At 44.7% G+C, this 144,179-nt stretch overlaps 4 protein-coding genes across 7 annotated transcripts in view; 3 read left to right on the forward strand and 1 right to left on the reverse strand.

Annotated features, from left to right (window-relative positions):
• LOC138792279 (piRNA biogenesis protein EXD1-like) overlaps window positions 1-1,964 on the forward strand; it is a 70,964-nt gene extending 69,000 nt beyond the window's left edge. For all 4 annotated transcript variants that reach the window (XM_069969522.1, XM_069969548.1, XM_069969532.1 and 1 more), the window contains one exon: window positions 1,344-1,964. In XM_069969522.1, coding sequence (XP_069825623.1) covers window positions 1,344-1,460 — 117 coding nt within the window. In that variant the 3' untranslated portion in view covers window positions 1,461-1,964. The remainder of the gene's footprint in view (window positions 1-1,343) is intronic.
• A 14,495-nt stretch (window positions 1,965-16,459) lies between these two features.
• On the forward strand, window positions 16,460-79,854 carry LOC138782000 (piRNA biogenesis protein EXD1-like). Its single transcript, XM_069956801.1, has 13 exons — window positions 16,460-16,734; window positions 41,162-41,316; window positions 42,073-42,148; window positions 43,185-43,318; window positions 43,548-43,611; window positions 47,531-47,643; window positions 48,648-48,709; window positions 61,556-61,642; window positions 62,888-62,992; window positions 66,879-66,959; window positions 71,093-71,236; window positions 73,929-74,120; window positions 78,400-79,854. Exons 1-13 carry the CDS (start codon window positions 16,688-16,690, stop codon window positions 78,526-78,528), a joined length of 1,389 nt encoding a protein of 462 aa, XP_069812902.1. The 5' UTR covers window positions 16,460-16,687; the 3' UTR covers window positions 78,529-79,854.
• A 2,861-nt stretch (window positions 79,855-82,715) lies between these two features.
• On the reverse strand, window positions 82,716-110,028 carry IK (IK cytokine). Its single transcript, XM_069969562.1, has 20 exons — window positions 109,933-110,028; window positions 107,474-107,537; window positions 107,212-107,304; window positions 107,046-107,105; window positions 106,645-106,812; window positions 105,622-105,736; window positions 105,409-105,479; window positions 104,647-104,693; window positions 104,370-104,533; window positions 103,558-103,666; window positions 103,005-103,044; window positions 102,639-102,888; window positions 101,021-101,039; window positions 99,964-100,040; window positions 99,045-99,124; window positions 98,857-98,914; window positions 91,421-91,509; window positions 90,772-90,880; window positions 90,272-90,306; window positions 82,716-82,940 (listed from the first exon to the last, which is right to left on the reverse strand). Exons 1-20 carry the CDS (start codon window positions 109,946-109,948, stop codon window positions 82,913-82,915), a joined length of 1,692 nt encoding a protein of 563 aa, XP_069825663.1. The 5' UTR covers window positions 109,949-110,028; the 3' UTR covers window positions 82,716-82,912.
• A 90-nt stretch (window positions 110,029-110,118) lies between these two features.
• Window positions 110,119-119,001, forward strand: NDUFA2 (NADH:ubiquinone oxidoreductase subunit A2). Its single transcript, XM_069969576.1, has 3 exons — window positions 110,119-110,270; window positions 111,391-111,497; window positions 118,710-119,001. The coding sequence occupies exons 1-3, from the start codon at window positions 110,167-110,169 to the stop codon at window positions 118,799-118,801; spliced, it is 303 nt and encodes a 100-aa protein (XP_069825677.1). The 5' UTR covers window positions 110,119-110,166; the 3' UTR covers window positions 118,802-119,001.
• The last annotated feature ends 25,178 nt before the right edge of the window (window positions 119,002-144,179 follow it).

The raw sequence follows: 144,179 nt of genomic DNA on the forward strand, positions 1-144,179 counted from the left end.
AAAGTTATCTTCATTGAAAAGTACAGTACTTTTCCTTCAAAAATAAGGACATTTCAATGTGACCCCAAACTTTTGAACGGTAGTGTACTAAATTGAGGAAAATAGCAGTATATGTGCATTTCCCATAATAAGTGTATATTAGAAATTTGTCTAACTTTCCTTATGTAATAACATATTATAAAATACTTTTGGCCGAACTTCTCCTTTAAGTCCCCTTTTTGTGATTTTTTTTTTTATTTTTAGGTTTTACTGAGCACCTCAAGTGGTCCATCATTAGAATGGACATATTGGGGGGAGAGGGGGGTTATCGAAGGGGTGTAAAGTAGAGCTAGCTCAGTTGCCCCTTACAACTAATCAGATTCCACTTTGCATTCTTTACAGATTCCTTGGAAAATAGAAGGTGAAATCTCATTGGTGGCTAGGGGCAACTGGGTTAATTCTGCTTTGCATCAGTTTGCTAAATCTTCCCAGTTTTTGTTCCTAGAGGAGACTGTCCGACAGAGTCCGGATTTCTACTTCATATGCCATCCATTGTGCATAAAATTTTTTATGTGTGCATATTTCCACCAAGACCCGAATTCTCTCTACTATTTTCCAAAAACATAGTTCAGATCCATTAATAGGGAATTATATCCATCCTACTATTCAAAATTCTAAAAATGGATTTGAAATTTTGCTTTCTGCACATTCTTCAAATAGCTGTTAGGATAAGGAGACACGTGGTACCTTTCATATATCTGTGCTACCAGAACACAGAAAAACACACGCCAAATAGGTGTTCCTATTTGCTTGAATGCAGCTAGTAAAAAAAAAAAGTGTGCAACTCTGTAATATCAGGCTATGTTCACACTACGTAAAAGTACAGCCGTTGTTGCCATTAGCAACAACGGCCGTACTTTATGCAGTGTGGAACATTGCCTATTCCTGTATGGGATCCCGGCCAGAGCGTATACACATCATATACGCTCCAGCCGGGATCCCATGCCGGGCCGCAAAGAACTGACATGTCAGTTTTCTAAGGCCGCAATTCAGTGAATTGCGGCCGTAGGAAACCCTGTTAGTTCACACAGTGAAGCGAGCGGCTCCGGCGTTCTGCTAATGCGCCCGCATCAGAACACTACGGTCCTAAAGATCATCTGGCCGGTACTGAAGTACCTGCCAGGATGATGTTCTCAGACACCGGTTCTCAGACACCGGCCGTTCCGTGACCTGGCCGTGTCACGGAAGGGCCGGTCCGATACTACGTGTGAACGTAGCCTCATTAGTTATATTTGACTCTTGAACTTTACAGAGATTTCTTTCTTTCTTTTTTTTTTGTTTCTTTTTTTTACATTTCTGTGCAGAACACCACCTCACAACTTCCAAAAGAACTTCGGCATCTGCGGCAAAGGAGAAGAGAGAAAGCCCTGAAAGATTATAAAGTGAACAGCCTGGGATTCCTAGAAAAGGCTCAGCAGTAATCACAGTGGATCACACTGTAGCAATGTCATGTGGCTGTTTTCAGTATTCAAGTTTTTGCAATAGTTGCGTTGTTGGTTGATAGCAAAAAAAAATAATAATAATTATTTGTCTAGAACAGCTTGATCATTTTTTTTCAATTTTGTTTATAACTTGTACCAAAGAACTGTAAAGGGAGTATATAGAATGAGACAGTTTACCCATAGAAATCTAGTAGCCTATGGTTTGTTAAGAATTGTTGGAGTATGCCTCATAATGGAGGATATGGTTCTACAGAAACTGTGTCTGTAATCTTAAACCATGTCAACACATCACACACATAAGTAAAACTAGGTTTACAATGACATACAGTATTTATCCTTCCTCTAGTTCATCTTTCTTCCTTCAGACAAAAGGCATTTGTATCATTGAAAAATGTTTAATGCACTTTTTTTTTTTTTGGTAGTCTGAATATACAGAAAACCTGTATTGGATTTGTAATCAATAAAGTCATTGGGTTGAATTAATGCAGTCTGTTTTTTTACAATGCACATGCTCAGGCTAGCTTCAGCCAATATATCAAAATACAGACATAATTTTAAGTGAAAACAAAACCATGTGTGAACAGGTGAAAAAAGTTAAATATTTTGCAAAAACAGGTTGTGAATAATGGAATGTTCAGTATTGGGAAGGTTGCACTCTATTACAGCCATTTATATATGATGTGTGCTGTGCTGGCCAATATCCCATTGATTCCCAATGCAACACAATCATGGGGAAGACTGCTGACTTGACAGATGTCCAGAAGGCAGTCATTCACACACTCCACAAAGCCAGAAAAGTTCATTGCTAAAGATGCTGGCTGTTCTCAGAGTACTGTATCAAAGCAGATTAATGGAAAGTTGAGTGGAAGGAAAAAGTGTGGTAGAAAAAGGTGCACAAGCAACCAGGAGAACCGCTGTCTTAACAGGTTTGTAACGAAAATGCCATTCAAAAATTTGGGAGAGATTCACAAAGAGTGGACTGCTGCTGGAGTCATTGTTTCAAAAGCCACCACATCCAGACGTCTGCAGGACGTGGGCTACAAGTCTTGCATTCCATGTGTCAAGCAACTCCTGACCAATAAACAACACCAGAAGCGTCTTATCTGGGCCAAGGAAAAGAAGAACTGGACTGTTGATCAGTGGTCCAAGGTGCTGATTTCAGATTAAAGTAAATTTTGTATTTCATTTGGAAATCAAGGTCCCAGAGTCTGGAGGAAGACTGAAGAGGCACACAATCCAAGCTGCTTGAGGTCTAGTGTGAAGTTTCCACAATCAGTGATGGCTTGGGGAGCCATCATCAGCTGGTGTAGGTTCACTGTGTTTCATCAACACCAAAGTCAACGCTGCCGTCTACCAGGAAATTTTAGAGCACTTTATGCTTCCCTCTGCTGAAAAGATTTTTGGAGATTGATATTCTCATCTTCCAGCAGGATTTGGCACCTGTCCACACTGCCAAAAGTGCCAATACCTGGTTTACTAACCACAGCATCACTGTGCTTGATTGGCAAGCAAACTCGCCAGACCTTAACCCCATAGAGAATTTATGGGATATTGTAAAGAGGAAGATGAAAGATACTAGACCCAACAATGCAGACGAGCTGAAGGCCACTATCAAAGCAACCTGGGTTTCAATAACAACTCTGCAGTGCCATCAGCTGATCGCCTCCATGCTACGCCACATTGATGCCGTCATTCATGCAAAAGGTGCCCTGACCAAGTATTGAGGACATAAAGGCCACCCCAAATGCTGCCAATTGAATGCCCTGAACACATGGCAGTACCCACAAGTAGGTAACAAGCAAGTAACTAGTGCCCACCAGTCGTTTCTTATTCAGGGCTGAAGTTGGTTTATTATTCACAGGATTTTTCTTTTTCCTTTTTTTTAGCTATTATTCTTACACAAAATGTATAATAATCATAAACTACCAGTAAGTGAGATGCCCTGAAGAGTTAAAAATGGTTGACATAAAATGGTGGTTGTCATAAAATGGTCATCAAAGTAAAAAAAAAAAAAGGTGATTTTAAAAGAAAATTAAGTTTGAGCCACTGATCTCACACTCATAATACACAGAGGGATGCCCAGCATGATCGTCAGTTGAGTCCAGCCTGCCCCAAAGTGGTTCTGGGTGTTGAAACTGGCATCAAAGTGGGCAGATGGGCATATTGTCCTGATTTAAATAACTGGTGTTTTCAAATGGTTAAATGAGTTTTAGCCACTGATTTCACACTGATAATACACAGAGAGGGATGCCTAGAGCAGGTGGGTTTTGTCCCTGGTCGTGAGGCCAAGGACAACACAATAAAAACGGTGTCCTTGATCTTCGGGGCTTGTTGCTCTGGGAACCCTCTGTGCCTCCTGACAGTAGACGCTGAGAAAGCTTTTGATAGGGTGCACTGGGGGTTACTGGAGAAGACCCTCCGAGCAGTAGGGTTTGGTCATAAAATGGTAAAGAGGATCCTTGCCCTGTATTCGTGCCCTACAGCCAAGGCACGCATAAATGGTTAATTATCCAGCCCATTTGGGGTATCTAACGACACCCGCCAAGGCTGCCCACTGTCCCCATTCTTGTACATACTAGTCAAGGAGAGCCTTGCGAATGCCCTTATAAGTAATTCTGCCATTAAAGGTGGGGGGGGGGGGGGGGGGGGGGGTTGAGGGAACATAAACTATCGTTGTTCGCAGATGACCTCATGATCTACATGTCCTCTCTCAGGGTGGGCCTCCCTAATGTTATGGCAGAATTCCGGAGATTTGGATTTCTCTTTAAGGGTGCCTTCACACCTACCGACTCGCAGCGTTAATAACGCTGTGAGTCGGCTAGGTCCTGGCAGATCTCTGAACGACCGCTGCGTGTATGTAAATCTGCCGGCCGCCTAACTCGGCTCCCGCTCAGCTCTGTATACATTACCTCCTCGCTCCACGGGGTCCCGGCGTCCTGCTCTCCCGCCCGGCCAATCAGTGGCTGCGGCAGGGCAACACACTGATTGGCCGGGCGTGAGAGCAGGACGCCGGGACCCCGTGGAGCGAGGAGGTAATGTATACAGAGCTGAGCGGGAGGCGCCGGCTGGCATCAGAAGGGGTTAAGTGGCCGGCAGATTTACATACACGCAGCGGTCGTTCAGACCGCTGCGTGTATGTACTGACAGTGATCTGCCAGGACCTAGCCAACTCGCAGCATTATTAACGCAGCGAGTCGGTAGGTGTGAAGGCACCCTAAAGTTAATTTACAGAAGTCGGAAATTCTGAACATTACCATTCCAGCCAGGGAAGTGGACATGTTACAAACTAGTTTCCCATTTAAGTGGAGATCTGACCATATTAAATATTTAGGTGTCTGCATCCCCGCTGACCCCTCTCATTTATATGACCTAAACTACAAACCATTCTTATTGAATCTCGAGAGGGATCTGCGGAGCTGGAGTACTTTGCCACTGTCATGGTTTGGAAGACTAAGGGCCCTATTCCACAGTAACGATAATCGTCCGGATCGGCCCCATTTGGCCGATTATCGTTAGGTGAAATAGAGAGAACGATCAGCCGATGATCGTGTCATCGGCTGATCGTTCATTTAGGGCCAGACCTAAAATCATCGTTCCCCCACCGCGCATAGCTACGGTTGAATAGCGGTGCGCGGCGGGCGACCGACGATTTGTGAAGAAACAGCAGCAGCATCATCATACATTACCTGGCTGCAGGGCTTCTTTGCGCTGTCTTCCTCCCCGGGTCCCGCGCGCTCTATCTTCTGAATGGCCGGTCAGCTGACGAAAGGCTCAGCCAATCACAGGCCGGGACCGCCGCGGTCTGTGATTGTGGCCTGTCAGCTGACCGGCCATTCAGAAGATAGAGCGCGGGGGACCCCGGAAGGAGACGGAGCGGAGGACAAGCCCTGCAGCCAGGTAATGTATGATGCTGCAAGGACATCGGTAACGATGTCCATGCAGCCCTCGCTCAACGATCATCGGGCCGTGGAATAGGCCCAGTAAACGATCGGGCCCTCCTTGGCCCGTGGAATAGGACCCTAAGTGTACTTAAGATGGACTCTCCCGAAGATTCTATACTACTTCCAGACCCTTCTTATCCATCTCCCGTGCTCCTTCCTGAAGCAGGTTCGGCGGATGGGATCCAAGTTTTTCTGGGGGACATCTAGGGCGCGCCTGCGATACTCAGTTCTCACCAGAAAGAAACACAAGGGTGGAGCGGGCTTACCTGACTTCACAATATATTGCAGAGCATCCATAGCCCCTTGTGTCCTGGATCTCCTCTATAGTGCTACCTCTAAATTATGGTTCGAAATAGAACATGCACTCGGCTGCTAAGTGGATCTTTGCTGTTCCCCCTGTCCGTCACGCTGTAATGACCGGAGGTAGTGGATCCGCGTAGACCACACAAGCGATGGCGGTAAAGCCGCACCAGGGAGTGATATCAGATACCAGGTGTACACAGAGGCTGCAGACTATTACACCTCGCTGACTATAGAAGAGAATACAGCAGTGATATAAGATACCAGGTGTACACAGAGGCTGCTGAGTATTACACCCCGCTAACTATAGAAGAGAATACAGCAGTGATATCAGATACCAGGTGTACACAGATGCTGCAGAGTATTACACCTGGCAGACTATAGAAGAGAATACAGCAGTGATATCAGATACCAGGTGTACACAGATGCTGCAGAGTATTACACCCTGCAGACTATAGAAAAAACTACAGCAATGGTCAGACACAGTCACAGGTAGAACACAGAACTATGATAGAGGATCTGTCATCTCTTATGTCATTGTGCTGTTCCCGTTATCCCTCCTGGAAATCTAGGAATACATTGATCACTGGGTGTTACAGTCTTATTACACGGAGAGATTATTGGCCAAATCAGGCAGATATCTCCCTGTGTAGTAGAGACGGCAATCGACCAAGGAGAAGGAGCTCATCTCAAAAATCATTGGCTGCTGATCCTCACAGCAAGAACTGCACATACACGTCTGCAGACCGCTTAATATGGTCATGTCTCTGACCCCTGATTAAATGGAATCCACATAACCTAATCGCCCCCACTCTCCTGGATGTAACTGATTACATTGCAGTTACATCCAGGGATTCACAGGTGACGTCTTCTCTGATCAGTCAGTCACTTTGCTTTCCTTCCCTATGTGGCCCAAACAGGGGCGTAGCTAGGGGTTCAGCCTAGTGGGGGCGAGTGAGTCTCAGTGGGCTCCCAACCAATTATGTTGGCCATAGGGAATCTCAGTAGATGACAATGCTTTCTGAATAATAAAGGGTATTTTCTACTACATTATTCATAATGAACAGGGACTGAGAACAGTGGAAAAGACTTTCTACATTTCACATATATAACCATGTAAAAATTAAAGGGGCTATTAAACTTTGCAAAAACATAGCTGCCTTTTTCCAGAAACAGCGCCACCCTCCTCCAAAGTTTGGATGTGGTAGTGCAGCTCAGTTTCACTAAAAGAGAATGGAACCAAATTGTAATACCACAAACAACATAGAGGAAGCTATGGCACTGTTTTTGTTTTCTAATTAGCCATCCATTCTTCTGTCTCTTTATCTCATATCTATCTGTCTGATATCTATTGGGCAGCATGAGGACTACACCATAGCTGATGGTCAATGACAAAATTAGCAAGACCTGAAGGGGATACCCGCAGTACCAATAGAGTAAATGTATAGTATAAATGCTGGGTAATAAAAATAAATAGTCCCATGCAGTTCAAGGCAACCATACTAAATAACTTATATACAAAAAAGCCACTAGTGATGTTACAATACCAGAATTTTGAGTTCGATACCAATACTCGATTTTTTATTTTGATACTCAATACCAATTCGATACCCAAGTATGAGAAAAAGCTACACCCCCAACTGTTTTTACGCCGTTAAGGTCTTCAGGTCTGCAATATTACGGTGACAGCAGGTTATGGCCTTTTTATTTTATTTTACTACTTTAGAAATAGTTTAAATTTTTTAAAATAAAAGAGCTTAAAGTTGTCCTACTCTGACTACTGTGACTACTCTAACCTCTGACTACTCTAACCTCTGACTACTCTAACCTTTCATGTTTTGCCCTGTATGGCTGTGGTGTGCGGGATTATTTTTTGCACTGTGATCTGCAGTTTTATTTGGTATTACGTTTGTATAGTTGTGACCTTTTGATCACTTCATGAATTTTTTTGCGGGTTTGTGATGTGACCAAAAATCATTGTAAAAATATTGTATCCTATATGTAACTATCCCTCTCGTAGGTAGCCCACAGAGTAGTCAGCTCCCTGTAGTAAGCACCCCCTCTATAGTCAATCCCCCTGTAGTGCTGCAGACTGGAGAGGTGTTGTAATACATCAGACAGGTTTATCAAAGGGTGTAAAATTTAGACTGACAGCAACCAATTACAGCTCCTCTTTCCTTTGACCAGAGCTGGAAGCTGAGCTGTGATTGGTTGCTGTGGGCAGTTTGCACCAGTCTAAATTTTACACCCTTTGATAAATCTCCCCCGAAGTGTTCACAAAGCTGGGAGTGATGGTGCTTGTAATATTCTGTTACAAGATGTCTACAGCTTAGTGTGCCCCAAACAGGAAACATTATGGTGGGAATGATAGTGTCCCAAGCAGGACTGATTATCTGCTGAGACTTGTGGTGCCCCCAGCAGAGGAGACCCCTTTAATAACGTGTCAGGTAGGAGAGGTTGAAAAAAAAGAAAAAGAAAAACAAAGCGGGCCCCACAGGTATGCACAATAATAAAAAAAAGGGTGCTACTGTGTACCCCATAGACTAATACCAATGGAACAAAACAAAAAAAGGACAGAGAAATATAGGGTATATAAATCACAGTGCACACCAATGAAATGTAATTAAAATAGCTTTACTAACCTGGCTAATGGTGCGTTTACACAGACAGATTTATCTGACAGATTTTTGAAGCCAAAGCCAGAAACAGACTATAAACAGGGAACGGGTCATAAAGGAAAGACAGATTTCTCCTCTTTTCAAATCCATTCCTGGCTTTGGCTTCCAGAATCTGTCAGATAAATTTGCCTGTGTAAATGCACCATTACAAAAGAAATGATAAAAGCAATTAAAATGGTATGAACGGCAACAGCCTCATAATGCAGGCTGTGCTACACTACTACAAGTCTTGCCACATGCAAGCCTTTACCTAAGAGGACTATAGAGCAAATCGTCAAAAAATGCATAATGGTATGTAACAAAAAAATTCAAATGATAATATCACATGCAATACAGACAAAATACCACCTACTATGTATATGGCTTCGTCAGGACGTGGTTTAACTGTTTCTGTGTGCATCCATATGGTAGTTAGGCCTTCTGTGCCCCAATATAGTAATAATTTCCAATTTCCCACTGTTTCCATGTAGTAGTAGTTAGGGCCCCCTGTGCCCTCATATAAAAGTTAGACTCCCCTCTGTGCATCTATCTAGCATTTAGACCTCTCTGTGCAGGCAATTCCCCCCAAAAAGGTAGTATCCTCCATGTAGGCATCCCCTCCAGCACCATCTCATGTTAGGTAATCCCCCTTGTATGTATTCCCCATGCAGCCACCCCCCTCCCCCAGCAGTAATCTCCCTGGTAATCCTCGTGGTTAAACAACCCCACCACCACCACCACTGTGGGTTGACTGTACCTCCAAATTAAGTACCCCCTTTTCAGTTAGCTAGCACATCCCATACCCCAACCCTCATAGATAACATCCTTCCCAGGAGTTAGCCCCATCCACCCACATAAGTCTCCTCCTCTATAACTAAGGAAAAAAAGACATACTTACCTGCTGTGTGGTTGCAGTACTGTAGTCTTCTGATGTCAACTCTCTACCTGCTCTCTGTGCGCACGAGTGACATTACTCATGTTCCACAGCTCTAAGGAAAGGAAAGGACTCTTGTGGCCACAACAGTGATTGGCAGGGTGGAGAGCCAATGCTCTCCTCTCCTTGTCAATCATCCTGCTGCATTCAACTGTCCCTGTGTATTGCTCCACACAGTAATAGTGCCCACTCTGTGCCCCCATATTGTATACATAGCCCCTTTTGTGACCTCATATAATATATACACCCTCTGTGGCCCCATAAAGTGTACATATACCCCCATTGTGCCCCACACAGTTTATATAGGCCTCTTCTGTGCCACCCATATGGTGTTTATATGCCCCCTTGAGGGATGGACGTAGACTGCAGAGGGTCCCTGTGGAAAAAATGTGCTTGGGCCCCCCCATAACCTAATTGTACTGCCACCCTTCTGCTTTAAAGGCGTACACACACAGATAAATGACATGTTCGCCTGGGTATCTGGGACATGTGTCCTGGATTCTCGGGAGGTCCCTACAACACAGTCATCAGGACGCACTGGAGGAGTCTCTGGTGGGTCCTGATATCTGTGCTGCAGTCTGAGCGGATCCCAGTGTGCAACTGATGTTGGGGACACTCAAACAACCAGTGAGAAGCCACAAACTGACCCGATCCCATCCTGCACTGATATCTGTGTCTGTATCTGTGACCACAACTCCCTTGTGAATAACAACTACAACTCTCAGAGTGCCCTACGCTTATGGAGCTCTCAGGGTATCCTGGGAGTTGTAATTCCTGAGGGGACAACCCTTGAGTTGGCTGTTCATATGTACTACAGCTCTCAGCATGTCAGTTGTAGTGGGAGTCCTAGGTGCATTGTACACTGAATGCATTGCAGAAGATCAGAATAAATGGGGGATTTATCATTTATGTCCCTGGCATAAACCTGGGAGAAGGTGTAGGTCCCACAGATTTACTAAGAGGCATGCTCCTCTAACTAAATTCAACAGTGTGCATAGGGATGGGGGTTATTTAGGACCGGTATGCTAGTCGAGTGTTTACACCTGTACAGATCGGGAGAACAAGCCGGTAGAGGACCATACTCAGCGCAGTCTGCTTCCCACTCTGTGTCACGTGATATCAGTCGGGCTCCATAGACTTACATAGGCAATCAGTTAGAGCTTAATTCATCACATGACTCAGAGCCAAGAGAGGATCATGCTAAGTGTGTACTATTTCTCGTTTGTTCCCACAATCGGTACAGGTCAGAACACTCAGACCCGAATCAATCAAAACTTTTGACATGTCAAAAGTTTTTTTTTTACAATGACAGTGAAACATTTATCACACGGCCCAATCACTAATGTAAGCGAGTGCCGATTTTATTTATTACTTCGTGCAGCAAGGGCTGTATATATATATATATATATATATATATATATATAGTAAGCGATATCTGTGCAATAAAAATTATAAAAAAAACTTTATACATACCTGTCTGTGCTCCCCGGTGTTCTTCTTACCTCTGTGCGCTCCCCACAGCTGCCTCTGGAACTTCAGAGCCGGTCCCTAAAGTGGCAGACTGATCAGCCAATCAGTGGCCGTGGTGGTCTACCCTCGGCCAGTGATTAGCTAAGCGGCCTGCCACTTTAGGGACCGGCTATGAAGTTCCAGCAGCAGCTGTGGGGAGCACACAGAGGTGAGAAGAACACCAGAGAATATGGACAGGTATGTATGACCTTTATTATTTTTTCTACACAATCATCAGCCGTCGGCTGCGCATTGCTATTACACGTAGCTATGTGCGCTCCAGCGGCCAATGATTTTTAGACTGGAATAAACTACAACAATCAGCTGATGATCATTGTTATCAGCTAATCATTGTCTTTATCATATGGAGCGGTGATTTGCTGAATCGTCCTGATAATCAGCAGATTATTAGAGATGAGCGAACCTCAAGCATGCTCAAGTCCATCCGAACCCGAACTTTCAGCATTTGATTAGCGGTGGCTGCTGAAGTTGCCCTAAGGCTATGTGGAAAACATGGATATAGTCATTGGCTGTATCCATGTTTTCCAAAAAACCTTAGAGCTTTATCCAAGTTCTGCAGCCCCCGCTAATCAAATACCGAACGTTCGGGTTGGGATCGACTTGAACCCGAACCCGGTTCGCTCATCTCTACGAGATTATCGCTCTGTGTAATAAAGACTTAACTATAGCAATATGGTCCCTATACTGTGAATATTAATTACTTCTCTGGCTCCTTCAGTTTCTACCTATCAGTGACTTCTTTGCTGTAGCAAACAGACAGATTTAACACTTACAGTGCCTGCACAGATAATGGATTCATCAGCTGCAGGAAGGCATGTTAAGGGGGGTTAAACTGCTGTCAGCAATAAATAAATACAAGTCACTGATAAGGGGAAACTAGTGAACCTATAAACACATACATCCCAGCCCTAAAAGTGCACACACATCCCAGCCCTGACACTACACTGCCATGCCCCCCCCCCACACACATCCCAGCCCTGACACTACACTGCCATGCCCCCCCACACATCCCAGCCCTGACACTACACTGCCATGCCCCCCCACACACACACATCCCAGCCCTGACATTACACTGCCATAACCCCCACACACACACATCCCAGCCCTGACACTACACTGCCATAACCCCCCCACACACATCCCAGCCCTGATACTACACTGCCATGCCCCCCCACACATCCCAGCCCTGACACTACACTGCCATGCCCCCCCACACACACACATCCCAGCCCTGACATTACACTGCCATAACCCCCACACACACACATCCCAGCCCTGACACTACACTGCCATAACCCCCCCACACACATCCCAGCCCTGACACTACACTGCCATGCCCCCCCACACACATCCCAGCCCTGACACTACACTGCCGTGACCCCCCCTTTACGCACACACATACAGACACACACAAACATATCCCACTGACATCCCCTCCCCAGCTCAGCCCTAATGAGATGAGAGAGCAGGACTTACATGACACTCTCTTCCTCTGTGTCCCGGCTGGGTCAGGGAAGGAGAGGCTGCTGCTGCCTGTGTGCAGGGCTGGAGATGATCAGAGCAGCCCGAAGAGCAGGGACCTTCCTGTTTCTCTGCGCTGTCATCTTCTCTTCAGCCACAGCATAACTCCTCTAGCTTTGAGTCTGATGGCCCCTGTGCAGCTGTCCACTACTGCCCCTATCTGTGCCCCATTAAGGCCTAATTCACACATCCGTTGTTCTGTCAGCAATTGCGGGCACACAATTGTGGACAGAACATGAAATCAATGTTATCCTATGGCCTTGCTTACATGTCCGTACGTGTATATGGGGCCGCGATCTGTGCCGCAAAAATAAAAGGAAATGTTGTAATGCGGACCGTTTTTTTGCGGCACGGATCATTGAGGTAATGATGTGTGATCGTACTGCTCCGTGCATAAAGCACTATGGATGCACATATGGTAGTGCGGTCCGAGGTCACGGACTGCACTATGGGTGTGTGAATGTGGCCTAAGTTGTATTATGCCCCAATCGTTTTTCTATAGCCCCCTCCTGCCCCCACTAAACAAAAAAACAAACAAACAAACATCAACTCACCTGTCACCAGTTTCCCCAGCAGCTCCTCATGTGGTGTTTTCCCAGCAGCTCCCTCATCCTTGATTTGTTCTCCTCGGTCTCCTGTCATGTCCCGCACAGGCAGCCTGGCACAGAGGCTCTGCCTACACCGGATACATCTGATGCAGGCAGAGCCTCTGTACCAGGCTGCCTTTTCAGGACATGACAGGAGACTGAGGAGAACGAATCAAGGATGGGGGAGCAGGGGACACCTTCCTCTCTCCCTGCTGTGAAGGAACACGTCCTCGGCGGCCCTCAGCTGCTGATTAATGCGACTCTGTACCCACAATCTGACCCCCCCAAACCACTTGTACCTTCAGAAAGCTGCTTTTAATCCAAGATCTGTTCTGCGGTCCGTTTGGCAGGTGATGCAGTTATTGTCCTAAAAAAATAATTTAAAAATTGCAGATCCGTGCCCTACAGGCGTATCTGTGCCTTACTTTGCACCACCCCCTCCGTCCCTCCTCCCCACCCTCTTCATCATTAGGAATGCCACTGGAACATTTACTTCTGTTTGAACATTGCACAGGTGTCTTAATAATCCAGCTCATGTGCTGTGGTAACACAGGTGGTGAATAGGAGACAATCTGCCTGGAGCATTCCTAATGATGAAGAGGGTGGGGAGGAGGGATGGAGGGGGTGGTGCAAAGTTAGGGCGCAGATACGCCCGTAGGGCACTGGGCTGCAATTTTAAAATTCATTTTTTATGACAATAACTGCATCACCTGCCGAACGAACCGCAGGACAGATCTTGGATTAAAAGCAGCTATCTGAAGGTACAAGTGGTTTGGGGTTAAACAAGTTTGGGCCACTGATATCACACTGCCAACGCACAGACGGGCATGCCCCGCATCATAATCAGTTGAGTCCAGTCTGGCCCAAAGTGGTTCTGAGTATAAAAACTGTCATAAAAATGGGCAGACGGGCATTTTTTTCTTGATTTGAGTAAGTAACTTTGGTGCCAGTCTTAACACCCAGAACCACTTTGGGCCAGGCTGATTTCTCTTGGATGTGATGTGGGGCATTCAAATTACTTATTCAAAATAAGAAATAATGTCAGTCTGATCACTTTGATGCCAGTTGTACACCCAGAACCACTTTGGGCCAGGCTGGACTTCTGGGTTTGATGTGGGGTCTCCCTCTCGGTGTGTTGGCAGTGTAAGACTGCATTCACACGTTCCGTGTTCCGCACGGAACACAGACGCGGAATGCCTGTAATGGACTTCTCCCCCCACCCGTGCAGCATCTGTGATAAGATGCTGGGAGCGGGGAAACTGTACAGCATGGCGCATATCTTTACAGTTCCCCTGCTCCCAGCATTTTATCACAGATGCTGCCCGGGCGGGGGGAGAAGTCCGTTACAGGCATTCCAAGTCCGTGTTCTGTGCGGAACACGGAACGTGTGAATGCAGCCTAAGGTCGGTGACCCAAACTCATTTAAAGGGAACCTGTCACCCCCCGTGCCGGGGTGACAGGCTCCCGACCCCCCGTTAGAGCCCCCTATACTCACCTAATCCCGCCGGGTCCCGCTTCTGGAGGGTGACGGAGATATCAGCCGCTGGAGCCCGGCGCACGCGCTGAGAGATGAGTCCAACACCCATAGAGAATGACAGGAGAGTCCACCGCTCCGTCATTCTCTATGAGCGTTGGACTCATCTCTCAGCGCGCGGGCGCCGGGCTCCAGCGGCTGATATCTCCGTCACCCGACCACCTCCAGAAGCGGGACCCGGCGGGATTAGGTGAGTATAAGGGGCTCTAACGGGGGGTCGGGAGCCTGTCACTCCGGCACGGGGGGTGACAGGTTCCCTTTAAAGGTCAACTCCGGCCCAAACCATTTTTTAATATGTTATTACTTATGGAAAGTTAGACAAATTTCTAATGTACATTAATTATGGGAAATGCACATATAGGGCTATTTCCCTTAATTTAGTAGATCAGGGAGACTTCAGATTCTCTAAAAAAATGTGACGTCACCAACTGGGGGTCTAATTACAATGGAGTGTCCAGCAGGGAGTGCACTATATATAGAGGTCAATGAGTACCATTGACTTCTATATATAGTGCACCCCTGCTGGACACTCCATTGGAATTACAATGGATGTGTATGTAAATGTAATATACAGTATGTTTTTGATTGAATACATTTATGGAATACTTTGGGGAGCAAGTGTCCTTGCTCCCCAAAGTAATCCATAAATGTATTTAACCAGTATGTTTGGAGGGCACCGAGCAGGGAGGGAGAGAAGTGCCATCTACCTCCCCCCTCCCTCCCTGCTCGGTGCTGCTGCTGCTGCCACATATACACAGTACTACTCCCCATTAACTGCTCATATTATGAGCAGATAATGGGGGAGTAGTACCTGTGCTATCCCCATAACGAACGCCGCCGCTGCTCTCTGAGCCCACATACCGGGGGACGGGAAGCACCCCCACCCCACAGGGAGCACGGCGCTACCAATGCTTCCTGTCCCCGGCCGGCATGCAGTGCGGACCGTGAAGCGGTATGTGGACGCAGAGAGCAGCGGCGGAGAGAGGCGGTAAGCGGCGGCGATAGTAAGAACTTGTTAGCTGGGAGGAGGAGGGGGCATCCTGAAGCTCTTGTAACAAGCAGCTGTGCGGCGGCGTTTGTTACGTGACGTCACGTTTTTTTTTAGAGAATCTGACGTCTCCCTGATCTACTAAATTAAGGGAAATAGCCCTATATGTGCATTTCCCATAATTAATGTACATTAGAAATTTTCCATAAGTAATAACATATTAAAAAATAGTTTTGGCCAGACTTCTTCTTTAACCCTTAGAAAACACCAGTTATTCAAATCAGGACAAAATGCTTGTCTGCCCACTTTGATGCGTGTGATGCGGGCATCCCTCTGTGTATTATCAGTGGTAGATCAGTGGTTCAAACTTAATTTTCTTTTAAAATCACAATGTTGTCATTTTAACTTTGAGGCCCATTTTATGCCAACCACTGGGTACTTTGGGCCTTTTTTAACCCCATTCTCTTCAGGGCACCTGACATGGTGGTAGTTTATGATTATTAAAAAAAAAATCATGTTAGAAGAAGGCTTCTGTTATGTATGGGAAAAGGGAGGGCACCTGTGCTGAGGTAATCCCATACTACACCGCACACACGCCTCAGGGGCAAACACCAGCACTAACACAGCAACCAATCACATCGCACTTCTTAGCCTCTAACCAGCAGCGCACATATAAAAGCTGAAATCTGATTGGTTGAGATTCTCCCGTACAGCCTACACTAGCCGCCTCCCCCACTTCAGAGTCGTGAACATTTGGGGAATCGGTGCTAAGTGTACCCGGCGCAGAACTGCCCCTTCTGTAGACATGAAGGACGCAATACAAATAAGGGCCAGGGTACGCCCACCTCCCTATAAAGCGCAGTCTGTATATAAGAGCGCAGGGGACTGTACACATGACCGTATCACTGCGCCTCACGTGCATCGTGTGACGTCATCACCACAGAAGCTGCCTGCCCAATCACAAGGTGGCGGCCGCCCTCCTCTGTGTGGTAAGGCTGTGGCGCCTCATAGGCGGCAGTTACTGCGAGGAGAACTGTCCCTGCTCACAATACTGACTACCTGAGGATGTAATTGGTGGTTGGCGGGTTATACCTCACTGAGGAGGAGGGGCTAACAGCAGAGCCTAGAAACGCAGGGAGCCGTCCTGTGTGCACAGTGCAGCAGCAGCTCCTCCCCTGCATGATCGGCCTGTGTGACTGGAAAAGGCGGGAATCATGTCACTGCGGCCAGTCAGCTCCGGCCAGAGAGCTCCTCATGGAGGGTGAGTGTATAAGGATGAGGATGAGGATAGTCCTGTATGCCTGTGCTCTCTACCTCCTCCATGTGTTGTCTTCTTACACCATGTCTGCCCCTCTCTACTCCCCATGTGTCCTGCTCTATCCTCCATATGTGCCCTGCTCTATCCTCCATATGTGCCCTGCTCTATCCTCCATATGTGCCCTGCTTTATCCTCCATATATGCTCTGCTCTATCCTCCATATGTGCCCTGCTCTATCCTCCATATGTGCCCTGCTCTATCCTCCATATGTGTCCTGCTTTATCCTCCATATATGCTCTGCTCTATCCTCCATATGTGTCCTGCTCTATCCTCCATATGTGCCCTGCTTTATCCTCCATATATGCTCTGCTCTATCCTCCATATGTGCCCTGCTCTATCCTCCATATGTGCCCTGCTCTATCCTCCATATGTGCCCTGCTCTATCCTCCATATGTGCCCTGCTCTATCCTCCATATGTGTCCTGCTCTATCCTCCATATGTGCCCTGCTTTATCCTCCATATATGCTCTGCTCTATCCTCCATATGTGCCCTGCTCTATCCTCCATATGTGCCCTGCTCTATCCTCCATATGTGTCCTGCTCTATCCTCCATATGTGCCCTGCTCTATCCTCCATATGTGTCCTGCTCTATCCTCCATATGTGCCCTGCTCTATCCTCCATATGTGCCCTGCTCTATCCTCCATATGTGCCCTGCTTTATCCTCCATATGGGCCCTGCTCTATCCACGAGGCTGAAGTTGGTTTCTTATTCAGCCAGTTTCTTATTCGGGGCTGAAGTTGGTTTCTTATTCGGCAGTTTCTTATTCAGAGGATTTTTCTTTTTCCTGTGTTAGCTATTATTCTTACAGAAAATGTATAATATTCATACCCTACCGTAAGTGAGGGGCCCTGAGAGGACTGGTGATAAAAATGGCAAAAAAGACCCCACGGTTGGCATAAAAATGGGCATGAAAGTAAAACCACAAAATTATTATTTAAAAATAAAATTGACTTTGGGCCACTGATCTCACACTGATAATACACAGAGAGGGATGCCCCGCATCACATCCAACAGAGTCCAGCCTGGTCCAAAGTGGTTCTGGGTATAAAAACTGGTATCAAAGTGGGCACATAGCCATTTTTCATGATTTGAATAAGTAACAGCTGTTTTCAAAGGGTTAAATGAGTTTGGGCCACTGATCTCACACAACGTACACACAGATAGGCATGCCCCGCATCACATCCATGAGAGTCCAGCCTGGCCCAAAGTGGTTCTGGGTATAAAAACTGGCATCAAAGTGGGCAGATGGGCATTTTTGTCCTATTTTGAATAAGTAACAGGTGTTTTCAAAGGGTTAAATGAGTTTGGGCCACTGATCTCACACTGATAATACACAGAGAGGGATGCCCCGCATCACATCCAACAGAGTCCAGCCTGGCCCAAAGTGGTTCTGGGTATAAAAACTGGCATCAAAGTTGGCAGATTGGAATTTTTTCCTGATTTGAATAAGTAACAGCTATTTTCAAAGGGTTAAATGAGTTTGGGCCACTGATCTCACACTGATAATACACAGATAGGGATGCCCCGCATCACATCCAAGAGAGTCCAGCCTGGCCCAAAGTGGTTCTGGGTATTTTGTGAATAAATGTTTAGCGCCGCACTACCCCTTTAAGCAAACAGGGCTAAAGTACTCAGGAGGCATTTGTCAGCATAACAGGATCCCAGAATTAGCTGTCCCATCTCTTCTTATTAAACATTTCTCGGCTAACCCTGAATACATTTCTATAATAACAATACCTGCAGCAATGTTTTCTGCTGACAGGTCTGCTTTAGGCTATGTTAGGCCTCATTCACACATCCATAGTTCAGCCAGTGAATACGGACCTGTAATGGTGGACCGCACTATGAATGTGCAGTAACAGTGCTACGCAGTTTACGGAGCACTATGTAGAAGACAATGATTCGTGCCGCAAATGCAAGTCCGCACTATAATCTATCCTTTATTTTTTTTGTAGCGCGGGACGTGGACCTGAACACTTGTACAGATGTGTGAACAGGGCCATTGAAATATATTTGTCCTATGTGTTGCCTGCAATGTCAGGGTCCCCTTGTAGCCATATAGGACCGCTTTGTAGCCAGTAAGACCGCCCTTGTAGCCAGCAGAACCTGATTACGGGAGCATTGATGTCCCTGTACCCAGTGGGATTAGCAGATGCATGCTGCAATACTAATGATTGCACTGCGCACGTGTAGGAAGGCCATTCTGGGTACGAGAGATGGCTTTGCCCCCAAGTGCTGACCACCATACCCAAGAAGATGAAAGGAAGTAGGACATCACTGTAAGAAAGGTTGCATCATGTGACTGGACCAGCAATCTCCGAGTAAAGCCAACAAGGAATATATAAGTTCTTTAGTTAAGGGTTAATTTTGGTTCTTTTTTTTTTAAATTTTTCCAGGAATACCCCTTTAGGCTATGTTTAAACAAAGTAAAAATAAGGGCAAATAATGACCATTATTAAAGGGGAACTGTCAGCCAGTTAGATTAATCTAAACTGCTGATAGCTCCCTATTGCACCAAAAACACCATGGATAAAGGTGTGTTTTACCTTAATCCTCATTACCGTTTCAGTAAAGTTTGGCATTTGCTCCAAAGTCTGGTAAGGACCCACAGGGCATCCCTCTCTGTGTATTATCAGTGTGATGCGGGGCATCCCTCTCTGTGTGTTATCAGTGTGAGATCAGTGGCCCAAACTCATTTAACCCTTTGAAAATAGCTGTTACTTATTCATTAGGAAAAATGCCTATGTGCCCACTTTGATGCCAGTTTTTATACCCAGAACCACTTTGGGCCAGGCTGGACTCTCTTGGATGTGATGCGGGGGATGCCTCTCTGTATATTATCAGTGTGAGATCAGTGGCCCAAACTCATTTAACCCTTTGAAAACACCTGTTACTTATTCAAATTTGGAAAAAAATGGCTATGTGCCCACTTTGATGCCAGTTTTTATACCCAGAACCACTTTGGGCCAGGCTGGACTCTCTTGGATGTGATGCGGGGCATGCCTATCTGTATATTATCAGTGTGAGATCAGTGGCCCAAACTCATTTAACCCTTTGAAAATAGCTGTTACTTATTCAAATCATGAAAAATGCCTATGTGCCCACTTTGATGCCAGTTTTTATACCCAGAACCACTTTAGGCCAGGCTGGACTCTCTTGGATGTGATGCGGGGCATCCCTCTCTGTGTATTATCAGTGTGAGATCAGTGGCCCAAACTCATTTAACCCTTTGAAAACACCTGTTACTTATTCAAATTTGGAAAAAAATGGCTATGTGCCCACTTTGATGCCAGTTCTTATACCCAGAACCACTTTGGGCCAGGCTGGACTCTCTTGGATGTGATGCGGGGGATCCCTCTCTGTGTATTATCAGTGTGAGATCAGTGGCCCAAACTCATTTAACCCTTTGAAAACACCTGTTACTTATTCAAATTAGGAAAAAAAATGCCAATCTGCCCACTTTGATGCCAGTTTTTATACCCAGAACTACCTTGGGCCAGGCTGCACTCTCTTGGATGTGATGCGGGGGATGCCTCTCTGTATATTATCAGTGTGAGATCAGTGGCCCAAACTCATTTAACCCTTTGAAAACACCTGTTACTTATTCAATTTAGGAAAAAAATGGCTATGTGCCCACTTTGATGCCAGTTTTTATACCCAGAACCACTTTGGGCCAGGCTTGACTCTCTTGGATGTGATGCGGGGCATCCCTCTCTGTGTAATATCAATGTGAGATCAGTGGCCCAAACTCATTTAACCCTTTGAAAACACCTGTTACTTATTCAAATTAGGAAAAAATGCCCATCTACCCACTTTGATGCCAGTTTTTATACCCAGAACCACTTTGGGCCAGGCTGGACTCTCTTGGATGTGATGCGGGGCATCCCTCTCTGTGTATTATCAGTGTGAGATCAGTGGCCCAAACTCATTTAACCCTTTGAAAACAGCTGTTACTTATTCAAATCATGAAAAATGGCTATGTGCCCACTTTGATGCCAGTTTTTATACCCAGAACCACTTTGGGCCAGGCTGGACTCTGTTGGATGTGATGCGGGGGATCCCTCTCTGTGTATTATCAGTGTGAGATCAGTGGCCCAAACTCATTTAACCCTTTGAAAATAGCTGTTACTTATTCAAATCAGGAAAAAATTCCAATCTGCCAACTTTGATGCCAGTTTTTATACCCAGAACCAGTTTGGGCCAGGCTGGACTCTGTTGGATGTGATGCGGGGCATCCCTCTCTGTGTATTATCAGTGTGAGATCAGTGGCCCAAACTCATTTAACCCTTTGAAAACACCTTTTACTTATTCAAAATAGGACAAAAATGCCCATCTGCCCACTTTGATGCCAGTTTTTATACCCAGAACCACTTTGGGCCAGGCTGGACTCTCTTGGATGTGATGCGGGGCATGCCTATCTGTGTGTACGTAGTGTGAGATCAGTGGCCCAAACTCATTTAACCCTTTGAAAACAGCTGTTACTTATTCAAATCATGAAAAATGGCTATGTGCCCACTTTGATGCCAGTTTTTATACCCAGAACCACTTTGGGCCAGGCTGGACTCTGTTGGATGTGATGCGGGGGATCCCTCTCTGTGTATTATCAGTGTGAGATCAGTGGCCCAAAGTCAATTTTATTTTTAAATAATAATTTTGTGGTTTTACTTTCATGCCCATTTTTATGCCAACCGTGGGGTCTTTTTTGCCATTTTTATCACCAGTCCTCTCAGGGCCCCTCACTTACGGTAGGGTATGAATATTATACATTTTCTGTAAGAATAATAGCTTAAACAGGAAAAAGAAAAATCCTCTGAATAAGAAACTGCCGAATAAGAAACCAACTTCAGCCCCGAATAAGAAACTGGCCGAATAAGAAACCAACTTCAGCCTCGTGCTCTATCCTCCATATGTGCCCATATGTGCCCTGCTATGTGTATGGTGCTTCTAAGGGTAGCTTCACACACACTGTATCGCCGCATATTTTCTGCTGCGATATGCAGCAGATACGATCTAAATAACTGAACACAGCAACAAATCTGCTGCGTATACTGTGTGTGTGTTTATACCCTCAGGGTGCGTTCACACCTACAGGATCCGCAGCAGATTTGATGGTGCAGATTTGATGCTGTGTTCAGCTATTTAAATGAAATCTGCTGCGGATCCGCAGCAGAAAATCAGTTGTGGATCCGGTAAGTGTCAACGTACCCTTAATGTGATAAAGATGGCACCCCAGTGTATAGAATAGATGTATATAAAAATCATGTAATTTGGGCATTGTTCCTGGATTGTATTTCAGCAACCTGTCAGAATAGCACTGGGGCACATGGGGGGTGCTATTTACATTGAGAGGGCCTAGTTTATGGCACTATTATCTTCTGGGTAGTCACAAGCCAGTCTCAAAGGACAACTCCGGGCAAAATCTTTTAATATGTTATTTCAGAAGCAAAATTAGACAAATTCCTATTAGCGCTCGTTTGCTCCTTGTTCCCTGCATTCAACGCGGTGGCATCAAGCGGTTAAGTCTGGGGGGGCGCCGGGGGGGGGGGAGGCCATAGGATACAGCAGCGTCTGGTGCCGACGCTCCTATCCACGCAGCGTTGGCAGCAGATCGTTGCTGTATCAGTTGTTTGTTTTGCAACGACTGCAACGATCAGCCGACATAAACGATGTCGGCTGATCGTTGCTGTCAATTCCATGGGACCCTGCCTTATCTACTAAATTGATGGAAATAGCACTATATGTGCATTTCCCATAATTAGTGTATATTATGCTGCGTTTACACGTAACGATTATCGTGCGAATTTGCGCGATAACGGTCGAATTGGAACGATAATCGTACGTATAAACGCAGCGAACGATCGAACGACGCACGATAAATCGTACATCATGATCTTTCATCAGGTCAGCAAATCGTCGTTCATCGTATGCAAAAAAATCGCAAATCGTTCCGTGTGAACAGTCGTTCGCCGATTTAACTTAATGTGTGAGATAGGCTTAAACGATCGCAAAACGATCGCAGTGCGAATTTTCGTACGATATATCGTACCGTCTAAACGCTGATCGTTATTTTAATAAAAACGTATATCCGACATCGCTAATCGTACGATCGGGCCAATAATCGTTACGTGTAAACGCAGCATTAGGAATTTGTCTAACTTTTACTGCGTTTACACAGACAGATTTATCTGTCAGATTTTGGAAGCCAAAGCCAGGAATGGATTTGAAAAGAGGATAGATCCCAGTCTTTCCTTTATGACCTGTTCTCTGATTATAGTCTGTTCCTGGTTTGGTCTTCAAAGATCTGTCAGATAAATCTGTCTGTGTAAACGCACCATTTGCTTATGAAATAACATATTAAAAATAGATTTTGTCCGGAGTTGTCCTTTAAAGCTGCACAACAGTTTACCTGCCTGGATTTACTAAGAAGCATCAGGCGAGCAGGGCTCACCATATAGATATATATATATTTATATATGGCTGGGTTCACACTTCCTATTTTGCAGTTTTTTCTTCCATTTTATGCAAAAAATGGATGAATTTGTGTGCATCCATTTAGATCCATTTTTCCATTGACTTCCAATATTAAGAAATGGATCTAAAAATGAATCAAAACACATCCGTTTTTTTTATGGGAGCCAGTGGGAGAAGGATCAAAACGGATGAACACAAATGCAAAAACAGTGTTGCCCTAGCCTAAGGCCGAGTTCATACAACGTTTTTGCTTTGTCCATGAAACACGGACGACACGGAGAGTGACACATCATGCCATGCAGAGAAACGGTCCAGGACAGGCATTCACAGTCAGTGTCATCCAGACTTCACGGACAGAACACGCAACGTGTGAATGCAGCCTAAGGGTCCTATTACACTAAGTGATTTTTAACGATTATCGACTAACGATAAATCGCAAACGGAATTGCTTATCGTTAACCTGAAATCGTTAACCATGTTACACAGAACGATAATCTTTAGTTACGATCGTCACTATGATCTTTATTCCTTGTGATCCCAGCAAAAAAATGATTATATTATAAGCCTCTCTCTCTCGATAGTGTATATATGTTGCAGGGAAATGATAGAATCTGAGATTTATCAAATCACTAAGGGATTTGATTAAATCCTGAAAAATGATGAAATGGCCAAGCCCTTCCATCATTCCCCTGAAGAAAGTCAGAGATTTGATCAAATCCCTGACCCCTTTCAGGGAGATGATGGAATGGAATTCTATTATTCCCCTGTAACATACTGCCTCCTGCTCCCGGCTCTGCTCCCCTGTCCGCCTCCGGTGCTGTGTGATGATCCCTTCTGCTCCCTAAAAATTATTAGCTTAGCTACCTGTTTCCTTTGTTAATTAGTTTTAAAAAAACTTTCCTTGTTTAGCCATGCGTCTGGCTCTAGTATACACACAGGGGGAGATTTATCAAACATGGTGTAAAGTGAAACTGGCTCTGTTGCCCCTAGCAACCAATCAGATTCCACCTTTCATTCCTCACAGACTGTTTAGAAAACGAAAGGTGGAATCTGACTGGTTGCTAGAGGCAACTGAGCCATTTTCACTTTACACCATGTTTGATAAATCTCCCCCACAGTCCAAAAATTTAAATAGGAGCCAATGAAAAAACTAACCAAAACTAGGGGCTCCTTTAACACAATACATTTATGATGCTGCATTGCTAAGCATAGCCAGCCTAAGACCTTATTCACATGTCCCATGAAGTTACTTCCTATTGGGTTATTCACAGGCTTAATTTTTTCACAAATCCGCAATCAGTTCTGTAAAAAGTTCCCAAAAAGACAGCTACCATGTCACTTGTATAGAAGGAGGGGGGGGGGGGGGAGCACACTTGGGCCCACTGTAGTCTCCCTTGGTGGTTGTTTTCCCCGGCTGACGTCAGCAGCAAGTGTGTTAGTGTGTTACCCAGTGCTTGACCTCTGCCTCCTCCACCGCTCCCTGCAGACCTATGTGTGCGGTCCAGAGGGCTCTGTAATCTTCCTTTGCCAGGGGCCGGGCATCGGAGACAAAAGTGTGGCCGCGGGGCCACAAGATCTGCACTATAGTTAAGGGCTACAAGGCGCAGCATGTCATATACACGGGGACTACAAGGCTCAGCATGTCATATACAGAGGGACTACAAGGCTCAGCATGTCATATACAGAGGGACTACAAGGCTGAACATGTCATACAGGGGACTACAAGGCTCAGCATGATGGGAGGGGACAACAAGGCTCTACATATCATAGACGGGGACTACAGGGCTCAGCATGACATAGAGGGAATACATACTGGAGTGATGTGATGCACATCAGTAAAAAAAACCTGATTTATTTATTTATTTTTTTTATAGATTACAGATTTAGCTAGTGCATCACAGTCCATAAAAATCACTGGGTGTGTTAATAAGGCCTTGAGGCCCTATTCCACGGGCCGACCGTCAGACGCAAATGAGCGCTTGCTCCTCATTCCCCGCTCGCTGACGCAGCTTTTCCATGCAGCAGCAGCGCTGCTGTATGCCCATAGCATGCAGCAGCGGTTTGCTGTCACCGCTCCTAAGACAAACAACGCAACAATCAGCCCACATTAACGACGTCAGCTGATTGTTGCCTTGTACTCCACAGGACGATTATCAGCCGTAATGCCGATATCGGCGGAATACGGCCGATAATTGTTCCGTGGAATAGGGCCTTTAGGGGTTTGTGACCTTTATGACTACATGAAGCGTGTTACTGTCCTGCAGAGAAGGGGGGCTCTGCTGTTACAGCACAGCGATCCGCAAAGAATACTAAGTAAGCTGAAGAAAGCAAAATACACAGTGGAGCTATATTATTATGACCAGTGGATAATATCCAGATAGACTGCCATGTGCAGCACAGACAGCAGCTAGATGGGATGGGGGTGGCTCAGTAAGGTTGAGTACAGTAGGTTGTCACAGGTATCTGGAGTCATGCTGACTGTTGTGTGTCCCACTGTCACCACAGCAGTACAAAAACAGTTCACAAACTGCGCTGCCTCAAATACAGCCGCCCCTGACCCAAAAAACAATAATAATCCCTCTCAGCCTCCAACCTATCCGTGTTTAGGCAATGTTCCCACACAGTATTTTTAAGAGGATGGCCATCATTTAATGACAAATAATTTGCGTTATTTTAAGACATTTGTCATTAAATGGCGGCCTTCCACTAAATTTCAACAGTGTGAACATAGTCTTTCTGTGTTTTCAATCCACTCCTGATTTTGGTTGAAAACTGAGTGAAAATACTGTGTGGGAACATAGCCTACGGGTGCGTTCACACCTACAGGATCCGCAGCAGATTTGATGGTGCAAATTTGATGCTGTGTTCAGTTATTTAAATGAAATAAGAAAATACACTGCGGATCCGGTAAGTGTGAACGTACCCTTATTCTGATCATCCCTGTGGCTCCCCTCCCCCATTTCAAACAGAAGGCTGCCTCTAGATCTGGTCTGCTGGAGGTATGACTGATGTGTACAGCAGGTGGCAGTATAAACCACAGAGACACCTAGTCTGTGTTAGTGATGCTGCCTCCTTCTCAGAGGAACAGTCCTGTGTCATGAGTGGAACCAGTTAGAGGTGAGTTACTGTTTGGTCCTTGTACTACTTCTACTGGGGGTCCTGTCACTCTCCCTGTATGGGGCCCTTTTAGAGATAATACTTAGAGAGGCTAAAGGATGACATTGTTATAGTGGAGGGGGGTCAGAGTCTCTCTGTTTTTTTGATCTATGGCCGTCACTTTTGTCGTGGGCAGTCTGTAGTTGTCACTGTTATGGTAGTAGTCTATGGCTGTCATTGTTATGAGGGAGTGGTCTGTAATGTACTGTAGCTGTCATTATTATGGTGGTCTATGGATGCCACTGGTATAAGAGGGTTTAAATTTTTTTTTCTCCCAATATATAATTGCTTCTATAAGAATTGCCCCCTTAGGACATCGCTAGCACAAATGGTTTCTTCTGTAGCCATTAGCGCCTTCCATGCTGTACATTGCAGCACATTTTCCTGCCATTATTAGGGAGTTATGGGCTTTGCTACATCCCTGCACCATGTGACCTGTGCTCACACAGTTACGATCTAAGGTGCAGCTCACCTGTATCTGATTTGGCTGAGGTTAACTGGGATACACCATCCAAAGCACACAATGACTACAAATTCTAAACATACCAGTCCTCAAAGCAAAATCTGATAATATATGTCAGTTTATTGTAATAAAATGTAATAAAGATAATCTTAAATCTGAGGTGTCTTTCTGTCCTTTCCAGGGTAAAATACTCATAGACACATTAAAAGCATAAACCATACAAATGCATAAGCCCCGGGGCCCTTATAGTGCAATAGATCAACAAAGAGGGTTAGGGAATGCGGTACAAAAGCAGATGGGGAGAAAAAAAAATACAATAAAAAAAATAAAATCATAAAGGTGTAGACAACTAGATAATCATATAAAAAGCCATATAATCATTATACTGAATATATCAAATATATGGTCAGCACAAGTGTGGTAGAACTGGTCTTTTGGTTCAGACCAAGAGAGGGATTCCCATGATCCTCTCACTGACTTGCAATAAAATCACACTGTAAAAGCAGGCAGATGGGGGTAGTAGTCCTGGCTCACTGGACTCATCCAACTTTGTTAAAATTCAAAAGTCAGTTTGTTTATAGATTACGTTCCAAAGTTAATAAACTCCTTATGTGGAACGTATGGTTTTTAGACCAGTATGACAAATACCGCTGATCCCCGGCGTTCTGTCTGAGATGTATTGCAAGCACTGGATCTCTCTGGCTCTATCACTGTTTGTTGTCATAGGGGAGGATTTATACACATTCACATAGTTTGGTGCACGTGCATCGCTCACCCATACAGGATCTGCGTTTTCTCTGGGGTCACCTGCGTCCCGATCTGCCCGCGGTGAATACAGTGACGTCACCAGCCTTGTTCCTGGTCTGTGTCAAAGCGTGGCTCCGCTGCCGGTAGTGCAGTAGACAAAGTCAATATTGAGCCAGATCCTCCCAGACTTAGAAAGATGGGGAATAGATCCAGGGGTATGCTCAGGTGACTGTTGAGGGGTGTAGGCAAATGTTGGGTGGCTTCCAGACGCTGCTAGCTTCTTCCTCAGTGGCTGGGAAATGGTGTGAGGACTTATGCTTTTAATGTGTCTATGAGAATTTTACCCTGGAAAGGACAGAAAGGACACCTCAGTTTTAAGATTATTTTTTATTACATTTTATTACAATAAAGTGATTCACAATGATGCTCTTCATGCATATTGTTCACACATTGCAGTTTTTCATGGTAACATTGCATCTTTTTAACCTCTTACGGACATATGATGTACCCGTACGTCATATGTCCCTAGGGGGGTGTTCAGAGCGGGGCCGTGCGATCCCGGGTGCCGCGTGTAGCCCGGGACCGCGGCTAATAAGGTAATCGGAGGCAGCTGTCAAAGTTCCCTGGTGTCTAGTGGGGGAGATCGCTCCTCCGGGACGTTGCGAATGGCGTACAAACAAATACCCCCCAAATAAAAGATGCGTTTGTTTTTGTTTTTTCAATTTCACCACACTTTGAATAATTTTCTGGTTTCGCAGTGTACTTTATGCAAAAATTCAGCCTGTCATTGCAAAGTACATTTAGTGACACAAAAAATAAGGGCTCATGTGGGTTTCTAGGTGGAAAAATGCAAGTGCTATGGCATTTTAAACACAAGGAGGAAAAAATGAAAATGCAAAAACGAAAATTGGCCCCGTTTTTTTCAAAAATTGCTATCAAACTGCAGTGGTCTTGCTGTGATTCTGTAAACTATGGCGAAAAAAATTGTAAAAAATGAAACCTCTGAGCCTGTTTTACCATTTAGATGCCACAATCAATGTGAGAGGTGAGCACCAAAAAGAAAATGACTGTACAGGTTGCAATCAAACCTAAAGGATGCCTTGATGATAAGGCAGTAAGTGGCATCAGACCTAGCTCCGACGTCAGTCATTTAAAGGGGGTTGTCTGCTGTTAAACAACTTTTAATATATTGCTGCTGTCATAAACAAAGCAATAAAGAGCCTATACTTACCTGTCCGTGCTCCCCTAGTGTTGCCGGAGTCCACTGCTGACTGCAGCACCACCTCTTTCAAGACAAACTTATACCGGGGGTGACAGCCCGCTTGGCCAATCACTTGCCACAGCTCTGTCTTGTCTGTCAATGATTGGCTGAGTGGACTGTCACTCCCAATAGGAGTTTGTCTCGAAAGCGGAGGTGCTGAAGTCAGCAGGGTACTCCGGCAACACTGTGTGTTGGACTGGTAAGTATAACAGCAGCTAAATATTAACCCTTTAAAGGACAACTTCTGCGGGACCTGAAAAAAACAAACAGACACACACACACACACTCTCCGTACTTACCATCCCTCTGGGGACGATCGCCACTTAAATCACCCGCTGTCCGCGTCTCCGTCTCCTGTGGCCGCCGTCCTGTGATCTCCCTCACTTCCTGGTTCATGGGAGAGAAAAGGCTACCGATGCGCTTGCGCCCTTTTCATTGGCTAGAGCATATCACATGGCTTCCAGCAAGCTCAGCCAATTAGGGCTGAGTAAGCTGGAAGCCATGTGATGCACTCCAGCCACTGAAAAGGCTGCTTGTGCGCGAGTGCACCAGCAGCCTTTTCCTCTCTCATTCACTTCAGCAGAAGACGCCGAAGAGGAAGAAGACCTGGCCCGTCCCCTGGCTCTGATGACACCGTCACAAGATGGTGCCCGGGAGAAGAGGACGGTGTCTCAGTAATTGGTAATGTATACTTTATTTAACTTCCGGAGGGAAGGGGGGGGGGGGGGGGTTCGGGGGTCGGAAAGTGGGAAAAGGGGGCCACACCGCTTATTTACACACATTACGGCTTATTTACACACATTACGAAGTTATATAACTTTGTAATGTGTGTTAAAGTTACACTGTCACCCCCTTTTTGCATTCTGACATCTCTACACAGGTGTAAAGGGTAAATTTAGCGTTTTTCATACCTTATTTCATATCATACGTCATGGTGTTTGTTCAAGTAAAAAGTGATCTTTTATGAACAGCAGATTGTATTAAGTGGGCGTGGCCTCGTTGCATTAGCGCCACTTAGCCCTGCCTACAACGGCACAGTTGGCCCCGCCCCGCCAACCAATGGCCGACGTAAAGGGGGTGGGATCTAGACCTTTCGGCCAGCCTGTTCCAATGGCCGACGGGGCGGGGCCAACTGTGGTGTTGTGGGTGGGGCTAAGTGGCGCTAATGCCACTTAACACAATCTGCAGTTGATAAAAGATGACTTTTTACTTGAACAAGCACCATAACGTATGATATAAAATAAGGTGTGAAAACCGCTCTGACACTTTAACCCCTTAAGGACCGGGCCTGAAATGGCCTTAAGCATCGGAGCAAATTTTTTGAATATGACCTGTGTCACTTTATTCATTAATAACTTCGGGATGCTTTTACCTATCCAGCCGATTCTGAGATTGTTTTCTCGTGACGTATTGTACTTCACAATTCTAGTAAATTGAAGTCGATACTTATAACGAATCTTTATGAAAAAAACCAAAATAGCATGAAAAATTGTAAAAAAATGCATTTTTCCAACTTTAAAACTTTTCTGCTTATACAGAAAATGGTTATACCACATAAATTATATATTAAATAGCATTAGCAACATGTCTTCTTTATGTTGGCGGCATTTATTAAACTATATTTCATTTTTTTTAGACAATAGAAAGTGTAAAACATTAGCAGCAAATTTCAAAATCAGATATTTTTATGGACCTGTTCAGGTTTAAAGTGTATTTGAGGGGACTGTGTGTTAGCCCCACAAAGCACCCCATTTCAGAAACTGCACCCCCCAAACTCTGCAAAAGCACATCCAGAAAGTTTTTTAACCCTTTAGGGGAGTCACAGAAATAAAAGCTGTGTGTAAGAAATTAGAAAATTTTTGAGATTTTATTGCATTATGTTTCATAATTATGAACTTATTACTAGAGAAATGCACCCCAATATTTATTGCCCCGTTTCTGCAGTTTATAGAAATACCCCATATGTGGCCCTATTGCGCTATTTGACGCAACCACAAGCCTCAGATATAAAGGAGCGCCTAGTGAATTTCAATGGCTCCATTATATTTGGTCATTTCTGACTGTACTTCTTCAGGTTGGCAGAGGCTCTGGGGTGCCAAAACCTAAAAAACACCCCTAAAGGGACACCATTTAGAAAACTACACCCCTCAAGGAATGTAACAAGGGGTGCGGTGAGCATCTGGACCCCGCAGGTGCTTCACAGATTTTCCAAACAATGTGGCGTGAAAAAAGAGAAAAGTATTTTTTACACTAAAACGTTGTTCTAGCCTTCAATTTTTCATTTTCACAAAGGGATAAAAGGAAAAAAAAAACACAAAACATGTAGCGCAGTTTCTCCCGAGTGCGGAAATACCCCACATGTGGACATATAGTGCCAACCGGGCGCAGGACGAGCCTCCAAAGGGAAGGAGCGCCAATTGGCTTTTGGAAGCTGGATTTCACTGGAATGGATTTCAAGGGCCACGTCGCATTTACAGAGCCCTCGTGCTGCCAAAACACTGGAACCCCCCACAAGTGACCCCTTTCTGGAAACTACACCCCTCAAGGAATCTAACAAGGGGTGCAGTGAGCATATGGACCCCACTGGTGACGGGCACAAATGTGGAACAATGTGACGTGAAAGTGAAAAATTTCATTTTTTCACTTTCACGGCACAAATGTGCCCATCATCAAGGGGTCCATATCCTCATTGCACCCCTTGTTAGGTTCCTTGAGGGGTGTAGTTTCCAGAATGGGGTCACTTGTGGGGGGTTTCCACTGTCTTGGCAGCACGAGGGCTCTGTAAATGCGACATGGCGTTCATCATCCATTCTAGCAAAATCCAACCTCCAAAATCCAAATGGCGCTCCTTCCCTTCGGAGGCTTGTCCTGCGCCCACATGGCGCTTTATGTCCACATGTGGGATATTTACGGACTCGGGGGAAATTGCTCTACACATTTTGTGTTTTTTTTTTTTTTTCTCTTTTAACCCCTTGTGAAAATGATAAATTCAAGGCTAAACCAACATTATGGTGTAAAAAATGTAATATTTCATTTTCACGCCACATTGTTCCACATTTGTACCCGTCACCAGTGGTGTCCATATGCTCACTACACCCCTTTTTACATTCCTTGAGGGGTGTAGTTTCCATAATGGGGTCACTTGTGGGGGGTTTCAACTAGGGCTGGGCGGTATACCGCAAAAATACCGATACCGTCACTGGCGTTTGTTAACCGACCTCAACTTAGCCAGGACGGTATCTGCGGTAATTTTGTATTTCCCGGAGAGCTCCTGCACGCAGTCGCGGCCCAGCGTGAGCGCTGCACGTTATGTGCAGGGACGCCGGAATCAGAGCGGGAGGTGGAGGAGCAGCAGGGCCCAGGTGAGAATGCCCGAGTGCACAGCCCTCCCCCCGCACCCGTCCAGTCTGAGCGCCCGCCCTCCCCCTGTCCCGTCCGACGTCCCTGCACACACAGGACATTAACGTGCAGCGCTCGCCGGGAGGGGGAGTTGGGGGACCGGCACCAGTCCTGCCCGAGCGCCCTTCTCCTCCGGCCGGCGAGCGCTGCACGTTAATGTCCTGTGTGTGCAGGGACACTGGTGTGCACGCAGGAAGTGGAGGAGCAGCAGGGTCCAGGGGAGAATGTTCCTGAGTGCACAGCCCTCCCCCTGTCCCGCCGATCCTGTCCCGTCTGGCGTCCCTGCACACACAGGACATTAACATGTGCAGCGCTCACCGGCCGGAGGAGAAGGGCGCTCGGACAGGACTGGTGCCGGTCAACCCCCCCCCCTCCTCCCGGCGAGCGCTGCACATTAATGTCATGTGTGTGCAGGGACGCCGGTCAGATCTCAAGGTGGAGGAGCATATGCATGCAGCTCCCTGTATACCCATCCACCCCTGCCCGCCCCCCCTGTGTACCCATCCACCCCTGCCGGCCCCCCTGTGTACCCATCCACCCCTGCCGGCCCCCCTGTGTACCCATCCACACCTGCCGGCCCCCCTGTGTACCCATCCACCCCTGCCGGCCCCCCTTTGTACCCATCCACCCCTGCCGGCCCACCTGTGTACCCATCCACCCCTGCCGGCCCACCTGTGTACCCATCCACCCCTGCCGGCCCCCCTGTGTACCCATCCACCCCTGCCGGCCCATCTGTGTACCCATCCACCTCTGCCCGCCCCCCCGTAAACCCATACACTCCTGCCCGCCTCCCCGTAACCCCTGCCCACCTCCCCGTAGAGGAGATAGATAGGGAATAGATAGATAGGGAATAGATAGATAGGGAATAGATAGATAGGGAATAGATAGATAGGGAATAGATAGATAGGGAATAGATAGATAGGGAATAGATAGATAGGGAATAGATAGATAGGGAATAGATAGATAGGGAATAGATAGATAGGGAATAGATAGATAGGAGATAGATAGGAAGTAGATAGATAGAAGATAGATAGATATAGATAAAGCAGCAAGAGTCCGCAGCACACCAGCATGTAGTGAAGAGTGGTTCATTCCATCAAATAAGGTGCAGGATACGACGTTTCAATTCACTCCAGAATCATTTTCAAGCATGCTTATCTCTTCACTGTATGCTGGTGTGCTGCGGACTCTTGCTGCTTTGTATTTTGGGATCCCCTGCCGAAGGCCTTTCTGTGTTCAGCACCCTCTACTTCAGCCTTGGATGTGCGTCTGTCACCCTGGATAGGTAGGTAGATAGATATGAGATAGATAGATAGGAGATAGATGATAGATAGATGATAGACAGATAGGAGATAGATAGATGATAGACAGATAGGGAATAGATAGATAGATAGATAGATAGGGAATAGATAGATAGATAGATAGGGAATAGATAGATATCTTTACAGCGTGTCAGTGCAGTGCCATCTACAGCCCCCTATAATGTACGTCCCTGTATTGTCACCTGTATATACTATATACCCATCATATATACTCTGGGTACCTATAGTACATAGCTATATACCTGTATATACACGTCCTGTACAGGGCTCCAGATGGCGACCAAAATGGTCGCCAATGCGACTGATATTTTGCAAATGGCGCCCAGATTTATTAATCTGTGCGCCATTTGCGACTGGCCCCGGCGGCGGCGCGCTGTCTCTTTAAGATGCGCGGCTGATGCGCGGCTGCCGGGGGTGTCCCGTCCTATCCCCGGCAGCGCGGCACATCAGTGAGCTGCCTGGGGCCCTGACTTCCGGCACAGGAAGCGCGCGTCAGAGACGCTTCCTGTGTCAGAAGTCACAGCCCCGGCGTACAGGGAGCTCACTGATGCGCCGCGCTGCCGGGGATAGGACGGGACACCCCCGGCAGCCGCGCATCAGCCGGGGACAGCGTCCGAAGAAGAAGAGGATCGCCGGGGGAGCGGGTTGTCAGGTGAGTTTGTGTGTTTTTTTTTTTTAAATACTGCTTAGCATAGAGGAAAGGGGGGGCATCTATAATGGGGGGAGAAGAGAGTGCCATCTATAATGGGGGGAAGAGAAGGGGGGGCATCTATAATGGGGGGAGAAGAGGGGCCATCTATAATGGGGGGAGAAGAGAGTGCCATCTATAATGGGGGGAGAAGAGAGTGCCATCTATAATGGGGGGAGAAGAGAGTGCCATCTATAATGGGGGGAGAAGAGAGTGCCATCTATAATGGGGGGAGAAGAGAGTGCCATCTATAATGGGGGGAGAAGAGGGGCCATCTATAATGGGGGGAGAAGAGAGTGCCATCTATAATGGGGGGAGAAGAGAGTGCCATCTATAATGGGGGGAGAAGAGAGTGCCATCTATAATGGGGGGAGAAGAGAGTGCCATCTATAATGGGGGGAGAAGAGAGTGCCATCTATAATGGGGGGAGAAGAGAGTGCCATCTATAATGGGGGGAGAAGAGAGTGCCATCTATAATGGGGGGAGAAGAGAGTGCCATCTATAATGGGGGGAGAAGAGAGTGCCATCTATAATGGGGGGAGAAGAGAGTGCCATCTATAATGGGGGGAGAAGAGAGTGCCATCTATAATGGGGGGAGAAGAGAGTGCCATCTATAATGGGGGGAGAAGAGAGTGCCATCTATAATGGGGGGAGAAGAGAGTGCCATCTATAATGGGGGGAGAAGAGAGTGCCATCTATAATGGGGGGAAGAGAAGGGGGGGCATCTATAATGGGGGGAGAAGAGAAGGGGGGGGCATCTATAATGGGGGGACAAGAGAGTGCCATCTATAATGGGGGGAAGAGAAGGGGGGGCATCTATAATGGGGGGAGAAGAGGGGCCATCTTCAAGGGGGGGAGAGGGGGCTAGCTATAAGGGGAGGGGGTATCTATAAGGGGGGGAGAAAAGGGCATCTATAATGGGGGGGAGGAGGGGGCATCTTTAATGGGGAGGAGGGGGCATCTATAATGGGGGTAGAGGGGGTCATCTATAAGGGGAGGGGGTATCTATAAGGGGGGGAGAAGAGGGGGCATCTATAATGGGGGTAGAGGGGGTCATCTATAAAAGGAGGGGGTCATCTATAAGGGGAGGGGGCCATCTATAAGTGTAGGGCAAACTGGCTGCAGACACTGGGAGATAGATATATGCACAATTATTATTATCAGGGCCCCTCAGGTGTCTGTATTGTAGGGGGTCACTTGCATTAGTCACTAGGTGAGAGATATATCTATCTATATACACATCTTGTGGGGGGTCACTATGGCTGCAGTCATAAGTCTAGCTCAGTATGTATAGACTGTTGCAAGCTTTTAAAGGGAACCTGTCACCCACCGTTAGAACCCCCTATACTCACCTCATCGCGCCGGGTCCCGCTTCTGAAGATGGTCGGGTCACGGAGATCTCAGCCGCTGCAGCCCGGCGCGCACACTGAGAGATGAGTCCAACACTCATAGAGAATGACTGAGCGCTGGACTCTCCCATCATTCTCTATGAGCGTTGGACTCATCTCTCAGCGCACGTCGGGCTGCAGCGGCTGAGATCTCCGTGACCCGACCATCTTCAGAAGCGGGACCCGGCGCGATGAGGTGAGTATAGGGGGGTTGGGAGCCTGTCACCCCGTCACCGGGGGTGACAGGTTCCCTTTAAGATCAAGTTCAGAAGAGTAAGCCTCATTAAAAGGCTAGCCAAGTGAGGCTGAAGTACTGAGTCAGATGTATATGGTTGTCAGACTGTATATGGTTGTCAAGTTGCAAGTTTCCATGTTGAACATTTTCAAACTAAGAAAAGAAAGGATCTAAAGGAGGAGGAGGCTGCCGCGGCCTCTGCACACAGTAAGTCCCATGTAACATAACATTAATTTTACATGGTTTAAAATGTTGGCGACCAAATATTCTATTTGGCGCCTAAATTTTTCAGGTTAGGAGCCAATGGCTCCTAGGTAAATTTTTTAGTCTGGAGCCCTGCTGTAGTGTGCACATAGCTGTATGCCGTATACCTGTATATACATGTCCTGTAGTGTGTACCTAGCTTGGGTTGCTGCTCATTGAGTTACTGTACTTTTTTTAACTTTATTGAAACAAACTATCCCCAGTTTGGCACGGCCGAATGGGTGTGGCTTGTAAAAGGGGTCTGGCTTACAAAGGGGGCGTGTCATAGTTATCGTCCAATTATCGTTACCGCAGCTACATATGCGATAAACCGCGATATTGATTTAGGCCAATATCGCCCAGCCCTAGTTTCAACTGTCTTGGCAACACAGGGGCCTTTTAAATGCAACATGGCCCCTTGAAATCCATTCCAGCCAAATCCAGCCTCAAAAAACCAAATGGCGCTCCTTCCCTTTGGAGGCTTACCCTGCACCCGCATGGCGCTTTATGTCCACATGTGGGGTATTTCCGTACTCAGGGGAAATTGCTTTACACATTTTGTGTGTTTTTTTTTTTTTTTGTTTGTTTTTTTAAATCTTTTAGCCCCTTGTGAAAATGAAAAAACCATGACAAGATCAATGATTTAGAGTAAAAATTAAAAAAAAAAAATACACTAAATGTTGGTCTAGCCTTGATTTTTTTTTCCATTTCCACAAGGGGTTAAAAAAGGAAATAAACGCAAAACGTGTAGGGTAATTTTCCCTGAGTACGAAAATACCCCACATGTGGACATAATGTGCCATATGGGCACAGGGCAAGCCGCCAAAGGGACAGAGCGCCATTTAGAGGCTTGAATGGAGGATGGAGGCCATGTCTCAATTACAAAGCTCCTGTGCTGCCAGGACAGTAGAAACCCCCCACAAGTGACACCATTCTGGAAATTACACCCCATAAGAAATCTAACGTGGGGTACAGTGAGCATATGGACCCCACTGGTGACGGGCACATGTGTAGAACATGTGCCGTGAAAATAAAAAATACAATTTTTTTTTTATTTTCACGTCCCAAATGTGGCCGTCACCAGGGGGCCATATACTTGCTGCCCCCCTTGTTAGATTCCTTATGGGTCGTAGTTTCCAGAATGGGGTCACTTGTGGGGGGTTTCTACTGCCCTGGCATCAGAGGGTTTATTATTGCATCATGGCATCCTCTAATGGGAATGGCGGCCATGCCTATTTAGCTGGGGAAAAGGGACAATTCTAATTTATTTGGGGGTATTAGGCCAATTATTAGTTTATAAGGTTAAAAATGACAGGTGTCCATCAAATTCAACCTGTGTTGATCCAGAGGAAGGCAAAAAAAACCCTCGTAAGGCAGACGACAGTAGCCTCATCACAGGGAAAAAAATTGTTCCCGACTCCATAATGGCGATCAGAATAATCCCTGGATCAACGTGACCCCTGAAATAGGAATAAGGGAAGGAATTTAGATAATGTGGAACACCCAATGACGTGTAGTACGCCTTGAAGCGATCCAGTATGCAGAGGTGATCAGGACAGGCGTCACACTGGAAAATGGTGTCCTTCCTGATCACCCTATTACGGCACACTCTGCACTTCTGGGGTCTCCCGTTCTCCTGTGTGTGGGACGTCACCTGGAAAATGTTGCCCTGGTGCGATATGGGGTCCTTCATATCCAGAAGCGCTGGGTCCGCTCCATGGCTGCTAAATATTAGGGCTCTATTACTACTTCTGATATTTTTGGATCGTGCTGCAAGCTACAGTAGCTCGGGCAGCGAGGGACCGGAAGAGGGGGGTGCTGGTATAAAAGTCATCCCAGTACAGGTGGTGGTGAGCTTTATCCAGCAGTTGGAAGATCAGTTCCCGAATGATCTCCCCACTAACTCTGAGGATGGTGGGGGGCATGGTGGGGGCTGGATTTGGGTGTCCCTTCCTATATACACTCTAAGGGTACGTGCACACTGTGGAATGACGAAGGATAACCCTTTGTGCATTCCGCAGCTGGCACCCACCGGCGGACTAATGCGGGAGCGCGTCTCCGTCCGTGTCATAGACTCCATTCTATGCTATTCTTTGGACGGACGATGGAATCCGCCCGTGCATAACATGGAGTCTATGACACGGGTAGAGACACGCGCCTGCATCAGTCCGCCGGCGGGTGCCAGCTGCGGAATGCACAAAGGGTTATCCTTCGCCATTCCGCAGTGTGCACGTACCCTATATCTGTAAGTGTACCTTGAGGTACTCTCACAGAGTTAGTAGATTTTCACGCCATACAGTCATCTCTTATTGGGACAGTACTGGCGGAAAAGACGTGTCTGGGAGGCAGCGTACGCTACGCTACCCCCAGATACGTCACTGGAGGATAAGGATGAATGGAGGAACGAAGGATCTCCCCATTTATCCTCACTGGCTGTTTCGGTGTCGGAGGCAATAATAGCGTATGCGTCCGATACCGAAAACACGCCGGGGGCCACTTTTATATAGGGATTGGTATATGGGGTATGTAGTGGTGTAGTGTCAAACTTTATTCAATGTAGTGTAGTGTGGTGTAATGTAGTGTTTTTTTTACAGTAAGTATAAAAAAAAAAAAAAAAAACCTTACGCCAAAAATGGTGTTGCTGATAAGTGCCGCACTTATGTGCTGCTCTTATCAGCAGACCGTGGCAGTAGGATATAGAAAAAAAACACCCTACGCCAAAAAGGAGGAGTTGCTGATTAGCAGTGCACTTTTGTGCGATGCTGATCAACACTCAGCAGCGATAGGGTGCGGAAAATAGAGAAAAAAAACTTTGGGAAAAAAACCCCAAAAAACTTTTATTACATACTGAACATCCCTATAGCTGCTGATAAGTGTATTACACTTATCAGCCGCTAGGGGCAGCTGGAGCCGGAAAAAGCCGAACGGAGACCCGACCAGAAGACGAGGACGCCGCGAACCCGGAAGACGCCGATCAGGACCCCGGGACAACCCCCCATGCCGACAGGGAGAGATGGCCTGCAGTGTATTTCTGCAGGCCATCTCTCCCGATCGCATGCGGCCGGTCCGCGGCGCCCTCTTAAAGGACCCGCATACCGGTACGTCATGGGTCCTTAAGTGACAGTGATCCATGACGTACCGGTACGTCATGGGTCCTTAAGAGGTTAAGTAAGCTAAAAAAAAATTTTCATGGGAGTTGTCCTGAAATGGCCTTAAGGATCGAGGCAAATTTTATGAATATGACCTGTGTCATTTTATTCATTAATAACTTCGGGATGCTTTTACCTATCCGGCTGATTCTGAGATTTTCTCGTGACATATTGTACTTTACAGTATAACAAATGATGTGAAAAATTGCATTTTTCCAACTATGAAACTTTTCTGCTTATACAGAAAATGGTTATGCCACATAAATTATATATTAAATAGCATTAATAATATGTCTACTTTATGTTGGCGGCATTTATTAAACTATCTTTCAATTTTTTTTAGACAATAGAAGGCCTTAAACATTAGCATGAATTTTCCAAATTTTCTGTAAAATTTCAAAATCTGTTTTTTTTAAGGGACCTGTTCAGGTCTAACCCCTTCCCCCAATATGACGTCCAGGGACGTCATGAAAAGCAGTGGCGGAACGCATCATGACGTCCCTGGACGTCATGGCTTCCCTGCCTCCCCCCACTGACCCTATCTAAGATTGAGCAGCAAGAGGAGGCTGTGTGACACAGCCTCCTCCTGCTGCCTCTGCCCGGAGGGGAGCCGCGCTCCCCCCGGGCAGTTAACCCCATAAACGCCACGGTCAATGCGACCGCAGCGTCTATGGGGAGATTCCGTGTCCTCCCGCCGATCGGGCGGCGGGGGGAGGCTGCAGAACGTTGCCTCCCCCCACCGCCACTAACAGTGTGTCCCCCGGCCCCCTCCCCTCGTCCTCCGATACTGGCGGATCGCCGCTATTACTGTTATAGCGGCGATCCGCCGGTAACGGGCATTACCGGCGCCGCCTTACATCTCCCCCCCCAGAGATGGCCTACTACACACAGCGATCGGGGAAACAGCAGGCGTAAATGTATGCCCGTTTGTGTTAAGGCACGGACTGCCGGGGCGTACATTTACGCCCGCTGTCGTTAAGGGGTTAAAAGTTTTGAAATTCCAAATAAACCCTTTAAAGGAGTTCTACTGGATTAAAAAAAAATTATATATGGCTAGGGGCATGCTCCAAGTCTCCACTCATCATTGTTTCCTCTTCCTTCCTTTGACATGTTGTCAGAAATTGTCCCTCTCAGTCAGTCACTGACCCAGGTGCCCAGTTATTGATCCCATGTATAAAAAGACCAGTCTCTGTTGATGAAAAAATAAATAATATGGCTTTTTTTGAAGGCAAGGAGGAAAAAAATTAATAATGGCTATGCTGCATATGTGAATGGGGTTTTAGAAATGTCATCTGCGTATATTGTACGGGTGCGTTCAGACATGGCCGAATTCGCTGCAAAGTCGCTGAAGATAAATGACGTGTAGGGCTGAAAACTGCAGTAAAATTTCCTAGAAAATCTTCTGTAGGGTAGCTTCACACGTACCATGTGAAAATCAAAACGCGCATGTAAAAATCGCACCAAAAACGCAGCGATAAATACGCAGCGTTAAATACGCAGCGATACGGTACGTGTGAAGGCACCCGTATACATGTGACTTTTGTGAAGGATTTTGCTGTGAAATTGATCTCACTGGAAAATGTTGTCATGTCTACATTCATCAGTTTCACACAACAGTATTTGTTTCAGCCTTTTGCATTAGTATTTGTGAGCCGGTCTAGTTGTGATGTAGCAGTACCGCGAGTCGACGCATGGCGCAAGGAAAACCATTTTACAAAACACAGCTTACCATGACTTACATTGTGGTTGTATTTATGTTACTGTGTGTGATTTAAGAGCAAAACACAGTTGTGTTTGGTCACATTTTTCTGATGCCACCTGACCTAAATTATATTCTTTACTCTGCAGGGAAGTCGCCCACGGCTGCAGAATGGACCTGGTCAGCGAGAGAGAATTTCTGAGCAAGTTGATCGGGACAAATATAAGAATTACAACAGTTCATGGATGTTATCAGGGCGAACTGTTGCATATTGATGCCGATCGTGCAATCATGTTAACCAAAGGTATGTAATGAAAAGTTCTTGTGTGTTGTGAAATGTATTCTTCTTAATGTGTTATCCCTACAATAGGTCTGCAGTGTCACATTGTGGGGGAGGCTTACTCTCGGGAGATCCGTCTTTTGGCCTCTATATTGTATACGTGGTTCTGTACACCAGCATGCCTACATTTGGTTGCAGCTGTGCAGGTTATTGCAGGTTTGTCCCAACGACTTGATCTTTACCTATATAATAGGTAAAATATATATATTACCTAATATATAACTGGTAAAAAAATTGACTAATGCAGTCAGAAAACCTTAAATGACATTGGCGAATATGATCTCAGCTTTTATAGGGTTATTTTATGATTTTGTCAGCTCTCATCCTATGTTTGTCAAACCCACAATGGACGAGAGACGCCAGTTCCTATGGTTGGGGGGGGGGGGGGGGGGAGGAGGAGGTCTCAACTTATATCACCTGTGGGTAGGTGATAAGTAATAATCTTGGATAATCTAGTATTAGTAAAGTAGTATTGTTTCTTACTAGCAGGTTGTGTTTACTGTAGTGACCATATTATTTTTATGTCTCTCAGTTACTGCTGAATTGCAGTGCCCTATTTGCTTATACAGTATGTAAGAGATTAGCTAGAGAGACGTAAAAGACATGCTCTGTAACACTGCTGTGAAGTTAGTTGCCCAGGTATCTGTATCCGCACCACATTTTTTTACTGTGAGTTTATCATTTATTGAAGACTGATCTGTTGTGATTCATATATTTCAGTGAAGGATCTAAGCACTGGTAAGACTTCACGTGGAGCAAAACTATTTTTTGGACATGTCATTCGAAAAGGTAATTTGTGATGTGTTAGTATCTGCTGTGTTTATTTTAATGTATACTTTCTGCAGCTGGGGACCGTGGCTATTAGCTGGCACGTAACAACAAAAGAGATTGCACAAATGAATAGGAAAATATAACAAAAGTCTTTATTTGGAATTATAAATTAATAAAATTACACAGAGTGAAGTATGGGATAAAACACAGAGGTCAAAACCAGGCGGGGAGGAAGATATCAGTGTGGTAGGTATCCATCAGAAATTAAAAAGAATCAGTAAGTGGGGTAATTGTTATTACAACATCACCATCTAGTGGTCACTATTAACATAGGAGCCTAAGCCGAATGCACTGTAAATTACTGATTTCACTCTTTTTTTTTTTTTTTTTTTTTTTTTTTTTTTTTTTTACTAATACTTCTATTGTGATTAACCTGTGGAGGGGTTGCATACAGCCCCCCCTCTTCTTCAAAGTGATTTTGCTTTGTAGTTAGGAGTTTTCCTATTCACTTTTTTGGGTCTGTGCATTCGGCTTAGGCTCCTATATTAATAGTGACCACTAGATGGTGATGTTGTAATAACAATTACCCATCTAGTGGTCACTATTAATATAGGAGCGCTCACTCATCGCGGCGCTCCGGTCCCCGGTTCCCGGACGCTTCCGGGTGTCTGACGCCGCCCGAGACGCTACGTCTCAGGGCCACTCAGTGAAGGAGGCGGGATCCGAGCGGACTTCACACGGATCCCGCCTCCTTCACTGAGTGGCTGAGCGGCCCTGAGACGTCTCGGGCGGCGTCAGACACCCGGAAGCGGCCGGGGACCAGAGCGCCGCGATGAGTGAGTCGCCGCTGGAACCGGGTAGGTGAGTGAATGTCTTTTATTTCAGCGACCTCCTCCCCGTTCCCCCCAAAAAAGTGCCCCCACACTGGACAACCCCTTTAATGCTTGTCCACCAACTGATTGGGACTTTTGTGCAGCCAATAAAGTATTATCGGCCAACATTGCTGCTATAGGGAGGGTGTAAAAAGCATAAACATACTCATCTCCTCTGTTCCTCCGTAGCACTGGGATACTGTCTCTGATTATCTCATTGGGGAGGTCCTGTGAGGTCAGGACTGCATGGAATTTGGAAAAGGCAGAAACCAGCTGTCCAGACAGTCCTTTTAAGTTCACATTCAGGTTTACTGAGGAGACAAGTGATTAGGAACACGATGGTCAACAAAAATGAGCAAAAACAAAAATCAGATGGATCTGATACTGACAATGATCTTGGCTTGTAATGTTATGGTCACATGATCAGTATTTTTATCAAGACAAAACAGAGAAGATTATACCATTGTTTATTAAACTAGTGTATTGTTGTATAATCCATGGATTTTGATGTGCTTTAAGTCCTTAGCTTGTTTTTCAAAATATTTTTTTCAGTGGAGTCGGCAGAAGAACCTCCAGCACCTTTTAGTAAGGAACAACAGAAGCCACATGATGAATGGTACATCCCAGCGCCAGTATTGGGCAGTATACAGACCTCTGTTATAGTGTACCTAGAGCCATGGTTAGATGCCGGCTATAGAATTCTTACAGATGTTAGAAATAAAGGTTCTCTATCTGCAGTGCTCAGTTCACTTCATGTTTTTCATACAGTTCCCAACCTGCATCTGGAATTTTTTTATGTTATACAGAGCTGTATAAATGGCAAATTACTGGTATTTTTATTACAATTTAAGGGAAACCTTAAATGTATATGTTGGCAACCTGTCAAATAGTGACACCATATTATACCGTGATGTTCCGTCATCATCATACATTGAGTGTAATGGACTAAATGTGGTCAACTAGTGTCTATATTTCCTGCACATATGCATTTACAGGACTGAAAAGCAGAGCAGACCACAATCCAGTAAACATATATGTGCGATCAGTATACACAGTACATGTAAAAGTACCCTAAGGGGTGAATCTCAACACGATATGACAATAATTCAAGGTATATGCTGCCCCCTGACAGAAAGGGATGTCGCTGTATCCTTTGGTTGTACTGTTAGCGGGTCTAATCCACTAATTTAGCGGGTCTAATCCACTAAGCCTATTTTGGCCTTAATGACCAGGCTCATTTTTCAAAATCTGACCTGTCTCACTTTATGCGCTCATAGCTCAGTGATGCTTTAACGTATGCTAGCGATTCTGAGATTTGGTCACTACTTTGTGTGTTTTTTGTGAAAAACATCAAAATATCATGAAAAATTTGAAAAATTAGCATTTTATGAACTTTGAAATTCTCTGCTTCTAAAAAAAGAAAGTCTTAGCACATAAATTAGTTACTAAGTCACATTACCAATATGTCCTCTTTATTCTGGCTTCATTTCATAAACATTTTACTTTTTTAGGGTGTTACGGGGCTTAGAAATTTATCAGCAAATTACCACATTTTCGTGAAAGTTTCCAAAACTGATTTTTTTAGGGACCAGTTCTTTTTTTTAAGTTGATTTATGAGGCTTGTATACTGGAAACCCCCCATAAGTGACCCCATTTTGAAAACTACACACCTTTAAAGAATTAATCTAGGGGTATAATGAGCATTTTAACCCTACAGGGGCTGGAGCAAAGTATTCACCATTAGGCTGGGTTCACACTATGTATATGAGGCTGTATTTGGTACTCATGTCAGGTCCTCATAGCAACCAAAACCAGGAGTGGATTGAAAACACAGAAAGGCTCTGTCCATACAATGTTGAAATTGAGTGGATGGCCGCCATATAACTGTAAATAACTTCCATTATTTCAATACAACAGCCGTTGTTTTAAAATATCAGCACATATTTGCCATTAAATGACGGCCATCCACTCCATTACAATATTATGTGAACAGAGCCTTTCTGTGTTTTCAATCCACTCCTGGTTTTGGTTGCAATATGAGGATCTGACTTGAGGACCAAATACAGCCTCAAATATACGTAGTGTGAACATAGCCTTAGGCCGTAAAAAATGGAAAATTAAAATTTTCCAATAATATATACATTTAGATTAAAGTTTCTCATTTTAAAAAGGAACATGATAGAAAAAGCACCCCAAAATCTGTAACGCAGGTTCTCATGAGTACAATGGTACCCCATATGTGGGCATAAACCACTGCATGGGCACACAGCGGGGCTCAGAAGGAAGGGAGCACCAATTAGCTTTTTCAATGCAGATTTTGCTGTAGAAGTTTCTGAGCGCCAGGTGCGTTTGCAGAGCCTCTGTAGTGCCAGCGGAGTAAAATATCCCCATAAGTCACCCCACTTTGGAAAGTGCACCCCTCAGAGAATTTATCTTGGGGTGTAATGACCATTTTGACCCCATAGGTATTAGAGGAAAGTATTCAAAAGTAGACAGTAAAAATGAAAAACTCGAATTTTTCCAATAATATGTTCGTTTAGTTTGAAATTTCTCAATTTTACGAGAAACAAGAGAAAAAAATTACCCCAAAATTTATAACGCAGGTTCTCCTGAGTAGAACGGTACCCCATATGTGGGCATAAACCACTGCATGGGCACACAGGAGGGCTCAGAAGGGAAGGAGCGCCAATTAGCTTTTTCAATGCAGATTTTGCTGTAGAAGTTTCTGAGCGCCAGGTGCGTTTGCAGAGCCCCTGTAGTGCCAGCGGAATAAAATCTCCCCATAAGTCACCCCATTTTGGAAAGTGCACCCCTCAGAGAATTCATTTTGGGGTGTGGTGACCATTTTGACCCCACAGCTATTAGAGGAAAGTATTCAAAAGTAGACAGTAAAAATAAAAAACACCAATTTTTTCCAATAATATATTCCTTTAGTTTGAAATTTCTCAATTTATTGAGGAGCAGGAGAGAAAGTTCACCCCAAAATCTGTAACGCAGGTTCTCCTGAGTAGAACGGTACCCCATATGTGGGCATAAACCCCTGTATGGGCACACAGCCGGGCTCAGAAGGAAAGGAGCGCCAATTAGCATTTTCAGTGCAGATTTTTCTGAAGAGGTTTCTGAGCGCCAGGTGCGTTTGCAGAGCCCCTGTAGTGCCAGCGGAGTGAACCCCCCCCCCCCCCCCATAAGACACCCCATTTTGGAAAGTGCACCCCTCAAAGAATTCATCTTGGGGTAGGATGAGCATTTTGACCCCACAGGTATTGGAGGAAAGTATTCAAAATTGGCCAGTAAAAATGAAAAACTCGAATTTTTCCAATAATATGTTCCATTTAGTTTGAAATTTCAAAATTTCACAAGGAACAGGAGAAAAAATGTACCCCGAAATCTGTAACGCAGGTTCTCCTGAGTAGAACAGTACCCCATATGTCCAGATGCTCACCGCACCCCTAGTTACATTCCTTGAGGGGTGTAGTTTTCTGAATGGTGTCCCTTTAGTGGTGTTTTTTTAGGTTTTGGCACCCCAGAGCCTCTGCCAACCTGAAGTGGTACAGTCAGAAATGACCAAATATAATGGAGCCATTGAAATTCACTAGGCGCTCCTTTGTATCTGAGGCTTGTGGTTGCGTCAAATAGCGCAATAGGGCCACATATGGGGCATTTCTATAAACTGCAGAAACGGGGCAATAATTATTGGGGTGCATTTCTTTGGTAATAGGTTCATAATTATGAAAAATATTGGATTACAATAACATCTCTGCACAGAAAATTAAAATTTTAAAATTTCTTACACACTTAGCTTTTATTTCTGTGACTCCCCTAAAGGGTTAAAAAACTTTCTGGATATGCTTTTGCAGAGTTTGGGGGGTGCAGTTTCTGAAATGGGGTGCTTTGTGGGGCTTTCTAACACACAGTCCCCTCAAATACACTTTAAACCTGAACAGGTCCCTAAAAATATCTGATTTTGAAATTTTACCGAAAATTTGGAAATTTGCTGCTAATGTTTTACGCTTTCTATTGTTTAAAAAAAAATGAAAGATAGTTTAATAAATGCCGCCAACATAAAGTAGACATGTTGCTAATGCTATTTAATATATAATTTATGTGATATAACCATTTTCTGTATAAGCAGAAAAGTTTTAAAGTTGGAGAAATGCATTTTTTCACAATTTTTCACGCTATTTTGTTTTTTTTCATAAAGATTTGTTATAAGTATCGACTCCAATTTACTAGAAATGTGAAGTACAATATGTCACGAGAAAACAATCTCAGAATCAGCCGGATAGGTAAAAGCATCCCGAAGTTATTAATGAATAAAGTGACACTGGTCATATTCATAAAATTTACTCCGGTCCTTAAGGCCATTTCAGGCCCGGTCCTTAAGGGGTTAAAGTAATTAGGCATCAATCATTTTATCCTGAAATACCTCTTTAATTCTTTGTTTGCTGTGGTGTCTACTCATGGCTTGATCTAAGGCCTTTGTATTTATGGGATACTTGATGGAACCTACTAATCTTTCTCTTATCCTGTGTCAGTGGTGGCAAGCTGTCACTGAAAGATGTCAGACATGCCCTAGAACCTGTAGAAGTTACTGCAGCGACTCCTCATAAGGTGAAAGAAAGTAATTTACCTGCAATGAACTATCCAGGTATGTTAGATTAGAATTTTATATTAATATAGGTTTCATTCAATTACCTTTTATAGGATATTATGCTCAGAGAAAATATGTGGGGAATTGTCCCCCCTCCTGGAGCCTAACAATTCATTCATTCATACTCCTTCCCCCAGTTTTGAGCCTGCTGCTTTGAGCTGAAGACACAGAAAACTGTGTGTCAGCTGTCACTCAGTCTCCCCCCCCCCCTCCCTTTTGAGACAGCTCATGTAAACACATGCAAACAGCTTCTCTGGACGGCTGTATCTCCACTCTGCAGACTGGGAGGGTGAATCACAGTCGGGTCAATTTGCAAGGGACCTTAGATTATCATGTCTTGCTGGCCAGCGACACTGTTCACATTAGCTGCCTCGGAAAGTAAGGGTAGTATTACATGGGCTGATGAAGGCCCGATAATAACTGTAAACGGCTAAATCGGCGCTCGTTTGCTGGGCCTATTACATGGCCCAATTATCGTTTAACAAGGGATGCATGGACATTGTTACCAATGTCCTTGCAGCCCTTGCTTTTACTTTATACATTACCTGTCCAGGCTGCAGGGCCCCTCTTACGGTCTTCTCCCCAGGTCTCGCACGCTCCAGCTTCAGAGCAGCCTGTCTGAGCTGATGGCCGGCCATGGCAGTCCTGGCCAGTGATTGGCTGAGCGGCCGGTCAGCTCAGACAGGCCGCTCCGAATCTGTAGCACGCAGGACCTGGGGAGAAGACCCCTGCAGTCTTGATAGGTAGTGTAAATCGTCAGTCGCCGGCCGCGCACCGCTAATAAATGTAGCGATGCGTGGTCGGCAATGAATTATGGAATTCCCCCAGTAGGGGGGCATAATATCCCTTTAAATTACATTCTTATATCTTTTATCAACTTTTCACACCACAGTTAATTTTTTAACCATGAAAACATTGCCATGAAGCTGTATTCTTAGATATGCCCAAATATCTTGTAAATAATTTTTTGGGAGGGTTACAAACAATTTTTTTAATTGCAGATGATGATGAAGAAATAAACTACGTTGTGATAGACAACTTCCAGCCAAGGTTTGGGACAGCAGTAGGTATTTATTTTATTTATTTATTATTGTTAAATCGGATCTGTCAGCAGGTATTTCAAGCTTAACCCCTTGCCGCAAAATGACGTTCCTGGAACGTCATGTAAAACAGGTAGTTCCCGCAACATGACGATCCAGGAACGTCATGGCTTCCCTGCCTCCCCCCGCTGTCCCTATAGAAGATCGGGCAGCAGGAGGATGCTATGTCACACAGCATCCTCCTGCTGCCTCTGCCCGGAGGGGAGCCGCGCTCCCCCGGGCAGTTAACCCCATAAATGCCGCGGTCAATGCGACTGCAGCGTCTATGGGGAGATCGGGGGGAGGCTGCAGCACGTTGCCTCCCCCCCCCCCCCACCGCCACAACAAGTGTGTCCCTCGGCCCCCTCCCCTTGTCCCCCGATACCGGAGATCACCGCTATTACCGTTATAGCGGTGATCTCTGGTACCGGGAATTACCGGTGCCGCTGATAGCTTTCATCTTCCCCCACAGTGAATCCACGGTGGGGGGAGATGAAAAATGTCCCCTCAGACCCCAGATCAGCCCCCCTAGTAGGGCGATAACTAACCCGCTCCCTCCCCGGGCGGCCAGCAGATCCAAGATGGCCGCCCCCATCCCTGCGAACAAACGATGTTTGTTCGCAGGGATGGAAATGAATAAATGATCAAAGCCCCATGCTCTCCGCCACCGGAGGTAGCGGAGAGCATGGGGCAGTGATCGAAGACCCCCCCCCGTGTGGTCCCGGAGCAGGCGATCAGCGGTATATACTATATACCGCTGATCGCCTGTTCCCAGTGCAAAGAAGCACTTTTTATCCCCTGTCACCATAAATCATTGGTGACAGGGAATAAAAAGTGTCAGTAAGTCGCCCCCCACCCCCCCTGTAACCCCCCGCCCCCCAATCACCCCCCCTTCCCCATATACTCACCTGATCCTGGAGCTCATTCCTCCTCGACGTCCTGGCTGGTTATGAAGTGCGCATGCGCTCCACAACCAGCCAATTTGGTCTCTGTCACTGAACTATGATTACTGTGATAGAAAATATCACAGTAATCATAGTAATACAGTGAAAATGAATGTGTAAAAGTACAAAAAGTGACAAACATACAAAAAAATAAAACACACACTTTTTATTATAGTAATAATTGCAGTTTACTCCCAGATTACCCCTAACCCCCCCAGATTGCCCGTAACCACTCCCGGTTTCCCGTAATCACGCCAGATTGCACGTAACCACCGCACGTTGCCCGTAACCACCGCACATTGACCGTAACCACCCCCGGTTTCCCGTAATCGCGCCAGATTACACGTAACCACCGCACATTGCCACTGACCACCGCACGCTGCCACTGACCACCACATGTTACCTCTGACATCGCACACTGCCTCTAACCACCCGACACTGCCTGTAACCACCGCACGCTGCCTGTAACCACCGCACGCTGCCTGTAACCACCGCACGCTGCCTCTAACCACCGCACGCTGCCTCTAACCACCGCACGCTGCCTCTAACCAACCCAAATTGCCAATGAGCCCCTCACTTTCCCCTGCACTTTCCAAAATGGGGTGACTTATGGCGAGATTTTACTCTGCTGGCACTACAGGGGCACTGCAAACGCACCTGGCGCTCAGAAACTTCTTCAGCAAAATCTGCACTGAAAATGCTAATTGGCGCTCCTTCCCTTCTGAGCCTCGCTGTGTGCCCATACAGTGGTTTATGCCCACATATGGGGTACCGTTCTACTCAGGAGAACCTGCGTTACAGATTTTGGGGTGAATGTTCTCTCCTGTTCCTCGTGAAATTTCAAAATTTCTAACTAAACAAACATATTATTGGAAAAATTTTAGTTTTTCATTTTTACTTTCTACTTTTGAATACTTTCCTCTAATACCTGTGAGGTCAAAATGCTCACCACACCCCAAAATGAATTCTTTGAGGGGTGTACTTTCCAAAATGGGGTGACTTATGGGGAGATTTTACTCTGCTGGCACTACAGGGGCGCTGCAAACGCATCTGGCGCTCAGAAACTTCTTCCGCAAAATCTGCACTGAAAATGCTAATTGGCGCTCCTTCCCTTCTGAGCCCTGCTGTGTGCCCATACAGAGGTTTATGCCCACATATGGGGTACCGTTGTATTCAGAAGAACCTACGTTACAGATTTTTGGGTACTTTTTTTTCTACTGTTCCTCGTGAAATTGAGAAATTTCAAACTAAACTAACATATTATTGGAAAAATTCAGGTTTTTCATTTTAACTGTCTAATTTTGAATACTTTCCTCTAATACCTGTGGGGTCAAAATGGTCACCACACCCCAAAATGAGTTCTTTGAGGGGTTTACTTTCCAAAATGGGGTGACTTATGGCGGTTTTTCTCTCTGCTGGCACTACAGGGGCACTGCAAACGCACCTGGCGCTCAGAAACTTCTTCAGAAAAATCTGCATTAACCCCTTAACGACATCGGGCGTAAATTTACGCCCTGATGCCGGTAATGGAGTTCAGAGCGGGGCCGCGCGGCGGCCCCGCTCTGAACCGCGCCGGTCCCGGGTGCCGCGTGTAGCCCGGGACCGTAGGTATTAGCGGGCACGGTCCGATCGCCGTGCCCGCTAATACAGTAATCGGATGCAGCTGTCAAAGTTGACAGCTGCATCCGATTACCGGACGCAGCGTCATCCCTGGTGTCTAGTGGGGAGATCGCTCCTCCGGGATGTTGTCCCGGAGGAGCGATCTCCGCAAATGAAGCCGGCCGGGGACCGCTCCAAGATGGCGCCGTCCCCGGCTCGGCACTCGTTTACTTCCGGCTGCAGCAGCCGGAAGTAAACGAGTGCCTATCTCATGGATCTCTGCAGCATATCTATGCTGCAGAGATCTCAATGAGAGATCAAAGCACTTATACTAGAAGTCCCCCAGGGGGGCTTCTAGTATAAGTGTAAAAGTAAAAAAAAAGTGTTGTTAATAGTAAAAATCCCCCTCCCCTAATAAAAGTCTGAATCACCCCCCTTTTCCCAGGTTATAAATAAAAGTAAATAAATAAATACATAAACAAACATGTTTGCTATCGCCGCGTGCGTAATCGCCCGAACTATTAATTAATCACATTCCTGATCTCGCACGGTAAATGGCGTCAGCGCAAAAAAATCCCAAAGTGCAAAATTGTGCATTTTTGGTCGCATCAAATCCAGAAAAATTGTAATAAAAAGCGATCAAAAAGTCGTATATGCACAATCAAGGTACCGATAGAAAGAACACATCATGGCGCAAAAAATGACACCTCGCACAGCCCCATAGACCAAAGGATAAAAGCGCTATAAGCCTGGGAATGGAGCGATTTTAAGTGTTGTATATTTGTTGACAATGGTTTAAATTTTTTACAGGCCATCAGATACAATATAAGTTATACATGTTACATATCGTTGTAATCGTAACGACTTGAGGAACATGCATAACAAGTCAGTTTTACCCCAGGGCGAATGGCGTAAAAACACATTTCCCCCAAATAAACAAAATGCGTTTTTTTTTTCAATTTCACCACACTTTGAATTTTTTTCTGGTTTCGCAGTGTACTTTATGGAAAAATTCAGCCTGTCATTGCAAAGTACAATTAGTGACGCAAAAAATAAGGGCTCATGTGGGTCTCTAGGTGGAAAAATGCAAGTGCTATGACCTTTTATGCACAAGGAGGAAAAAACGAAAACGCAAAAATCGAAATTTGCTCTGTCCTTAAAGGGTTAAAAAAGCTTATTGGCGCACCCTTCCTTCTGAGCCCCGCTGTGTGCCCATACAGTGGTTTACCCCCACATATGGGGTACTGTTGTACTCAGGAGAACATGCGTTACAAATTTTGGCATGCTTTTTTTCTCATGTTTCTTTTGAAAATGAGAAACTTTAATCTAAACGTATATATTATTGGAAAATTAAAATTTTCCATTTTTTTACGGCCTAATGGTGAACACTTTCCTCCAGCCCCTGTAGGGTTAAAATGCTCAATATACCCCTAGATTAATTCTTTAAGGTGTCTAGTTTCCAAAATGGGGTCACTTATGGGGGCTTCCAGTATACAAGCCTCCTAAATCCATTTAAAAAAAGAACTGGTCCCTAAAAAAAAATCCATTTTGGAAATTTCATGAAAATTTGATAATTTGCTGATACATTTCTAAGCCCCGTAACACCCTAAAAAAGTAAAATATATTTACCAATTTATGCCAAAATAAAGAAGACATATTGAAATTTGATTTAGTAACTAATTTATGTGCTATGACTTCCTTTTTTAAGAAGCAGAGAATTTCAAAGTTCATAAAATGCAAATTTTTCAAATTTTTCATGACATTTTGATGTTTTTCACAAAAAAAAACAAAGTAGTGACCAAATTTTGCCACTAACATAAAGTGCCATATGTGATGAAAAAACAATCTCAGAATCGCTAGCATACGTTAAAGCATCACTGAGCTATAAGCGCATAACGTGAGACAGGTCAGATATGAAAAAATAAGCCTGGTCATTAAGGCCAAAACAGGCTTTAGAGGCAAGGGGTCAAAGGAGCTGCACTGCGCTCTGGCGCGTATATTCTCCAGCGATGTTCGGTGCTTCATTACAGTCCTGCCACGCTGTTCAAATCCTGCGCGCGTTCACGTCGCCGCTCTTCTGACCCCTCTTCTGTCTTTTAACCCCTTCCCGCATCAGTCGGTAAATGTACGTCCTGATGCAGGAGGGTGGTTCAGAGAGGGATCACGTGGCAGCCCCGCTCGGAACCGCCGCAATCTTGGGTGCTATCTGTAGCCCGAGACTGTAAGTTTTAATATAGAACAAATGGCGTAAATACAAGACACCCCCCCCCCCCCCCCCCCCAAAAAAAAAAAAAAAAAACAGACAGGAAGCAGTCACCAGGAATTTTTTCATAAGTAGGCCGGACTTCACATCATCTTCAGTTCAGTTTCCTGTCTGTCGAGCAGGAGGCGGCGGTGCTGGAGCACCGCTGCAGGTTACCAGGTTTTTTTTCACCAGGATATGAGCTGAGGAACCCCGGGGATTTGGTGTACCTGTGATGCCGGCGAATTCTGCCAGCGTAAGTCCTTTCACATGGAGGCCGCATGGTAGTATGTGGGTCCGGCTCTCCCAGTGTCGCTCCGGTCAGTTCCCCCTCTGTCTTCTCCGTCGGTCCGGAGAGGGTGCCGCACATGCCACATGTTCCACGGGTCCCGGGCAGTCGGCGCTGCTTCCGTGGACGTTGGCAGGCGCAGTGTAGCTATGCACCTGCACGCTGACGTACTTTCGCCATGTCATGTCACCGGAGGTGGCGGGGCTTCTGGGTTGCCGGTTGCAGTGTTTTTGGTGCGGGCGCTGCTAGGGAGTTGATGGGGGTGACTAGGCCATGGCTGGCCCTCTATGGGGGTGAGTGGCCACCGCGAGGTGGTGGTGGTGGGGGTCGGAGTCTGCTGTGATGACTGGCGGGGCGGTACATTCAAAAAGACCGGACCACAGCCTGCTCTGGAGTCCGGACAGTCTGTGGTCGTTTTCTCAGCTGTCCAGCCTGCTGCATCTGCTGCATTCCCTCATGGATGGAGAGAAGTCAGCACAACCCTCGGGTGCTCAAGCCCAGGAGACCACGTCCGAGGTTCTGGTCGGGGGAGAGGGGTTAAAAATCCCAACATTTATTTTTGGGATTGGTATTTATTTCAGTTTGTTATTTTGTAGGGGGAATCCTCCTGCAGATCTAAAAGAAAGGAATGTGCAATGTGTAGAGCGGTGCTCCATTCTCATTATTCTAAATCACTTTGCAGCGCCTGTTTAACTAAAGTAATGGAAGAACAAGCCCCAACCTTTTATGCAGAATATCAAAGGCATCATACGGGACGAGATTAAGGCTAGTTGTAAGTCCAAATCTAAGAAGCCTTCTACATCTAGCAGATCTGGTGTCCCTTCAAGGTCCACTGATCCTGTCCCTATTTCGGAATCAGAAGCAGAGGAGGAGGGAGAATGTGAGACCTCTGCTGAATCTTCTCCTGAGGACTTGGCAGGAAAGCCGATGTCTGCCTTTGAGTCTGTAGAGTCACTAGTTAAAGCGGTCAGAAGCACTATGGACATTGAGGAGTCTAAAGTAGAATTATCAACCCAGGATAAGATGTTAGAGGGCTTAGCTCCTAAGAAGGAAAAGGTATTTCCAATTCATAAGAACATTTCAGGCCTTATTCAGAATGAATGGAAAAAACCATACCACAAGTTTTTTGTTCCTAAGTTGCTCAAGAGGAAGTATCCGTTTGATGATTCTGAAACTACCGCTTGGAACAGCCCCTAGTATTGACCATTCGTTTTTCAACATATCTAAAAAGACTGCTCTATTATTTGAAGATACAGGATTATTAAAGGATCCTATGGATCGAAGAGCTGAAGGATTTTTAAAGAAAGGATGGGAGTCAGCTCGGGCCATACTTAAAGAGTCACTGTCGTATTTTTTTTATTTATTTTTTTGCAGAAATCAATAGTCCAGGCGATTTTAAGAAACTTTGTAATTGAGTTTATTAGCCAAGTATGCCATTATCTGCATTAAAAAAGCCCTTTCCCAGGTTCCCCCTCCATCCACTGCAAAAAATCAGGAAATTGTGACTTGTTGCATCAGACGTGCTCTGTCTGTTCTAGGGAGGGGGGAGGAGGAAGGAGGAAGTTAGCCGACAGCAGAAGGCAGATAACAGAGGATTAGGCTGCATTCCCACGTTCCGTGATCCTGACGGATCACAGACGTGGAATGCATGTACCGGAGTCCCCCTGCGCCCGGACAGCACCTGTAATTAGATGCTGGGAGCGGGGGAGACTGTATTCATAAGCGCCGCGCTGTAATGAATCAGCCGCACGGTGCTGTTACTACAGCGTGGCGCTTATGAATACAGTCTCCCCCGCTCCCAGCATCTAATTACAGATGCTGTCCGGGCGCAGGGGGACTCCGGTACATGCATTCCACGTCCGTGATCCGTCAGGATCACGGAACGTGGGAATGCAGCCTAACAGGCATGGAGCTGCTTGACAAAGTAAAGTTCCTCCACGAAACGTCGCAGAATCCGGCTTCTGCTCCCGCGACGCCGATCCCCTCCATGAGGACGACAGAGCTCTGATTGAGCCTTAAAGGACTTTACCGTCTCTCACACAGCATCTGAAGATTATGAGCACGAGTGTTGGGTGATATACCTTATGTGCATTGTTAACCTGAAATTATTTTGGATAAAGAAACTGAAAAGAATTTCATGGTGTGTATCTTCTGTTTTCTTGGATTGTTATTAGAGGTTCACAGGCCCTCTAGATTACACACCAGTGTGAGAGACTCATGTGCAGCGTATTTTTGTGTTCATTGGAATGGAGCTGGGTGAATGCTGTAATCAGAGGTCAGGGAGATCAGTGGTGACTGTCAGAGGATATTAAGGGTGAGGTATTTGTACATTAACTCTTTGTTGTCCAGTTTTGGTGTTTTATTTAGCTCTCTCTATAGGAGAACAATGAAGACGGGGGAGAGCTTCAAACTGCTCTTTCATAATAAAAATGCATTTTTCGGCTAATAAACCCAATTACAAAGTTTCTTAAAATCACCTGGACTATTGATTTCTGCAAAAAAAAATTCACGACAGTGACACTTTAAGCTAACAGTTGCCGCTACCTCAGTAGCTAGGTCTCTTAGACTCTGGCTAGGGGTGCATGAAGATCACATAAAAGATGGTACCCCTAGAGAAGAGCTTCTAGATGCATTTTCTGCTTTGTATAATGCTGTTGATTTTCTCTCTGATGCTTCAGCTGACGCTATCAGGCTGGCGGCCAGAACATCTGTCCTGACTAACTTAGCTTGCAGAGCTATCTGGTTGAAGGACTGGAAGGGAGACCAGACATCTAAATCTAGGTTATGTGCGCTCCCTTGCCAGGGTCAGTTACTATTTGGGCCTGCACTGGATGACATTTTTGAGAAGGCATCTGATAAGTTTCCTTCTGTTACCCCTCCTCCCAAACGGCCCTTTCAAGGCAAGGGTGGGTGGAGGGTTTAGGAGAGTGGTGGGTCCAAAAGTAAAAGCTGGAAGCCTCAAGGGAAAGGTTACCTGTTCTCCTCCTAGGTGACTGATAAGAAGGAAACCAAACAATGACATCAGGGGTCCAGTAGGGGTCGGCTTTCTCTATATTACCATGAGTGGGAAGAGATCACTACAAGTCCTTCGTTAAGGGACACAATAAAGAATTGGACACAATAAAGAATGGCCGTGGAATAGGCCCTAGTAAATGAACGGCGATCTAGAAGATCGCCGCTCGTTTACATCGTTGTTTGGGCCCTCCTTGAGGACTACTTAGACTCCTTCATTTGTGGATTTATAGCAATGGAATGCAAGAACATAGATATACAGTGATTTGCAATAAATTAGAATATCAACAAGAAGTTATTTTTTCCCCCCCAGTAATTCAATTCAAAAAGTGACCTCATATATTACATACAGAGTCATTACATATAGTAAATGCCCTCAATACTTGGTCAGGGCACCTTTTGCATGAAAGATGGCATCAGTGCGGCGTGGCATGGAGGCGATCAGCTGATGGCACTGCAGAGGTGTTATTGAAGCCCAGGTTGCTTTGATAGCGGCCTTTAGCTCGTCTGCATTGTTAGGTCTGGTGTCTTTCATCTTCCTCTTGACAATACCCTATAAATTCTCTATGGGGTTAAGGTCTGGCGAGTTTGCTGGCTGATTAAGCACAGTGATGCTGTGGTTAGTAAACCAAGTATTGGTACTTTTGGCAGTGTTGACAGGTGCCAAATCCTGCTGGAAGATTAAAATTCCATCTCCAAAAATCTCTTCGGCAGAGGGAAGCATAAAGTGCTCTAAAATTTCCTGGTAGACGGCAGCGTTGACTTTGGTGTTGATGAAACACAGTGAACCTACACCAGTAGACGACATGGCTCCCCAAACCATCACTGATTGTGGAAACTTTACACTAGACCTCAAGCAGCTTGGATTGTGTGCCTCTTCACTCTTCCTCCAGACTCTGGGACCTTGATTTCCAAATGAAATGCAAAATTTACTTTCATCTGAAATCGGCACCTTGGACCACTGATCAACAGTCCATTTCTTCTTTTCTTTGGCCCAAATAAGACGCTTCTGGCGTTGTTTATTGGTCAGGAATGGCTTGACACATGGAATGCAACACTTGTAGCCCATGTCCTGCAGACATCTGAATGTGGTGGCTTTTGAAGCAATGACTCCAGCCGCAGTCCACTCTTTGTGAATATCTCCCAAATTATTGAATGGCATTTTAGTTATAAGACTGCGGTTCTCCCCATTGATTGTGCACCTTTTTCTACCACACTTTTTCCTTCCACTCAACTTTCCATTAATCTGCTTTGATACAGCACTCTGAGAACAGCCAGCTTCTTTAGCAATAAACTTTTGTGGCTTACCCTCCTTGTGGAGTGTGTGAATGACTGCTTTCTGAACATCTGTCAAGTCAGCAGTCTTCCCCATGTATGTGTTGCATACTGAACCAGACTAAGGGCCCTATTCCACCGGACGATTATCGTTCGCATAATCGTTAGCGATTAACGATCTCAAACGACCACTATTGCGAAAGACCTGAAAATGTTCACTCATTTCCATGGAACGATAATCGTTACTTATGATCGTATTTGCGATAGTTTTTTCTTCGCTATTGCGTTCGTATCTACTGCATACGACCGAACAAAGTCTTATTCAATGCGAACGATTTGCGAACCAGCAACGAATAAAAATAGGTCCAGGTCTTATAAAGCGATCAACGATTTCTCGTTTGGTCGTTAATCGTTAACTGCATTTCAACCGAACGATTATCGTTTAGATTCGACCGATTTAACGATAATCGTCCGGTGGAATAGGCCCCTAAGGGACCTTTTTATAACACTTAGGAAGCCACTGCAGGTGTTTTGGGTTAATTATTCTAATTTTAAAAAATGCTGACTTTTGGGCTTTTCTTGGCTGTAATCCATAACCATCAACTTTAACAGAAATAAACGCTTGAAAAAGTTCACTCTGTATGTAATGACTGAATATATGAGGTCACTTTTTGAATTGAATTACTGAAAATAAACCTTTTTGTTGACATTCTAATTTATTGCAAACTACTGTAGCCTTGTGTACTCTACTTATAACTTAGTGTCACTGTTGTGAAATTTCTTTTTTTTTTTTTTTTTTTTTTTTTTTTTGCAGAAAACAATAGTACAGGCGATTTTAAGAAACTTTGTAATTGGGTTTATTAGCCGAAAAATGAATTTTGTATCATGGAAAAGCAGTTTAAAGCTCTCTTCCTGTCTTCATTATTCTCCTATGGAGAGAGAGAAAATAAAGAAACCAAAACAGGACAACAAAGAGTTAATTAAAAGCTACAACTCATCTGAGTCACCACTGAGCTAACTGACCTCTGAATAGCTCCCCCCCTCCCCCCTCCCATATGTATAACTTTCATTGTATCTGATGGCCTGTAAAAAATTTGGTCTATGGGGCCGTGTCATGTCATTTTCGCGCCATGAAGTGTTCTTTCTATCGGTACCTTGATTGCGCAAATGCAACTTTTTGATCGCTTTTTATTACAATTTTTCTGGATTTGATGCGACCAAAAATGCGCAATTTTGCATTTGGGATTTTTTGGCGCTTACGCCATTTACTGTGCAAGATCGGGAATGTGATTAATTAATAGTTTGGGTGATTACGCACGCGGCGATACCAAACATGTTTATTTATTTATTTATTTTTTAAATTCTCAATTTTATTAAATTTTTCAAACATTTAACATAAATAAGAAAAAGAAAAACAGCAGTGCAAACCACACCCGTTAGGTTGTAGGTAGTACTTTAGAGAAAAAGAACCCGATTAAACCATGACAACAAAAGCACCTGATATTTACACCACACAGCACCCTATAGGGGAGAGCTTGCACTGGTGAGAGAAAGCCTGGGGCACACAACTACCCAGGCAGGGACCAAAAAGGGGACCACTAGAGTAGAAGGCAAGGTTAAGGGATGTTTATTTATTTTTATTTATAACATGGGAAAAGGGGGTATTCAAACTTTTATTAGGGGAGGGGGCTTTTTATTAATAACAACACTTTTATTTGTACTTTTACACTTATACTAGAAGCCCCCCTAGGGTACTTCTAGTATAAGTGCACTGATCTCTCATACAGATCTATGCTGCATAGATAAGCAACTTTGACAGTTGCATCCGATTACTGTATTAGTGGGCGCGGCGATCGGACCGTGCCCGCTAATAGCCGCGGTCCCGGGCTACGAGCGGCACCTGGGACCGTGGCGGTTCAGAGCGCGGCCCCGCTCTGAACCCATGGAGGCGGCAGGGTTGCCTAGTGGTTAAAGTGTCACTGTCGTTAAATTTTTTATTTTTTTTTTTGCAGAAATTAATAGTCATGGTGATTTTAAGAAACTTTTTGTAATTGGGTTTATTAGGCAAATATGCCATTATCTGCATTTAAAAAGACTTTTCCCAGGTCCCCCCACCTTTCCTTTCTGTCATCCACTGCTCATTATCAGGAAATCTCAACTGTTTTACATCAGTCGGATCCTGTCTGTGTTATGGAGGAGGGAGATTAGCGGCAGCAGAGCAGAGAACAAAGGATTACACAGCAGTGAGCTGCTGAAATCCACTATTCAGAGGTCAGAGAAGTCAGTGCTGATGTCAGAGGAGAGAGCCTGGTGATGTAGCTGTAAATTAACACTTTTTTTTTTGTCCTGTTTTGGTGCCTCATATCCCTCCACCTCTCCCCTCTTGATAGAAGACAATGAAAACAGAGAGCTTCAAACTGCTTTTTCATGATAAAAATGCATTTTTCGGCTAATAAACCCAATTACAAAGTTTCCTAAATCGCCTGTACTATTGATTTCTGCAAAAAAAAAATTAACAGTGACACTTGATCATCGAACCAACTCATTCTGGTCATCAGGCTGTGTAATACGACACTTAAAAGGGCCCTATTCCACGGGACGATTATGTCAAACGACCGCTATTACGGACTACCTGAAATCGTACACCCATTTACACGGAACAATGATCGTTACTTATGATCGTCCTTGCGGTCGTCGCTACTGCAAACGACCGAACAACGTCTTATTCCATGCGAATGAGCAACGATAAAAATAGGTCCAGGTCTTATTAAAGGAGAAGTCCCCCCTCTCCCCCCCCCCCCCCCCCCCCCAAAGTTATACAAATTACCAATATGCACTAATTATGGGAAATGCTTATAAAGTGCTTTTTCCCTGCAGTTACTACTGCATCAAGGCTTCACTTCCTGGATAAAATGGTGATGTCACGACTCGACTCCCAGAGCTGTGCGGGCTGTGGCTGCTGGAGAGGATGATGGCAGGGGACACTAAGGGAAACAGGGCACTGGAGGGACACTGAGAATCCCTCTGCCCACATCCTCTCCAGCAGCCACAGCCCGCACAGCTCAGGTCGTGACATCACCATGATATCCAGGAAGTAAAGCCTTGATGCAGTAGTGAGTGCAGGGAAAGAAGCACTTTATAAGCATTTCCCCTAATAAGTGTATATTGGTGATTTGTATAACTTTTCGCTGGACTTCTCCTTTAAGTGATCAACGATTATTGGAGTCATTCAGAACGATTATCGATTAGTTCCGAACGATTTAAAGATTATCTGAGCGATAATTGTCCCGTGGAATAGGGCCCTTAGGTCACAGTTACATAGTCAGATCTAAGCTGAGCTTGTCTAGAAGCAGGTAGCAGTTTTCCCGCACGCCTCACGTAAAATAACTTAAATATAAAATTAGAAAAACTAATTGCAGCTCTTTAAACTGCTCAGACTGTGACTGGTATTACCTTATATTTTTGTCAGATTCGGCATCTCCATATTCAGAAAGTACTGAGCGTAGCAGCTGTTGCAGTAAACCTTCCTCCCCGTGAAAAGCTATGCTTCCTACAGGTAAGAGATTGTTTTATTTCTGTAGTCTTTTATGTACTTGAGTACACGGGTGATTGAGAGAGTGAGAATTGGTATATGCGGATAGGAGCTCAGAATTTGCTCTTGTTCTGGGGGTTGGTGGGGGTCCTTGTGGTGGTATATTTATCACATGTTCTGTGAATATGTGATAAGTTTTCTCCTTAACATGCGGCGCTAAACATTTTTTTTTACTAAATAACACACATTACAAAGTTATACAACTTTGTAATGTGTGTTATGTATGTGAATGGCCCCCTTCCCCGTGTCCCCCCCCCCCACCCCGGAGGTGTGGTGCATTATACTAACCGTAGTACTGTTGATCCCGGGCCGCCATCTTGGGACAATGACGACATCTTCAGGAGGCCGGCCGAACCACTCTAGACGTCCCTCATGCAGACCCCCATCTGCTGCATCATCAGCTGCTCAGCCCAATGGCGGCTGAGCAGCTGATGACGCGGCAGAGGGCCGGCTGGAGTGGTTCGTCCGGCCTCTCAAAGATTTCGTCGCAAGGGAGACTAAGCCGACATCGGGAGGAGGACCGGGTGGTGAGATGCTTCCTACCCTCATGTCTGTCTGTCAACCCAATAATGATTCATGTATTTTGGATAGTTTGGCTAAGTTGTTAGCTGATTTTCAGAGACCTGCTCAGCAGCCCCTTAGCATGAATGCTTGGTCGGCTGCTCCTACATTTTCAGCTTGTCCTCAGGTAGTGTTACCTACGTCACTGAGTGTTCTATGTCTCCTGCAGTGCCCCCTATGTTAAACAGAGCAGCTGGGGTTTCATAGTTGTGCTACATCTCTCCACTCGGTTTTCACTTGTCTGTGTCAATGAAAGAGCGCATTTGGCGCCATGAATACATAGACATTATGGGGGAGATTTATCAAACATGGTGTAAAGTTAAACTAGCTCAGTTACCCCTAGCGAACAATCAGATTCCACCTTTCATTTTCCAAAGAGTCTGTGAGGAATGAAAGGTGGAATCTGATTGGTTGTTAGGGGCAACTGAGCCAGTTTCACTTTACACCATGTTTGATAAATCTCCACCTATGTCTTTACTTCCGTCAGCAATCCGATAATCCGATAAAAAAAAGAGTATGTAAGGACAATGAGGAAAATAATAAAAAATCGGTACCCAAATATTTTAATACGTGGCTGCAAGCATTTTGTGTGTATGCTGCAGTGTTAGGAGAGCGTCGGCCCGAATTATGTTCTGTTTTTTTTTGCAGGTAGCAACAAAATCCTGGGTGTACATTTTTGACATCCTTCTCCTGGGTCCGGCCCTTTTCAAGAATGGACTCCAGATGGTGCTTGAAGATAAAAGCATCTTAAAGGTTATAACTAGGGATACTAATATTCTTGTTCTGTATTATATGCACATGTGTGTTGGAATAGTTAGATAGAATAGTGTCTTTCTTGTGGAAACTTAGGGGTTACAAAAAGATTTATTGTAGGAAAAAGAAATCTTGCTAATGCAACCACTAAAAAGTGAGGCCATGGTCTCCACAAAGATAAACTAAGAAAAGATTTGTTCTATAGTGTCTGGAAATCACAGGAAGAGACGATACAGAGCAGGTGTTCTCTACTCCATCCAGTGTAGTGCCTAAGAGGCCTACAACGTAGTCAGGCCTGTATTTGTGGTTTATGCTGCACTTGGCACTTTGAGTGTCGCCGCCCCCCCCCCCCCCCTCCCCCCTATATTCCCTATATTTTTCTGATTGTACGGACCTTGCAATTTGGACAATACAGAGTGAGCATTACAGACCCAGTATGAGGCCCCTAGCATATTACACACCCTAGTTTGAGACCCCTAGCCTTTTACATGCCCCAGTATGAGGCCCCAAGCATATTACATACCCCAGTATCAGGTCCCCAGCATATTAGACCCCAGTGTTTAGCCCCAGCATATTACCCTTGTATCAGAAAGTGTTATCCAGCTTTCCCAGGTTCCTAACTGTGCCTGCTTTTCAGCTCCCCAACCAGTACAGGAGGCTAGGAAAAGCTGGGTGACCTCCATACTGAGCATAAGATGCTGGGAAAGCTAGGTGACCTCCATCATACTGACTACAGGATACCGGGAAAGCTGAGTGACCCTGATCGTACGAAGTATAGGATGCTGGAAAAGCTGAATGACCCCATTATACTGGCTACTGACCTCCCCACCCTTCCCCAATGTAACCTTAACGGCCTAGTGAACAGTATACGGAGAGGGGATCCTGTATGATACAGTACCACCTTTCTCCATGTACTGTTCAGGGCCTGGACCCCATAGAGAACCCCCACCCTCCTGCATATATGAGCACCAGGCCCTGAACAGTACATGGAGAAGGGGGGTACTGTATCATACAAAATCCCCTCTCTGTATACTGTTTACAAAGGCCTGAACAGTACATAATGGATGATAAACACACACATACATGAGGCTCTGGCCCCACAACCTTAGCTCCGCCCCCTCCACTGACCCCCCCCCCCCCTTCCTTCACCTAAAACATTCAGGGCAGTCCTGCTCTCCTCCAGGCCCAGGCAGTGGTGCAGGAGGAGGGCGATCTGTCTTCTCATCCTCTATTGGCAGTAGGCAGCCCTCACAGCTCCTTGCTTCATTGGAGGAGCACTGAAGCTGTTTGACCTGTGCTGCCTACCCCAGTACTGAAGTGTGGAGCTGACTGAGGTGAGCGCTCCTCCCTTCCCTCCTCGTGACATTGTCCCCGCCCCGCCCACTTTCAGCTGCGATCAGGTTTTTTCTTTTTTATTGCTCTTATGGTGCCGCCCCCTGCAGGGTGCTTCACTAGGCAAATACGGCCCTGAACATAGTGCCTACTAGGTCTTTGTTTCAGGCTTAAAGGGGTTGTTTACCAAATTTCTTTACAAATCTCTGGCACAAGTTGATTTGATTTACTTCTATTAAAAATTCTCAAGTCTTCCAGTACTCATCAGCTGCTGTATGTCCTGCAGGAAGTGGTATTCTTTCCAGTCTGGAGAGCAAGAGAGGTTTTCTATAGGGATTTGCTACTGCTCTGGACAGTTCCTGACATGGAAAGAGGTGGTAGCAGAAGAAGAAGCCAGGAGAGGTCCTTGTTCTGCATGCTTGCAGCACATTTACTCCCAGCTTTGTGTTATGTAACCTGGACAGCCGAATAATGTAAGTCTTCAGGGCTGACCGGATCAGACAAGGCCAAAAAGCAGGAGTGAACTTGCAGAACCTGGACTTCTCCCGACTCGTTCTTCTGAAATGTACGAAGGTTTTTTTTTTTGTTTTTTTTTTATGACAGTGCCCATTTAAAGGAGAAGTTCGGCCAAAATTACTTTTTGATAAGTTATTACTTATGGAAAGTTAGACAAATTTATAATGAACATTAATAATGGGAAATGCACATATACTGCCATTTCCCTTAATTTAGTAGATCATGGAGTGTTAGAATTCTCTCAGAAACAGTGACGTCTTGACTCAGGGTGTAATTCCTATGGAATGTCCAGCAGGGGGCGATCTATATGTAGAAGCCTATGGGACTTTATTGTTTATATGGAGGTCCATGTAAACTAAAGGAATGGAATGTATAGTGTGCTTTATTAATTGAATACATTTATGGAATACTTTGGGGAGCAAGTGTCCTTCAATTCCATTCAATCAGTACATTGGGAGGGCACTGAGCTCCATCACTGGTAAGCCTGACGAACCGCCTCCCTCCCGCCGCACTGGACTATATGCACTGAATTACTACTCCCATCATCTGCTCATAGTATGAGCAGATGATGGGAGTAGTAGCAGGATTATCCCTATCACATGCTGCTGATGCCGCCGGGCGCAGGGGGGAGTCACTCATCACACAAGTGCAGTGCAGCCATCATGCCCCCTCCGCTCCCCCTCCTCTTTCTTCCTGGATCCGGGCAAACTTTCCACTAACCCATGGCTGACTCCCCAGCCGCCGCTCTCTGCTCACACATACCGGCTCCTGGTGCTTCCCGTTGTCCCGGGCCGGCACGCAGCCTTTGTGTGTGGGTGAGGACGGTCAGTGCGGACACCGGGAAGCACCAGGAGTCGGTATGTGTGAGCAGATAGCGGCAACCGGGCGGGAAGTCAGCCATGGGTTAGTGGAAAGCTTGGCCAGATCCTGGAAGAAGAAGGAGGGGGAGCGGAGGGGGCATGATGGCTGCACTGCACTTGCGTGATTAGTGTCTCCCCCCTGCGCCCGGCCGCATCAGCGGCGGCAGACACGTGATAGGGATAACCCAGCTACTACTCCCATCATCTGCTCATACTATGAGCAGATGATGAGAGTAGTAGTTCAGTGCATATCGTGCCGGGGGGAGGGGGGCGGTGGTTCGTCGGGCTTACCGGCGATGGAGATGGCTCTGGTACTACTCCCCCATCATCTGCTCATACTATGTAGTAGTACTGTGTATATGTGGCAGCAGCACCGAGCAGGGAGGGAGGGCCGAGGTAGACGCATAGGCACCTCTCCCTCCCTGCTCAGTGCCCTCCAAATGTACTGATTGAATACATTTATGGAATACTCTGGGGAGCAAGGACACTTGCTCCCCAAAGTATTCCATAAATGTATTCAATCAATAAAGCACACTGTACATTCCATTCCATTAGTTTACATAGACATCCATAGAAACAATAAAGTCTCATAGACTTCTACATATAGAGTGCCCCCTGCTGGACACTCCATAGGAATTACACCCTGAGTTGTGTCGTCACTGTTTTCTAATTCTAACACTCCATGATCTACCAAATTAAGGGAAATAGCAGTATATGTGCATTTTTCCATTATTAATGTTCATTAGAAATTTGTCTAACTTTCCATAAGTAATAACATATCAAAAAATAATTTTGGCCAAACTTCTCCTTTAAGCTCAGAGACAATATCCAACCATCCAGCACATAAGTGGTCACTGTTTAGCAATATGTTTCCCTGATAAGAGGGGCTGACTTTACGTTTGTGGCCCTTTTTTGCTGCTTCTGCAACATATAAAAAAAAATTTGGAAGTTGCACTGCACACCAGGTTCTCAATGACTTCTCATAACTTTTATTCCAAATGGTGTTCAGGGGACCCTCATTCTTCTATATAAGGGTCTCATCATATATCTGTTTTATTTTGAATGCCCTATAATTTCATAGGCTAGTCACAGTGCAGTTGTGAATTATAGTTACATGTACAGACATTTACTCCATGAAGGCAGAATATCACAGTGTGAGCAATGTTTTCTGTTTTTAGGTTGTTCATGACTGCCGCTGGCTTGGAAACATTCTATCCCAAAGATACGGCGTGATACTCTCCAATATCTTTGATACTCAGGTATTTTTGAAGTAAAAATACTATATATGATACATTTAGTTATATAATAATATAGAGTCTTTGACAGGACTGGTCTGTCATCCCCATCCTGTACTGTAACAATGAACTCAACTAACAATTTCCCATCACTAATACCAAGCACTATAAGGTGTTTAACCCCTTCAAGACAGAGCCCTTTGCATGAAAGTCTGGGTCAGATTAATGCAATGTTCCTCCCTGCCTTGTAAGAGCACTTTTATTTTTCCACCTACAGGGCTGATTACAGTGTCATTTTTCGCGCCATGATCTCTAGTTTTTATTAGTATCATAATGGTATAACCGAAAAATTTTGATTGCTTTTTATTAATTTTTGTGATCAGCAATCCTGGTGCGTTTTCTTTTTTTACCAGTTCACCGTGCAGGAACAATAATGTTATACTTAAATAGATCAGACAATTTTGCATGCTACAATATGTAATGTTTATTTTTTATTTTATTTTTTTATATTTTTACAATGGGCAAGAAGAGGGTCTTTTAAAGTTTTATTGGGGGAGGGTTCTAAGGTTTTTTTTTTTTAATAATTTTATAAAACTTAATTTTTTTATTATTTTTTAACATATTTATTTACTGTAAAATATACAATCATTAGATTGCATATACTGATCTATGCTATGCCATAGCATATATCCCACCAAAAAGAGGGCTTCAATACTCATGTAATTCAAAAATACAATGTTTTATTATGTAATCAAAAAATAGGGATTAAAATTATGCACAGAACAAAGTAAAAAATTTCTCACACAGGATACATCACAGCCACATAGTTATATTTACAGGAGGATATATATACACGAGGCAGGCATAAAATCACAAACCCCAGTGGGTAACAACGTTTAAAAGACTATAATGTCTATTGCACTGCCCCCAGTTAAAGTGCAAAACTACCTCCTCTATATCCTACAATCCAAAAGTGCAAGTGCCCGAAATGTAAACCATAAACAAGGATTGCAGAGTAATGGCTGGCGATATTACCTGTCACACTGTGTGTAGATACACCTCCAACGCGCATTTCGTGTCCTGGCTTGATCAATTTTGCAGTTTTCACACCTTATTTCATATTGTACGCCATGGTGCTTGTTCCAGTAAAAAGTGATCTTTTATCATCTGTGGATTGTGCTACCTGGGCAGGGACGCAGCATCACGTAACCCACCCACATCACCACCGTAGCCCCTCCCCTCCTTAACTTAATTGTTACAAAGATGGCCCCTCTATGTAGTCCCTCTTATAGATGGCCCCTTTGTGCAAAGCAGATGAAAATAAAGAGTTGCGCGTGCATCTGCGCGCACAGAATTTACATGCGGTCTTGCCGAAGAACCTGGTACACCCCTAGAGAGCTGCTTGTCTGTTGGCTGGGCCAGTCCGACACTGTCTGTGTAAGGGGGGAGTTCCTGGATATAAAACAACACCTTAGAGCCTTAAATGTTTACTATTCTATGATATATCCTGCAACGGAAAGAAGTTATTAACCCTTAGATGAACCAGGGCGTATAGTTACGCCATGGAAGTCTGTCCCCAGACAACCTAGGGCGTAACTGTACGTCCTGGGTGGTTCTCCCGCTATGAAGTGTGCTCCGGAGCGGAGCATGCTTCATAGCAGGTGGGGGCCGGCTGCAATCAGCAGCCGGGGCCTCCCCGGTAATGACACACTGCAGCGATCGCGCTGCCGTGTGTCATTAACTCCTTAAACGCCACAGCGTTTAAGTGTAAGTGACAGGGGCTCAGCGATTGGCTGAGCACAGTTATGCTTAGCCAATCGCGGCTGAGCAGCTGATGACGCTGCAGAGGGGGGCCTCCCGAAGATTGCATCGACAGAAGACGGGGGTTGACACGCGTCAGGTATGTATATCACACCACACTTCCGGGTGCACGTGCGGGGGTGGGGGGACACGGGAAGGGGGCGATTCACAGACATAACATACATTACAAAGTTGTATAACTTTGTAATGTGTGTTATTCTGTGAATAATTGCGGAGCGCCACGTTACCCCTTTAAGTAGGGCTGGGCGGTATACCGCAAAAATACCGATACCGTCACTGGCGTCGGTTAACAGACTTCAACTTAGCCAGGACGGTAATTGCGGTATTTTTGTACTTTTTATGTCCCTGCGCCCGTCCTGTCAGAGCCTCACGCGCGCGGCCTGGCACGAGCGCTGCAAGTCATGTGCAGGGACGCCGGTATCGGTCCAAGCGACCTTCCCCCCCCACCCCCCCGTGCGCGCACCTGTCCTCCCTCTCTGAGGTCCCGTCCTGCCGCACCGTCCATGCGCCCACCACCCGTCAGGTCTGGCGTCCCTGCTCACTGAGGGGAGTACAGGACAGCCGCCCTCACGTGCTGCTGCTCCTCCAGCTCTGACATGGCCGCGTCCCTGCACACACAGGACAACGTGTGCAGCGCTCGCCGGCCGGGTGTGGGGGGGCACTCGGACGGAACTGTGCTGGTCCCCCCTCCAGTCCCGTCCGAGTGCTGCACACGTTGTCCTGTGTGTGCAGGGACGCGGCCATGTCAGAGCTGAAGGTGGAGGAGCAGCACTTGGGAGCAGCTGACCTGTCCTCTCATCCCCTCAGTAACAGTACAGGAGTGTAACATAGGAGGAATAATGGGCTGCAGCAGGCAGGATAACTTACAGCTGTGTGTGGTATCCTGCCTGCTGCAGCACATCCATTCCTCCTATGTTACAGTCCTGTACTGTTACTGGGGGGACTGCAGTCATACACCCCTGTCCTCCTCCCCATACAGTCATACACCGCTGTCCTCCTCCCCATACAGTCATACACCCCTGTCCTCCTCCCCATACAGTCATACACCCCTGTCCTCCTCCCCATACAGTCATACACCCCTGTCCTCCTCCCCATACAGTCATACACCCCTGTCCTCCTCCCCATACAGTCATACACCCCTGTCCGCCCCCCCTGTACAGTCATACACCCCTGTCCGCCCCCCCTGTACAGTCATACAGCCCTGTCCTCCTCCCCTGTACAGTCATACAGCCCTGTCCTCCTCCCCTGTACAGTCATACACCCCTGTCCGCCCCCCCCTGTACAGTCATACACCCCTATCCCCCCCTGTATAGTCATACACCCCTGTCCTCCGCCCCCCCCTGTATAGTCATACACCCCTGTCCGCCCCTGTATAGTCATACACCCCTATCCCCCCCTGTATAGTCATACACCCCTGTCCGCCCCCCCTGTATAGTCATACACCCCTGTCCGCCCCTGTATAGTCATACACCCCTATCCCCCCCTGTATAGTCATACACCCCTATCCGCCCCTACCCCTATGTGTCCCCTGTATAGTCATACACCCCTATCTGCCCCTCCCCCTATGTGCCCCCTGTATAGTCATACACCCCTATCCCTATATGCCCCCTGTATAGTCATACACCCCTATCCCTATGTGCCCCCTGTATAGTCATACACCCCTATCCCTATGTACTCCCATGTATAGTTCTGTACCCCCCATCCCTATGTACTCCCATGTATAGTTCAGTACCCCCATCACTATGTACCTCCTTATGTACCTCCTGTATAGTAATACACCCCGATCCACCCCCATATAGTTATACACTTCTATCACTATGTACCTCCTGTATAGTAATGCACCCCAATCCATCCCCCCCTATAGTCATATACACCTATCCACCCCCCATATAGTTATACACATGTATTCCTATATGACCCCCTGTGTATACACATCCTGTAGAGGCTGTATACCTGTATATACACATCCAGGTCTCTGCTGAGACCCCTAATAATGACAAATAGTAATAATGATAATAGACTAACCATGGGTTGCTGTTCAGTTCTTTTTTTTACTTTTTCTAATCAAAATATCGCCAGTTTGGCATGGCTAGTGGGTGTGGTTTGCTAAAAGGGGCGTGTCATAATTATCGTTGAATTATCGTTACCGCGGCTACATGTGCGATAAACCGCGATATTGATTTAGGCCAATATCGCCCAGCCCTACCTTTAAGGACTAGATCTGGAACAAAGCAGCCATGTTTTTCTAAGCCTTGATAAACCCTTTAACACATGTTCATCATAACAGTAAACTAACAAATTATAGACTATTCTTCATTTGCCTTCATGTTCTTTAGGTAGCAGATGTCTACCTATTCTCAATGAAAACGGGTGGCTTTCTTCCAAACCGCACAAGTACAGTCAAGGAATGTTTTAGCCAATACCTGAACCTGTCGCCTTCACAGGTTTCATTCCTAACCTTCAGGGAACAATTGGTCAAGGTTTGTATGTGTGGAAACAAGTCATATGTATATCTGTAATAATGACCAGAATGCTGTTGTCTTCCTTTTTGGTTTTACTAAGGTTATGTTCACACTGAGCAAAAACGGCGGAATTCCGCGGCGTGCTCGGTGTCCTGTTTTGAGTGAATGAGAGGGCGCGCGCTCCTCTGCTGCCGGCGCTCTTCGCAGTTCTTGCTCAGTGTGAATGGGGCCTCTCAGTGTGTCGTTGCCTGTCTATGACTCCTCCGCTGCCGCCACTCTCCGCTAAAAGAAGTAACATGCCTTTTTGCCTAATTTACTGTAAACATACCCTTGGGCCCTATTCACATCACATTTTCTAAGAATTTGTAGGTCAGAGTACCAATATAAGGTTAGGCTGGCATATGTATTGCCATATGGCATATGTGTACCCATATGGGCAAATTGACTTGAACAGACTAAAAATACTAGGACTATTCTCAATCTGCCCCTCCGCAGAAAGTAAAAGTGTAGTTTACTCCTCTATCATGTCCTGCAATTAAAAATATAAACTGCTGTGATACAAAGGCAACTTAGTCACATGTAGAATACCTGTCTATGACCTTGTTGGGGGTACACTATGGTATATGTGTATATGAATACATTTTAACATATAAGACTGAGGTATAAATCATCCAAAGACCTCCTCACATGATGAAAATGTCAACATAGCTTTGGATTGGACACGAGTAAGGGCCATATTACACGGCCTGATATTCTGGATAAGCGAGTGCCGATCTGCCATTACACATCTTTACTATCTGGCAGCCCTTGCTGTATGTATGAAGAAGAGAAGACTGCACTCCAACGGTGGTGTGGTGCACGAGGTGGAGAGGTCCAGTAGCAGGTAAATAGAAGAGCCCGGCACTCACCAATAAGTTTTGCTTATTTATTCATGTGCAGAAAGCATCAATATTACAGGCAGGGCGCGTTTCGGCCAACATGGCCTTCATCAGCTTAGTCTAACAGTAGCATGGACTATCTGGCATTATATACATATAAAAAGACCGCCAATTACAGTGGGTGGGGCCAAATGGTGACGTAATTAGCGGGTCATAGGAAAACATGCCGTAAAATGATGAATGGACAGTGTAAACAAATGGTAGTGAAACACAAATCAGCACACAGTGTAACATGTAACATCATAAATACAGAGGGAAACAAAATAAGATCTTAAGGAGGGGTCGGGGAAGCCACTTGATACATAGAGATGTAGCGGTCTTCACAAGGCTGGGTTGCCGTGATCAGTGTAAACAGACTGTGTCAGTGCGCTCGGGCGCTCGTCGTCGCATGCGCAGTGGAGTCCCGATCTCAGAAGACTGTCCGGCTGGAGCGGCTGTGATCTATCCTTTAGATCCGATAACTTATATATTCCATGGTGACACTGGACCTGTGGCTGATCCCATGTCGCACCATCCTATCCCACCCGGGGTACATCTCACCCTTTTACTAGCCCTTCAATGTTTATTAAACCATTGGCTACAGCCTAGCCTACCGACTATTTCGGAATTGACCTCTATTCGAAAGAAAACCTTACACTGGGAGATGCTGGACACTGTACGCAATAAGGAGGCCATTACGGCTTCCTTCTTTAAGTAATGGAAACTATTCCTTATCCATAGCTTCTTGCAGGCAGAAAGACGTCCTATCATGTCTCACTTTACCTCAACCACCTGGTATTATAAGATGTCGGCTGCCGGCACCCTAGATCCATTCTTGTAAGCTTTGCTTTGTATTTGTACTCTATATTCTTGTGATAAATAGCACCATATATCTACTATCTATATTCTATGTATAAGTGGAGTAAGGTTTAGTTATTGTTGTCGGCCTTGTTTTATTAGTTATGTATATTCGTGAATTTATACTGCTACTGATACTTTTCTTCGGTACCAATGTTATATTATGTGAAAACTCAATAAAATGTTTGAACTATTAAAAAAAAAAAAAAAAGGATAGCACCTCCATAGCAGTTGGTGGGAATCCTAGCTGCCAGTCTCCACTGATATAACACTTACGGGATGTTTCATTAAAGTGTCACTGTCGTTATAACTTCAAAATCTAAATCAACAGTAGATGTGAAGTTTGCAATATACATTCATTATTTTTGTTGTTGTTATCCTGCTGTAAAACAAAGCTGAACTTACCAGAAATCCAGGTCCAGTCTCCTGAAGGCAGATTTTCTGACTTGTGCTGGTTGAAAAAACAGACTAAATACAGGAATTCCAGACAGTACAGAGAGTCATGGCTCATTGTGTCACTCAGTCACATGACTGCCTTCTCTCAGATGACTGCCCTATTCAACGGAATGATTGTCGGCCGACATTGGCCGTTGTGGCTGACAATCATCCCGTGGAATAGAAGGCAACGATCAGCCGACATTGTTCATGTCGGCTGATCGTTGCAGTCGTTTGTGTTTCAAACAAATTGAAAAACAAGTGACTGTGATAGCAGCGATCTGCTACCATCGCTCTGTGGAACAGGAGCGGCTACAGCAGACCGCTACTATCCTCTACTATGGGCTGCCCGGACGATCTAGTGATCGTCTAGTGCTTTATATCACATCTACTGTTGATTTAGATTTTGAAAGTTATAACAACAGTGACACTTTAAAAAAAAACAAAAACATATATGTGTGTGTGTATTGATGTAACCTGCTTTCAATATCTTTTTACAGGACTACCCGAATATCTGGTGTGATCGTCCATTGCCAACCACTGCACTGAAGCTACTAGCTCTGGAAGTGAAACACCTTTTAGTTTTGCGCTCAGTCATGCTAGATGCCATGTTGGCCGACTATACTATGTTGGTTGATGGTTATTTTAATGGATATCGTCAAGGAAATGTAGATGTGTTTTCCAGCACTGAGGTATTTGACAAATAATATTTAAATCTACAGTATGATGTTTAGGATTTAGCCTTCACACCATTATTAACATTGAGAACAATGTTACAGTTGTACAACATTTGCAAAAATAATGAATATAATATATGTAAACTTTTGTGAACTGAAAGAGAATCTGTCAGCACCTGGGCTCTACCCCGGGTTCTGACAATATGCTGTAGTTATCAGTCCCTTTTGTGGGCAGGTTATCTTTTGGTTATCATTTATCTTTTTTAGTTCTCCTACTGTAATGAAGAGTCAAAGAGGAGTTGTGGCTCAGCGTTTGCGCTGCATTCTGGCATGCCTTACCCCTCCTTCCTTCTCTTCATGAATAATTAATGCTCACTCAGCTAAGGGCCCTATTCCACCGGACGATTATCGTTAATCGTTAACTGCATTTCAACCAAACGATTATCGTTTAAATTTGAACGATTTAACGATAATCTGAACAATAATCGTCCGGTGGAATAGGGCCCTAAGTCAGTATATGCCAATAAAAGGAAGACCTGCAATCAGTTATAGTTGAATCTCCTAGCCTGTGTTGAAGTTTTGGTCTAGGGGTAAATCACCCGTCTAGAGACCAGCAGCAGGTTTTTCTTTGGTTCGAATCCCTTTATGGAAATGAAATATAGGTCTGTCTTTATTCTTTCTTTTTTTTTCTCATTATTGTATCATTTTTTTTTTTAGCTCAGTTTATTAGGATAATTCACAGAAGAAATCATGTACAATTACAAGAATAATAAGAGCAATGGTATATAGTGACATTACAACTGTACACTTCTGACATATCAAGAACACTTAGAACATAAAACTAGTACATAGCATCGGTCCAACATGGACCTTCTCCTAGTTGTTGTGAGTGAACCAATAAACTTCATGTTCAGAGGTTGTTGTAAGCGGAGAATTACTCCACATTCCCCACACTTTAGCAAATCTCTTGGAGCACTTCCTGTGAGTAAACACCACCCTTTCATATTTTACAATTCTATTAACTAGCGATACCTACGTATGTAATCCTGGGGGGACGTTTATCAATCCACCTCAAGGCTATGGCCTTACGGGCCATAAAAAGAGATTCAATTACACAAATAAGTATATGATGGGGCCACATCTCCTCATCCATAATACTAAGTAAACACATGGCTGAATCTAGAGTGACAGGTGTCTGATTCACTTCTGACAGTAATCCTACTACTTCCCCCTCAGAAGGCATTGCTTCGTGGGCAGGCCCATATGTGCCAATCTGGTGGCTGGTGTGAGAATTTAGGGCAGGAGGGTTGAAGGATTCTACCCATTCTGAACAATCTTATAGGGGTTAGGAAGCATTGGTGTATTATATAAAGATGGGTCATTTTATTATTTACTGCAGGGGAGACATGTAAGTGTGATTCGAACAGGTCCTCAAAATCGTCATCGGTGAGAGAGGGGATAGGGCTTTTTTATACAGATTGCAGGGGGTGGTTATGTGCCTTGGTTCTGATGAGGTAGTCATATAGAGACAATATTAAGCCAACCTTGACCAAAATTAGTAGTTGGTGAGATTAAGCAAGTGAGTATATAGGGAATCAACTCTGCCGGGATATCGGAGAATTGGAATGTGGTACAGGCAAGAGCCTCTAATTTGCGGGCGGTTTTATGTATGGGAAGATAGCTTATGGCAGGATGTCAGCTGTGAGAAGCGACCATAGGGAGGGGAATGCGGAGTTCAGAAGCATCTTTTCAGGAGAAGTCTTGAGTGTTTACCTAAGTTCACTGCACCAGATGTTTAAAAAGGTACTCCGGGCTGGGGTTATTTTCAGTGTATGGCCGGGGAGGGGGTGGATATAGAAGCCGACGGTCACTTACCTCCCCGGTTTCAGCGCCAGGTCCCAAATCACGCTGCCCTGTTCTCCTGTCCCGCTGCCGGGACAGGAGAAGTGGCTGAGCTGCCTTGAGACGTCACGTCTCAATCCACAGCTCAGACCGGGAGAACGGGGCAGCGTGATTCGAAACCCGGCGCTGGAACCGGATAGGTAAGTGACCAGCGACACTGAAAATAACCCCAGCCCGGAGTACCTCTTTAAGTTGAACTGAGAAATAGTATAATAATATATCGGGTAAAGCCATACCTGCCAGGCCCTTCGGTCTTTGGAACTTGGCTAACTGGAGCTTAAACCGGGAGGAGCCCCAAAGGAAAAAGATAATAGTAGAGTTTAGGGCCTTAAAGAAGACCTGAGTTAGGGGGACAAATACGTGATGCAGTATATATGCAGTAAACCCTTAGGGAGGGTCACGATTTTGACCAGGTTTATTCTGCCGGCCACAGAGAGAGGCAAGAATCTTCAGATCCAGAATTTCTCCTTAAAATGGACCAATAGAGCATCAACATTCAAGGCAATAGTGTTGGAGGGAGACTTACAAATGTGTATGCCCAAATAGCTAAAATTGCTGACAACCTTCAGACCTGTCACCGAAGTTCCCACCAATTCATCTCTATCAGGACTAAGGTAGATAATAGCAGACTTTGACCAATTGATGGACAAACCAGAATAATGACCGTACTCGTTAATAATGGAGATTGCCCTAGGTAATGACCTGTCAGGGATTGACAATGTTAATAAGAGATTGTCAGCTGTCTTGTCCAATGTCCTAGGCGAAATGCAGGGGAGAGCAAGCCACTTAAAGCAATAGATGCTTTAGGGTGATAATACAATATAGAAATCCAAGAGACAAAAGCAGGCCCAAAACGGAACCTACGAAGTACCTGTAGCAAGATTATTGTATCATTTTTAAAAGTGCAAAGAATTCCCAATCAGATGCAAATTAGTTTCGTTTTTTAATACAATGACTTGAAAAAGAAAAAATAAATTATTTGTCACTGTCATTTTATTTAAAAAAATGAATTTTAAAACTAATTTGGACCTAATTGGGAATTTTTTCGCACTTTTAAAAATGATACAATCATGAGAAAAATAGAAAAAATAAAGACCTATATTTCTTTTGGGAAGAATAAACCCGGTTTTCTTTAGATAGACGATTTACCTCTAGACCATGGCTCCAACATATTTGGGCTCAGATTCAACTATATCTGACTGTTTCTTTCAGAGGACTGATCTGCAATCAGAGACACAGGCTGACAACAGAGCGAGCAGGAGGTCGGGCAGCATTGATTATTCATGAAGAGGGAGGAGGAAGAACACAACTCCTCTGTGACAGTTCATTACAGTAGGAGACCCCAGATTTAGCATAATTCACTCCCCAGACAAATTGCCAAAAGTTACCATGCTCACTAGGGGGCTGCCAGCACCTCGGGTAGGGCCTGGGTGCTAACAGATTTCCTTTAATGATTGTGATCATTAAACACACCCATCTTTATAAAAAGACGGAAGGTTTTCACGAAAAAAAGACGTTGTGGGAACATAACCTTAAACAATGTTTAGCTAGTAAATACATGTGTGGCAGCCATTACACCCTTGAGTTTGGGTCTATTCGCTCATGTGGACCCTACTGTTCCTTCAGAGCTATGGATAAAGTACGGAGCTGCCTACAGATCAACATTTTTGGGCCGCTTTCAGCCAAGAGCCTATGCATATGCAGAATAGCCCTGTATTCTCAGGTTTTGCTGGGTGCCATAGATTAATCACCTTTAACTCCCCCTTTTTAGTGATTTTTTTTTTTTATGTTTTATTGAGCACCTCAAGTTCTCCATCATTTGAATTGATATATTGGGGGGAGATTTATCAAACTGGTGTAAAGTAGAGGTAGCTCAGTTGCCCCTTACAACCAATCAGATTCCACTTTTCATTCTTTACAGATTCCTTGGAAAATGGAAGGTGAAATCTCATTGGTTGTTAGGGGCAACTGGGTTTATTCTGCTTTGCATCAGTTTCCTCCGTTCTTGTCCCTAGGGGAGACTGTCTGACAGAGTCTTGATTTCTACTTCATATGCCATCCATTGTGCATAAAATATTTGTGTGCATATTCCCACCCAGACCTGACTGCTCTCTACTCATATTTTCCAAAAACATAGTTCAGATCCATTAGTGGGGAATTATATCCATCCTAAATTTTCAAAATTCTAAAAATGGATAAGAACTTTTGCTTTCTGCACATTTTTTAAATAGCTGTTAGGATAAGGAGACACGTAGTACTGTTTATATATTTGTGCTTCCAGAACAACACACACCAAATAGGTGTTCCTATTTGCTTGTATGCAGTTAGTGAAAAAAAGTGTGCAACTCTGTAATGCTTATTATTATTATTTTTTTTTAACATTCCTGTGCAGACCACCGCCAACTCACAACTTCCAAAAGAACTTCAGCATCTCTCTTTACTGCAACAAAGGAGAAGAGAGAAAGCCCTGAAAGATTATAAAGTGAACAGCCTGGGATTCCTAGAAAAGGCTCAGCAGTAATATAATGGATCACACTGTAGCAATGCCATGTGGCTGTATTCAGTATTTAAGTTTTTGCAAAAGTTACATTGTTGATTGATAGCAAAAAAAGAAAATTTCTTTGTCTAGAACAGCTTGACCATTTTTTTTTATTTTGTTTATAACTTGTACCAAAGAATTGTAAAGGAAGTATATAAAACACTTGAGACAGTTTACCCATAGAAATCTAGTAGCCTATGGTTTAAGAATCTTTGGAGTATGCCTCATAATGGAGGATATGGTTCTACAGAAACTGTGTCTGTAATCTTAAAGGACAACTCCCGTGCTAAGTAAAAAAAAAAAAAATCTGAAACATTAGTTTATATACTTATTATCCCTCTTGAGCTGTTACTGTTTGAATTTCCCACCGTCTGCATACAGTTTGAGCTTTATTCTCAGTCTTCATTTCTCCCTTACTTCCTAGTTTCAGCTTCCCATGATGCACTTTGGCTGCTGTGACATTGCAAGTGACTGCCCCTCAATTCACTTCAACTCCCATCATACACTAAACATGACCCCTTCTCTCTCTCTTCCATCAGGCTGCTGTATAATCACACAGGTTGTCAGCCCCTGCACTGAAGCTGCACACACATACTTTCACTTTGCAATGTAGTGTACATAGCAAAGTAACATCTGCACAATAGCCGTCCCTCACTGAGGGAAGATAAACAAGTGACAGAACTCCTTTACTCACTGAGTCCACTCTGCAGCAGGAGAGAGTATGAGGGGAGGGGGGAGCTGCCTATGTGCTGGGAGTCAGTAAGGGAGAGAACATAAGCAAGTGACAAGACTCAGATGGCTTGCAGTTGCTCAGCCAATCGGAGCTAAGCAAGCAGAGACACCTGACAAGGCAGGGGAGTGGGAGGCTGGTGTAACAGGAGCTAGAGCAGCCCTCCGGCTGATGACGACAGTAATTAGGTCTGTGTGAGTTTCTTACACTTCCTGGTGGGGGGGTTGAGGGGGGAAAAGTCAGGGAAGGGAGGCAGATAGGTGATTGAAGCACATTACAGTTATATAACTTTGTAATGTGCTTCAATTACTAAGAAAAAGTTTTTCATGGGAGTTGTCCTTTAAACCATGTCAACACATCACACACATTAGTAAAACTAGGTTTACAATGACATATCTATCCTTCCTCTAGTTCCTCTTTCTTCCTTCAGACAAAGGGCATTCGTCCCCCTTCACACTACCATATTAGTTCAGTTGTATCATTGAAAAACCTTTAATGCACTTTTTTTTGTAGTCTGAATATACAGAAAACCTGTATTTTCTGGATTTGTAATCAATAAAGTCAATGGGTTGAATTAATGCATTGTCTATTTTTGTGCAACGCACATGCTCAGGCTAGCTTCACCCACAGTAATATATCAAAATATAGACAATTTTAAACAAAACCATGTGTGAACAGGTGAAAAAAGTTATATATTTTGCAAAAACAGGTCGTAAATAATGAACATGTTCAATATTGGGACGGTTGCAATCTATTACGGCCATTGTTGTATATGATGTGTGCTGTGCTGGACAATATCCTATTGACTTCCAATGGAGTACATTATTATACCAGTGGTGCCTTGGATTAAGAGCATAATTCGTTTTGGGATGGTGCTTGTAATCCAAACCAAAGCAACTTTTCCCATAAGAAATCACTGATATGCAGACAATTGGTTCCACACCCCAAAAATAATGATTTTATATTCTGAACATGTAAAAACTAATGAAACAAACATTTAAAAACAGCTGAATATGTCACATTATCAGTTACTTTACAGTATAGCAATCAGCATGTGGAGTATAGGGATGCACGATGCACCGAAATAATCGATACTATCGATATTTCGGGCTGAAAAACTGTTCGGTACCAGGATTTCCTGGTATCGATACTTTATTTTAAGCTGCACTATTAGGCAGCTTAATATAAAGTATAGCCCAGCGGCTATCTGAGCGGCAACCGTGTTCTCTATGTGCCTCTCACTGCCCCCTGCAGTCTCCTCCTCTGCATTTCCTCCGCTCCCGGCGGCGCCAATTTCAAATGCCCGCCACTTTGCGATTGCTAGTGCTGGCTATGTAACTGTGTAGATGCCGCTGTCACAATGACAGCGGCATCTGACCCCTCCTGAGCCGCTCCGTATGCAGCAGGGGTCGGCTACTGTGTGTAGCAGACCCCCGCTGTCGGTGTCTGTCTGATAATAGTCTGGCTCGGCCAGACTCTGTTATTAGAGAAATTATTTATGCTGAAGAGTCGGAGCTGCACGGAGGAGAGCGGCTGGAGAGGGAGAGGAGGACGGAGAGGGAGAGCGGGAGGTCCGGGAGAGAGGACACATGTGAGGATCCAGCCAGCTGGCAGGTGGGGGAGGTGCGGGGGCTGTGAGGTGCCGACATCAGCATAAGTAGTGCATAGCAGAGCTGTCCATGATCGCTGTACGCGGTATAGCGAAGCTGTCTTAAGTGATCACTGTACTCTGTACACAAATATGTAAAAAACGTAAACCTTTATTTTTAATGTAATAAAATTAAAAAAAGTCCATAAATTGGTATCTCTGTAATAGTGCAGGCCTGAAGAGTATAGAAAACATTTCAGGTTTATTATATTCGCTGTCTAGGGGGTACTATATTTCTATCGTTTTTTAAAAAATATTTTAGTAAGTATTGAACTGGTATTGAAATAAAGTTAGTATCAGTATCGAACTCAAAATTCTGGTATCGTGACATCACTAGTGGAGTATAATGTATATTAAGTGCAAAACCTTAGGAAACAGCCGAAGTTTGTAGGTACAGGATGGAACTGCAGATACCCATAATGCAGTAGTGTACTACAACAAGAAAGAATAAAGCAGCAGGGCTGCTGTCAGAGGTCTGTGTGGTCACATGACAGCAATGGATAAGGGTGTGTGTTCAGCATGGACCAATCAGGACTGACAGACTGCATGAAGAAATGAGCAGGGCAGATGTGGGCACAGAGTGGTTACAGCTATGAAGAGATTATCTCCATAGTCCTGTCCCCTGATGTAAACCCCAGCCTGAAGTGGATATGCTATTTGGAAGGTAAGGGACACTTCCTGGGTCAGAGTACAGGGCTGTAGACCCAGCTATGCAGACCATGCCCTTCCCATCCAGTGCAGGGAGCTCTTAAACAAAGTCACAATTTTGAAAAACTTTAAGCTCTTCTTGCAAAATGCTCTCAATCCAAGTTACTCTTAAACCAAGGTACCACTGTATTAAAAAAAAAAAAAAAAAAGGCTGTTTTTACGTTTAGTTTACAGTGTATTACACTTTTGTCATTCCACTTTACATCAGTATTTTAGCATTGTTACTAAAAACAGTTAAACAACCCATATAATAAAGAGGTTTAAAGAAAAAAAAGGAGGGGTGGAAATCTTTTACATTTTCCCCACAGATATAAAGACATTTAAATGGGCATTTTCGGAGACAACTTTGCATGTTTGGAAAGTTGCATCAATATCTAACATAGTTGGAATTCACGTAATTTTCCCGTATAACTGAACGTTATAACATTGGCCACTAGGAGTTTCTGCTCCTCTCTACATGTTTATCTATGACAGCTGTAGAGCTTGGATGAAATACATATAGTGTGGTCGGGATATTCAGAGCTCTGTGCTACCTTGCCGGCAGGGTAACAATACTAATACACAAGCTCTCCTTGCCTGCGTCACATTACAAGAGCTGGGCGTCAGCTATGCTAGCTGGGGACATCAGCACAGGATACTAATTAATATTTGAGGGCCATGATAAAATTAATAGGGTCACTGATGGCAGACCTGGACCTCATTGTTAGGCCCCTGGCCACTATAGTGACCAATTAGCACTCCATGATCATATTTATAGATTTCCAATGGAAAGACAGAAGGAGCCGCAACAATTGTGTCAGTCTGGGCCTTATTTTGTGTTATGTGAGCACTGTGTGCAGTTGTGCCCTCATAGGCCACAGGTTTGGAAATCTTGCTTGCTGTACCTCCATAGAATTTGCTGGATTGTGTTGTTGGGGCATGAGAGCACAGAGGGGGAAAAAAATACATCAAGAAAGAATATACATACATCAATGCAAATATTCCATAGTAAGCTTTTGTCCAAGATCCCCAGGAATCAAGGCAATTGTGCTAAGCCACCATTTTACATTATATTAGTTTAATATAAAATGACACACACAAATCAAGAGTGTCAAATTATTTAATAGACACTTGAACACAATATTGGGCATTAATAATTCCAGTAACAATGAACAACATACAGCTTTACTTCGGCTAAATTGAGAAAATGACAAGGACTAATAATTCAAAGCTTGGTAATTCACAACTTATGATTAGGTCATTTGAATTGAAATTTACAATATCACTAAATGTACACAGCTTCAGTATTTAGGTCTCTTTACTTCAACCCTGAAAATTAAAGGCAAAACATTGTTAGCTGAAATGGTAACATAAGGAAAGACCATCTATTATCAGAATCACAAGAGTGAGCCACAAAAGAGAACTGGCACACAAGGGCAAAATTCTCCATAATTGTTCTATATTTAAAAATCATTGTGTCAGCGGGTAAAAAAGTATTATGAATAAGCCCATAGCTAGATAGGACTAGTCATCAGGATTCTGCCCATACCTTTTCTATTTCCATAGTGCTTTCCAACACCAATATATAAGCCTTTGTTAGGTACATACGGCTCAAAAGCCCATGGGGCATAACACAGCACAATCCCATGTAAGGGCTTATTCACATGTCCTGTAAATTACGGGCCCTATGGACGGGAAAGCCCTGTAATGGAAGGTTTCCCCGTCCAACATAATGAAACACGCAGTGAGCAGGAGAAGATCGGGAGCGGAGATATACAATGTAAAAACTTTTCAGGCAAAGGCTGCATGGACATCACTGTCAATGTCCGTGAAGCCCTTGCTAAACAATTATCGGACTGTGTAATCTAGCAGATTGTCGCTTGTTTACAGTATAGATCGGGCCACCATCAGCCCGTGTAATAACGCTCTAAAGGCCCTATCACACCAAAAGATGTCTGACAGCTTTTTTTCAGCCAAAGTCAGGAATGGATTTGAAAAAAAAAGAAATATCAGTCTTATCTTTACAACCTGTTCTCTGTTTATAGTCCATTCCTGGCTTTGGCTGAAAAAAAATCTGGAAGACAACTTTTGGTGTAATAGGGCCCTAGTCCAAGTCTTCTTTATCACTGCCTTTGTACCCACTTGCTGGGGAACGCACCCTGGACTTTTACATAACAGAAGAAGGGCTCATTTCTAAAAGCTGGAAAGGAGTATGGGGATAAAAAATAAAGGAAAAGAAAAAAAAAAAAACTGGAATCCTGATGGGCTTTCTTCACCTCTGTTTAACTCCTGCTGACAGGTCTGCTTTATTACTAATCTAGTTTCCTGTGGTACTCTTCACACAGCGCATGATTGACCATTTGTATGTACTTTTCACCCAAAACCAGAAGTGGATGCAAACATTAAAAAACAAAAAAAACATTTTTTCATAAGGCCTCAATGCCTGTGAGTTTACTGTGTATATTCAAATTGGAACCCACCTGTGGGAGGTTGTTATAAATTATGCCAGAATTCACACACATTTGCAATAATAAATCCACCCAATATGTATAAGGCCTTGCTTTTTACTACAGATTCAATGCCATCTAGTTTTTCAGCCAAATAGAGTAGTTTCAAAGGAGAAAAAAAAAAATAACTTTTACTCACCGTAAAGTCTTCATTGGGGGACACAGATACCATGGGTATAGGTTGCTGCCACTAGGAGGCGCTGACACTTAAGGCCCTATTTCACCAACAGATTATCTGCCAAAGATTTGCAGGCAAACCCAGGAACAGACTATAATCAGAGAACAGGTCATAAAGAAAAGACTGGATTTCTCCTCTTTTCAAATCCACTCCTGGTTTTGGCTTCAAATCTTTGGCAGATAATCTGTTGTCAGATCTGTTGGTGGAATAGGGCCTTAAGAGAGAAACAAAGGAAGTGACTCCTGAGCAGGATATATCCGCCCACAGGCACTGAGCTAAAGCAGTTTGTACCAGAGCAGTAGAAGTCAAAAACAGGTACGGTAGGAATAATACTAAAACGGAGAAAACTACCATACCAAGGAAAAAAAACAAAAGAAAATGGGTGGGTGCTGTGTCCCCTAATTAAGACTATGAGAGAGATTTTACGTTGAGTAAAAAAATCCTCTTTTCTCGTGCGTCTTATTGGGGGACACAGATACCATGGGACGTCCAAAAGCAGTCCACGGGGTGGGAAAGATAACCGCTAGACAAAAGGAGCTTGGTGAGAAGGCACCACCGAGACAATAGCACCAACACAACCATCAACTACAAAAGTAGTAAGGAAGCTCCTAGGAATAGAGCAAGGGTTAATGGTGAATGTGTCCGATCCACCGCAAAGGAAAAAGGGTCTAGTCCCTGGAGCAATGTGCTGTATGCAGACAGAGTGGGTTGTGGCCATCCAGGGAGCCAGCAACATGATGTAACTGTGAGACGAACAGAACTGGTAGGCTAGATGTAGGGAAAAAAGCAGATGCCAAGCCAAGTAGGCGACCACAGGCGGCAGGGACTTACCTTGAGTTAGAACACAAAAAAAAGGTACATATCGGAACAAGGACCTCAGAAACACAGCCATGAAGAGAGGTCCTGGAAAATGTATCATGGTGCATAGAGGCCTAAGGAGTCAAATAAAGGAGAAACGACCAAATGTCCCTCATACAAAGTGCAAGGTGAGATACAGGAGAAGCTGTATCTCTGCTGACTATGGAGCTGGGAAGAATGGCCAGGTTTAAAAACACCATAGAGTAGGAGTACAGTCTCCACCGAGAAGACAAAGGTCGAGCACAAGAGAATTATGGCAATGTGGGGGAAGCCATGACCTATGACACGAGTTACCCCATCTGAGAAACACATAGATGTTAATATGAAGAATGAAACTTTGCAAACGTTATGCAGTTCAGGGAAAAGAAGGAGCAGGGGAAAAGAAAAACCACAATCTGAATCCTGTGTAAGTTGTCCTGGAGTACAGTAATACCTGGTACCCCGCAGTGCCACAGAAAGGAGGAGCAGAGGAAAAGCTAATAGGCCAGGAAAAACATCTCCATGGGCTGTTCAGCCTTAGAAAGAAGGTTGAACATGTAAAACACTCTGCTATAAGGAACATTAGAGGTACTCAAGAGAGCTTGGAGTCTCAGAAGAGGTCAAGGGAAAGGTGGATGGGCACAGGAGCTGTCACGGGGCAATGGAAAAACAGGTAATACATAGACTAGAGTCTATATGTATACTACATCTAGAACCCCAACGCCTCAAAAGGTGAGCAGAGACGTTGCTTGGTAAGAGCAGAACAGCAAAAAAGGAGAGAATAGACAGTCTGTTGCGAAAGAGGGAGAAGGACAGAAGAACGAAACCTTGTGTAGGGACTAATGCCCACATTGAAGAGATCGACCAGCTCAACCGGAGCCCTAGGCAATTGGAAAGGCCAGAGCCAGATGCATTCCAGTGGACAAAGCAACAGAAAAACAAGTAGGCGTTAATGGTGAATGAAAAAAGATGATCGAGAATTGACAACTTGTGAAATCGAAGTAAGTCTGTCAATAATGCTCTAAGTTTGGAGACAATAGAGCCTTAAGTAGGGCCAGACATAGGCCAGTGAACAACCCTGTTTGCAAGGAGAGGAAACCTTAGGGCCCTATTCCACCGGACGATTATCATTCAGATTATCGTTAAATCGTTCGAATCTAAACGATAATCGTTCGATTGAAATGTAGTTAACGATTAGCGACCAAACGAGAGTTCGTTGATCGCTTTATAAGACCTGGACCTATTTTTATCGTTGCTCGTTCGCAAAACATTCGCATTGAATAAGACATCGTTCGGTCATTCATAATAGATACGAACGCAATAGCAAATAAATAGCGAAGAAAAAACTATCGCAATTACGATCAAAAGTAATGATATCGTTCCATGGAAATGAGTGAACGTTTTCAGGTCTTTCGCAATAGCGGTCATTTGAGATCGTTAAAGGGGTTGTCCGGCGATAAAAAATTATTCACAGAATAACACACATTACAAAGTTATACAACTTTGTAATGTATGTTATGTCTGTGAATGGCCCCTTCCCCGTGTCCCACCACCCCCACCCGTGTACCCGGAAGTGTGGTACGCTATACATTACCTGTCACGTGCCGACCACGGTCTCAGATCCTCAGCAGTGACTTCTTCTTCGGGAGGCCGGCGGATCCTCCCGAGTGCCGGCCGCCCTCTGCAGCGTCATCCGAAGCTCAGCCGCGATTGGCTGAGCATAACTGTGCTCAGCCAATCGCGACTGAGCGGCTGATGACGCGGCCTTGTCATCAGCTGCTCAGCCGCGATTGGCTGAGCACAGTTATGCTCAGCCAATCGCGGCTGAGCTTCGGATGACGCTGCAGAGGGCGGCCGGCACTCGGGAAGATCCGCCGGCCTCCCGAAGAAGACGTCACTGCTGAGGATCGGAGACCGTGGACGACACGAGATGCGGTGAGTATAATGCACCACACTTCCGGGTCTAGCGTGGGTGGGGGGAAACACGGGGAAGGGGGCCATTCACAGACATAACATACATTACAAAGTTGTATAACTTTGTAATGTGTGTTATTCTGTGAATAATTTTTTATCGCCGGACAACCCCTTTAATGATTATGCAAACGATATTCGTCCGGTGGAATAGGGCCCTTAAAGGTATGAAGATCTCGAGGACTCCACGTGGGAGACAAGATAAGGGAAGGGCACTGGGAGCTCCAGCTGAAGAGCATGGCAGGCCAACAAAAAAAGACAAGGAAGTCAAGCAGGAGTGATCACAGACGCCAGCAAGGGCCTGAAACCCACATGCACCTATCAGAAAAGGCAATTTCGGAATAACATTACTCAGAGAAGGTAACTGGAGGATACTTATTATATTAAATATTCTGTCCTCGTCGAGGAGAGAAGGGCTGCTTGAAGATTTCCTTGCTGAGTGGTGTAAAAAAAAAAAAAAAAAAAAACACCCCAGGATAGGGGGTTATACACAACACCAAACTACTTCAGGGAGAAGGAATAATGGTATGCGGGTGCACTGCAAAACACTGAAGTGAGAACAAGGCTCCATAGTCCGTATGGCCAAGCAAGGACACTTTGAGAAGCTAGACCTCAAAGAGACAAGACACCTATGCTGAGGGCGTAGAAACAGTACAGGCAGTAAACAGGAATCCTCACCCCGTGAGACTGCAACTGCCTAAGAGAGAGAAGACTAAGTACTTGGCATGTTGGCCAAAGGCAGATGCAGAATTTCTAAAGTATCACTGTGATAGTCATGTAGGCAGTAGATGTCCTGCATACACCAGGGGGTAGAAGAAACCGAGAGGCCCGACTTTACCCAGATCAATGAAAAAAGGCAATGTGACTTGTGCTGACCAAGGACAGCTACATAAAGTAGAGGACTATGAGAAAATAAGACTAAACCTTGCTGAGGACCATCTGCAAAGTAGCAGAGGAACAGGGTCTAAGCAATACAAGTAATACTACTGTGGAACAGCCAGTAAGACAAATGCCAGAACATGGCCGTTATGCCAGATGAAGGACAGAAGAACCACCCTGACAGTACCAGGATGCAAATGTGACCGGATCTGTATCTTGTGAAGTGGGACACGTAGCAGGAAGCTCAGGCTTTAGAAAGAATACAGCCACGAGAGGCATACAACAAGGTTACACTGCCCGAGAGCAGGTAATGAGACTTGTTGGTGGAAACATGTAGAAGACAATATGGTGTGAGTAAAGTGTTACCCTATGATGATCCCCTGATGGGACAGGCAAAGTTCATGGAAGTCCTACGAGGAGGAAAAGTAATATATAGGGTAACATGAGCATAATGGCTGGAAGCAGTAAGTAACAGAGGATCAGCAGTCAGGAAATGCAAATACCTAGACTGGAAGCAGTTAATGTGCCTGGTGGAACATAAAAACTGTGGTAACAGTGGTCTACAGTGTGTGGACTGAAAGCAGGGAAAAGATAGGAATGTGTCACAATGTAAATGAGAACTGGATCTGTGCGCACCGAACTACAGGTAATGTAGTTGTATCCATATTATGCAGCAGAGGGCAAAGCTCTGAATAACCTCGCACCACCAACCTGGGAGGGGGTAACGTGTCCAGTTCATGTTTGTGTATATTAGTAGAAAGGACCCGGCACTCACTAGATAGATAATGTTGCTAATTTGTTGTAGTGTACACTCTGAGCTGATGAAGGCCATGCTTGGCCGAAACGCGTCCTACTTGTGCCTGATGCTTTGTGCACTACTGCACTACAATAAATTAGCAACATTATCTGGTGAGTGCCGGGTCCTTTCTACTATTATACTCGGTTATCCATTGCCTCGAGCACCACCGCTACGGAATTGCCATCCCCAACAAACCCTTCCAGTTCATGTCTGTGACATCACGTAGTAAAGGAATCCATGCTGTGAAGATGAGAGGCAGGCCTGATGCACCGCCCGCCAAAGGGTGATGTGAATGACAGGACATGTGATATGCTTATGACATCCTGTAGCAAAGGGGGAAGCTCTGAGTAACAGCAACACCACCTTGAATGCAGATAATGGCATATTTTCCCAATAAACCCAATTACAAAGTTTCTTAAAATCGCAAAAATAAAGTTTCTGCAAAAATAACAACAATACGATAGTGACACTTTAACAACGGGAATTCGTTGCTTGTGAACTAAACAGTTACCAGCCCACCTGATACACTTCAGCATTAGTCATTCAGTGTGACCATGTGTGTTACCTTATCCATACTGAAATATGGGAAGCCTTATGGATCTGTGGCAATACTTACTAAGTAAGCAAACACATGCAATGGGAATGTGATTGAGAAGTCCAAATACATAGGCAGTGTCATGTGCGGTGACATGTGCAGTACTTGGATAATAGGATTTGGACTCTTAGGGTGGGTTCATATTGGGGAATTCTTACGGATAATGTCCGCGGAATTTTGCAGTAAGTCTGCGCGCACGGCCGCGCGTGCCTTTCCGCCGGCTCCATAGACACTATTCTATGGGCCGGCGTATTCCGTTATCCGCCGAAAGAAGTGACATGTTACTTCTTTCGGCGGATAGCGGAATACGCCGGCCCATAGAATGGTGTCTATGGAGCCGGCAGAAAGGCGCATGGCCGTGCGCGCGGACATACTGCGGAATTCTGCTGACATTATCCGCGAGAATTCCTCAGTATAAACCCACCCTTAAGTGGTGTGACATGCACATACTATAACATGCAGTTCTTGAGACTTCTTAAGTCACATGATCTTTCTCCGCCTGTGACACCCGCTCAGCCAATTACTGATTGAAGCAGAATTGGCTGAGCGGGCCGTCACTGTCGAGGGTCCATCTCAGAAGTAAAGGTTGGAGCATTCAGTGGGGAACCTAAAACTCACCTATGGGGCCCTAGGGAAGCAATATGATACTTCTTATTTTCTAAGAGCAGCAAAATATCAAAAAACAAAAAGTGGTTTTCCAGCCATCTCTATTTAACACATTTCACGTTTTCATAAAATAAAAATGTAAACTACAGGGAACCCCTTTACTTTTATTCTGCACCTAGAACTGCTAACACACAAGCAAGCAGTGAAGTATCCTGGTTTTTACAATAGCCTAAATTTTGGTACTGTTAACCAATACTACATGATAATCTGTCTTAGTTGTACACTTACCCATCAGCCTCCAGTTTCTTACGTTTTTCAATGATCTAGACAAAGAAGCACACAGTCATTAGAATTGAAAGACACATTACCAGTGGTGTTTTTAGAGATTGTGGTTCATCAAACTCAGGGCATGTTTTATTTTTACCTCCTATACCGTAATAAGGAAAAAAAAATTAATAAATAAAAATAATAATAATAATAATAATAATATTATATATATATATATATATATATATATATATATATATATATATATATATATATATATATATATATACATACACATACATACACACACATACATACACACACTCTAAAAGTATCAGTAAATTATATTTCTGCTTTAATTTACAAATCTGCCTTAGATATATGAAAGTTATAAGGCAGATTTAACTGGTTGCACCAGATTTCCACTTCATTAAATCCAAATCATCCAGATGTACAATTAAAGTATACAGATCCTTAGTTAAATGAAATTGATTGTTATATAAAAGCAATACTATCCTTACCGCACTGATCTTTTTCCACTGTCTGTCCAGTTCTGCTTTTTCATTGGTCTCCTTGAAGCGTCTTGTTTTACGCCCCTCTGACATTTTAATACCATACTGAAATGCAGCCCTAAGTAATGAAACATTTAATATGCAAGATGTTAAAAGTATAACCTGGTGGGCCTCAAATATGTATTATAAATGTGGAAAAAAAAGAGGCCTGGCACCCTCCCATTGTGTTATATAAGAAACAAAAAAGCATTATTACTAGAGATCTGATTTGATTAGCGGGGGCTGCAGAACTTGGATAAAGCTCTAAGGTTGTCTGGAAAACACGGATACAGCCAATGACTATATCCATGATTTCCACATAGCCTTAGGGCTCTATCCAAGTTCAGCAGCCACCGCTAATCAAATGCCAAAAGTTCGGGTTTGGATCGACTCGAACATGCTCGAGGTTCGCTCATCTCTAATTATTACTCACAGTATCCACATTGCGCAGTATAATTATAAAGGTTACTGCTGGCTAGCAATTTGTGCAAAGTCCCAACCTAGCATTGGTTTTTATGTTGGCCTATATCAGGACCTGTGTGGAGGGGGCTGAAAAATAGTAAATCTTGGGGACCTAGCAAGCTCTAGTTATGCCCCTCACAATGAGACAACTACTTACTTGGGCAGAGCCTCTTTATTGTTCATATATTCACTGTATTCTTCTTGTGTATCAAAGTCCCATCGACCCAGAGGTCCCTTCTTATTACCCTGCAAAAGAAAAAAATATATCGTTTAGTAACCACTTACATAAGTACTACATGCGATAACCAGTAATAGACCATTGTATTATATACTCTTCACAGGCCAGGCCATCATGTGGTTGGTGTCAAACAACTTCCTGCCAGTCAGCTAACTGAAGGGACTCAATAAGATAAATTTAAGTGGGGTTTTCAAAGGAAATAACAGGTTTTTCATGTGGAAATTGATTTGATTTTTATGGCAGAAAACATGCCGTTATAAGACGTGTGAACATGCCTTGAAAGAGTTATTAAGGATTAGAAGAACATAGCTGCTGTCCTTCAAAAAACAGAACCACACTTCCCTTCGGTTGTGTGCACAGTACTACAACTCTGGTCCATTCAGTTAAATGAAAATGAGATCCAATACCACACACAAACTGAAGAGAAGAATAGCGCAGTTTCTAGTAGAAAGTAGCTATGTTACACCAAGCCTGGATAAGGGGCTATCCAGGATAAGAAACATAACTTCATTCTTGCAAAAGCAGCACCACCCCTGTCCTCAGGTTGTGTGTGGTATTGAAATTCAGCTCCATTCACTTAAAGCGACTCTGTACCCACAATCTGATACCCCCAAACTGCTTGTACCTTCGGATAGCTGCATTTAATCCAAGATCTGTCCTGGGGTCTGATCAGCAGGTGATGCAGTTATTGTCCTAAAAAACAACTTTTAAATCTTGCAGCCCTGTGTCAAATTGGCATAGCCTAGAATACCCCGCCGTCCCTCCTCCCCGCACTCTTCATCATTGGGAATGCCGCAGGAACATTTTCTCCTATTCCTCACCTGTGTGAACAGTGCACATGTGCAGTGTTCAAACAGGTGAGGAATAGGAGAAAAGAGGATTTTTTACTCACCGTAAAATCTCTTTCTCGTAGTCTTCATTGGGGGACACAGATACCATGGGTATAGGCTGCTGCCACTAGGAGGCGCTGACACTAAGAAAGAAACAAAGGAAGTGACTCCTCCTGAGCAGGATATACCCGCCCACAGGCACTGAGCTAAACCAGTTTGTACAAGAGCAGTAGGAGAAGTCAAGAACAGGTAAAGTAGGAATAACACCAAAACGGAGAAAACTACCATACCGAGGAAAAACCCAAAAGAAAAATGGGTGGGTGCTGTGTCCCCCAATGAAGACTACGAGAAAGAGATTTTACGGTGAGTAAAAAATCCTCTTTTCTCGTGCGTCTTATTGGGGGACACAGATACCATGGGACGTCCAAAAGCAGTCCATGGGGTGGGAAAGATAACCGCTAGACAAGAGCGCTTGGCGAGAAGGCACAGAATAGCACCAACACAACCATCAACTAGGAATAGAGCAAGGGATGATGCTGAATGCGTCAGAGAAAACCCCGACAGGTCCGCGGCAAAGGAAAGCAGGTCTAGTCCCTGGAGCAACGTGCTGCACTGCAGAGTGGGTTGTGGCCTTCCTGGAAGCCAGCAACATGATGTAACATTGAGTCCAACAGAACTAGTAGGCTAGATGTGGGGAAAAAAGCAGACGCCCAGCCAAGTAGGCGACCACAGGCGGCAGGGACTTACTCTGAGGTAGAACAGAAAAAAGGCAAATACAACCATGACGGGAGAGACTGGAAAATGTTTCGTGGCACCTAGAGGCCTAAGGCGTCAAATAAAGGAGAAAGGACTGAGAGTCTCTCATAGAAGGTGCCACATGAGATGCAGGAGAAGCTGCGTCCCTGACTATGGAGCAGGGAAGAATGGCCAGGCTGGAAGCTCCATAGGCCTAGGAGTACAGTCTTCACTGAGAAGAGAAAGCCATGGCCTATGACATGAGTTACCCCATCTGAGAAACACATACATGTTAATAAGAATAAAGCTTTCCAAGCGTAATGCAGTCCAGGGAAAGAAGGAGAGGGAGAAAAGAAAACCATGATCTGAATCTTGAGCAAGTTGTCCTGAAAAGAGTACAGTAGTACCAGGTACCCCGCAGTGTCCGACAGAAAAGATGAGCAGAGGAAGCCAGTAGGCCGGGAAAAAAACAACTCCATGGGCTGTTAAAGCCTTAGAAAGGAGGTCGATTATATAAAACACTCCGCTCCAAGGAAGCCTAGAGGTACTTGAGAGCATGGAGTCAAAGAAGAAAACCGTTGAGGGAGGTCGAGGTAAGGCTGATGGGCATTGTCACAGGACAATGGGAACAACAGTTAATACATAGACTAGAGTCCATATGTAGACTAGATCTAGAGACCAACGCCTCAAAGGGTGAGCAGAGACATTGCTTGAGAAAGGAACCTTATACGGGATCCAATGGCCACATTGAAGATATTAGCGGATCAACCAGCTCAACCGGATCCCTAGGCAATTGGAAAGGCGAGAGCCAGATGCATTCTGGTGGACAGAGCAACAGGAAAACAAGGGGACTTTAATGGTGAATGAGAAAAGATGATCGAGAATTGGCAACTTGCCGAACAAATGAAGCCTGGCCAGAATGCAATAGGTTCGGAGACGATAGAGCCTTAGGTAGGGCCAGACATAGGCCAGTGAACAACCCTGTTTGCAAGTAGAGGAAATCTTTAATGGAGAAGTTCTCGAGGACTCCACATGGGAGACAAGATTAGGGAGGGGGACCGGGAGTCCCATCTGGAGAGCATGGCAGGTCAACAAGAAGACCAAGGACAAGCAAGTCAAGCAGGAGTGCTCATAGAGGCCAATGAGGGCCGAAAACCCACACCTGCCTGTCGGAAGAAGCAATCTCGGAATAACAGTCCTCTGGAGGACTGTAGGATACCTATTATACTAAATATTCCATCCTCACGGAGGAGAGAAGGACTGCTTGAAGATTTCCTGACTGAGTAGTAAAAAACCAAACCTAGGATAGGGGGGTCATGCACAACAGTGTGCTACTCCAGAGCGTAGGAATAACTGTGTATGCGGGAGCACTGCAAAACCCTGAACTGAGAACAACAATGCTTCATAGTCCATATGGCCAAAAAAGGACACTTGGAGAAGCTAGACCACAAAGGGACCATACACCTAGGCTTAGGACGGTAGAGAAACAGTACAGGCAGTAAACAGGAATCCTTACCCTGTGAGACTGCAGCTGCCTAAGAGAGAAGACTAAATACTTGCCATGTTGGCCATAGGCAGATGCAGAAGAAGACGTCCTAAAGCAGCACTGTGAGTCATGTAGGCAGTCGATGTCCTACATACACCAGGGGTAGAAGAAACCCTTACTGTTTTACCTGAGGAACCGAGAGGCCTCACTTCACCCAGATCAAAGAGAAGAGGCAATGTGGCTGGTGCTGACCAAGGACAGCTTCCTGAAGTAGAGCACCATGAGACAATAAGAACAAACCTCGCTGAGGGCCATCCGCAGTATAGCAGAGGGGACGGTCTAAGCAATACAATACTACTACTGTTACTAAGCCATACTACTGGGTAACAGCCAGTGAAACAAATGCCAAAACATGGTAGTTATGCCCAGATGAAGGACAGAAGAACCACCCTGACAGTACCAGGATGAAATAGTGACTGTACCTATATGCTGCCGGCCACTCAGAGGACCAGAGTATGACAGTACAACAGTCTGGGGGCAGGTAAAGCGAGGGGTTCTGTACCTTGTGTAGTGGGACACGTAGCAGGATGCTCGGGCTTTAGAAAGGATACAGCCCGAGAGGAATAAACCAAGGTTACACTGCCCGAGAGCAGGTAATGAGACTTGCTAGTGGAAACATACAGAAGACGAAATGGTGTGGTAACAAGTTACCCTATGATGATCCCCTGAAGTGACAGGCACCGATCATGGGAGTCCTACGAGGATGAAAGGTAATATACAGGGTAACACGAGCAGAGTAGCTGCAAGCAGTAAGTAACCAAGGACCAGCATTCAAGAGATACAAATCCCTGGACTGGAAGCAGGTAATGTGCCTGGTCAGACCTGTAAACTAGACAAGCAAACAGAAGCCTACAGGGTGTGCTCTGGGAGCAGGGAAGAGAAGAGGACTGTGTCCCAATGTAAACGAGAACTGGACACAAGAAATGCCAAGCATCACCACTATAATGCACTATAATGAGTGGACCTGAAGAAGGTGTATTACATCGTGTAACAGAATACCACAATCTGTGCACACCAAACTACAGGTAATGTAGTTGGAGCCATATCATGCAACAGAGGGCAGAGCTCTGAATAACCTTGTACCACCACCTGGGAGGGGGTAACATGTCCAGTTCTATGTCCGTGACATCATGTAGTAAAGGAATCTATGTCATGAAGATGAGAGGCAGGTTTGAAGCACCGCCCGCTAAGGGGTGATGTGAATGACAGGACATGTCTTGTGCTTGTGACATCCTGTAGCAGAGGGGGTAGCTCTGAGTAACACAGGAACAATGATTGGCAATGGGTGATGTGTCTGGTCCCATAACCTGTATGACCAACCATGTAGCAGACGGTTCTCCTGGTTGGGAAACCGTGTAGCAGAGGGTTCTGCTCAGAGCCCAGATACACCGCCTGGAAACAGATAACGTGTCTGGATCCGTGTCCTGCTCGTGGCACCATGTAGCAGAGGGTTCTGCTCAGAGCACTGATACACCGCCTGGATAGCGGGTAACGTGTCTGGTTCCATGAACTTCTCGTGACACCATGTAGCAGAGGGTTCTGCTCAGAGCACTGATACACCACCTGGATAGCGGGTAACGTGTCTGGTTCCATGTACTTCTCGTGACACCATGTAGCAGAGGCTTCTGCTCAGAGCACAGATACACTGCCTGGATAGCGGGTAACGTGTCTGGTTCCATGTACTTCTCGTGACACCATGTAGCAGAGGCTTCTGCTCAGAGCACAGATACACCGCCTGGATAGCGGGTAACGTGTCTGGTTCCATGAAATTCTTGTGACACCATGTAGCAGAGGGTTCTGCTCAGAGCCCAGATACACTGCCTGGATAGCGGGTAACGTGTCTGGTTCCATGTACTTCTCGTGACACCATGTAGCAGAGGGTTCTGCTCAGAGCACAGATACACCACCTGGATAGCGGGTAACGTGTCTGGTTCCATGTACTTCTCGTGACACTATGTAGCAGAGGGTTCTGCTCAGAGCACAGTAAACTCTGTCTAGTAATGAGTAACGTGTCTGGTGCAGTGTCCTACTTGTGACACCATGTAGCAGAAGGATCTCACTGAGGGCACAGAAACACCGTATGGTGATGGGGAATGTGTCTGTGCGTATGTGGTTGGAGGGGAACCAGAATGTGTATATAAGTATTAATGTAATCTTAAATATATAAAATCTGACACAGAGGGGTCAACCAGCACCAAAAATGCTGGATCTGCAGACCAAGGGTTGCTGGAACATTATATGGAACATTGGCCATAAGAAAATTTGATGCAAGCCATTCTTATATATGTAATGGTGTAATAACCACTTCCACCAGTAGGTGGCAGGAGAAGCTGCTGGGAATAGAACAGTGTGTGTGGTAGCTCTCCCGGGAGACCACACACACGTGGCGGGGGGGAGCAACATCCCTCAGTGTAGGCTCAGTGTAGCCACAATCCTAATAAAAAGGCAGGATGCTGCAGTCCGCAGCACCCGAAAAGGGGCGGGGCAACCCGGGAGGGGGCGGGGCATCACAGTGAAGGCTCCACAGAGTTAAAAAGATAACAAAAATGGTGATGCTGCGGCCCTTACAGCATCCGAAAGGGGGCGGGGCCTAACGGGAGGGGGCGGGGCATCACACAGTCAGTAAGTCCCAGCAACTTAAGAAAAATGTTGGGATGCTGCGGGCTGTGCGGCTCCCGAAGGGGGCGGGGCCTAACGGGAGGGGGCGGAGCATCCCACAGTGCAGAATCAGCCACATAAGATACAGGGCTGGATGCTGTGGCCCACGCTGCACCCGAAAGGGGGCGGAGCCTAACGGGAGGGGCGGGGCATCCACAGTGCAGTAGTGCAGGCTCAGCAACCTAAGAAAAATGGCGGGATGCTGCGGCCGACAGGGGGCGGGGCCTAACGGAGGAGGCGGAGCATCCTCCAGAGCAGGTACTCCAGACATAGCCACAATAGGGAAAAAAGGCGGGAAACTGCAGCCTGCACAGCACTGACAGGAGTGGGCGATCCCTCACTGTACACCCCATGGCACCCAGAGAGAGAGGCACAAGTACAAAATAAAATGGAGGAGGGGGCTGGCCTGTTACTGACTGAGGAGAGAGCCACAGAGGTACAGTGACCCTGAGGGAGTGGAGCATGGGGAGATGGAGAAATCCCTGTGTGAGGAAAGCATGGCCCGGGGGAGGGGGGTTGTCTATAAGAATACAATGGTGGCCTGGGAGGGAGGGCAGGGAGAATATACTCACCAGGTAGGAGCCCATACTCACCATTGTTGTCTTCAGCCGGTGGGTGCCTCACCTTACGCGCCAAGCTCTGGGGGGCGAGGCGGGAAGGGGCTGTGCGGATACAGAGTCCGCAGAAAAGGCGACCAGACAGTCAGACTGATTTGGTGCCATGGTGTCACGTTGCCGGCCGGTGGCAACCGAGGGTAGACAGTCCATCTATATTTATGGTCTGTTCCCTGGTCGCATAGTGAGGGGATCAGGGTGGGTCTAGATTACCCACCGTGCCCAAGAATCCATAGGACCTAGAAGGAAAAAGAAAATCTAACTAAACATAAAGGAAGAAACTGGTCTGGAGAACCCAGAACCCTGTGTCTGCCTCCTACTGACACTAAGCTAAACTGGTTTAGCTCAGTGCCTGTGGGCGGGTATATCCTGCTCAGGAGTCACTTCCTTAGTTTCTTTCTTAGTGTCAGCGCCTCCTAGTGGCAGCAGCCTATACCCATGGTATCTGTGTCCCCCAATAAGACGCACGAGAAAATGTTCTAGGGGCATTCCTAACGATGAGGAGGGTGGGGAGGAGGGATGGAGGGGTGTCGCAATCCTATTGTACACACACTCTAGGCCATGCCAATTTGACACGGGTGCAAGATTAAAAGCTGGGTTTTTTTAGGACAATAACTGCATCACCTGCCGAACAGACCCCAGGAAAGATCTTGGATAAAAGGCAGCTATCCAAAGGTCCAAGTGGTTTTTGGGGGTCAGATTGTGGATACAGAGTTGCTTTAAGTGGAACTGGGCTCCAAAACCACACCCGAACTGAGAACAAGAGTAGTGCAGTTTGTGTGTGTGTGGGGGGGGGGGGGGTAAATGTCATGTTTTTTAAGCCTGGATAATGCCTTTTAGGCTTTAAAAAATAAAAAAAGCATAACATTCCAATCAAAATCAAAACAAAATCCTATGCTGAAACAGCAAACAGTTTTTAGTTCATTTGGATTGTTCCTGAAATCTCCTATCAAGGACTGGACTGAAACTTACCTGGTCCATTTTACTGTAATCCACTTCTTCGTCACTGTCTACTGCCATATCATCCATTCTGCAAACAAACAGAATAACAGATTATAATTAAATAATATTCATAAGTAACTTACAACATGTCAAAACAAATGTTCTTTCACACCTCATGCACGGTTATAGCATAGCTAGGTGCACCAGGTAGGACTTACGTTGCAGGATAACATTCAGCATAACTGTTCCACATGCCAAAGAAATCTCCCAACTGCTTCTTGTCTTCATGTTTCTTCATTGTTTGTAGGAGTTAAGAAATATAAAGTAAAACAGACAACTGCACTTCAAATAATAAGCTACTGTATAATATGGAATTTCCTTAAAGGGATTGTTCCATCATAAAATTTTAACCCTATCCACAATGTATAATTGTGTGTGGTCCAACTGCTGGGCATTGCTGTTCCATTCACTGTCTATTGAATCAAACACGAGACTCAAGCATTTTAGATGCATTGTAGTAATTAAGGGAATGTGCACATTCACCACCAGTTTTAAGTATGGCCATAGCTATAGGCAGTGCAGAGGTAGCAGTCACATCTAAGCACCAGATCAATGGACTTTCTGCCACATACGACACTGTAGGTGAACGCCCTGTTTAATTTTGCATTGGGGCCCAGGAATTAAAGTCATACCTTCACTTTTAAGAACCATAGCCATTTAAAATCTGTAATCTGGGCGACTCTGTTTTCCCAATTTGCACAAACATGCAGTTTTAGATTTCATTTTAGAGCCCAATACATTATGATCAACTATGTATGAATGACTGCATAGACCTAAGCCCCTCTCACATGGCAGTATGTTGGTCAGTACTTCACATCAGTGTGCGCAAGACAAAACTAGGAGTCATTCCAAAAAATGGATGCAAATCTTTCCATTATAGTTTTTATGTATGTGTAGGGTCGACTCCTAGTTAAAGCTTACAAATTATGCTTAAAAATTTAGAACCAAATACTGCCATGTGAAAGTGCACTCACTACTACTGACATTCCCATTAGTATTTGTGACAACTACACTGTATCCCATTCATTTTACTCCTGGTTATTTCCCTCACAGAATACAGACAATAAAAAGAGGATATTCTACTCCTTCCCAACCAGGAGCTCCAGCAAAGTTATCATTGATAGACTTGAGAAGATCCTTGGTTGACCCAGGTCCTAGTAAAAAAAAAAAAAAATCAAAATAATAAATAAAGATAAACATTACCATTACAATTTTTATAGGGGGAAAAGTAATGTCAGACAAAATATGTACATGTCAAATATAGAAGCTTAGGGGGACAGACCTCCACAAGTCATATCCTTAGAATAGGCTATCATTTTTGTCCACTAAATATAGGTATATATAGATAAAAGCCCAATTTCCTCTATCTCCTCCTTTTCTTGTTCCTTATACTGCAATCACAATTGAGAAATAGACTAAACATGTCTGAAAGACAGATGGCTGCTGATGTGTGAAATAGGACTGAAATCCTGCTATTCCCCATCCTATTGGTCAAGCTGCACCCCTTCGGTCCCTAAAAAGAAGAATTGATGCTGGGCAGAGCAGCTGCAGAGGCAAATGTCCAACTCCGACAAATATCATGCATTCCAGATTGGGCGACAGTGAAGAGCTTGTCAACCCTGTAAACCAATTGCATTACATGCTAACCCTATTAAAATAAATTCCCATCCATGATATACAGGCACTGGCTGGGTACACCTCTATGACTAAGCCATAACTGCTGTAATATCTTCAAAATAGATGGACATGTCTACCAATGTATAGTGATCAAAAACTGCATCAAAATGGAAAGGGTGAACTAAACCTCAACTGAATACACTATTCCTTACAACCGTAAAGGATAAAAAAAAAAAAAAAAAAATGTACAGCAAAACTCATTCCTAATAAAACCCAGTATGACCAAAACCCTGCACCGAGTATGTTGGCCAATGTACGTGTAATTATGCAAGACAGGTACTTCCAACTTCTGTAGAATACACAGTTACAGGCATCTAGGGGTAAAAGTGTTTGTTCTCCCTACAGCACAAAGGTTAACCATGCTACACCTTCCACCATTTCATAGCTGAAGCAGTCAAACACACAGTCTTCATTTGCATGTTTATACAACTTACAAACAAGGTGATATGTAACTTACCCTTGTCAATATCATGAGGCTAAAAAAAAAAACAAAAAAAACACTAATGTTAAAATTATATCTGTAATGTACATTACTGTTTTTAAATTTAGTACTAATAGGGGCAATGCTTCACATCAATATATTACTACTACTGCTAACACTAGTGCAATAAGCAGTTCTACAATAGCTCTTACCATACCTAAACACTGAAGATAATGACGAGCTGCTAGGTTACTAAACAAAAACATAAGGGGCAAAGGGGGCTGTGTGTCTCCTTCATTGTTGTGTTGATTAGTCGGGGCCCTTAGGATGGGCCATCATTGTTTTAAGTCAAGCAAGTTTTTAAAAACTTTCAGTGGCCATGCTGGGCTAAAAAAAAATTACCCACCGCTGCCAATATGAACTGTTCAGTTGAGTGAGCATTTGCTTGTATCAAGAGGAGATCGGGTATATCAAAATATATTATCATCATTGCTAAGATTATAAATAATAATCATAGTAATAATAAAAATGCCACACTGCCCCTCTAAGACCCACTACCCCTTTAAAAGGAATATATCTGTTTCGCAGCCGGTCTCAGCAGTGATATCCACTTCAATTAAAGGGGTACTCCGGCGGGGGGGGGGGGCACTTTTTTATATGGGACCGGGGAGGGGGTGGCTGAGGAAAAAGACGTCCACTCACCTCCCCGGTTCCAGCGGCGGGTCCCGCATCGCGACGCTTCCTGGTGTGTGACGCCGCCCGAGACGCTACGTCTCAGGTCCGCTCAGCCATTCAGTGAAAGAGGCGGGATCTGAGCGGACTTGACACGGATCCGGCCTCTGTCACTGAGTTGCGTAGCGGACCTGAGACATAGCGTCTCGGGTGGCATCAGACACCAGGAAGCGGCCGGAAACCGGAGTGCCACGATGCAGGACCCGCCGCTGGAACCGGGGAGGTGAGTGGACGTCTTTTTCCTCAGCCACCCCCTCCCCGGTCCTATCAAAAAATGTCCCCCCCGCCGGAGTACCCCTTTAATAAAGAGAACATTTTTTCAAATGACAACAAACTTTCGACATGTCAAGAGTTATTACCAATTACAGCACTGTCTTAAAGGGGTATTCTGATCTTAACTAACCTAGTTATACTTGTCATCAAGATCATCAAGCTAAATATTTTTGCAAATACATTCATATAGGAAACTTGCCTCTTCCTCCTGATATGCCACTCTTTCCCTCCCATTGTTGACAGCTCGTTGTCTAGGTTACAGACCACCACTCTACTCTAAAAGCAGTGGTCCGACTGGTGTATATATAGTTATAATACAGACGAATAGCCAGATATATAAAATATGTATACTCTATCTATATATACGCCAAACCACTGCTTGTAGAGTAGAGTGGTGATCTGTAACCTTGACAACAAGCAATCAACAATGGGAGGGAAAGAGCAGCCTATCAGGAGAAGGAGGCAAGTTTGCTAGATGAATGTATGTGCAAAAATATTGAACTTGATAAATCCTACAAGTATAACGATATTAGATGAGAATATCCCTTAAAGCAGTATAGCAATAAATCTAAATCTATCCCTAAACACTAATATTAGTAACCCAGTAGAGGTGAGGTGGGTATAGACAAGTATAATGTACATTTACCACCTCATCATCAGCCTTTGGCTTCTCAAAGTAGCTGTGCCTCCTCTTGTCTTCCTCTCTGTCTCTCTCTCGGTCCCGTGGCCTTTCCCTGTCCCTCTCTCTGTCACGATCATGATCATGATCCCGGTCACGTTCTCTCTCCCTTGGCCGCTCTCGCTCTCTATCACGATCCTTTTCTCTGTGCTTTTCTCTTTCTTTCTCACGTGGAGGTTTGGTTGTAGTTGGAACGTAGTCTCCAATATCATCAAAGATGCTTAAATAAAAAGGTAGATAATTGTATGCATAGTAAATGTATACAAACATTACAGTCCTATGTCCAACACTTGTATATTTGTGTAAATAATAGTGGTATGATGATATACAACTTACTTCAAATCAGCCTCTGGAGGTTTCTTCTCGTCCAACTTTCCTAAAAAGAAATAAAATGATTTGATAATATTATAAAAAGGTAGAGAAACTTTGGTCTTTGATGTTACAGGCATTTCCCCTTGACAAAGGAAGCAGCTACATCCACCATTGGTAATGATGGCCCCAGAGCATATACAAGCTAGTTTGTAGTGGCTTCTGCAATACTGAATCTGGCTATAGCAATCATTCAGGTTGCATTGTCCAGCATGGTATCTCTATTTGCACTAGTGGTTATAATTTGGCTCAGAGTTCACCAAATATAAAATGTATAGTTTTTCACAGCTAAATGGGACGTCAGTAAACTTAAAATCTTTGTTTCATTGACATCCAAACAATAGAGAAAGTAGGCCGTACTGATACACTCCTCCCTCTCACCTAAAAATACTCTATAACTATAGATACTTGGGACAGGGTAAGTTTTTGTACGTAAAATTCATGTACACCTAAAAAAGGCAGATTAGCTTATAAATAAAGACAGAGAAACGTATAGGAAACATGAGGAATACACCAGTACCTTTGTCCTTTTTCTTTAACTTCTTATTGCGTGTTCCTTGCCTCAGGTAGGACAAGATTTGAGTCAGCTTGCTGATGACTATGTCATTTGTTGTGAGAGTTGTTTGAGCCTGGAAAGTAGAGGTTTATGTGACAGTGAGGCAGACGGCATTACAGATATACTATTTTAACTAAATGCTAGTAATAGGGAGATCTTCACCGTAGGTTATATATAAAGTTCACAGCAGGTGGACACTTCTGACATGTAAAAAGAATGGTTTGTACATTTTAGTTCTCTTGAGTGCAAAGTTTAAAGGGGAACTATCAGGCTCAACCTGCTGCTGAAGCAGCCTTCTATTTTGCAGGAGACGCCAAAGATGAAGGTATGTCTCTTACCATCATCCTCAACGTCATTTCGGTGCAGTTAGTCGTTTTCCCCACAGTCCGGTATGATTGTTAAAAGCAATGCCCGCCCTCATAGTGCTGATCCGCCCCCAGCCGGCCCGCCCCTTTCTAATGATAATAAATGAAGCGGGTAGGGCAGTGCTGCTTACAGTGCCCTGGTGCTTCTAACGGGCTTACCAGATTGTGGAGCAAACTAACTGCACCTCAACGGCGCAGAGGATGAACATAAGAGACATACCTTCATCCTCGCATCTCCTGAACATTTAGGAGCTATCAGCAGGTTAGGTTTGTCTAACCTGATGAAAGCTTAAAGGGAAACTATTACTCAGGCATAAAAATGTAGGATGCATCTCTTATTGTACAGAATGAGCTACAAGGATGTAGGATGAATCTTAAAACGTTAGATTATGAAATTTTACTAATATTTACCTCCATGGTTGGACAGTCGGCTTTGCTTCGTATAAGTGTGGTTGGAATGTCAGTGTCTGCATACTCATCATCTAAATCTACAACATAGGCCATTCGCCCAGGCAGGAAAAGCTCATTGCGCTCATAGGCTTTGCCCTTAAAAAGCATGCGGTACACATTGCGACCTATAAAGAAAGAAATAAACTCATTTTTATATATTATTATTCTAAAAGGTTTACATTTTTTCAAATTTATTACATATAAGAAAACACAGATTGTGCGCGACTAATGGACTTACCAAGGCGAGTCTTAAATTCAATCTTATTCTCTGGATCTTCATCTTTTCTATAAAAGATTAAAGGAAGGTTAAATCAAGCCATATATTTACATGAAGAAATGTATGAAGAGATCTATGTAATGTTGGTAACTCACTATGGCTTGCTCTGGCCAGACCTAATGAACTGACTAGCATAATACACTAATGCATAATACAGTATCTTTCCAAAGTCTTCCCAAATTTACCCATGTAACCAATAGCAACTATATTTGTTTTATTAGCAACTCCATTGTTATTAGAGTATGTTTTAAGGTGTTTATGTAAAAAATATTGAGAATAGACCCCCCACCACCTTCCTTAGATTAGTGACTACAGATTTGTAAATCCAGACATCACAATTCCCTGGATAGCATACCACTAACTCTCCTCCATTACTGGCTCAGCCAACCAGAGAGAAAGAGATTCACTGCATTTCTGACAGTCTTTACCTGCAATCCTCACCCCTAGCCCATGTGGTCACGTTACACTGCTTCTAAGACAGGCTACTGTCAGTAACCCCCAATTTGTGCAAGTCTCAATAACTTTTACCCATTACCCCCACCCCGGGCTTCTCAGACATTCAAACTTATCAAACTTCCTTCCTACTACACACATTAGCAATATAAATGTTATATTGTTATGTTATGTTGGTATTACCATTATTAGTACATTGTTTGTTGTATCTGTTTTGCAATTTCAGGACTTAAATAAAAATAGAATAAACATAAAATAATAGATACTCACTTGGTTTCTTTCTGTGGCTTTTCAATGAGATCCTCCTCTTCCTTTTCTTTGCTGGCAATTTCAGCACGGACCTAACAATATAAAGCAGCAACCAATGTAATCTTTTATACAAAAACATCTCAATCAAACTTATAAAATATGTAATATGCAAATAGTTATCCGCCATAAATTTGCATATCAGTCACAAAAAAATAAAAAAAGACCTTTTCTAACCTTCTGCAACAGGGCAAAATCCAGACCTTTCACCAAGTGAGTGTGCTCCATGTCACCACCCAAGAACTTGGACTCCTGGATCAACTGACGCCTTTTTTCTGCTGCTGATTTGTCCCTGAAAATATCAGATAAATAATACAATGACAGGAGTGAATGACCAAAGTAAAAATCTGCTGTAGGGTGCCTTCACACCTACCGGATCCGCAGCAGATTTCACGCTGCGGATCCAGTCCCATTCATTTCTATAGAGCACATACTCGCTTTGGGGACTGACATCCCGCTGTGAGTATGTGCTTTAACCCCCTGCCGCCCGCAGCCCTCCTGCCGAGAGAATACATTACCTGCTATGGCGACACGGCTGCATGTCAGGCTCCCGGCTCCGGTCCCGCTCAGCCAATCAGTGCACAGCAGCACTGATTGGCTGAGTGGGACCGGAGCAAGGAGCCTGAAATGCAGCCGCGTCACCAGAGCAGGTAATGTATTCTCTCGGCGGCGGGGCTACAGGAGGTTAAAGCACATACTCACAGCGGGATGTCAATCCCGCTGCGAGTATGTGCTCTATGGAAATTAATGGACAGTGCCTCTTTAAAGGTGCCCATACACCTTCAACAGCTGTTGGACGAACAGTTTTCTCTTCTGATAATGCTCTACAAATGAATGTCCAGCCTTACAAATTGTTCATGTGTTCCAAATAAGAAAGGGGTGGAAGGCTGCTGCCAGACAGCTTTGGCTGGAACTCATTTCCCTGAAAACAAAAGGGACAGGAGCTTGAAATCCAACATGGTCCTTTCCTCCCCTGACATGATCTGTCGGCCCCCAGCCAATATTTTACTAATGTGCTTGGGGGCCATATTGCAGGCCATACAGATGTGGGACCATCTACGGATGCAAAGTGTATAGGACCTTTAGACTCTTACCCCCCCACCCCCAACATATGCACCTATTTGTGGGGATCCTCAGGAGAGATAGCTGTCATCTTGCAATGACCTTACGTATGTAGCCAGCTAAGATGAATACACTTACGCCTCAGCTGTAGGTCCCACTGCTCTGTAATTTGCCGTCGTGCTGATGAGTTCAGTTTCTTCATAGTCCTTGTTGACTCCATCTCTTCGCTCTTTGGCTCTGTCTCTGTATTTCTCAGCAAGTTCTCGCTCACGTTCAATTTCTTGCTGTCGTAATTTTGCATAGTAACTGAGTAAAAAAAAAAAAAAAAAAAAAACAACAAATGACAAATTGTAAAGATCTAATGAAGTAATGATTGCCATCCAATAGCCCTGAACTGTCAATATAAAGTGGCAAAAATACATATCTGCATGGATTTTTACAAAGGTTTCAAGGAGGAAAAACTTGCTTATTTTTTTTTTATGTATTCTGTTATTCTGATCATGTTCAACAAGACAAAGTCAATGCAGCGATCCCGTTACCTTTTTTTCTTCCTTCTTCTGGCTGCTGGATCTTCATCCTCATTATATTCACGTGGCATCCTAACAAGGTACAGTACAAGGTTAGAATTAGGACATTTAAAAAATGCATTTTTCTCCCCAATATCACAAGCTTTGTCGATGTTAGCAGCTTTCACGGTGTACTTACTCATGATGACGGGATTTTGTAGGTGGTGCAGAAGAAGGTGTTGCACGTGGGGTCATAAGAAGTTTACGGAAGTCTTCATTTGTCAGCTTTGACCTATAAGCAATGATTGATTAGATGTGCGTATTCAGTCAAACTAATATCAAGTGAAAGGCTGTCATCTCTCAATTTCCATGCATACTGAACATAGTAGATTAACACGGACTACTGCCCGTCCTTCCCAATTGTAAGGGTATTCGTATACATTTAATTAACATGTACTTACTGAAACGAATGCAGATCTTCCACCTCATGGCCATCTGGGGCCAGAGGATTGGAAAACACCTCACCTGAAATAAGGAAGAAATAGAATTACAATAATACACACATTATGATCATGTTAATATAAGGCAATTTTTTTTAGCTTTTTTGTGCAAAAATTGGTTAAACATGCATTTTTTTTATTTTTCAGTCATAACCCAGACATTTGCAGGCCCCAAAACTAGTCCAATATACGGTGCCCCTTTTTGCGCTGTTTCCGAACTGCAGCCCAAAACGCAAAAAAATATACATATGTTTTGAGCTACAGCAGGCCCGACAAGATCCTGCCCCTAAGTAAGTGCAAATTAGCTTGCCCTGTATCTTCAGCTTATGTGTCACCTGTTAAAAAGGGATGCCAATATTTACTGGGCCGATGGACAGTAGACCCATTGATGGAATTTAAAGGGGTACAGGAGATGGAAGCGGAGGCATAGGTTTACCCTTTAAGCTGTCCCTATGTGAAGATACCAGGGTACCTACTGCTACCTACTGTCCACAGTGCTGCATTATATTCCATGTAGTTTTGCAGCAAACAACAACACAAGCAGCTTAGTGTAAGGCTATGTGCAGACTGGGTATGAGACCAGGCATTCCGTCCCCTGGCCAGGTCACGGAACTGCAGGTCTCAGAAAAGATCATCCCGGCCGATACTGCAGTACCGGCCGGATGATCTTTAGGGCCGCAGAGTTCTGATGCGGGCGCATCCGTGCGCGCCCGAATCAGAACTCCCCACAGCACACTACAGAGCGTGTGGCCGGAGCCGCTTGCTCCATAGTGTGCACTGACAGGGTTAGTGTCAGTTGTTTGCGGCGCCACAAGGGATCCCGGTCGGAGTTTATACTCTCCGGCCGGGATTTTTATAGACGGCAAGGTAACGTATATTTTCGTAATAACCACAGCCGTTGTTGTAACGGTTTTACGAAAATATATATAGTGTGAACACAGCCTAAGGGTAGAAAGGTAGGTGTGTGTGTGTGTGTGTGTGTGTGTGTAGTACTGTCCCACCCCACCTCTAAGGGTTAACAACAGCAGGAAACACCAATGTGATTATGAAACAGCAGGTACACTTTAAATTCTAAAAGACTGCCTCAGCCCAAAAGGATCTATAGAATTTAACGTACTGCTTTAAAAACGTATTCTCAGGATTGTGGGGGTTCGGGCAGTCGAGCACCCAACGATTAATTTGTTACCCCCCCCCCCCCTTAACCACAAATTGGGGGATAACTAGGCCAGATGAGAATACCTATTTAAAGGGGATTCCAAGACTTTATACTGAAAAGACAAATCAATACCCAATTAATGGTGGGGGTCTAAATGTTGACACCCCCTGCTAGTCAACTGAGCAAAAACAATGCTGCCTCTGCTTTGCTTACCAGGTAGAAATACCATTAATGGTCTATTCTAAGGACAGGCCATCCAAACATACCACGTGGGAAAGCCAATAAGGTGCACTAGCAGAAGTCTCAGTGTAGCCCAGGCCTTATGGCTATTACCAGCACCCAGGGGTATACTTCTGAAAACATCTTACATGTATCGATTACGAGATGGTACCAGAGTCTCAGGTCCCAACATCAAAATAGTGGAGGCGACTTGATATAAAGTATTACACAAAGTAGAAAAGTGATCAAAAGGCAAAAAAAAAAAAAAAAAAAAATCACAGCACTGAAATGCCTAATAATAATAACAGGACTGGGCGATATCCACGTATTCCTCACACATTATAGCCATTTCACTAAGGATTCTCAGATCATTGTCAGGATCCTAGGCGTTTTCCCATCCGAGCTTGTTATAGCAGCTGAGACTCCACACCGGTGTGATCTGTCTGGGTCTTACCACCGGGATAACCAGGGGGCTTTCTTCTCGGTTATACATGGAAGCTCCCAATAAAATCAATACGGTAGCAATTAAGAGAAGTCTGGCGAAAATTGTTATTAAAGTATTGTATCGCCCCCCAAAGTTATACAAATTACCAATATACACTTATTACAGGAAATGCTTATAACATGCTTTTTCCCTGCACTTACTACTGCATCAAGGCTTCACTTCCTGGATAACATGGTGATGTCACGACCAGAGCTGTGGGGGCTGTGGCTGCTGGAGACTCCAGACTCCATGCTGATAGCAGAACTGACCAATCACAGCTCAGCTTTTTTCTCTGACAGTGTTTGGCATAAACAAAAGCTGAGCTGTGATTGGTTGTTATGGGCAACACGGTCTATTATATTATTAGATATTCCTAATGACTCCCTGAAGGCTGGCCAGGTCCATACTGCTACATGATAACACTAGCACTGGATGTAGCAGAGCTGACGCTGTAAGGTGCAGGGACCCGCTCTGCACTAGTACCATGTAAGTGTGTGTTTGTAATGCGCGACACGGACAATAGAGGAATTAAAACAATTCAGTACTATATTTCCGACTTACTGTCCCTCTCAGGCATCTTCGCGTCCGCAAATACACCAACCGGAAACAGGAAGTAGTTCAGCAGTACCGATGTACACTAACAAAACCCGCCCCCTAAGCACGTGACCTGGAACTGCGCTTTCATTGGAAGAATCGCGGGCAGCTGCGTGTGAGCGCTGATTGGTTACGGCAGATGTCACTCATTAGTGTTCGTTAACTGTGATTGGCGGCCGAGTTTAGCGTTATCAAAGGAAGATGGCGGCCACCGTAGTGAGAAACATCGGGTCAAAGCTGAGCAGGAATGTGAGGGAGATCAGGATTCACCTGTGCCAGAAGTCTGCGGGGAGCCAGGGGGTCAGGTGAGGGGCAAGACTGTGGGGCACATCACAGAGTGTTTACCCCTTCAACCTGACTGCAGGGGTCACCTTCCTGCCAATGTCACAGACAAGTTTGCTGGGATTTGTGGTTTTTCATATAGTACAGCAGTCTGTGGGTAATGCAGTTCATTATATAGCCTGCATTTACCTCTGCTGATAACTCATGGCTCAAGCAGCCAAAAAGTGATCATAGTCATCATCATGATCATAGTGATCAATAATAATACAGTCCAGTCTGAAGACACATTGTTACTGAGAAGACTCATATATAGATTTCTAGGGAAGATTCCAAGATAACTTGTAATTTCTTCATGTCATCCACTGCTCATACTGGGCTAAGTAGTCAAGTGGGCTGTCCCATTCAATGATTGACAGTTATATACAAATGGCTGCCACTGGGTAGGACCGCCCACTTGACTACATAGCTCAGAGTGAGCAGAGATATACATAATAAATGACATGTCATCCTGTAAAGTTTTTACACAAACTGTTTATCAATCCTGCTCTGCTCCTCCTAATGTAATGCCAGCAAATTAGACTTAAAGAGACTGTCAGTAGGTTTAGAAAAATGAGACAGTACATTTGTTCTGCCCTAAGGGTAGCACAAACTAGTGACAGAGAAGCTGAACTGAATGATATATCACTTGTATTGTTCTGTGCAGCTGATTCAGAGATATCCTCTTGAACAGTGAAGCGCCACTCGTCCTCTCCATTATGTGCATGTGCTCAATAGCCCTTGATATTCATGAGCACCAGCTCCCCCTACCTACTGGCTGCTGATTCCTAGTTGTCTATATTGTATAAGCATTAAGCTGAACAGAATGATGTAAGTAAAACATTGTTCTGTTCTGTCACTAGTTTATCCTGCCCTTGTATAAGGCAGCATAAACCTAGTGACAGATTCCCTCTAAGGATAAGCTGGGAGCAGAGAGTCAGCCTTCTTTACTTTGTACACAGCTCCTGACTTTTCTATGATTTTGCTGCAGTTTCAGAATAAATCATAACTCATTGTGTTGAGGATACCAGTGGGGTTTTTCATGCTATCTGGGGTTGGGATCACATGTTCTCTTTAAATAACAATAATTTTTCTCTTTCTACCCAGAGATTTCATTGAGCACAACTATGTTACACTGAAAAAAGCTAATCCAGAATTCCCTATACTGATCAGAGAGTGTTCTGAAGTTCAGCCCAAACTGTGGGCAAGATATGGTGAGTACATGGAGGGAGTTCATGTTGGAAACACAACAGCAGTATGTGCTACCTGGACTTGTGTAGTAAAGGGCCTGGATACCTCCAGACATAAGCTTCTTGCTAGTATACTGTAATAACTGCACTTACTGACAGCAGCTCCCTGTGTACTTCATAGAGCAAAAACCAGACTCCTCTCATCCAGGCTGTGCTGTCCTGCTCTGTGGTGAGTCTGTCCATAAGATGGCTGACATGGAGGAACATGTGACCATAGCCCCCCAATATCCACCACTGAGCCTGTATATGTCTATGAAGGACACTGGGGGGTGGGGCATGGTCATGTGCTCCTCCATGTCAGCCATCTTATGGACAGAATCTCCAAAGGACAGCACAGCCTGGAGGAGGGGAGTCTAATATTAGCTCTATGAGGTACACAGGGGGCTGCTGTCAGTAAGTGCGCTGAGTATATTTACCAGTACTGTACATTGAACAGTTTTACTATAAAGTGGCCAACCCCTTTAGGGGAAACTTTAGTTTGGCCAGGTGGCATGCCCCACCATCACTTCATTTAATCTTGTCCTTGCTGTGGTCTTGTGGGGAACGTGTAACTGGGGGTCCCTGTTCTGGTTATCTGGGTGGATGAAGGTCCGATTTGCATGAAATCTGTTGACAGGGACGCGCCTGTCATGTATCCTCCCTCCCTGCACTGACACCTTGTAACAAATAAAGGCTGTATACAGTGAATCAGTGAGTGCTGCTACTGTTTTTGTATTTGTTAAAGTGTACTTGTCATCAGGGCTGCTGCCAGATCTGCGGTAAATTCCACTCTGCAGACAGACGTTTGGGTTTCCATGACTATGGAAACGCATGAGACCATAATGCGCGCAACCTCCTGTCTGATCCTATGGGGGTCGCGCACATTACTATTTCATGTGTGTTCGTAGCCATAGAGACCCGAACCTCCACCCACATAGCGGAATTTGGCCATGATGGCAGATTCTTTAAGAATTATTGGACTTTACGTTGTTGCTGGCATTGCACCTAAAGGCTATGTTCCCGCACAGTATTTTTAGTCAGTATTTTCCAACCAAAACCAGGGGTGTATTCAAAACAGAGAGGCTACGATCACACACACTGTTGAAATTGAATGTATGGCCGCAGTGTCAGACTGGGGTACCTTGGGCCCACCAGGGAACTTAATTCTAGGGGCCCAACCTACATATACCAGATATAACCAGCGTCAAACCTTTCACATTAGTATAGCGTCTTTGCACAGAGCTGTGTATGTGACCAGCGATGCTCGCTCTCTGCTAGTAACTTGTCAGTCACTCTATGTAAACAGTATAGGGTGCCACATAAGTATCTTGAAAGGAGAAGTCCGATTAAACTGGCAAATCTCAGGCAGGCGGGAACATAATAACAAAATTATACTTACCCGTACCTGTGCCCTTGTAGCACTTCCTTAACCCCTTAAGGACTGAGCCAATTTTTGTGCTTTGTTTTTTTTTTCCTCCTCATATTTAACCCCTTAACGACGCATGACTGGTATACCCGTCATGCAGCCATTAAGGGTGATCAAAGAGGGCTCCCGGCGTGAGCCGTCTCTGCAGCCCGCGGTCCCCGGTTGCTATGTGTAGCCAAGGACCGCGGGTATTAGCCGGTGCGGGCCGATCGCCGCGGCCGGCTAATTAACTATTCAAATGCGGCTGTCAAAGCTGACATCTGCATTTGAGTAGTGGTGGTGGCCACTGTCCCTGGTGTCTTGTGGGGATTGCATTTTGTCACCTACATTTTTTTCACCTATTTTACATTACATAACTTATGCTGTGAAACCAGAAACAAATTTTCGTTGTGAAATTAAAATAAAATGCAATTATTTTATAATATTTTAATTTATTATTATTATAATTCTTTATCACGTGGGTTGCAGGTTTTACTGGGGGGGAAAAAAACACAAATTTCCTTATAGACATGACAATATTCCCCACATAGATGTCTGTGGCAAAACACCAAATACATGGCCTGTTATGATTTCCCACACAAAAAAACACCATAGCAGAAAAATGTCCTATGGGTATTGTGTTTCGCTTTTCCGCACTGACTATCAGCTAACATCTATTCACAGGATAAGGGATAACAAGACCTATAGTGAGTTAATGGAGCACTGTCCCCACTGTTTATTTAAGGGGGACACGTTCCCCACATTCTTGATTTGCAGGGGGAGGAGGCAGCCACTTAAGCCACACCTGGATGTATGTGTGTGTGTCTGTGGGGGCGCAATACTTTGCCTTGCCCCTGATGCTGCCCACACAAAAGAGCCACTGGGTTGTGTGTATATATGATGTATATTTATTGTGGTGTCCATGTTGCTATGATAAGCTAGTATTGCTGTGACCTTTTGCCAAACCTTACAGATATAGGTATAAACCTTGTGATGCATGTTTTTTCTTCAAGATTTGAGTGTCCCTTGAATCCAGGGATACTTACTTACATACATGTAGATACTGCTCCATCCTACTTGTGCTCATTGTGCAGGTGATAGATCTGTGTAGCAGGCAGATGTCCAGCTTTATGTCTCTGCAATATGTAATGGATCCCCAACTCCCAAGCATTGTAAGTTAAACCAAAGAATGCAAAATAAAGACACAACACATTGTAATCAGGTGTCAAAGGGGGCCAATTTTATTGAAAATTACATGACAGCAGAAATGGCAGACCCCGACTCATGAGTCACCCTCCAGCACTCAGGCGAGGAAAAACCCCCTGTGGGGGGAAACTCGAGGGAGCCATGGCTGTAGAGTTGCCCCTCCCCTGGGCTTAGAGGTTAATACCATACTATAAATATAATAAACTGGATGTGAGAGAGATGTGGATGCAATATGTCACCTTATTGGTGGCTAGGCGGATGTAACTCTTCTCCATCACAGATCCAGGTCCACTTCTTAAGCAGGTGGAGACTTGATGAGGGGGTAGTCTAAAGTAGACAACCCCTTTTCCCCTGCTAGAACCTCCAAATTACATTAAGGGTAGGGGGCAGTAAAGTAGTAAAGCTCAAGGTCCTCTGGCGCATCCAAGATGGCACTGATCAGGGCGCGGTGCATTGCTTTATGGAACCTTCTGTGTGACATAAGCGCTTGTCATCAGTGCATGGTTTCCATGGTTACTACAAACAAACACATCTGAAGCATTAATCCATTAATGACTGGCAATGCGCTTTACTGCAGAGGTCACAAAATACAGGCAAACAGCTTATGGTTAGGCCGCACTAAGAACACAAAATAATATGGTTTGATGTGGCCCATAGCAACCAATCACAGCTCAGCTTTCGTTTCTCAGATTACTCTGGCAAAATAAAAGCTGAACTGTGATTGGTTGCCATGTGCAACTTAGACAGTCTACCTTGCCCGTAGCAACCAATCAAAGTTCACATTTAATTTTATAAGATATGAAAGGTGAGCTGTGATTGGTTGCTATGGGCAAATCGGACTGTGTTTGGTCTCTGGCAGATTGATAAAGCTACTCCATTGCTGTAACGTTTATAATGAAGATGACTGAAAACACATGACATCAAGCTTCCCCATAATGCTTTGCAGTCAGCCCTTCCTCCATACTTCCCAACTTTTTGGAGGGACTCTTGTGGTTCACAGACATTTCTATACACTACAATTCCCAGCATTGCCGGTCACTCAGTTTAGAATCCACTGGTATATGGGTATATACGGTGGATTTGGTAAAATGAAGGAGGAGACTGCTGACAATCTTATTTAATTGTTTGTTATAAGGGTGGCCAAATAGTATTATTAATAAAGCTGTTGAAATTAATAGAGAAGGAGGGTTATCCCTACCTTCCTCCAGAGTAAAGACAGTATGGGTGGCATGTATAACTACATTTCCCAGGCTGTCATAGGAAATCGGTGATCAATGGAGAATCTGCATTGGCTGTACAAAAGGGGTCATCTAGTTGTTTAAAAGTAAAGTAGTCCACCGTATTAAAGGAGTACTCCAGCAAAAAAAAAATCTTTCATATAAACTGGTGCCAGAAATTTTTGTAATTTACTTCTATCAAAAAAAATCTCAAGTCTTCCAGTACTTATTAGCTGCTGTATGTTCAACAGGAAGTGGTGTATTCTTTCCAGTCCAGTGAGAGCAATGTGTCAGACTGGAAAGAATACACCACTTCCTGCAGCACATACAGCAGCTGATAAGTGCTGGAAGGCTTGAGTGTTTTTAGTAGAAGTAAAATCTATATAACTTTCTGACACCAGTTGATCTGAATGATTGATTTTTTTTTTTTTTTTTTTTAGCTTGATATCCCCTATCCTATGGATTTTAGGGGGAGCACCAGTTGGCCAGTGTCAGACTGGGGTACCTTGGGCCCACCTGGGAATTTGATTCTTGGGGCCCACTCTACTTGCACCAAACCTTTTACATTACTATAGCAACTTTGCACAGGGCTGTGTATGTGACCAGCGATGCTAGCTCACTTCTAGTAACTTGTCAGTCACTCTATGCAAACAGCATAACGTGCCACTTAAGTTTCTTGAAAGTCCCATGACACTAACAAATCTCAGGTAGGAAGGGGAGTGCAGGAACATAATGAAGTATACTTAGCCATCCCTGTGCCCCCCGAAGCTCTTCATTAATGATATCCAATAGCCACCGGCCTCCTACAGCTTCACATACTTGGCTGATGGATCGCCCACTCAGCCAATCACTGACTGGGGATGGACACCGCTGCAGTCATTGACTGGCTGAGCAGGCAATCCATCAGCTGAGTATGTGACATTGAGCTGGGGCCGTGACATACACAGAACCTGGTCGAAAATTACTGTAAATGACTTTCAGCAGCTGATGGGGAGAGAGTGGTCCAGGGGCACAGGGACTGGTGAGTATAGTTTCTTTATTATCTTCCCACACTCCCCTGACACTGTTAGATGCTGTTAGGTCAAGAAGACACATGGTACCTTGGTACCTTAAACATATTTGTCTGTGCTTCTGTAGCATAGAAATAGTTTTTTATTCTCTGGTGGAAAGAGTGAGATAGGGACTTCCACCTCCTGCCAACGACCCACCAAGGGGTAGGGCCCACCGGGGGAACCCCCTGTTACCCTGTGGACCAGTCTGCACCTGTATGGCCGTCATTTAAAATAACGGCAAATAATTGCCGTTATTTTAAAACTGCAACCTGGTTTTGGTTGCAAAATACTGGCGAAAAATACTGTTCTTAAACATAGCCACAGGCTGGATTAGGTGAGAGCAGTTGTATTTCATTAACTGGCTGATTTGGAAGAAGTTAGGGCCCTATTCCACTGGACGATTATCGTTTGCATATCATTAACGATTAACGATCGCAAACGACCACTATTGCGAAAGACCTGAAAACGTTCACTCATTTCCATTGAACGATAATCGTTACTTATGATCGTAATTGCGATCGTTTTTTCTTCGCTATTTATTCGCTATTGCATTCGTATCTATTGCGAACGACCGAACGATGTCTTATTCAACGCGAACGATTTGCGAACGAGCAACGATAAAAATAGGTCCAGGTCTTATAAAGCGATCAACGATTTCTCGTTCGGTCGTTAATCGTTAACTGCATTTCAACCGAACGATTATCGTTTAGATTCGAACGATTTAACGATAATCTGAACGATAATCGTCCAGTGGAATAGGGCCCTTAGGTTCCATTTACACAGAAAGATTATCTGACAGATTATCTGCCAAAGATTTGAAGCCAAAGCCAGGAATGGATTTGAAAAGAGGAGAAATCTCAGACTTTCCTTGATGACCTGATCTGTTTATAGTCTGTTTTGGGCTTTGGCTTCAAATCTTTGGCAGATAATCTGTCAGATAATCTTTCTGTGTAAATGGATCCTAAGGTGTGGTGCTGGTTTTGCTGTTGAACTGCTGTTTAGGTTAATTAATGACATGTAGAGGGACTACAGAGTAGAATCTCCATTTTTGCATTTGACACGAAACCAGGTAAAGTAATCACCACAGAAGAGGATAATATAATACAGAGGAATTTGTGGAAGCTGAAGGCTTGGGCAGGAAAATGTTGTTTAATGTTTATAAGGTTATCTACTTGGGCCATAGAAATAAACAGTTATGTGCTAAATAATAAAACACTGGATAAAACTGCCTCCGAAAACGATCGGGGGGTATTGATGGACAGTAAACTCAACTTTAGTGATCAATGCCAGGCAGCAGCTGTCAAGGCTAATAAAATAATGGGATGCATCAAAAGAGGTATAGATGCTAAAGATGAGAACATAGTTTTGCCTCTTTATAAATCACTGGTCAGACCACACATGGAATACTGTGTTCAGTTTTGGGCACTGGTATATAAGAAGGACACAGCTGAACTGGAGCGGGTGCAGAGGAGGGCAACAAAGGTCATTAAGGGAATGGGTGGGTTACAGTACCAAGACAGGTTATCAAGCTTGGGGTTGTTTACACTAGAAAAAAAAGACGTCTTAGAGGCAATCTGATTACAATAATGTACAAATATATGAATGGACAGTACGGAGATCTTTGTAGTGGTCTTTTTACTCCTAGGTCTGTAACCATGACAAGGGGGCATCCTCTACATCTAGGTTCTTTACTGTACTGTAAGGTTATTACACAGCCCAATGGCTTGGTGTAAGTAAGTGCTGATCTGCTAGACAATAAACTATACATACCTCTCCATGCTCCCTGAGGTCCTGCTAGCTTCTGCCTTCTCCCAGCAGTGTCTGAAGTGACAGGCCGCTCAGCCAATCACTGGCTGTGGTAATGCACTGCAGACACTGCCGGGAGCGGGACAGAAGCTAGCAGGACCTCAGGGAGCATGGAGCGGTATGTGTAAGTTTATTTATTTTTTTCACATTCATTCGTACATCGCTATTACATGTAGACCAAAAGACACAATCAGCCAATTGTTGCCATTGGCTAATTGTCTTTTTTTGCACGGAGCAATGATCTGGCGAATCTGCAGATTATCGCTTCATGTTATAGGGCCCTTAGAGGAATGAGACTATGAAACTCGCTGCCACATGATGTTGTCATGGCTGATTCATTAAATGGGTTCAAAGGAGGCCTGGATTTTTTTTTTAATCAATACAATATTACAAGTTGTGGACACTAGATTTCATGTAATAGGACGTTGATCCAGGGATTTACTAAATGTAAGCCAAATAATGCTCTCAATTAATGCTAAGTTCTGATCATCATCTAAATTTCTTGTTCTAGATTTTGGAAAAGAAGTGAGCATTCCCCTCCATAATCAGTCAGCTGACCAAGTAGCCAAAGCCCTGGAGTCTGTAGTGAACAGCAAGCCCTGAAGTTTACGTACTCGACATATTGGTAGGAGATATGAGGGTGTCAGCCTTGGTGAGAACTGAAGCAAAAGAGGAAATCATCACCTATGGGACTGTGCTTCATTTAAGAGAAATCCAGCCATCTCTGCGTCTGAACGTAACTTTATTACAAAAATTTAAACCATTATTATTAATGTGATCTAAATAAAAAGCATCTGAAACTGCTTTGTGCCATAATTCTTCTTCCCTGTCCGCTCTTTATTCCATAGATGAAGTTGCTGAATTGTCCTCATTTATCTAAAAGTGAAGTAACAAAAAGGTAAAATGTAGCATACCTAATGAATATGCAAAAGTCTTGGATTCTCTATATACTGTAAACCTTTGTCAGTTGTTATAGCAGAGTCACTAAGGACAAAAGAGAAGCATCTTAAAGGAATGTTCTAGATTCAGAAGATAAATGATATTCTCTGTGTAATGAAAGGTTATAAAGTATTTTATTGATGATCAGAAAGTGTTTAGGACTGGTGACACGGGTTCTTTATATATATCTGACTTGTGACAAGTTATGCCCCTAGGTAATCTTCACATGGCCAGGACTGAATTTTCAATTGAAAGACAGCGAGCAGAGCTATTGAACTGTGAGGAATGGATACAGAAAGTATATTGGGAAACCTCTTGACTTTTAAAGGGGAACTATCAGCAGGTTATCAGCAAATCTAACCTGCTGATAGCCCCCTTATGTGCAGGAGGTGCTGAGGATGAAGGTATGTCTCTTGCCTTCATCCTTAAGAAGAAAAAAGGCTAGACACAACATAGAAGTGCACACCACAGATATCGGGTATCAAAAAATCACAATTTTATTAATCAATAAATCAAACACCAGACACATAGTTAAAAAACTTTAAAAAGTTCCCATAAGGAACATGACAAAATTCAGGGTTGACCCACATACACAATAAATAGTGGGTCTAAACCATACAGGGGGCTTTATGCATAGAATGATGCAACCATGACCGGAGCTAATACACAATATTAGACTATATATAAACCATCAATCGGTGGGAAAATAATATGAAGATAAATGATATACCTAAAGCAAAAAACTCATGAATGACAAAATCACATTAATAAATCATACCATGTAAAGATTGAAATAAATAAATAAACGGTATTGTAAACACAGGTTATTCCCTATACAACAACGTAAGATATATGTAAAATACATGAAAAAAACAATATTGGGATAAATACCCGTGCCACCTCAAGTGAAAAAAAATCACATATCACCATAGAACAAGACCTAAATGGTGCCTGCAAAAGCTCCCAACGGTCATGGAATAGCCAACCCTGGGTGAAGAAAGCTCCATGCGCATCGTCACCCTCCGGTGACTTCGTCAGAAGTAAAGATCATCTTCCGGTGTTCCCTTATATACTATCACAAAAATTATTACTAAGTAAATGATTATAGATGGCTGTGTTGTAGCAGTCACATAATTTACCTGGTGATGCATGCGAGATGAAGACCGTCATCAACATGGCCGCCAGCGGCGTGTGTACATCTCCTGTGCGCATGTTCCAAAAGTATCAGCGTCGTCGCGTGATCGGTCCGATCACGTGTCCGACACGTCATAATGTTGGCGCATGCGGGAGAACTTAAGATTAGTCCATTATACTAGATTACTCTATCGTGTGTTATGGTCAAAACCTGGTGCCTGTAGGACAGGCGCATGCGCAAAACCTAGAGCAAAGGGGATAAACGTATGTATCATGTCATAAAAAGGCATATACACACCGGATCATCCTATCATAATGATACCGGGACATATGTGCAGAGTATCCCCACTAATCAATACATAGCTAGCCAAATAATCATGTTTGCATTCAATCAGTACAAAAATTATGTTATTAACAATAGTACCACATAAGATTCTAGAGGGGGTATCGAGCTGGTATATGTAACTCCTCAAATAATTATAACAATATTGTGTTTAAGTCCTGTTTAGCCTTATTTTTATTGATTAGGGTGATTGTTATTTAACGTAATCATGTTACATGTCATGTAGTGTGAAAAAATAAATATATCTGCTTAATATGTGCACACTAAATATCTATGACATAAAGCAACATGATTAGATATTCTACTGAACACAGTATCACTAAATCTCCATTCACATTGAAGCATAATATATTCAAAATATAACGTCTAATAAAGCATTTATTATGATAAAATAAACTTATTAGTTATTTTGGTCCGTATACCTACATAGTGTCCACTTCTTGTCCAACACACAAGTAAATATGAAACCACAAATAATATAATCATCCAAATCCAATGCGCATTGATCCGCCCCTTCTTATGATAATCAATACAGTGAGCTGTATAGTCGCTAGGGGGTGGGGCAGTGGTCCTAACTGTCTTACCGGATTGAGAAGTAAATGACTTAAGGATGATAGTTCCCCTCTGATTATTCTGACGAACCATGATGCATACAGTGTATCCATATTGGTTTGCAAAGTTTCCTCTAGCTAATAAATAGATATGTGCGAATTTGCGGTAAGTTCGGCCTAACCCAATCGCTCGGCCGTTGAATCCAGCTGCCTGGAAAAGATGGATACAGCTACAGGAGCGTTCGTGTTAAGACAAGCTTACTGTAAATTCACTCATCTCTACAAATCAAGGTCTAGACTTCATTAAAAAAAAATAACATTTTGAGTGACAACAGCTGCAATATCCTGTGTATACATTTTGCACTGTGTTTAATGTTGGGGTACAATAAAAGTATATGCCAAAATAATCTGGTTTGTTTCTTTAAAGGAGAAGTCCCATTAAACAAAGAAAGGCGGGTGCGGGATAGCTTGAGGGAATGTGGGAACATAATAAACAAAGTATAGTTACCTACCCTCGTGCCCAGTAACGCTCCTCCTGGGTCTTGCTGACAGGCACCAGCCTCCTGCAGCTCCTTCAGCTGCAACATCATGTGCCCGGCTGATGGACTGCCCGCTTAGCCAATCAGTGACACTGTTAGTCACCCACAAGCTGAGCAGGCAATTAGTAAACGGATACCCGGATGACAGCTGAAAATTAAAGCTGCCAGTGAGACCCAGAAGCGGCACTGCAGGGGCACGGAGATGGGTAGGTATACTTTATGTCGCTGTGAGGTCAGTGACCCAACGTGTAATCTCCCTGACCTTATCCCAAAAGACTTTGAGCTCCGGGCAGGACCAAAACATGTGGAAGTGAGTACTCTCCGCTGTCCCGCATCTCCAACAGGTAGGGTCCACCTCGGGCCAAATCGCATGCAATCGTACTGGCACCAGCAAGATAAAATTTTGTAACCCGCCTCCTGAAAGCGTGAGCTCAGTGAGCCTTTATGGACAAGGGACATAATGTCAGTCCTCTGTGTTGGAGGTCATTTTCCCATTTTGTCAGGAATGGTAGGGGCTCCTGATGGGGGGGGGGCATCAGGTCATTGTAAAGTGGCAAAAGTGTGTGGCGGAGTTGGCCAGTACCATCACACAACGTATGTCTTTGAGGTAGAGAATTGTGCAGGGGGGAAGTGTGTGCAGGAAATGTGTAAGCTGAGTGATAAGCCAAGTCATGGGTTAGAAAAGTGGGAGCATTCAGTCACGGACCAGTGGATCAGCACAGACCAGGAGTGGTGTCGGGCCTATGGTAGGGTGTGAGCGCAAAGCAGTCAGACAGTGACTCAGAAGCCAGGGGGTGCAGGCCAGAGGAATACTGGTAGAAGACTGTTCTGTTTGTACCCAGGGTTTCAGTGAAGTGTGTGTGCTCCATTCCACTACCCGGGTGAGGACTGATGCCATTTAATAGGCACAGATGTCTGGAAGGGCAGCACCACCTCTGTCTTTTTTACGACACAGCAGGGTACGTTTAATTCTTGCTGGTTTAGAACCCCATATGAATCTGATCTGAGTGGAATTCACGGCTTTGAAAAAAGATTTCGCGACATGAAACGGCAGGCATTGGAAGGCATATAGCAACTTTGGCAAGAGGTTTATTTGGAAAATGGCACACCTACCAAACCATGTGAAGTTAGTGGAAAAAAGATCCTTTGGGTGAGCAGTGAGATAAACACCTAGGTATTTGAGCGCTTTAGGTGCCCAACGGAACCTGAAGAAGGAGCGAAGTGACGATATCATCTCAGTAGGTAATGAAATATTAAATGCCTCTGACTTTGTAAAATTAGAGTTAGAAAGTGAGGCAAAGATTTACAATTCTCTCATAAGAACTGGCAGTGTGACTAAAGGCGTAGAGATGAAAAACAACAAGCCAGCCGCATATGCAGCTACTTTGTAGACGGTATTCCCCACTCGCAGTCCTCCAATATTCGCAGCCTCCCGCACAATCCTTAGGAAGGGCTCCAGAGTCAAAATAAAGATGAGGGAAGAAGGGGGATATCCTTATCTCGTACCGATGTGAATGGAGAATCGGTCCGAGAGGACACTGTTCACCCGACCTGTAGCGGAGGGGTTGTAGTAAAGGGCCAATATCACAGTCAGGAAATTAGGAGCCAAACCCAAGGCCCGCAAGGTCTCTTCCAGTTGAACCGGTCAAATGCCTTCTCAGCGTCAGTAGAGAGAAGCATTAGAGGGGTACGCAGAAATAAGGCATGGTGGACCAGGTCATCTGCAAGGATGGTGTTGTCCCAGGCCTCACGCCCCGCCAGGAATCCTGTTTGGTCCAGGTGAACAACGTCCCCACAGAAGGGGGACAATCTAGAGGCCAGTATCTTTGCAAATAGCTTCAGGTCAACATTTAGCAGAGATATTGGTCTATAGTTGGCACATAGGGAGAGATCTTTGCCCTCTTTAGGGATGACCGAAATGACTGCCCGAATGGTGTCAGTGGGGAGTGGATTGCCCTCTGTGAGCGAATTGAATGCCTCCAGGAAGTGGGGGGTGAGTAGGGGCTCCAGCTTTTTATAGTAACCTAGGGAGAAGCCATCAGGTCCTGGTGCCTTCCCAGTCTTAGACACCTTAAGGGCAGCGTGGAGCTCTGTGTCTGAGAGAGGCTCTTCCATAGAGGAAAGGGCTATCTCAGGGAGGCGCGGGAGGCCAGATCGGGCTAAGTATTCCGTGATGCGGGACTTAAAGGCGTGACTGAGCGTGAGAGGATTAGTCTGGTCTGTGAAGTATAGAGTAGAAGCAGTGGCGTAGCTACCATGAAGGCAGGGAAGGCGACTGCTATGGGGCCCCTGCAGGAAGGGGGCCCGAGGAAGCCTTCATGGTAGGTACCGACCACTGTACCCCCAGGTGTCCAGAGAGGAAGAGGGACCCCCACTGCACTGTTCAGCCCCCTCACTGTAGTGCCGGGTGAGCGGGCTGAACAGAGGAGCAGGACCTGCCAGTTCCTGCAAGGCACAGGAGAGGAATGAAGGACCTTTGGGTCACATGACCCAAAGGTCCTGAATACTTCTATGTGAAGATCAGCCCGGACTACAGAAGGAGGAGGGGGAAGCCTGGGAACTGTAAGTGCTGTGTATGTGTGTCAGTGAGTGTATATGTGTATCTGTGGATATATGTATATGTCAGTGAGTGTATATATGTATCTGTGTATATATTTATATGTCAGTATGTGTATGTATCTGTGGCTATATGTGTGTGTATGTCAGCAATGTCTGTAGCACTGGTGTATATGTGTGTGTTTGTGTATGTCAGTAGTGTCTCAAGTGATTGACAGGTTTGCCCCCAATGATGTTCTGCAGCAGCTTCTATTAATGCTGGGCTCTAATAAAAGAACCCACCACTGATATCTGCTGCATTTTCTTTTATTTCTGGTTGAGTATTTATTATTACACTGATGATTTTCCTGTGTACAGTCTATTCATGGTGTATACATCAGCACTAGTGTAATCACATTCTAATGTAAATGTGTGTATGTCAGTGGCGTATCTGTATATATGTTATTGGTGCCTCTGTGTGTGTATATGTGCGTCATTGTCTGTGTTTGGCAAGGGGGGGGGGGGGGTGGTAGGGGAGCGTACAGGATTCATAGGGCCCCGTACAGTTTTTTGCTATGGGGCCCCATGAATCCTAGCTACGCCCCTGAGTAGAAGTTTCGGAATGCAGTGCCAGCCGCAAAGTGTTCCCGTCTCCCTGACTCAGTAACTCAGGGACATAGGTCCATGCACGTCAGGCTCGTAACGAGAGTCCGTCCGCACTTGTTCCTGAACTCATAGAAGTGGCCTTTGCTTTGTTGAGGAGATGAGTGTGAAGGGAATTGCGGGGGCGCACAGCGACCTCCCCTTAAGATCATCTGTGGGGGTGGACTTGTGAGCCAATTCTAGATCTGTTTTAGCAGCTTTTTCCCATTTAAGGGGTGCCCTGTGTTTCCCCAGTATGCCTCTAGCCACGCACTTGTGCGCCTTCCATACCACCATAGCCGAGGTCTCCCCACCGCTAATAGTACTGAAATATTCAGTCAAGGACTGTTTAAGGTCCGCTAGGACTACTACGTCCTGGAGCAGAGATGAATTAACGTGCCACTGCCATTGCGTAGGATATGGTTCTGGGATACTATGGCATGGTCTGAAAATGTCATGGTATCAATCGCTGTCCCGTTGAGCAAGGACAGGTGGCCGTGTTTCAAAAGGAAATAGTCTAGCCTAGAATAGGTGTCACGCAGTGGGGAGTAAAATGAGTAGTCACGGTCTCAGGGATCTGATCACATTGTGCGAGCCCATCTGCCACGTCAAGGCAACCTCATTCAGATGGGTCCCTACACTAAGACTATTTCTAACAGGATGCATGATGTAAAAGCACATTGCTGGTGATAAAGCTCCCCAATGCCACCCAATGGATCCTGTTATACATATGCAGTGTTAGTGTAGGGACCCACCTGAGGGCAGAAGTGCTGCAGGTGGGATTAAATAATAGATATTGTAGATTTACCAACCACATCTGCTGGAAGTTTGTTCCAAGTATCTACTATTCTTTCAGTAAAGTAATATTTTCTCACATTGCTTCTGATCTTTCCCCCAACTAACCTCTCACTGTGTCTTCTTGTTCTTGAGCTTAGTTTTTTTTTTATTTTTTACTAAAAACACTTCCCTTCTGAACCTTATTTAGTCCTTTAACATACTTAAATGTTTAACTCATGTCCCCCCTTTCCCTTCTTTTCTCCAGACAATACAAATTAAAATCCTAAAGTCTTTCCGGATATGGTTTATGCCTCACACCCTCTACCATTTTTGTAGCCCGTCTTTGGACCCGTTCTATTTTATCAATGTTCTTTTATAGGTGAGGTCTCCAGAACTGGACACAGTATTCCAGATGTGGCCTCACCAGAGCTCTATACAGTGGGATCACAACCTCTCTCTTCCTACTGGTTTTACCTCTAGTTATACAGCCCAGCATGTGATTTGTTTTCCCCACCGCCTGGTTGCACTGGTGATTCATTTTAAGGCTGTCAGAAATCACTACCTGTAAATCCTTCTCTTCTGAAGTCTTTTCCAACACAGTACTGCCGATGTGATACTTGGATAGAGGATTCCTCCTCCCCAAGTGCATTATTTTACATTAGGAAACATTGAACTTCAATTTCCACTGTTTGGACCACTTATCTAGCAAAGCTAAATCATTTTCCATAATACCGACACCTCCAGGAATATCAACCCTATTGCACACTTTTGTGTCGTCAGCAAACTGACAAACTTTACCTACCAAACCTTCTCCTATGTCACTTACAAACATATTAAAAAGAATAGGACACAGAACAGACCCTTGTGGCACACCACTTGTAACTAATCTCTGCTCTGAATATGCACCATTAACAACAACCCTCTGATATCTATCCTTAAGCCAACCACAAATCCACTGAACGATCCAGGGATTAAGTCCAATTTTCTCCAACTTCTCTATCAGCTCTTTATGGGGAACTGTATGAAAAGCTTTGCTGAAGTCCAGATAGGCGATATCCACGGCGCCACCTTCATCCAACACTTTTGTGACAATCAAAGAAATCAATGAGATTAGTCTGCCATGATCTGCCCACAGTAAAGCCATGCTGGTTTGGATCCATCAAATTGTTGATTCTCAGGTGATCCATTATCTTCTTTTTTTAGAAGAGTTTCCATAATTTTTACTACAGATCAATCCCAGGGCTGGACTGTAACTAGAAAAGCAGCCCTGGCATTCTATCTGTGGTATCCCACCACGGGTGTTTCTAGTCTGAACACCCCTCTCAAAAGCCTTGTACTTTGAAAGTAAAGTGATGATGAAGTTATGTATAACTTTTGCCACTAGATGTCAGTAGTATGTATATTCCTGTATAAATTGCACAGCTGCAGTCATTCAAGGGTTACTGTATTGTATAGTATATTGTGGTTCTGTACACATATGAAAGATGCTGTTCTTTCTCTACCTATCTGTATCCTTTTCTCTTCAATGCACTCTCTTCTCCACCACTCACAGAGGTTGTTACATACACCCTGTAGGAAGTAGTCACATGGGGAGAGGAAGTGTAGGTCCACACTTAGTCAGCTTCTCTTTGATTCTCAGTGAAGCAAGACACGGAGATCCTTGCTGAGCTTAGCCAGGAGCCTGGCTCAGCCAGGTTCCCTGTCCCAGACAGACCAGCTGTAGTGTACAGACCCGTATGGAGAACACAGACACTCTCTTTCTTAAAGCAACACGTATAGCCAAAATGTAGTGCTAAACACTTAAAGGGAGGAAAAGTCAGAGAACACCCCAGCCTACACCGAGAACATCTCTAAAAGTGCAGGACAGTATCCTAGACTGAGGAACTGATCCAGATAGAGCAAAGCTACCGCAAAGGTCTACGTACTCTATCTCACAGTGCAGGTGATAACGGCTAATTTTGTACACTTAGGTCAATCCAGGTAACCAAGACTAGGGCTTGTGTCACCCTTGTAGGACGGGTAACTCGACATTATGGGGCAGAAGGTGGTTTATAGCAACAAAGTTCCAAACACGGGCACAAGTATTCTTCTTTCAAGTACTCTTCTGCTAAAGTTGCAGCAGAGCACACTACTAATTCTCAGCACGCAACCAAGCCAGCCAGGACTATTATTCTACTCTCTACCTCAGCAACTCTTGGTACAGATCCAGTGAAACCAAGTCTGTATCAGTCACGTATTATCCATCTGTATTATGAGAGACTTGCCAGTAAAGAAAAGTTTATTTATTCTACTGGGAACATTGCACCAGCACCAACACACAGGCTACAACATCCTTGGGTCATCTCCCCTTTCTGTGGGTGGCGGTACCGACAGTCTGGGTGGGTCACATCTCCACTCCGGACCACCATAATAAGAGCCCAAGAGACCCATCACAGCCCGGCAGGTCACCGACCACTAGGGAACAGTATAGCCAGCCAAACACTAAAAGCAGGTATACCATAACATCTGTGTGCTGAGTTAGCACTGGCGTTACAACATCCTAAGCGGCTGAGCTATACTCCACCGACCAACCACCATAAACGTGGCATCACACATCACCACCTAGCAAGTAATTGGTCACATTGGCACCACATATCCTCAGCAGCCACACACCAGGGCTGGACTGCCCATACCAGATGGGGTGTTCCCCACTATGGCCGCTGTCCTCTGCCCACCAGGTCTTCCTCTGCACAGCAGGCTTCCTCTACTGGCTGCAGAAGGATGTTACACATCCAGTACACTGCAGGAAGCAGCCACACCACCTGATAATCTCCCCGCCCCTGCTAATTTACATACCTGTCAGCTGGCTGGGGTTGGGGCACAAGCGTGAATGGCCCCTTCTCCTCTCTACTGGGCTTCCCCTCCCTCTCTATTACACAGCTCACATATCTTCTTATAGCAAGGGGGAGGACACCAGGACCCAGAGGATACCTGAGAATACTGGCGGACAGCTGAGCCTAGAAGGGCAGGGAGCCATCCTGTGTGCACAGTACAGCATCAGAGCACAGTGTGTGGCACTAAAACATTAAGAGGGCACAGTGTGTGGCACTATAACATGGGGAGGGCACAGTGTGTGGCACTATTACATTGGGAGGGCACAGTGTGTGGCACTATTACATTGGGAGGGCACACTATGTGGCACTATTACATTGGGAGGGCACAGTATGTATGTTGCACTATTACATTGGAGGGCACAGTGTGTGGTGCTATTACATTGGGAGGGCACAGTGTGTGGTGTTATTACATTGAGAGGGCACAGTGTGTGGCACTATTACATTGAGACGGCACAGTGTGTGGCACTATTACATTGGAAGGGCACAGTGTATGGTGCTATTACATTGAGACGGCACAGTGTGTGGTGTTATTACATTGAGAGGGCACAGAGTGTGGCACTATTACATTGAGACGGCACAGTGTGTGGCACTATTACATTGGGAGGGCACAGTGTGTGGCACTATTACATTGAGAGGGCACAGTGTGTTCCTTCTACTGCGCCCCACTTCCCACCGGTCAGGCAGGTATTTTTTTTTCCTTTTTTTGCAGATGTATGCTGGATGCAGGCTTAAAGGGACTTTGTCATCTTCAACCCATCTCCCTCAACACCTAAACTAACGCAAAATGGCCATGGCTGGTATGTGTTTGTTTGTCCTTTCTCACCTTCAATTGTTTCAGTTAGGAATTTATTGTGCTTTCTACAATAAAGTAAGAAGATGACAGTTACTGGTGAGTGCCGCTTCTGTTTACTATGGTTGGATACTTTGGTTGGACTGCTATTCCTTCAGTTGAGCACCATCGTTGTCGCTATTGATTTATCCTCGTCATTTGTGGCTTGAGTGCCCCCTTATAAGTGTGTTGGACTGACCAGTAATGCCAAATCACAACTCTCTCTGTTGGTTTTGACAGGCGTAAAGGGACTTTGTCACTGTCAACCCACCTCCCTCAACTCCTAAACTTAATGTAAATCGGATAGACAATGCTGATTCCAAATCTGTAATTTTGATTTTTCTACTCTTTTGCATTTCCAAGCTGTAGGGCTGCAAACTTGGCATGTTGATGCATAGAGAGGACTCCTTAGCTCAAGAATATTATGGAGAGGACTATTTAGACTCATTTGTTTGTGGGCTAATAGCAAAGGAATGCAAGTATGTAAAAGGATAGGAATTGCAGATTTAGAATCAACTTTTTTGAATATATCGACTGGTAAGTTAGCACCACTGATGTGGCCGACCCGGCAGGTATCCGCTAGTGGTTATATCTACATTTAGATTACCTGTGGTGCAGCTTATTTCTTGGTGCCTGTGGTGTAAAACTTTGATACTTACCCTTTCCTTCTGGTGATGGTCCAGATGCTGTTCGCGTTGGAAAGAGTCCAGTGCCCTTCTGTCCACCACTCAGTAATTTCTTATGGACACCTGACTCCTCTCTGCTCATTGGCATAATGAGAACAGAGACAAGCGGTGGGTTTTTCTCAGCAACTCGAACAGCATCAGGAACGTCAACAGGAGAGGGTAAGCATCACAAGCTTTACTAAGGGGTAGGGTGGGTTCTGTCCCGGTCTCCTGCGTAACAGGCGGACGAGCACATTTCTAGGCAATTTAACAACCCTTTGTCAAAATAACTGGATGATCAGAGATGGTCTGCTGTGTTTTCCAATGTTTTTATCTCCATGATTGGAGAACTCAAAACTGATTAGCACAGGAGTGAAGAAAGTGACTAATAGGCCAACATAAAGAAATGTTTTTGCTTCAGGTAGAGATAGGATTTATGCAGCATCACAACTAGAGATGAGCGAACCGGGTCCGAGTCGATCCGAACCCGAACGTTTGGTATCTGATTAGCGGGGGCTGCTGACCTTGGATAAAGCTCTAAGGTTGTCTGGAAAACATGGATGCAGCCAATGACTATATCCGTGTTTTCCACATAGCCTTAGGGCTTTATCCAACTTCAGCAGCCACCGCTAATCACATGCCGAAAGTTCGGGTTCGGATCGACTCGAGCATGCTTGAGGTTTGCTCATCTCTAATCACAACAGATACAACACACACACACACAAATATTTATTTAAACATTTAACGTGTGTAAACCATACCCATCATGGTTAGAAAGTGACAAACAAAGAAAAAAAAAACAACATTTGTTTTTAATAAATTCAACAAATTCAACATTTAAATAACAAAAGACAAAATGACCAAATATATGATGAACAATTATACATGAAAATGCTTAAAGCGGCACTATCAGCAGGTTCAGGCCAGTGAACCTGCTGATATGCGTCAGACGCTATTTACCTTAGGACCGCAGTGCCTCTGTTTATACTCATGTGGGGTCCGATACTGTGCCGATATTAGCTAATTACTGATATGCTAATAAGCGGCTTCCGAGCATTTGGGGTGTCCCTGTCAGCCCGGAGCATCCGCTCGGCCCGCCTAGCCTGCCCTCCCACTATGCAAATTCATATATGCATAGTTAGGCCGCTTGTTACTGTGCATGTGCAGGGATCATCCTGTAACAAGCAGCCTAACTATGTATATATGAATATGCATAGTGGGAGGGCAGGCTAGGCGGGCCGAGCGGGTGCTCCGGCTGACGAGGAAGCCCCAAATGCTCGGAAGCCGCTTATTAGCATATCAGTAATTAGCTAATATCGGCACAGTACCGGACCCCACATGAGTACAAACAGCGGCATTTACCCTAAGGTAAATAGCGGCTGACGCATATCAGCAAGTTCACTGGCCTGAACCTGCTGATAGTGCCGCTTTAAAACCTGCACTGAGCTGTCTGTGTCACATGTCAGGCCCTATATGTTATAAATGTCGGAGAAAAAAGAAAGTACTGAACCAGCACACCCAATATAGTATATCAAAAGAATCAAGTTTATTAGAGTACAGACACAAATATAAAAACATTTAAAAACAAGTACATATAGTGCATTCCATAATAAGTAACACTAAAATCCTCGTCCACTGAATGGCAGCCAGTAAGCTGCCCAACTCCCACAATAAGGGAGAAAGAGGGATAATCAGTTGCTGTATGTAGAGGCAAAGTGCAGACAGTGCAAAATAAGGTTCACAAATGCATGATGAACTGCCACCTTCCCCTATAAACAGACCGGCTAAAGTACAAACATGTGCCAGCCCCGCTAAAGAGGGGACTAAAAATACAACCTGTACCGCAGCCAATGCCGAGTGGTCCACTCGGCATTGGCTGCGGTACAGGTTGTATTTTTAGTCCCCTCTTTAGCGGGGCTGGCACATGTTTGTACTTTAGCCGGTCTGTTTATAGGGGAAGGTGGCAGTTCATCATGCATTTGTGAACCTTATTTTGCACTGTCTGCACTTTGCCTCTACATACAGCAACTGATTATCCCTCTTTCTCCCTTATTGTGGGAGTTGGGCAGCTTACTGGCTGCCATTCAGTGGACGAGGATTTTAGTGTTACTTATTATGGAATGCACTATATGTACTTGTTTTTAAATGTTTTTATATTTGTGTCTGTACTCTAATAAACTTGATTCTTTTGATATACTATATTGGGTGTGCTGGTTCAGTACTTTCTTTTTTCTCCGACATTTATAGCTTAGCATATAGTGCTGTAGCACCCCTGCTTCTTTTGATATTTTTTTGTGGTGCCCTCCCTTCTTGTCTACTACAGGCCCTATATGTTTACTTCTAACAGCTGACAAATGTGCACTATTATGGATCACCAGTTTTTATGTAGAGTTAGGATTTAAAGTGTTACTGTCACTACTGATCTACAGATACACCCAGGAGCAGGGCACCGCTGCGCTTCACACCCCAGCTTGATGCACAATCTGACTCATTGCAGGAGACAGGTTCCAAAGACTTCCCAAGGCAGCCAGGGAGTACAGATGAGCGCAACTCGAGCATGCTCAAGTCCAATTATTTGACATTTGAATACCGGTGGATGAAGAAGTTGATTGCAGCCCTAAGGCTGTCTTGAAAACATGGATACAGCCTATGGCTGTATGTATGTTTTCTAGACTCCATAGGGCTGCATCCAACTTCTTCAGCCACTGGTATTCAATTGCCGAATTATTGGACCCAGCTTGCTCAAGTTGCTTTCATCTCCGCCAGTGAGCAAAGTGCGCAACCGTGCGCTTCTTCTGGCAATATTTAGCAATCAACAGTTGCTTCCTTCCAAAAGCAGCATCACTCTTGTCCTCAGTTTGGGTGAGGGCTTGCAGCTCAGTCAATTAAAGTGACTCTGTATCCACAATCTGTTCCCCCCCAAACCGCTTGTACCATCAGATAGCTGCTTTTAATCCAAGATCTGTCCTGGGGTCCGTTCGGCAGGTGATGCAGTTATTGTCCTAAAAAGCAACTTTTAAACAGGCAGCCCTGTGCCCAACGGTCGTGGCCTAGATTGTGTATGCATTAGGCTGGCACAACCTCTCAGTACCTCCTCCCCATCATTAGGAATGCTCCAGGCAGATTGTCTCCTGTTCATCACCTGTGTCAGCACGGCACATGGGCTGGATCGTTAAAGAGGACCTGTCACCCCCCGTGCCGGGGTGACAGGCTCCCAACCCCCCGTTACAGCCCCCTATACTCACCTGATCCCGCCGGGTCACGCTTCCTGAGTCGGTCGGGTCACGGAGATATGAGCGCCCGAAGCCCGGCGCGCGCGCTCGCAAAAGAGTCCGATGCCCATAGAGAATGACGGAGCATCGGACTCCCTATTCATTCTCTATGGGCATCGGACTCTCCTGTGAGCGCACGCGGGATCAGGTGAGTATAGGGGGCTGTAACGGGGGTCGGGAGCCTGTCACCCCGGCACGGGGGGTGACAGGTCTCCTTTAAGGCACCTGTGCAATGTTCAGCATGGAGAAAATGTTCCAGTGGCATTTCTAATGATGAAAAGGGTGGGGAGGAGGGACGGAGGGGTGGTGCAAGCCTAATGCATACACAATCTAAGCCCTGGCCACTGGGCACGGGGCTGCAAGTTTAAAAGTAATTTTTTTTTAGGACAACGATTGCATCACCTGCCGAACGGACGCCAGGACAGATCTTGGATTAAAAGCAGCTATCTGAGGTTACAAGTGGTTTGGGGGGGGGGGTTAGATTGTGGGTCCAGAGTTGCTTAAGGGTAGCTTCACACACCGTATTGCAGCAGATCCGCAGCAGATTTGATCTAAATAACTCATCACAACATCAAATCTGCACCTGCGGATCTGTTGCGGATCCGGTGTGTGTGAAGGCACCCTTAAAGTGAATGGAGCTGAATTGTAATACCACACGCAACCTTAAGACAGGCGTAGCGCCGTTTTTATAAGTGAGTAGCTGTGTATCCTGGACAACAGATTTAACAACACGTTCAAATGACATGTTAAAAGTTTTTAAATATATAGGTATGCTTAACTGTCCAGTATCTGTAGTAAAACTGTCATTTAGAATGCAGCAACCGAATTAAAGTTTGTCCGCTATTAGCCTCCACTGATCAATATGGCTGCCTTTCCTGTAGTCAGAAATGTGGCCATACCTCTAAATATAAGAAGCAATTACCAAACTATGTTAATTACTCTTACTTCTGTTTAGCTAGCATTTGGCTATTTATTATTTTTTAAATTCTGTATGGAATTTTTTTTAAAATAATATATGAACATTTACAAATATTAAAGAACTAACAGCATAATGTTTGAAACTAGGAAACTGTCAACTGTATGTGCTGCTTACACTTCTTGGCAAAATATTAACACTGATGACATAACAACTAGGGATGCTCTAGAAAAACAATATTTTAAGGCTGGGTTCACACTACGTATATTTCAGTTAGTATTGTGGTCCTCATATTGCAACCAAAACCAGGAGTGGATTGAAAACACAGGATCTGTTCACACAATGTTGAAATTGAGTGGATGACCGCCATTTAATGGCAAATATTTGCTGTTATTTTAAAACAACGGCTGTTATATTGAAATAATGGCAGTTATTTACTGTTATATGGCGGCCATCCACTCAATTTCACCATTGTGTGAACAGATCCTTTCTGTGTTTTTAATCCACTCCTGGTTTTGGTTGCAATATGAGGACCACAATACTGACTGAAATATACGTAGTGTGAACCCAGCCTAAACCAGTAAGTAAAAGAGATGCTTATAAGAAGATTCCTTTCAGTTTCCAGTACTGGAGCCATTCTTTCCTTTGAAGCTTAGTTTCCTGTATACAATTTATAAAAATATAAAAAGAAAAAAAAATTAGGTTCACAATAGATGATGAAATATAAACAAAGATGGCACAGATATACTTATTTTAAAATGTTAAAATAAGATGAAAAGCAAAATTCTCCTGTTTAAACATATAAAACAGCTAAAAACGGCTTGTATCAGGCAGCAAGCATACTTCGTGCTTATTATGGGAGTCATGTTCTGGGCCAAGAAAGAGATCAATTGCTGCTTTGAGTATGGCTGGGTGACTTTTCATCCGTTTCACTACGTTTAAATTTTAACATACAGAAAAACATGGTAAACCAAGTTTTTGTGTAGGTCGGGGGAAAAACAAAGGAAAAAGAAAAAAGAATCCACTTCTGTTTTTATGTAATAATGTCAATAGAAAACAGATTCAGCAGTATGGCATAAAAAAGCATGTTTGTCACGTTTGTTTTCCTTAAACTTACATGTTAAACGGACAGCAAAAACGCAGTGTGAACCCAGCCTAATAAGGAAAAATTTTAGAAACCAGCTTTGGGAAAGGCTTTACAGGTAACACATAATGAGATCGAATCCCATATGGGGTTTAATTATGCAATATAATGCTGCGTTGACACGGAACGATTATTGTTCGAATTTTCGCTATAATGAACGCATTTGAGCGATAATCGGCTCATGTAAACACAGTGAACAATCAAGCGACGAGCGAGAGATCGTTCATTTTGATCTTTCAACATGTTCTCCAATCGTCGTTGGTCATTCGCTAAAAATTCACAGATCGCTTTGTGTAAACAGTCTTTCATCGATTCTACCTGTGTGTGAGATAGGCTTAAATCCACACATATCCACAACAATAATGCAGACACATGGCACAGATACACACATACGTATATATGCAGTACAGACACATGAAAGATACACACATGCACATATACAGACACATACACATACTATCCACATAAACAGTACAGACGCGTGACATAGATACATACGTATGCACATATTCAGTACAGACGCATGACACAAATACACACATATGCACGTATATAGTATGGACGCATGACACAGATACACACATATACAGTATAGACACGGGTATGAACATACACAGACAAAAGCACACTGACTTTTAATGTAAGGAAGATGCAGGGCTGTTTATACCTCCTTCACATCAGATAACACCAGTAGCTTCTCCCGCCTTTCCTCCACAGTTCCGACATCAGAAAGTGAGGAGGAAGCCTGAGCTCCTAGTCAGGAGGTGGGGGAGAGACCCAGGGGTGCAGGGGAGGGGGCCTTGCTTCTCTTGTCTGTCAGAATCACTGTCTCCATACTGTAAGCTGGGTGCTTATCCAGCTTACCGTGGGAAGGCTGTGGGCGGCATGACAGGCAGGAGCACACAGTTAGTGGCCGAGCATATCCAATACAGGGAGGCCGGAGGTGCAGGAATCTGTCCAGGACCAGCCCCTGTGATCTCTCTGACGCTGTCCTGATTGTGGCCCTGCTGGGCCCCCTGATGCCCCGGGCCCCATAGCAGCCACTGTGGCTGCTACTGTGATAGTTACGTCCCTGTCCCCAGTATATTACAATGTGGAACACTGCAGCTTGTTCACGGCACTTTAGCTTTATTAACCCTTTAGGACCTTTGTCATCTAGGCTCTATACAGTGTGAGGTTCTTAGCGCACAATCTGATCACATTGTGCGAGCCCATCTGCCACGTCAAGGCGACCTCATTCAGATGGGTCCCTACACTAAGACTATTTCTAACAGGATGCATGATGTAAAAGCACATTGCTGGTGATAAAGCTCCCCAATGCCACCCAATGGATCCTGTTATACATATGCAGTGTTAGTGTAGGGACCCACCTGAGGGCAGAAGTGCTGCAGGTGGGATTAAATAATAGATAAAAACTGCACCCATGTGATTGTATAACAAAATTGGGTGAAAGAATGTATTATTTGTAGTCACTATAGGGAAAAAGAATTTAGTTTATGGGGTGTTGGGGGCACAGGCCAAGCTTTATGATATCTTTTGGGAAAATGAAGTAAAGTGGCTCCCCAAAAGGGGCTGCTTCTCTCAGTGTCCTCCTGGTGCACCGCTCTTAGTCAAAGGAAGGAAAATGGCTCCCCAAAAGGGGCTGCTCCTCTGAATCTCCACTTGTTGTGCCTTTGATAGAGATTGAGAGGAGCAGGCCCTTTATGGGAGCCACTTTCCTCCTTTCTCTTATCGAAGGCACACCAGGAGGTGATTGAGAGGAGTAGCCCCTTTTGGGGAGCCATTTTCCTTTATTTTCCTAAGGGGGGTGTACCAGATGAAGATTGAGAAAAGCAGCCCCTTTCGGGGAGCCACTTTTTTTCCCCTTCTATTGATGGCATAACAGGTGGAGATTCAGCCCCTTTTGGAGAGCCACTCGCCTTCCTTTTCCTAAGGGCGGCGCACTAGGTAGAGATTGAGAGGAGCAGCCCCTTTTGGGGAGCCTCCTCTCAATCCCCACCGATGGCAGAAAAGAGAAGAGATCGGCTCCCTGAAAGGTGCTGCTCCTCTCAATCCCCACCGATGGGAGAAGTGAGGAAAGCGGCTTCCTGAAAAGGGGCTTGTCCTCTCAACCCCAACTGGTGTCGCGTCGATATGAGAAGGGAGGAAAGCGGCTCCCTAAAAGGGGCTGCTCCTCGCAATCTCCACCGGAGGAGAGCGGCTCCCTGAAGGGAGCTGCACCTCTCAATCCGCACCTGGTGTAGCGTCGATAGGAGAAGGGAGGAAAGCAGCTCCCTGAAAGGTGCTGCTCCTCTCAATCCCCACCGATGGGAGAAGGGAGGAAAGCGGCTTCCTGAAAAGGGGCTTCTCCTCTCAATCCCCATCTGGTGTCGCGTCGATATGAGAAGGGAGGAAAGCGGCTCCCTAAAAGGGGCTGCTCCTGGCAATCTCCACCGGAGGAGAGCGGCTTCCTGAAGGGAGCTGCACCTCTCAATCCGCACCTGGTGTAGCGTCGATAGGAGAAGGGAGGAAAGCAGCTCCCTGAAAGGTGCTGCTCCTCTCAATCCCCACCGATGGGAGAAGGGAGGAAAGCGGCTTCCTGAAAAGGGGCTTCTCCTCTCAATCCCCATCTGGTGTCGCGTCGATATGAGAAGGGAGGAAAGCGGCTCCCTAAAAGGGGCTGCTCCTCGCAATCTCCACCGGAGGAGAGCGGCTTTCTGAAGGGAGCTGCACCTCTCAATCCGCACCTGGTGTAGCGTCGATAGGAGAAGGGAGGAAAGCAGCTCCCTGAAAGGTGCTGCTCCTCTCAATCCCCACCGATGGGAGAAGGGAGGAAAGCGGCTTCCTGAAAAGGGGCTTCTCCTCTCAATCCCCATCTGGTGTCGCGTCGATATGAGAAGGGAGGAAAGCGGCTCCCTGAAAGGGGCTGCTCCTCGCAATCTCCACCGGAGGAGAGCGGCTCCCTGAAAGGAGCTGCACCTCTCAATCCGCACCTGGTGTAGCGTCGATAGGAGAAGGGAGGAAAGCAGCTCCCTGAAAGGTGCTGCTCCTCTCAATCCCCACCGATGGGAGAAGGGAGGAAAGCGACTCCTTGAAAAGGGGCTGCTCCTCTCAATCCCCACCTGGTGTCGCGTCGATATGAGAAGGGAGGAAAGCGGCTCCCTGAAAGGGGCTGCTCCTCGCAATCTCCACCGGAGGAGAGCGGCTCCCTGAAAGGAGCTGCACCTCTCAATCCGCACCTGGTGTAGCATCGATAGGAGAAGGGAGGAAAGCAGCTCCCTGAAAGGTGCTGCTCCTCTCAATCCCCACCGATGGGAGAAGGGAGGAAAGCGACTCCTTGAAAAGGGGCTGCTGCTCTCAATCCCCACCGATGGGAGAAGGGAGGAAATCAGCTCCCTGAAAGGGGCTGCTGCTCTCAATCTCTACCTGGTGCGCCACCCTCAGGAAAAGGGAGGAAAGCGGCTCCCTGAAAGGGGTTGGTGCTCTCAATCTCCACCTGGTATGCCATCGATAGTAGGGAGGAAATCGTCTCTGTGTCTCTGTTACAATTTTACATTTTTTTGTGTTTTTGTCTTTTTAACTCTTTTACTTTTATATCTATGTATATAACCAGAAATGAGTGTACTTTGTAATGGCGTCTTTCAATCTACCATAAAATTAATGGAGCCACCACCACAATATTATTTATGCTGTGAAATTTGGGGAAAAAATACATTTCCGCAAATTATTATTTTTTCTTCTTCTGGGGGTTGGGGGTGGGGGTTCTGCATTTATGTAATGCACTTTTTGGTAAAACTGACGTGGTATTTATATTCTGTAGGTCGGACTGAATACAGCGATATGCAGTTTCTAGCTTTTCTAATGTTGTGCTATTTTTTAACAGTAAGGGGGAGATTTATCAAACATGGTGTAAAGTGAAACTGGCTCAGTTGCGCCTAGCAACCAATCAGATTCCACCTTTCGTTTTCCAAACAGTCTGTGAGGAATGAAAGGTGGAATCTGACTGGTTGCTAGGGGCAACTGAGCCAGTTTCACTTTACACCATGTTTGATAAATCTCCCCCTAAGATTTTTTTTTTTTTTTTTTTGCAAATAGGTGTGATTAAATTGGCCCTGTTGTGACTCTTGTAGCGCTTTTATTTTTTCACCTATGGAACTGTATGGGGTGTCCTTTTTTGCGCCTTGATCTCTAGTTTTTATTAATATCCCATTTTTTTAGATGGGACATATTATGTACTTTTTATTAATTTTTTTTAAAATATAAAACATTTTTACATTACATATCTAATACTTATTGTTGCTATGCCATAGCATAGCATTGATAAGTGTTATCTGTGATCATTGCATAGAGCCAGCCTGTGGCAGACTCTATGCAATGATCGCCCATCTGACTGCCGGGAGGAAGGTAAGATACTTCCAACATTAAGAACGATCGTAACCCCAGCAGTCACACTGTGGTGGTCCCGATCGGACAGTGACAGGAGCTCAGCTCATTATTTGCGGCTGTCAATATTATGAGAAAGCCGGCATTCCCAGCTATGATCCCGTAGTGGGAACATAGCCATAATGTGCTGAGTACATGATAACCTCCGTATGTCCCATGCATATAAATATATGAGGGGGAGATTTATCAGACTGGTGTAAAGTAGAATTGCCTTAGTTGCCCCTAGCAACCAATCAGATTCCACCTTTCATTTTTCAAAGAATCTGTGAGCAATGAAGGGTGGAATCTGATTGGTTGCTAGGGGAAACTAAGACAATTCTACTTTACACCGGTGTACCTGAGCCGGCCTGGTCGTCCTGCTTTTCTTCTTTCTTCTGGATCTTGATTGGTGGCTTCTTCTCCTCCACTGCAGAATCCAGGATGTGCCTCTTCTTGGCCTGTCGCCTGTTTGGGCTCTCCATGGAGGTCTCCTTGTTTCTCCGGCTCTGCCTTGGTCCAGCAGACAGCTCTCTCTGTCGCTTAGCAACAGTCACAGATAACATCACACCTGCCCTGGCCGCATGCCCGGCAACGGTCATGTGATCAGTGAGTGATACCATGATTGGGCTATAGAGATATGTATTACAATCAGTATCATGGCGGCTTCACTTTGCTTCAGGACTTGTTGGTTTTTCTTGAGAGACAAAATACAACTTCATTGGTGAGACTGATCCCACCAGGACTGACTCTACACTTGGATATATATATGTGATAGAAAACCATGGCAGAATACAACCAGTGTAGAGTCATTGTAGCCTCAGAGGCCTCAGATGGCCCCATGGATGACATTACAGCAAGTCTGTACCCACTGAGGCTGTTTGGACACCGGAAGGAACTGGCACATGGCTTTTAGCCATCTAAATGCCACAGTAAGCCTGACCTATAATATACTCAATCTTTCTTTTTCAAATGAGATATATATATATATATATTGTTTTGCAGAAATCAGTAGTATAAGCGATTTTAAGAAACTCTGTAAAAGGTTTTCTTTGGCAAAAAAGCCTCTTTCTGGACTCAAAAAGCAATTTCTAAGCCTCCTCCCCTCACTTCTTGTCTGTGCATTATCAGGCAAATCCGTCTTCATTACAGAGAAGCAAGTGAAGACGGGCTCTGCTGTCTCCATTATTTCCTAGAGAGGCGGGAGGGGCCGAGGGAGATGAGTGAGCAGGAAGAAGAGACATGAAGGTCAGCTGTTTGTAGACTGTCTGGGCACCTAAAACCCTGGACTATTGTTTTCAGAAAAATTACCCTGAAATGACAGTTACGCTTTAAGGTTGCGTTCACACTACGTATATTTCAGTCAGTATATGTATATTTCAGTCAGTATATTTCAGTCAGTATTGCAACCAAAACCAGGAGTGGCTTAAAAACACAGAAAGGGTCTGTTCACACAATGTTGAAATTGGGTGGATGGCCGCCATTTAATGGCAAATATTTGCTGTTATTTTAGAACAACGGCTGTTATATTGAAATAATGGCAGTTATTTACTGTTTTATGGCGGCCATCCACTCAATTTCAACATTGTGTGAACAGAGCCTTTCTGTGTTTTTAATCCACTCCTGGTTTTGGTTGCAATATAAGGACCACAATACTGACTGAAATATACGTAGTGTGAACCCAGCCTAAAAATACAAATATATGCCCCCTACCCAGACTGCGGATATGACGCCCCCATGTACCACATTTTTATTTATGTGACTTTTTGATCACTTTTTTGTTACATTTTACAGCTTGGGCAATTAGGCATGCAGTGATGCCAAATACATGTATTTTTCTTTTTTTTAACATTTTTTTTTGTAAAAGGAAAAAGGGGGGGATTATTAGAACCTTTATTAGAATTTTTTAAATAATTTTTAAAAGCACTTTTATTCTCTCTCTCTCTCTCTCTCTCTCTCTCTCTCTTTCTCTCTCTCTCTCTTTCTCTCTCTCTTTTTATTTATTTATTTTTTGACACTTTTTAACTCCCCTCTACCTCCCGGCAGGGCTCCTTGTGCACAACCCCCAGTATACATTCCTAGCACTATAATTCCTAGCATACCTCCTTGTGCACTACAACTCCTTGCATACCTCCCTGTGCACTACAATTCCCAGCATACCTCCTTCTGCACTACAACTCCCAGCCTACCTTTTTGTGCACAGGGAGGTATGCTGGGAGTTGTAGTATATAAGAAGGTATGCTGGGAGTTGTAGTATATAAGAAGGTATGCTGGGAGTTGTAGTGCACAGGGTGGTATGCCGGGAGCTGAAGTGCACAAGGAGGTATGCTGGGAGTTGCAGTTGTGCAGCAGCAACCACCTGACACAACAGCTCCCAGCGTACCTCCTTGTGCACTACAACTCCCAGCATAACTACTTGAGCACTACTACTCCCAGCATACCTCTCTGTGCACTTCAACCCCCAGCATACCTCTTTTTGCTTAAGGAGGTATGCTGGAAGTTGTAGTGCGTAAGTAGGTAACTTCTCACAGCGTTGGCGGTATGCAAAAAAGGATGAAAAAAAACGGACTGCAAAAAACACATAAATTGTGCAATAAATTTTGCAAGATGTATCAAGGCACTTGCGTCTAATGATGATTTTTGCGCAACAACAGTACAATTTTGCACGGCCCATAAAAACCTCAGATGATGCAGTGATGGGACAGCGCCACCTACTGTCAGTTCAATGTAAGCACTGTACTGTATTTCTCAACAAGAGGAAGCAGCTGTGTGTCCGAGTATGATAGAAAAAAAAAATGTGCGCACTTTTCAACAAATTAGAGATAAAGTGACAAAAACAGTGAAGTGATAACATTATGACCTGGAGGGATATATTCTGGCCTAGGCTATTTTACACCCCCTGGTATAGAATATATCCCCTGGGGTATACTGTAGCCTGGGTCAGAACTGAAAAAAACAGTGACATGATAACTTTGAGGGATATAGTCTGGCCTTGTTTTACACCCCCAAATATAAAGTTTTTCCCCCGGGGTATATTGTGGCCTGGGCTAGACTGTCTCCAGGTTTATCGTATAGCCTAGGCTATATTACACCCCTGGGTATGAAAATATATGCCTTTGGGTATACTGTGGCCTTGGCCATGGGTGAGAAAACCAGTGAAGTAATAACATTATGGCCCTGAGAGATATAGCATGGTCTCCGCTGTTTTACACCCCCAGGTATAGAGTTTATCCCCCGGGGTATAATGAGCCTGGTTCGACATTAGATGGATATATTCTGGCCTGGATGGGTATACTCTGGTCTAGGCTATGTTACACCCTGGGGTATAGTTTGGTCTAGGCTATTTTACACACCGGGTGTAGTTTGGCCTAGTCTATTTTACACACCGGGTATAGTTTGGCCTAGGCTATTTTATACCCCAGGGTATACTCTGGTCTAGGCTATTTTATACCCCGGGGTATACTCTGGCCTAGGCCATTTTATACCCCGGGGTATAGTCTGGCCTGGCGGGGTATAGTTTGGCCTAGGCTATTTTATACCCCTGGGTATACTCTGGCCTAGGCTATTTTATACCCCGGGGTACACTCTGGCCTAGGCCATTTTATACCCGGGTATAATCTGGACGGGCGTTAATCTGGCCTGCTACACCGGGTTGGCTGCCTGGCAGCAACTTAACTGCTTGTTTTCCTGTCTGGGGGCTATATATGTCATTACAGCCTTGATGACATCATCACGGAAAACTTTCCTGGCTGGTTAGCTGTAAACAACTGTTGTTCTATGCTAACATGGTAATGGAGACAGAAAAGTGCTTTATAAGAATACAGCCATGCACCTTGCTGGGGGTGTATTGTTGGGTAACACGTTGGGGAGTATAGCCATGCACTCTGCTGGGGGGTATATTTTTGGGTAAAACATTGGGGAGCGTGGCCATGCACCCTGCTGGGGAGCGTATTTTTGGCTAACACACTGGGGGGTGCAGCCATGCCCCCTGCTTTGGGGTGGTGGTGAATTTTTAGGTAACACATTGAGGAGTGCAGCCATGCATTCTGCTGGGGGATGTATTTTTTTGGTAACACATAAGGGAGTGCAGCCATGTACCCTACTGGGGAGTGGTGTATTTTTGAGTAACAGATTGGGAAAAGCAGGCATGCACTCTCCAGCGGGGTCTATTTCTTGGTAACCCATTGGAGAGTGCAGGCATGCACACTCCTGGAGGTAACACATTGTGGAGTGCAGCCATACACCCTGCTGCGGGTGGTGTATTTTTGTGTAACACATTAGGGAGTGCAGCCATGCCCCCTGCTGGGGGTGCTGTATTTTTGGGTAGCTCATTAGGGAGTGCAGGCATGACAGCACACAGACAGGGGGCATGGTTTGTATTGGCTTGCTGTCTTAAAAGCCCATACTGCTATTGCTGCTGGTTG

Source organism: Dendropsophus ebraccatus, chromosome 1, assembly GCF_027789765.1.
Source record: "Dendropsophus ebraccatus isolate aDenEbr1 chromosome 1, aDenEbr1.pat, whole genome shotgun sequence".
Taxonomy (NCBI): domain Eukaryota; kingdom Metazoa; phylum Chordata; class Amphibia; order Anura; family Hylidae; genus Dendropsophus; species Dendropsophus ebraccatus.

Excerpts from the sequence above, each read along its gene's own strand:
- LOC138782000 (XM_069956801.1), top strand. The coding sequence starts at position 16,688 with ATGTCACTGCGGCCAGTCAGCTCCGGCCAGAGAGCTCCTCATGGAGG. Across the intron at positions 48,710-61,555 it reads AGCCAAGGTTTGGGACAGCA|ATTCGGCATCTCCATATTCA; the intron begins GTAGGTATTTAT and ends TATTTTTGTCAG. Across the intron at positions 71,237-73,928 it reads TCAGGGAACAATTGGTCAAG|GACTACCCGAATATCTGGTG; the intron begins GTTTGTATGTGT and ends ATCTTTTTACAG.
- IK (XM_069969562.1), bottom strand. Across the intron at positions 104,694-105,408 it reads AAGCCACAGAAAGAAACCAA|AAAAGATGAAGATCCAGAGA; the intron begins GTGAGTATCTAT and ends AATCTTTTATAG. Across the intron at positions 99,125-99,963 it reads CTGGTTGGGAAGGAGTAGAA|ATGAAGAAACATGAAGACAA; the intron begins TATCCTCTTTTT and ends CTCCTACAAACA.
- NDUFA2 (XM_069969576.1), top strand. The coding sequence starts at position 110,167 with ATGGCGGCCACCGTAGTGAGAAACATCGGGTCAAAGCTGAGCAGGAAT. Across the intron at positions 110,271-111,390 it reads GCGGGGAGCCAGGGGGTCAG|AGATTTCATTGAGCACAACT; the intron begins GTGAGGGGCAAG and ends CTTTCTACCCAG. Across the intron at positions 111,498-118,709 it reads CAAACTGTGGGCAAGATATG|ATTTTGGAAAAGAAGTGAGC; the intron begins GTGAGTACATGG and ends TTCTTGTTCTAG.